Source organism: Phascolarctos cinereus, unplaced genomic scaffold (assembly GCF_003287225.1).
Source record: "Phascolarctos cinereus isolate Bilbo 61053 unplaced genomic scaffold, phaCin_HiC Scaffold_2;HRSCAF=192, whole genome shotgun sequence".
In the NCBI taxonomy this organism is placed as follows: Eukaryota; Metazoa; Chordata; class Mammalia; order Diprotodontia; family Phascolarctidae; genus Phascolarctos; species Phascolarctos cinereus.
Genome location: NW_027555625.1, coordinates 294,027,075 through 294,171,253, shown reverse-complemented (window position 1 = coordinate 294,171,253; position 144,179 = coordinate 294,027,075). Strand labels below are relative to the sequence as shown.

General features: G+C 40.1%; 4 protein-coding genes, 1 long non-coding RNA gene and 1 pseudogene across 10 annotated transcripts; 2 read left to right on the top strand and 4 right to left on the bottom strand.

Moving 5' to 3' along the window:
• The first annotated feature begins 7,895 nt into the window (after positions 1-7,895).
• On the top strand, positions 7,896-11,660 carry LOC110207345 (B-cell CLL/lymphoma 7 protein family member B-like; annotated as a pseudogene).
• A 27,751-nt stretch (positions 11,661-39,411) lies between these two features.
• On the bottom strand, positions 39,412-57,785 carry WTIP (WT1 interacting protein). Its single transcript, XM_020985006.2, is given in 9 exon segments — positions 39,412-42,003; positions 42,300-42,346; positions 42,349-42,367; positions 43,073-43,124; positions 45,748-45,878; positions 46,172-46,234; positions 46,554-46,621; positions 52,133-52,234; positions 56,667-57,785. Coding segments are annotated over 9 exon segments (1,404 nt in total). The 5' UTR covers positions 57,448-57,785; the 3' UTR covers positions 39,412-41,862.
• A 201-nt stretch (positions 57,786-57,986) lies between these two features.
• LOC144455914 (uncharacterized) lies at positions 57,987-66,960 on the top strand. Its single transcript, XR_013484770.1, has 3 exons — positions 57,987-58,430; positions 59,060-59,109; positions 66,151-66,960. It is a non-coding gene; the product is annotated as an uncharacterized LOC144455914 (long non-coding RNA).
• On the bottom strand, positions 62,454-94,214 carry UBA2 (ubiquitin like modifier activating enzyme 2). The gene is made up of 17 exons (XM_020985005.2): positions 94,052-94,214; positions 91,076-91,159; positions 89,845-89,915; positions 87,560-87,624; positions 84,958-85,058; positions 82,462-82,583; positions 80,342-80,409; positions 79,921-80,042; positions 74,864-74,963; positions 71,087-71,247; positions 70,259-70,352; positions 70,019-70,131; positions 69,778-69,933; positions 68,864-68,960; positions 68,090-68,195; positions 66,645-66,781; positions 62,454-63,332 (listed from the first exon to the last, which is right to left on the bottom strand). The coding sequence occupies exons 1-17, from the start codon at positions 94,187-94,189 to the stop codon at positions 63,151-63,153; spliced, it is 1,917 nt and encodes a 638-aa protein (XP_020840664.1). The 5' UTR covers positions 94,190-94,214; the 3' UTR covers positions 62,454-63,150.
• A 5,642-nt stretch (positions 94,215-99,856) lies between these two features.
• PDCD2L (programmed cell death 2 like) lies at positions 99,857-112,812 on the bottom strand. Of its 6 annotated transcripts, none has more exons than XM_078150103.1 (7): positions 112,441-112,811; positions 112,130-112,296; positions 111,840-111,909; positions 107,080-107,480; positions 106,271-106,381; positions 102,720-102,868; positions 99,857-100,038 (listed from the first exon to the last, which is right to left on the bottom strand). In XM_078150103.1, exons 1-7 carry the CDS (start codon positions 112,552-112,554, stop codon positions 99,908-99,910), a joined length of 1,143 nt encoding a protein of 380 aa, XP_078006229.1. In that variant the 5' UTR covers positions 112,555-112,811; the 3' UTR covers positions 99,857-99,907. The 6 variants fall into 6 exon arrangements, with proteins under 6 accessions (XP_078006229.1, XP_020840666.1, XP_020840671.1 ...); XM_020985007.2 differs by having other exon boundaries at positions 112,138-112,301; positions 112,441-112,806; XM_020985012.2 differs by having other exon boundaries at positions 112,138-112,296; positions 112,441-112,528.
• A 1,312-nt stretch (positions 112,813-114,124) lies between these two features.
• GPI (glucose-6-phosphate isomerase) lies at positions 114,125-143,931 on the bottom strand. The gene is made up of 18 exons (XM_020985013.2): positions 143,734-143,931; positions 137,400-137,490; positions 136,698-136,766; positions 132,531-132,650; positions 128,018-128,101; positions 127,780-127,926; positions 126,485-126,556; positions 124,469-124,513; positions 122,847-122,900; positions 119,330-119,390; positions 118,716-118,759; positions 118,189-118,341; positions 117,397-117,526; positions 116,411-116,487; positions 115,638-115,766; positions 115,115-115,190; positions 114,964-115,030; positions 114,125-114,563 (listed from the first exon to the last, which is right to left on the bottom strand). Exons 1-18 carry the CDS (start codon positions 143,853-143,855, stop codon positions 114,440-114,442), a joined length of 1,665 nt encoding a protein of 554 aa, XP_020840672.1. The 5' UTR covers positions 143,856-143,931; the 3' UTR covers positions 114,125-114,439.
• Positions 143,932-144,179: the final 248 nt, after the last annotated feature.

Sequence of the window (144,179 nt, the reverse complement as noted above, 5' to 3'; positions counted from 1 at the left end):
TCTTTAGAACTTCAAAATCTGTGATTTCTGCACTGTGAGTGCTAATTGCATCAACTCAGATCCATCCTCCACATTTCATTATACCTTTTTGCAAATTGCTATAGATTAAAAAAAAAAAACACCTCTTGGACAATCATCCCCTTGCTTTAACATGATATGATTCTTTAGTTTATTGTAGTGAATAGAGTGCTAGATTTGAAATTAGAAAGACCCAGATTCAAACCCCACTGACAAATACTGGCTACATATCCATGGTTAGTCCATGTAATTTATCTAATTCTCAGTTTCCTTATCAATAAAATAGGAATAGTAATACCTGAGGCATCTACTACACAGAGTTGTAGTGGAGCTCAAGTGAGATAATGTATATGGATGAACGAATCAATGGATGAATGAATGAATGAATCAGTGAATGAATAAATGAAAAAGCATTTACTGAGTGCTGTCTTATCTATCTTCTAAGCACTATAAGAAGCACTTGAGGATATAAAAAGAAAAAATAAGACAGTCTCTGTTCTCAAGAAGCTTACACTATCACTGGGGGAGATAAGACATAAAAGAAATCTCAGCTGCAGGAAAGGCCTAAAGTTCCCAATAATTGCAGTGGTGAGATGGATAGAGAGGGCCGTAGATCCTTAGGTTCCATCATTAGGTCAGACAACAATACCAGTAATGGTCTGGAGGGCATAGTACATAGTATGTGGGACAAATGAAAAGACTGAAGGCCTTTAGGACACAGTGACAGGACAGATGATGGTTGACCTTGATACTCCCTCCCTGCTATCACTGCCACATCAGTCAGGTTGGTCTGGGCTGAGGCCAGCATCCAGGCAAATATAACATCAGAAAGGTGATGCCAACCAAGAAAATGTGGAAGTGTTTTCTCTCCAATAAGCCTTTGAACACCTACAACTTCTTAGGCAGCTAGGTGGAGTGGATAGAACACTGAGCTTGGAATGAGGAAGACTCATCTTCATGAGTTCAAATGTGGCCTCAGACATTTATGAGCTCTGTGATCTGGGCAAGTCACTTAACCCTGTTTGCCCCATTTTCTCTTCTGTAAACCACTCCAGTATCTTTGCCAAGAAATGGGGTCACAAAGAGTCAGATACAAATGAAACAACTGAACACACATGCACACATACACACACACACACACACACACACACCCCCTAGTAGGCTGGTGAACTCTGAATTGAATCAGAGAGGAGGGAATCAGAAAGTGAGCAATAGGGGAATCTAAGGATGAGGGGAGGCTGAAATTACCAAAGATTTCAGGAAGAAGAAAACTCAGAAACCATGAGCATAAGGGGATAAATCAACAGGCAACAACAGAAGAATATATGATCTCCAGATAAGTAAACAAGTTCAGGAATCTATGACAAAACATAGCAAAATGAAGGAAAACCACCCAGTAAGTGATGAGATAGAGGATCCTTTGGAATTTGAGGAAGCGCATTGTTCCAGAGTGGTTGGAAAAAGAACTGAGAATCATGAGAGAAGAATGTATGTCCTGCACAGCAAAAATAGTGATCAGAATAGAAAAAACTTGAATCTGCAATGGTAACTCTAACTGAAGACGGTAAGGGGAGAAAAAGAACAATAGATTGGGAATAAATGCACAGAAGTGAAGGGCAACCTAGGAGAAGCAAAAAAAAAACCATTAAAAGAAAATATGCTTACTATGCAGGCAAAACACTAATCTAAAACAGGTGCTGTTTGTCTTTCATACAGAAAGATGACCAATAACATCAGGATGTTGAAATCAAGGTGTAATGTGTTCAAGTATGGCTGATCAGTCCAATAAAATCTAAGAAAACTCTAGCACAGTTTGAGAACAAATAGTCCATTTGAACATTTGGAATGGAGATGTCTCTAGATTTGTACATCTCACTTTTCCTTTGTGCTACTGTGATTCTGCTTTGCTCATAGAACACAGTGCCTTCTTTGATTTGGGCATGCCATGCTGGGCAAGCACAGGCCTACCAGCATCTCTCATGCCACATAATCATTCTGGTCTCTCCCCTCTAGGTGCTCTCTGCCACTGCCTTGTGGGGATTACTCCAAGAATTCTCCCTTTCCATTGTGCTTTACTCCCAGAACAATGCCAGTTATTACAGGTGTCAAAGAGGACACTGCTCCGTGGTAGGGCCCTTCCACCATATTCCTGACTATTTAGCCCACAACTTCTCTATACCCTCTCTGGTTGACCTTTTTTCTACATTTGTCTCACAATTTCCTCCCTTTAGTATTGAGTTAAAAGACTTATGGCATCTTTTAATGGAACAGCAAAAGAATATTACACATTTCTCTGCACCACAGGGAACTTTCACAAAAATTAACCATGTACTAGGACACATGGACATGGCAAAGAAGGGTAAAAAGGTAGAAGTAATTAATACGCCCCCACCATAATTCAAAATAGAAAAAATAGAAATTGCTTCTGAGACCACAAACAAAGATATAGACACGGATATAAGATTTAATAAAGTAGTCTTAAATAATGAGTGGGTCAAAGAAACACAACAATGTAAAGAATTATAATGATGAAAACCAACATATGAAAATCTTGGGGATGCAGCTAAAACAGTATTCAGGGGGAAATCATATCCTCACAGTCACACATTAACAATATAAAAAAAGAAATGATTGATGAACTGAATATGCATTTTTTTTTTTTGGTGAGGCAATCGGGGTTAAATGACTTGTCCAGAGTCACACAGCTAGTAAGTGTTATGTGTCTGAGGCTGGATTTGAACTCAGGTCCTCCTTACTCCAAGGCCTGTGCTCTATCCACTATGTCACCTAGCTGCCCCATTATGAACTTTTAAAATATAGAAAATTAACAAATAAGCAAATCTGAAATTATCACAGAACAGGAGATATTGAAAGTTAGAGGGGAAACGAACAAATTGAGAACAAAATTATAGAAACTATAAATAACCCTAAAAGCTAGTTCTTCGAAAATACTAACAAAATTGATAAAGTCTTGGCTAATCTAAATTTTAAAAAAGACAGCAGAAAATCAAATCATTAAAATAGCAAATCAGCAAGGTGAACTCACAGCAAAATGCGAAGAAATAAAAATAATAAATTGAAACATATTGTACACAATTATATGCTAGCAAAACTAACACAAAACAAATAGAAGAATAACTTCAAAAATATAAAATACACAAACTATCAGAAAAAGATCTTAAATGATATGATCTTAGAAAGGGATAAGGATCTAGCTGTAAAGGACCTACCAAATCAAAATGTCCTCAACCTGATGGAGTCACAGGAGAATTCTATCAAACTTTTTTTTTTTTTAGTTTTTAGGCAATTGGGATTAAGTGACTTGCCCAGGGTCACACAGCTAGTAAATGACAAGTGTTTGGTCTGAGGCTGGATTTGAACTCAGGTCCTCCTGACTTCAGGGCCGGTGCTCTATCCACTGCACTACCTAGCTGCCCCTCTATCAAACTTTTAAAGAACAATTAATGCCTATACTTCACAAATTCTTCTCAAAAATTGAGTGAGTACCTACCAGAATACTTTTGTGAGACAAATTTAGTTCTACTACTTAAACCAGGGAAAGATAAAACACAAAGAAAACTACAGGCCAACATCATTAATGAACATTATTTCAAAATTTTTTGAAGTCCTATCAAACAGACTAAATCATTATGATCAAGGGGAATTTACACCAGGGATGCAAGAGAGGTTCAATATTAGGAAAACATTGACATAATTAATAACATTAAAAAGTAAAACATCCAAAACTACATGGTCATTTGAATAGAAGAAAAAGCCTTTGATAAAGTACAACACTCTTTTATGCTAAGAAAAAAATCCCTACAAAGTAAAAGCATAAAGGGGCCCTTTTTTAATGTCATAAAAACGTCTCTCTAAAACTAACAGCAAGCATCATATGCGAAAGGGATACACTATAATTTTTTCCAATAAATATAAGAATTAAGCAAAGGTGCTAATTATTATTGATATACTTCTGGAAATGCTAGTAGCAGCAATAAGATAAGAGAAAGGAAATAAAGGAATAAAGATTGGTAAAGAAAAGATAAAACTGTCCCTGCTTGCTGATAATATGATTGCTTACTTGCAAAATCTCAGGAAATGGGCAAAGATAATTAATGAGACAATTAATAACTTCAACAAAGATACAAGCTACAAAATGAGTCCCCCAAAATCAAATGCATTTCTACATAATCATAACAAATACAAGAAAGAACAACAGAAAGGGAAATATCATTCCAAATGATTACAAAATACATAAAACATTGGGGAATTAATCTCCTCAAGCACAGAAAGACTCGAATAGATTCAATTACAACATACTCCTTAAAGAAACAAAGAACAGCGTAAATAGCTAGAGGAATACTTAGCACTTAGAGGTAGGTCATGCCAATATCATAAAAATGACAATACGACCACAATTAATTTATACTTTTAATGTAATACCAATCAAATTACCAAGAGGATAATTTATATAACTTATAAAATAATAACAAAATTTATTTGAAAGGAAAAAAGATTTGTAACGTCAGGGAAATTATTAAAAGTAAGGATGAAGGGGGAATAGCATTCAAGACCCCAAACTGTATTATAAAGCCATGGCCATGAAAAACAACTGGTATTGATGAAAGAATAGAAAGATAGGTCAATGTAACCAATTAGTTGAGATTCAAAAGCAGAAGAATCCAATAACCTCGTATTTGATCAATAGAAACCATAAATTACCTAGGGAAAAACTCCCTATCTGATTAAAAGTGACGAGAAAACCTGGAAAGCAGTCTCAGAGAAATTGTAGGCTTAGAGCAGTATCTTCCATCTTGGATGTGGCAGTTCTGGTCCTGCTGTCTTTCTCTGAGGCTGAGTTTTGATCTTCCCCATCCACATAGTAACTTTCCGTGGTGAGGATCTTTTTGTTGTTCCTATTCACTGATTTCTGTAGCCCAACTCTTGACTTTTAACTCAACAGTAAAGTTGGGCTCTGCTCTCAAATTGGAGGGAGCACTATACCAAGTTTCAGGTTTTTTGTGCTGCTGGGTTTTTTTGTTTTTTGTTTGTTTGTTTTTGGCTAGGCAATGCAGTTAAGTGACTTGCTCAGGGTCACACAGCTAGTGTCAAGTATCTGCGGCTGGATTTGAACTCAGGTCCTCCTGATTCCAGAGCCAGTGCTCTATTTGCTTCACCACCCAGCTGCCCCCTGTGCAGCTATTTTCAGAGCTATTCTGAAGGGTCTGTACATTTTCAGTTATTCCAAGGTGGTCTGATCTAAGGAGAGGTGTGTTTGCTACTCTTCTGGCCTGTGCTGTAATCTGTGAGTAACCACAAGCACTCTTTTCCACTCTGGAACTGTTACCAGGATCCCTGTTTCTCTATGGACACAAGCTCTGATGTGCTAGCACTCCTCTTCACTCTAAAACTGTGACCCAGGACCATGACCCCGATCCAAGTATGGGTAATGCAACAGAGTCCTGTAACCAATGCCAGCAAATGGACCTCTGTCATCTTCTGTTTAGTTGTCCATCTGATCTCCTTACCATCTAGAGCTCTAGAAGCAGCTGCTGGCCATAGCTGATTCAGTCACCCTCAAGGCCTCCTCCTGGTTTTTATTTGCATTATTGTACTTACTATGCATATTATTTTCTGACTGTATTTACTTTACTCTGCATCAGTTCATATAGATCTTTTCATGTATCTGTGTATCTCTCCTTAGATCAGACCTGGTTTCCTGTGGAGTGGCCTTTACTGGTGAAGCCTCTGCTGGAGTGCACTACACTCCCTCTCCAGTGCAAAAGACCTTTCCTGCTGACCTTCTAAGTTGTCTTGGGCTGGGAAATTGCTTATCTCCATTCTTTTACAGACTCTACTACTCCAGAATTTGTTTTATGGCATTATTTAAAGTTTTTTGGAGGTGAATTGGAGGGAGGTCAGAGGAGTCTCAGTTTTTTCTCCACCATCTTGGCTCTGCCCCTGACTAATTCCTAATACATTGTTGGTGGAGATGTGAAATGGTGGAAAACATTTTGGAAAGCAATTTGGAATTATGCAACTAAAGTGACTAAAATGTCCATACCCTTGGAACCAAAAGCCACCCATAAGAAAAAATTCCCCATACACTCCAAAATATTTATAGCAGCACTTTTTGTGAGAGCTAAGAATTAGAAACAAAGTAGATGCCCATCAATTGAGAAATGGCTAAACAATTTGTGGTACATTAATGTAGTGGAATATTACTATGTTGGTAGAAATGGTGTGTCTGATGAATACACAGGTACGTGAAAAGATCTATATGAATTGATGCAGAGTAAATACAGTCAAGAAAATAATATGCATAGTACAATAATGCAAATAGAAAGAATGACACAAATAAAATCAAAAGTAAATGTAACAAATTTATAAAGACTAAACAAGACTTGAATGAAGACATATGAGTAGACTCCCTCCCCTCTCAAACAACCCCTTCATGGAAGTGAGCGCTCCACATGTGTAAAACATTGCACACATTTTCAGACTTTTTCAATGTATTGATCAGTTGTACTGGGTTTTTTTTCTCTCTAAAAAATAGTATTTGTCAATGGGATAGCTCTCTGGGAAGGGCTGAATGAGGGGTACATGAGATACTACAGAGATGTAAAAAACAGAAAATACCAATAAAAAATTATTTTAAAAGAAAGGAAAGAAAGGAAGGAGGGAAGGATAGAGGGAGACAGGGAAGGAGAGCCTTTTGTCCCTGGTTACTTGACCCCTTACTTCTATTCATTGAATTGTGGTATTGGCCATTCTGTGTTCCTCGGTTGAAGGTAAACAGCAGACTCCAGAACTGCGTGTTTCAGCCCCCTGGGCTGAAGACTGCAATAGGGAAGGTGGCCATAGGACATGGAGTCATGATGTCATCTTTCTATCCCTGAGATCTATGTTTGCTTGCTCCCAGAAAGAGGACTGCTTCTCCCCTCATGCTTTCCTTATGAAACTCAGATTGCAAGTAGATGACCTCAAGGTTCCCCAAGCTGGGGTTTTAAAGTCGCCCAGGGCACCCAAGTTTCAAAGTTGAGCTCACACCCTCAGGTGTCAGACCACAACCCTGCCTTTTTTGTAGCCCAAGTAGTAGAGTCTGGTTGTGCACCTCTACTCATTGGATAGAGCTACAAGGCCAAGGAGAAAAGTCTAGAGACAGTTCTTAAGATACTTGGTGGCCCTGGCTAGAAACCTTGAACAATGACCTATGCTCATGGAGTCTCCAAGTAAAGACAGGAACCAAGTTGTTCAGCTTCAGGGAAGAGTATGACTGGGGACTGGCCTAGGAAAAGATGGGGCAGAATTGGGTGACATGGTCTAGGATTTACTTTCTACACCTTTCTAAATGTGAGATATTGCTAGTATTGCTCCCCTCCTCCTCAGGATACAGAGTTTATTTTCTAGAGGGAAAAAGTCTCCTTCACCACCTGACTGAGCTTGAAGGCACTCTACATGGATTTTAGTCACGATTTCCCTAATCAAATGATTAGGGGAAAAGGAAAAGAATGTATATGTTTTTAAATGTTTATAGCAGCTCTCTTTGTGGTGGCAAAGAACAGGAAATTACAGCGATGTCCATCAATTGAGAAATGGCTGAACAAGTTGTGGAATATGATTATGATGGAATACTATTGTGTTATAAGAAATGACGACCACAGTGATCTTAGAAAAACATCTCTTTGCCCCAGGGTCAAATTCCCTCCCTCCCAATCTCCCAAGGTACGACCAGCCCCAACAGTGTACAGTGTTTCACTAAATTTGAACTAAGAAGACCACTGTTTGGATCTTGGTTTTGCCAATAATAGTCAATAGCTATAAGGTCTTGGACATCACTTTACCTCTTAATGGACTCAGTTTCCACATATGTCATTATGGGGATAATGATCCCCGCCCTGCTGACCTCATGGGTCTGCCGTGGGAATCAAAGTAAATCCTGTATTTAAACACCTTTCTAAATGTGAGATATTGCTAGTATTGCTCCCCTCCTCCTCAGGATACAGAGTTTATTTACAGAAAAGGGAACTTTAAGGTTTGGGGTGAGAGCTCTGAGATATAGTGTTCCAGTGTGTGAACACCTGAGGCCATTAAGGCAAAACTGTCAGCAGATGTGAAGAGAAGTGTCCAGGTCCTTGTGCTCCCTCTCAACACTGAGGACAGATGGTCTGAGAGGAAGCACTGTAGTAAGAGGGACAGATGTCATCTCCCATGTGTCAGTGATATTTCCAGTTCTGTGATATCTGACCACAGCCCTCTTCCACTTAAGACCTCTGACCTCTACCACTTTCCCAACTGATAGCTTTTGGTCTCTTCCATTTCCTTTATCTGTGACTTCTAATCTCTCCCACCTCCCCTGTCGGTGACTTTTGATCACTGTCCTGTGCTTCTCTCATGACGAAGACTGAAAATCTTGGCATCTCCTGTTCCGGTCTCTGAGTCTCTGTCCAAAGTCATTAATTGCAATGAAAGAAAAGAAAAGAAACGTGAATATAATTAAAGCAAAACTGTCACTCCTCTAAAAAATAAGTGAGTGCATGCATTCATGTATTCATTTAGCAAATGTTTACTTACTTCGTCTAACTCACATGTACTTTATGCTAGGCTTCAAGGAAGATGCAAAAGAAGTGTGTTGCTATCACTGTTCTCAATGCTAATCAGTTTGGGTGCAGTACAGACCAATGCACACATACCACACCGGGAAACAGGGACATCTACTTTCCAAAACACTAGGCTTCCATAAACACATTCTTCCCTACAAAAGGTTGTCTCTCTGGCTCAATCACCCTTCCCCAACTGCAATGGGCTAGCCTATAAGCCCCATCCTTGCTCTCCCAATTTTGTCTATAGCTTACAGGAAGCCTCAGAGTGAGAAAGAGACAGGTATCCTCCTTGAGTCTTTTATCGGAAACTGCTCTTTACTGGTCCCACAGCTCAGCTGCATTGGTTTCCTTAATGTGATAACACAGAAAATCAGCTTCCAAGACATCTCTGAAACCCTGCAATACCTCCCTTTGCCAAGGCGGGTGTGGAACATTGCATATACTGTCAGACTTGATCAAGATATTGGTTAGTTTTACTGAACTATGCTTTTCTTTCTTTTTATTCTTCCTTAAGTGGGATGACTCCTTGGAAAAGGGCAAGAAGAAGGAAATTTGGATTTCATTTAGAAATAAAGTATTACAAATAGGAAAGATATCACTGAATGGTTTTTTCAGAGAAAAAACAATTTTTTAAACTATGTGCCAATTTTCTTCTCACACTGGAGAACTGAGAAATATTCCCAAAGAAGAACCCATTTTGAATCTTAATTTCATTCAAAAAATTCCCTAAGTAATCCCTCCATGCAGTATATGTAAGAAAAGTCCCTTAAAGAAAAACTCTGAGAATGCTTCTCTGACCTCCCCTCATCTTAACAATCCCAGGCCCACTGACTGTTAGACAATCAATCAAATCAGAAATGTGTGCTCATCTCAATGTCCACACATAAACATAGAATCTCAGAGTAATAAAGGACCTCAAATATCATCTAGTCCACTTCCAACTTCAAAGAATCTCTTCTACCACAGCCCTGGCAAGTGGTTATCCAACCTTTGATTGAATACCTCCAATGAGGGGTAACTAATTTCTTTATAGAAAATCTTCCTTATCTTAAGCCAAAATTTGCCCCCTCCAAACTTCCAGCGTCTAGCTCATACTATAGCTCCAGTTCCTTCAACTATCTTCATACAACATGATTTCCAGACCTTTCACCATCCAATTGCCAAGAGAGGGCCCTCATCCCAACCCATGAGACTTAATTATGGGACTCTCAGCAGCAAAGCCAGGATTAGGAATAGGCAAGGTAGATAGCTACCTGGAATGCAACAAAGAAGACTTTTTAAAATAGTCTTTAGAACTTTTTAAAAATCTGTGGTTTCTGCAGTGTGTGTTAATTGCATCAACCCAGATCCACTCTATACATTTCATTATACCTTTTTGCAAATTGCTATAAACAAAAAAAATCACCTGCTGGACAATCTTCTTCTTGGTTTAACATGATACGATTCTTTAGTTTATTGTAGTGAATAGAGTGCTGGATTTGAAATTAGAAAGACTCAGATTCAAACCCCACTGACATGTGCTAGTTATATGCCCATGGACAATTTACGTAATTTTTCTAATTCTCAGCTTTCTTATTAGTAAAATAAAAGCAGTAATGCCTGAGGCATCTACTACACAGAGCTGTAATGGAGGTCAAATGAGATAATGTATATGAACGAATGAATCAGTGAATGAATGAATGAAAAAGTATTTATTAAGTGCTATCTTACCTAACTTCCAAGCACTACAATAAGCACTTGAGGATACAAAAAGAAAAAGTAAGAGAGTCTCTGTTTTCAAGAAGCTCACACTATAATTGGAGGAGATAAGACATAAAAGAAAGTTCAGCTGCAGGAAAGGCCTAAGGTTCCTGAGATTGCAGTGGTGGGATGGATAGAGAGATCCATAGATCCTTAGGTTCCATCATTAGGTCAAACAACAATGCCAGTAATGGTTTGGTGGGCATAGTAACAGGACAAAGGGTAAGACCTGAAAGCCTTTAGGGACACAGTGACAGAAGAGATGGCAATGCCTGGTGGTTGACCTTGATGTTTCCTCCCTGCTACTACTACCATGTCAGTCAGGTTGGTCTGGGCTGAGACCTGCATCCAGGCAAATATGACATCAAAAAGGTGATAGCAGCCAGCAAGAAAATATGGAAATATTGTTATTCCAGCAAGCCTTTAAATACCTACTACCTCTTAGGCAGCTAGATGATTCACTGGATGGAGCACTGGGTTTGGAATCAGGAAGACTCATCTTCATGAGTTACAATCTGGCCTCAAACACTTACTAGCTGTATGACCCTGAGCAAGTCACTTAAGCATTTGCCCCAGTTTCTCATCTATAAACCACTCCAGTATCTTTGCCAAGAAAACTCCAAAATGGTGTCACAAAGTTTCAGACATAACTGAACACACACCCACAGAGACACACACACACACACACACCACACAGACACACACACACACACACACACCTCTTAGATACCATGCTAAGCAAAAGAGATACAAGGACAAAAACTTGCCCTCAAGTTTGCACTCTTTTGGAATGAACAACATGCAGAGGTGAGTAGCTGTGGGCAACACATTCCTTAGGATATTTTAATGGGTGTCAGTAACCAACAGCAAAAGAAGATAGCAAAGTCAAATAATTCAGCACCCAGAGAACTAATGTCCTTTCTCTCTGATGTCTCTGCCAACTCTTTTCTCCTTCTGGAATTCTAGGATGAGAGGAGTACCTAGAACTCCATGTCTAATGTCTATCAGTTCAAGGTGGACAATAGCACCAACTCAAGCCCTAGATCCCAGCAAAGTGAGTCACTGAGCTCAGTGCACATCTCTGGTTTCCACACAGATGATTCCCTACCACCCACATTAGGCAAGGAAATCCTTGGGGAACGCTCCCTGCCTGCCTTATAAGTGGCTGATGAATCTCTCACCCACACAAAGGAAGCATTAGTCCCACTAGAGACACAGAACGTGGAGTAAGAGGACTCAGGCACCCAACCACTAAAGTGTTTCTGTGGAGAGCAGTTTGCAGTACACAGAGAGCATTAGAAAGCTAACAGGAAACTTCTAAGTCATATTAGCCACAAAATGGAGAACTAGAGATTTTCTCTGATACAAATGACATCTCAAATCTCTCTAAAACAGAAATTATGCACCAAAAATAAAGCAACTTCTGTTTTCTCCATGATCTAGAACACCCAGTACCCAAAAGAAAGTTTAAAAAAACAACAAAAATGACAACCATGAACTGAAGCCTATTGACCCTGAGCTCACTCAGGGTCCAGTATCTTTGCCAAGAAACCCTCTCCCCCACCTTCCACACTACTGGCAGCAAGGCTGCACTAGCAAGCCCACAGGCACATCATAGCTTGTATCACAACCCATTCCATACACCCCAGTCCCTGTCCACCTTTCCAGTGCCATAGAAATCCCAGTTCCTGGCTGCAGAATTTTGCTTAGGTCTCAACAGACAGCTTGGTCACAGCCATTAACTGAGGAGCAAAGAGAGTGGGGAAAGGCACTAACACAGGGCATCAGGTGGAGAGGAGACAGGGCAGGGTAGCACTCCACCAAGCCTAAGTGAAAAAAGCACGGCACCCAGATGGGGTTAGTGCTCACCTTGCAAAAAGTACATGAGGCAGAGACCTACTAGGCTGGTGAACCCTGAATTGCTCAGCATGAGAGGAGACTGAGAAACTTTGAGATCCAGACTCCAAGGAAACCACAATCAGAGAGGAGGGAGTCAGGAAGTGAGCAATAGAGACATCTAAGGGTTAGGGGGAGAATGAATTGACCAAATATTTCAGCAACAAGAAGACTCAGAAACCTTGAACATAAACAGATAAGTGAACAGATAACAAGAGAAAGAAATATGACCTCCAGATCAAATAAACAAGCTCAGGCATCTATGACTAAACACAGCAAAATGAAGTAAAATAATCCAAAACTTGATGAGACAGAGGATCCTTTGAAATCTGAGGAAAACATAGAACCACAGCAGACTGTTCCAGAGTGGTTTGAAAAAGAAATGAGGATTATGAGAGCAGAATGTATGTCCTACACAGCAAAAATAGTGAGCAGAATTTTAAAAACTTGAATCTGCAATGATAACTCTCACCAAGGGAGGGAAAAGAACAACAGATTGGGAATAAATGCATAGAAGGAAAGGGCAACCTAGGAGAAGCAAAATAATAATAATAACAATAATAATAATAATAATAATAATAAAAGAAAATATGCTTACTATACAAGCAAAACTTCTGATCTAGAACAGTTGTTTGTCTTTCATACAAGAATGATATCACAGTGTTGGAGTCAGGGTAAAGTGTGTTATTCAACTGTGACTGATCAGTCCAATAAATGCTCAGAAGGCTCTGCACAGGTTGGGCTCTACATAGGTTGACCAATGACACCAGGATGTTGAAGTCAACGTACAGTGTGTTCAAGTGTGATTGATCAGTTCAATAAAAGCTTGGAAGGCTCTACCACAAGTTGGGGACAAATAGTCCATTTGAACATTTGGGATGAAGACGTCTCTAGATTAATACTTTTCCTTTGTGCTACTGCGATTTTGCTTTGCTCATAGAGCACAGCACCTCTAGATGTTCTCTGCCATGGTCTTTTAGGGCTTGTTCCATAAATTCCCCTTTTCCATTGTGCTTTACTTCCAGAACAATGCCAATTATTGCAGGTGTCAAAAAGGACACTGCTCAATGGTAGGCCCTTTCCCTACCATATCCCTGATTATTCAGCCCACAACTGATCTATACCCTCTCTGGTTGACCTTTTTATTTCTACATTTGCCTCACAATTTCCTCCCTTTAATAATGAGTTAAAAGACTTATGTCATCTTTTAATGGAACAGCAAAAGTATATAAATATTTCTCAGTACCACATGGAATTTTTATTAAAAAAATTGCCCATGTACTAGAGCACAAAGACATTGCAAAGAAATGTAAAAAGGTAGAAATAGTTAATGTGCCCACACCCTAATGCAAAATAGAAAAAAAAATAGAAATTACTTCAGAGACCACAAATAAAAGATATAGACCCAAATGGAGATTTAACAATGTAATCTTAAAGAATGAGTGGATCAAAGAACAAATTATAGAAACAATAACAATGTAAAATATGTAATGATGAAAACCAACATGTGAAAATTTCTGGGATTCAACTAAATCAGTATTCAGGGGAAAATCATATCCTCACAATTATACATGAACAAAATAGGAAAAGAAAGATTAAGGAACTGCATTGCATTTTTAAAATATGGAAAATTAACAGGCAAACAAACCTAAAATTATAACAAAACAGGAAATATTGAAAATTAGAGGAGAACTACATTGGGGACCAAAAATAGAAACTTTGAATAACCCTAAAAGCTAGTTCTTTGAAAAGACTAATAAAATTGATAAAGCCTTAGCTAATCTGAATAAAATGAAGACAGTAGAAAATCAAATCATTAAAATAGCAAATGAGCAAGGTTAATTCACAGGAAAACTAGAAGAAATAAAATAATAATCAGAACGTATTATACACAATTATATGCTAACAAAATTAACACAAAACAAATAGAAGAATACCTTCAACAATAATATTCAAACTATCAAGAAAGAGATCTTAAATAATATATTAGAAAGAGAAAAGCATCTAGTTGTAAAGGACCTACCAAATCAAAGTGTCCTCAACCTGATGGAGTCATAGGAGAATTCTATCAAACTTGTAAAGAACAGCTAGTGCCCATACTTCACAAATTATTCTCAAAAATTGAGCAAGTACCTACCAGAATCCTTTTGTGAGACAAATTAAGTCCTAATACCTAAACCAGAGAAAGATAAAACACAGAAAGAAAACTACAGGCCATTAACTCAGGGGCAGCTAGGTGGCACAGTGGATAGAGCTCTGGCCTTGGAGTCGGGAAGACCTGAGCTCAAATCTGGCCTCGGACACTTGATACTTACTAGTTGCATGACCCTGGGCAAGTCACTTAACCCCAATTGCCTTACCAAAAAGCAAAAAAAAAAAAAACATTAACTCAAAAATTTTAAAACTCCTATCGGATAGACTATTGCTATTTTTCAAAGAAATCATTCATTATGATTAAGTGGGATTTATACCAGGAATGCAAGAGTGGTTCAACTTTAGGAAAACAATCAACATAACTAATGACATTAAAAATCAAAATATCCAAAACCACGTGATCATTTCAATAGAAGAAAAAAGACCTTTGATAAAGTACAACACTCTTTTATGCTAAGAAAAAATAGCCTATAAAGTATAGGTATAGATAGACCTTTTTTATATCATAAAAAGCATCTGTCTAAAACTAAAAGCAAGCATCACATGTGAAGGGGTACACCAGAGAATTAAGCAAAGATGCCGATTATTATTGATATAATCCTGGAAATGATAGTAGTAGCAATAAGACAAGAGAAAGGAAATAAAGGAATAAAGATAGGTCAAGGAAAAATAAGACTATTCCTGTTTGCTGATGATATGATTGTTTACTTGGGAAACCTCAGAAAATTAGCAAAGATAATAAATGAGACAATTAACAGCTTCAGCAAAGCTTCAGCTTCAGCCCTAGAAGGCTAGAAAATAAATTCCCTGAATCAATTGTATTTCTATATAATAATAACAAAACACAAGGAAGAACAATAGAAAGGGAAATCTCATTCCAAACAATTACAAAATACAGAAAATGTTGGGAAATTAATCTCCTAAAGCACAGAAAGACTTGAATAGATTAAATTACAATGTGCTTCTTAAAGAAATAAAGCACAAGGGGCAGCTAGGTGGCACAGTGGATAGAGCACCGGCCCTGAAGTCAGGAGGACCTGAGTTCAAATGTAACCTCAGAACAAACACTTGACACTTACCAGTTGTGTGACCCTGGGCAAGTCACTTAACCCCAATTGACAAAAAAAGAAAAAAAAAGAAATAAAGAACAACCATATAGCTGGAGGAATATTTAGTGCTTACAGGTAGGTCATGCCAATATAATAAAAGTGACAATACTACCAAAATTAATTTATACTTTTAATGCAATGCCAACCAAATTACCAAGGAGATAATATATGTAACTTTATAAAATAATAACAAAATTCATTTAAAAAAACAATATACATATATATAACATCAAGGAAATTATTATAAGTAAGAATTAAGGGGGAATAGCATTCTAAACTCCAAACTATATTATAAAGCATCTGGTATTGTTTAAAGAATAGAGAGATAGGTCAATGTAACAGACTAGTTGAGGGAGATTCAGAAACAATCAAATTCAATAACCTAGCACTTGATAAAATAGAAACCATAAATTATCAAGGGGAAAATTCCCTAGTTGATTAAAAATTGCTGAAAAAACTAGAAAGCAGTCTGGCAGAAACTGTAGGCTTAGACCAACACCTTCCACCTTTGATGAATCCATTTTGGTTTTGTTGTCCTCTTCTGCATTTGTGTTTTGATCTTCCCCATCATCATAGTAACTTTCTATGCACAGTCAGGATCCTTTTGTTGTTGTTTGCTCTTTTCCTCAGCCTAATTCTTGACTTTTAGCTCCATATTAAAGTTGGACTCTGCTCCCAAGGTAGAGGGAGCACCATCTCAAGCTTCAGGTTTTTTGTGCAGATGTTTTCAGAGCTATTCGGGGGGTCTTTAAATTTTCATTTATTCCAAGGAGGTATGATCTTCTGGCCTGTGCTCTAGTCTGTGAGTAACCACAAGCACTCTTTTCCATCTGGGGACTGTTATCAGGGTCCCTGCTCCTCTATGGATGCAAGCGCTGGTATGTCAGTGCTCCTCATCACCCTGGGACTGTGACCTAGGACTACAACTTAGATCAAGTATGCATAATACAACTGAGTCCTGCACCCACTGCCAGCAAACTGTCCTCTGTAATCTTCTGTTTAGTTGTCCATCTAATCTTCTTATCATTTGTGGGCTGAGAGCTCTAGAAGCAGCTACTGGTCACAGCTGATTCAGTCGCCCACAAGGCCTGCTCCTGATTTCCTATGGTGTGACCTTTAACTGGTGCTGCCTGTGCAGGAGTGCACTCCACTCTTACCCCAGTACAACAGACCTTTCCTGCCAACCTTCTAAATTGTCTTGGGCTGTCCTTTTGTGAATTCTACCACTCCAGAATTTAAGGTGTTATTTAAAATTGTTTGGAGGAGAATTTGGGAGAGTTCAAGGGAGTTCATGCCTTTTCTCTGCCATCTTGGTTCTGCCTCTGATTAATTCCTAATACATTGTTGGTGGAGCTGTGAAATGGTGGAAAGCATTTTGGAAAGCAATTTGGAATTATGCAGCTAAAGTGACTAAAATGTCCATACCCTTGGAATCAGAAGCCATCTATAAGGAAAAAAGCCCTGATACACTCCAAAATATTCATAGCAGTACTTTTTGTGAGAGCTAAGAATTGTAAACAATTGTAAAAAAAAACCGTAAACAAACTGCCCAACAGTTTGGAAATGTCTAAATAAATTGTGGTACATGAAGGTAGTGGAATATTACTATGCTGGTAGAAATGATACGTATGATAAAAACAGAGATGCATGAAAAGATCTATATGAACTGATGCAAAGCGAAGCAAGAGAAGACAAGAAAACATTATGCACAGCAACTGCAATAATGTAAATAGAAAGAATGACAAACAAAAAAAATTGAAAGTAAAAGTAACAAAATTATAAAGACCAAACAGGACTTGAGTGAAGACATATGAGAAGACACTCCCAACCTACACCTTCATGGAGGTGTATAGTACACAAGTGTTAAGCATTGCACATGTTTTTGGACTTTTTTAATCTATTGATCAATTGTACCACCTATTTTTCCTCTCTAAAAAAATACTATTTGTCATATGGGATGGCTTTCTAGGAAGAGCTGGGAGAGGGCTACATGGGATATTACAGAAATATAAAAACAGAAAATATCAATAAAAATTTATTTAAAAAGAAAGAAAGGAGGGAGGGATAGAGGGAGGCAGGGAGGGAGAGCCTTTTGTCCCTAGCCACTTGGCCCCTTGCTTCTATTTACTGAATTCTGGTTCTGGCCATGCTGTGTTGCTGCGCTAAAGGCAAACAGTGGGGTCCAGAGTTGTATGTTTCAGCCCCCTGGGCTGAAGACTGCAATAGGGAAGGTGGCCACAGGACCTGGAGTCATGACATCATCTTTCTATCCCTGAGATTTATGTTTGTTTGCTCCTAGAAATAAAACTGCTTCTTCTTTTATGCTTTCCTTTTCTGCTATTGTAGGTGATTTCTATTTTTGTAAATATTCTTCCATTTCACATAAATTGCTAAATTTATTGGCATATTATTTTGTTAAATAACTACTTATAATTGCCTTAATTTCATCTTCATTACTGGTATATGCATTCTTCTCAGTTTTGATACTAGTGATTTGGTTTTCTTTTCTTTTTTTAAATCAAATTAACTAATTATTCATCTATTTTATTTGTCTTTTCACAGAACCAAATCCTAGCTGTATTTATTAATGCAATGGATTTTTACTCTCAATGGATTTCCAATTTAGTGCTCAATTAGGGATTTTTAATTTGCATTTATTTTTAGTTTTTTTAAGTCACATACCCAATTCTTTAGCCTACACTTTCTCTGTTTTGTTGATGTGAGCTTCTAATCACTACTTTTGCTGTATCTCTTAGGTTTTGATATGATGTCTTATGATTTGCTTTCATTAAATTATTGATTGTTTCTATGATTTATTCTTTAAGATTAGGTTGTTTAATCTTCAATTAGTTTTTAATCTATGATTCCTTAGTCCTCTATTAAATATAATTTTATTGCATTATGATATGAGAGGGATGCTTTTAGTATTTCTACTTTTCTGCTTTTAACTGTAAAATTTTTATGTACTAATATATAGTCAATTTTTGTAAAGGTACTATGAACCACTAAGAAAAAAGTGTATTCCTTCCTATTTCCATTCAATTTCTTCAGAAAGCTATCATATCTAGATTATCTAAAATTCTACCCACTTCCTTAACATCTTTCTTATTTATTTTTTAGCTAAAATTTTATCTAGTTCTATGAAAGGAAGATTAAAGTTCCCTACTATTATAGTACTACTATCTCCACCTGTATTTCATTTGACTTTTCTTTTAAAAATCTAGATGCTACAGTAATTGGGGCATTATTGATTCAGGTTCGGTATCGATATTGCTTCAATGTCTAGGGTACCTTTTATTAAAATGTAGTTACTCTGTGTACCTCCTTTAATTAAATCTATTTTAGCCATAACTTTGCCTGAGATCATAATTACTATTCCTGACTTTTTTACATCAGTTGAAACATAAGAAATTCTACTCCAACCCTTCATTTAACTATACATCTCTCATTCTTAAATATATTTCTTGTAAACAAAATATTGTTGTATTCTGATTTTTAATCCATTCTGCTAACCATTTTTGTTTTTATGGGTGAGTCTTTGCCACTCACATTCAAAGTTATAATTACCACTTGCTATTTCCCTCCATCTTATTTTTACTCACTATTTTCCTTCTCAGCCTCTCTTTTTACCCTATCCCTGTTACCTTATTTTCTCCCTTTACCCTCTTATTCCTTATTTTACTGACTAAGAAATAGAAAGGTAAATCAATGGAATAGAGTAAACATACAATTTACAGCAGCAAATAAGCATAATAACCTTGTATTTGACAAGTGTAAAGACTTAAAATTTTGGGACAAAAAATCATTATTTTGTAAAAATTGTTCAGAAAACTTGAAAGCAGTATGGCAGAAACTGGGCATAGACCCATATCTTATATCATCTACCAAGATAAGGTCAGAATGGATACATGACATAGATACAAAGAGAGATATAGCAAGAAAATTAGAAGAACAAGGAACATACAACTTATCAGATTTATGGACAGGTGAACAATTTATAAATAAACAAGAGATGGAAAGCAAAGTTAGGTATAAAATGGATAATTTCAATTACACTAAATTTAAAAAGGTTTTCTACAAATAAAACAAATGTAGCAAAGATCAGAAGGAAAGCAGATAATTGAGAAAAATTTATAGACAGTTTCTCAGATAAAGGTCTCAAATCAAAAATATATAAAGAACTTTGTCAAATTTATAAAAATACAAGGCATTCCCCAATTGATAAATGGTCACAGAATATTAGCAGGCAATTTTCCAATGAAGAAATCAAAACAATTGAGAGCTATATGAAAAACTGCTTTAAATCATATTGATTAGCAAAATGCAAATTAAAACAACCTTGAGATATCGTTTTACACCTACCAGATTGGCTAAAATGATTAAAGAGGAAAACAACAAATGTTGGAGAGGATGTGGAAAAATTGGGACACTAATTCACTGTTGGGGAAATTGTGAAATTATCCAACCATTTTGGAGAACAATCTGGAATTATGCCCAAAGAGTTATTAAACTACCTTTGACCCAGGAATACCACTATTTGGTCTATTTCCAAAGAAGATTAGATTTAAATGTTTATAGCAGCTCTCTTTGTGGTGGCAAGGAACTAGAAATGATAGGGATGCCTGTCAATTGAGAAATGGCTGAACAAGTTGTGGGATGTGATTATGATGGAATAATAATGTACCATAAGAAATGAGGAGGGGCATCTAGGTGGCACAGTGGATAGAGCACTGGCCCTGAAGTCAGGAGGACCTGAGTTCAATTCCAGCCTCGGACCAAACACTTGACAGTTACTAGCTATGTGACCCTGGACAAGTCACTTAACCCCAATTGCCTAAAAAAAAAGAAAAAAGAAAAAAAATGAGGAACTCAATGACCTTGAAAAACATGGAAAGACTTGTCCAAAATAATGAAGAGTAAAATGAGCAGAACCAAGAGAACAATGTATACAGTAACAGCAATATCATTTTAAGAATGATTTTAAGTGAATAAATTATTTTAACTTATAAATATCCAAATTTACTATAAAGGACATATGAAAAAAGACACAATCTGCATCCAGAGAAAGAACTGATAGAGTATGTATAGTATAGAATAATGTAGAGTATAGAATAATTTTACAAATATGTGTACATATATGTATATATACATATCTGCATCTAATGGTAGCCATCTCTAAGGCAGGGGATGGGTAGGGAAGGAAAAAAGCAGGGGACATTTATATGATAATTCTGTTGTATATTTGAAAGAAATAGCAATTAGTACATATTAGATTTTACCATTTCACGTGCAATCATCTTTTTTATTGTTCTGTTTTATGGAAATGCTTGTATTATTCCATAAATTAGCAAGAAAATAAATTTTTAAAAATATTAAAATAGGGGCAGCTAGGTGGTGCAGTGGATAGAGCACTGGCCCTGGAGTCAGAAGGACCTGAGTTCAAATCTGGCCTCAGAACAAACACTTAACGCTGTGATCCTGGCAAGTCACTTAACCCCAATTGCCTAAAAAAAAAAACTTAAAAAAATATTAAAATAAAAAATGCATCAGCTAGCCATGGCCAAGGAAAGACTCTTTAGGCACTACAGCCATAGCTTATGTGTTTACCCCTAGCTCTCTATGATTTCTTAAGCTGAATAGTAGACAACTAAAAAATTTTTTTAAAAATAATTTCCTTACAAATTTTTATTGTAGCCAAGGTAGCTTTGGGGTTTTATTTTTATTCTTACATTTTCAAAAAATTCTAGGGTTTTTCTTTTTTTTTCCATAATGATATTTATGTTTTTAGTTACTTTTTCTTCAGGTAATATAGCACAAAACACAAAATTATATAATGGTCTAATGTAAAATAATAGTGAACTGTTACTTGCAATTCCAATTTTTTTTGGTCAAGCAATTTTTTAGCATGTTCCTCCACACTTTCGAACATAAGATAAAAATCACTGTTTCACTTGGTCTCATTTGTGTATTAAATGTACACCGTTAAAATATGGGACAATTTGAACTCTCAAAAAAAATTTTTCAGGACATCAGTACACAACCTTGAAAAGGGGGATATGTTATAAAATACAGGATACATTTAACTCTAATATCCCTTTTGTGGTCATAAGAATAACCATTGTAATTCAATCTCCTTTAACTCATTGCTGCAAAGAAAATTTATGAAAATTTGACAAGAACTTTATGGTCCTTTCCTGGAAATTCTCCCTTACACAAAAATCATTGAATCAGTGTCAATGGATGTCAGCTACTCTGCTAAATGCTCAAACCTTTATACAGTAATAACCCACTAGATTATTCAGATTACAATCTACAGTTCTCCACAGTGTCCAACTACTGACTGTTAAAGAATGAATCATCTCATTCTCTCTCTCTCTCTCTCTCTCTCTCTCTCTCTCTCTCTCTCTCTCTCTCTCTCTCTCTGTGTGTGTGTGTGTGTGTGTGTGTGTGTGTGTGTGTGTGTGTGTGTAAAATGAACTGGAATTAGAACCAAAGTTCTCTGATCTTCTGACTCTACCCAGTTTTCACTATACCAGGCTTTTTCTAATTTAGCCCTTGGTTCTATTTCACATTCAGTGAGACAGGAGCTCCTAGGACTCAGTTTCTTCACCAGTAAAATGACAGGTTGGAGTCAATGACCTCCAAGTTCTCTTCCAGCTCAATATAAGATAATATTTACGAAGTACTTAGCATATTTCTCAGCACATAGGAGGTGCTAGGTGCTCAATAAGCGCTTGCTCCCTTTCGCTTTCCTCACCTTCCCTTCCAGCTCTAAATCTTATTATTCAAAGAACATTAAGGCATGTGCCTTAGGGAATGAGATACAGTAAAAAAGAGCATTGAATTTAGAGTCAGAAGACCTGGTTACAAACCTCAGATCTGTTGCTTATTACCCGAGTGATCCTAGGCCTGTTCTGTCTAGGCCTCAGTTACCTCACCTATAAATGGCAGAGTTGGATTTGATAGGTTCTAAGGAAACTTCCATATGAACTGATGCAAAATGAAATAGACAGAATCAGGAAAATATTATGCAGAATGACTATAATAACGTAAATGGGGAGAGGGGTGGAGAACAACAACAGAACAATCAAAACCGAATGCTTCCAAATTATAATGACCAAGCTTGGCTCTGAAGAAGTGATGGGAGAAAAAACCTCTCCCCATTTCTCTGCAGGGGTGGGGAATTATAGAAATGGAGCACTGCATGTCACATTACAACAGCCCCCTACATTGAACAGAAATCTGTCTTCTGCATATCCCATTCCTTCTAGTTCCCACTAGTTCCCTTTGAAGCAACAGAGAATTTCTTTTGACAGTATGCTTCCAAATCCAGATTTGCTATTTATGAGGCTTCAAAGTAGTGACTGAGATATCTGGACTAGGGGGCATAGTGGACATAGTGGGCAAAGAAGATCTAACTTCAAATCTTCCTTCAGTCACTCACTGACTGGCTTGTGACACTGGGCTAGGCATTTAACCTTTCTCATCCACTGTTTCCTCACCATTAAAATGTAGATGATAATCTCACAGTCATAGTATTATATGAAATAATTTATGAAAAGCACTTTGTAATCCTTAGATGACTGTGTAAATGCTAGCTGTTGCTGACCATTACTATTATTATTATGAATGCCTCTGGTCTAACCCTCCCCCCAGTCTTCAAGGACAAGGGTTTCCTCTCCCACATCTCACCCAGATCTCCAGCTCCAGCAGATGCAGAAGGGGTCAAATTAAATTTCCTTGGACAAGCCCCAACTGCTTATTCTGGCTGCCTTTCCACAGAGTTTGCAGCACTTTCACATCACATCATTCTGGACAATTGACTGGTTTAATTTAGGTGTATTCATAGGTATATGTTCCCATATCCCTATCCAATGAACTCCAGCGCCTCCTGGATCAAATACAAAATTCTCTGTTTGGAGTTCAAAGTCCCTCATAACCCAGCCCCTTCCTACTTTTCCACTCTTGTTACACCTTACTCCTGGACAAATACCCTTCAATCCAGTGATAATGGCCTCCTGGCTGTTCCACAAACAAGACACTTAAGTCTCAATTAAAATCTGTTTTTTTACTGGAAGTCTTCTCCAAATCCTCTTAATTCTAGTGCCTTCTCTTTATTAATCATTTCCTACTTATCATAATCTGGGGGGGGGGAGTTGTATTATTCTTTTTTTAGTTTTTCCTTAATCTCTCTCATTTAATTTTTAAAATCTTTTAAAAGTTCTCCTATGAATTCTTTTTGGGCAGATGACCATTTGACATTACTCTTTGGGGTAGAAGAGGGTTTCTTTGCTTCAATGTCCTCCTCTGAAGATGAACCCCAGTCTTCTCTGTTCCCATAGTAGCACTCTATAATTGGATTCTTTCTCCTTTGCCTAAGCATTTTTTAACAGTAGCAGCTTAATTTTCTTAATCCCCTCTGGTCCTGGGGTATACTAGATGGTGCCTCTGGCCTCAGATCTTCAGTTTCCCCTCTATCCTGGACCCTAAATCAAACCTCAAGCCTCTTTTAAGTGCCCATAGCCAGTGGCATCCCTACCCCACTGCTTCCATACTCATCAGGCTTGTGCTCTTGCCCTGGCTGTGTCTCTGCAGCACAGCTGAGCCTGGTGTTCCTTGTCAGCAGAGGCTCCCTCAATCTTCTCCTACTTGGATGCTGAACTCCCCTCACTGTGCCTGGGATAAAAGTTCCTGTAGCTGGGGCGAAGGCAGCCTCCCAACCCAATAAACCCTAGGCTTGATACATGTTTCAGCAGACCCTAACCTGAAAGTTAGTCCAAGTTATTATTATTATCAAAGTTATTATCAAAAAAGAACCTTGATACAATAATACAATAAATAATTAAAGAAAATTGTCCTGAAGCATTAGAACAAGAGGGGAGGTTATCAGTAGGGCGGAGCCAAGATGGCAGAGTAAAAGCAGTGACTTGCTTGAGCTCTCCCCCAAACCCCTCCAAATACCTATAAAACATGACTCTAAATAATTTCTAGAGCAGTAGAACCCACAAAAAGACAGAGTGAAACAAATTTCCAGCCCATGACAACCTGGATGGTTGATTGGAAAGGTCTATTGCGCTAGGCTGGGAGATGAGTGCAGTTCAGCATGGTCACACAGGCAAAGACCAGGCCTCAGCAAACCCAGAGCAGGCTTCAGGGGACTGAATCATGGGCCACTGTGGTGGTTTCCAGACTTCTCAACCCACAAACACCAAAGACAACTTAGAAGGTCAGTAGGAAAAGTCTGTGACCACAGTAAGACAGAAGCTTGGTCCCAGCCCCAGTCCTGGTGTGGCCCCAGGGTGGTGGCTGCTTCCAGAGCTTCTGGATCACAGACTGAGGGGGGAATTGAGTGGCTGATCAGAGGGGGATTGAAGGGATCTACTTGCTGGTGCTGATGTAGAATTCTCTTGCTTTGCCTGTGCTTGGATCTGGGTCACAGTTCTGGGTGGCAATCCTGGAGCAAGGAGGAGTGCTGGCATGGTGGAGCTTGTAGTGGTAGTGCAGAGTGAATCCTCCTCACAGTTCCAAGGCAGAAAAGAGTGCCTGGGGTCACTCATAGACCAGAGCACAGGCCAAGAAAGGCGTAAACATCTCGTCCTTGATCATACCACCTTAGAAGAACTGAAAACTTATAGGTCCCTAGAAGTATCTCTGAAGACAGCTACACAAAACCCCTGAAGCTTGGGACAGTACATTCTCCGCACTGGAAGCAGACCTCTACCTTAACAAAGAGTTTCAAACTCAAGTAATTGGCTGGGAATATAAGCAAACTGTGCAAAAATAAAAAAAGAAAAAAAAACTCAGACCATAGAATCTTTCTTTGGTGACAAAGAAGGTCAAAACACACAACCAGAAGAAGACAACAAAGTCAAAGCTTCTACATCCAAAGCCTCCAAGAAAAATATGAATCAGTCCCAGGCCTTGGAAGAGCTCAAAAGGGATTTTGAGAAGCATGTAAGAGAAGCAGAGGAAAAACTGGGAAGAGAAATGAGTGATGCAAGAAATCATGAAAAACAAATCAACAGCTTGCTAAAGGAGACCCCAAAAAATACTGAAGAAAATAGCACCCTAAAAAAATAGCCTAATCCAAATGGCAAAAGAGGTCCAAAAAGCCAATAAGGAGAAGAATGCCTTAAAAAGCAGAACTGGCCAAATGGAAAAGGAAATCCAAAAGCTCACTGAAGAAAATACTTCCTTAAAAATTAGAATGGAGCAAAATGGAAGCTAGTGACTTTATGAGAAATCAAGACATTGTAAAACAAAACCAAAAGAATGAAAAAATAGAAAACAATGTGAAATATCTCATTGGAAAAACAACTGACCTGGAAAATAGATCCAGGAGAGATAATTTAAAAATTATTGGACTATCTGAAAGCCATGATAAAAAAAAGCCTAGACATCATCTTTCAAGAAATTATCAAGGAAAACTGCCCTGATATTCTAGAACCAGAGGGTAAAATAGAAATGAAAGAATCCACCAATCATCTCCTGAAAGAAATCCCCAAAGGAAAACTCCTAGGAATATTGTAGCCAAATTCCAGAGTTCCCAGGTCAAGGAGAAAATACTGCAAGCAGCCAGAAAGAAACAATTCAAGTATTGTGGAAACACAATCAGGATAAGACAAGATTTAGCAGCTTCTACATTAAGGAACCAGAAGGCTTGGAATATGATATTCCGGAGGGCAAAAGAGATAGAATTAGAGCCAAGAATCACCTGCCCAGCAAAACTGAGTATATTCCTTCAGGGGGGAAAATGAACATTCAGTGAAACAGAGGACTTTCAAACATTCTTGATGAAAAGACCAGAGCTGAATAGAAAATTTGACTTTCAAACACAAGACTTGAGAGAAGCATGAAGAGGTAAACAGGAAAGAGAAATCATAAGGGACTTATTAAGATTGAACTGTTTACTTACATAGAAATATGATATTTGTAACTCATGAGACCTGTCAGTATTAGGGTAGTTGGAAGGGGAAAAAATTATATGTATAGATAGATTGATAGATAGAGGGCACAGGGTAAGTTGAAGATGAATGGGTGATATCTGGAGAATAAAATTAAGGGGTGAGAGGATTATACTGGGAGAAGGAGAAAGAAAGATGTAGAATGGGGTAAATTATCTCACATGAAACAGATAAGAAAAGGCTTTTACAGGAGAGGGGAAATGGGGGAAGGTGAGAGAGAATGAGTGAATCTAATTCTTATTGGATTTGGCTTAAGGAAAGAATAACATACACACTCAATTGGGTATGGAAAGCTATCTTACCCTACAGGAAAATAGGGGGAAAGGAGATAAGAGAGCGGGGGATGATAGAGGGGAGGGCAGATTGTGCGAGGGGTAATCAGAAGCAAACACTTCTGAGGAAGGACAGGGTCAAAAGAGAGAATAGAATAAACGGAAGGAGGGATAGGATGAAGGGAAATATGGTTAGTTTTCCACAATATGACTACTATGGAAGTGTTTTGCATGACTACACAAGTATAAACTGTATTGAGTTGCTTGCCTTCTCAATGAGTGTGGGTGGGGAGGGAGGAAGGGAGAAAATTTGGAACCCAAAGTTTTAAAAACAGATGTTAAAAATTGTTTTCATATGCAACTGGGAAATAAGATATACAGGCAATGGGGTATAGAAATCTATCCTACCCTACAGGAAAATAGAAGAAGAAGGGGATAAGAGAAGGGGGGGAGGGAAGGAGATAGAAGGGAGGGCAGATTAGGGGAAAGCGTATTCAGAATGCATGCTGTCTTGGGGGGGTAGATGAGATGGGGAGAAAATTTGAACTCAAAATCTTGTGGAAGCGAATGTTGGAAACTAAAAATAAATAAATTAATGAATCTTTAAAAAAATTAAAAAACATTTAAAAAAAAGAACAAGAGGGGAAAGTAAAAATAGAAAAAAAAATCCATTGATCACCACCTGAAAGAGATTCTATAAGGAAAACTCATAGGAATATTATAGTCAAATTCCAAAAACCCCAGGTCAAAGATAAAATATTATAAGAGCAATAAGAAAAAAAAATTTTAATATGGTAGTGCCACAATTAAAATCATGCAAGACCTAGCAGTAACAACACTAAAGGATAACAGGTCTTGGAACACTATATATCAAAGAGCCAATGAATTGGGGTCCTGGCCAAAAATATCATACCCAGCAAAGCTAAGTATAATCCTGAATGAAAAAAATGGACATTTAACCAACTGTCAGGCTTTCAGGACGTTAAAAAAAAAAACTACACTTAATAGCAGATTTGACATACAAGAGCCAAGAGAAAGGATTCAATAAGGACACAGTGTCTACCTTTTATGTATGTCAAATGTAAAACATGTCAAAGACTTTTATTAGTAATTGGGTAGTTCATAAGACTGGGGTAGACCTGAGTATGATATGACTTCAAAAAGTAAAATTGCTTAGGAGCAGCTAAAAAGAGTAATTATCTTATACAAATGAGGTGCAAGAAGGAGAATCAACACAGAAGAATTAGATGGAAGAGAAGGACTATTATTCTGCAAACCTACTTTCATTGGGAATGGGTTCAAGAGGGAACAATACATATGTATCTAGAAGAGTATAAAAGTCTTCTAAATCCAGAAAGAAATAAAACATTAAGGGGATAGGGAAAGGGGAGAGGATAAGGGAAGGATCCTGGGAAGTTAAGTAACAGAAGGGCAAGGTAGCAGGTAGAAGAAAAGTTGAGGAGTCAGGAGGGATAGGAAATAAGAGATATGCATAAACATAAAAACAAAGATCAGGAGTAGAATTTGTTAGGGAAAGTATATATCTATATATGTATGTATGCATGTATGTATGTGTATATATGCATATGTGCAGGTATATATCGATATCTATATCTATGTATATATCTATATCTATACAGGCACTTAATTGTAGCCTTTCAGGGGAAGGGGGAAGTGGGAGAAAAGAACAAAGTAAAAAGTGCACACCAGAGAACAAAAGAAAATCTACAAGTAAGAAAAGATGGGCAGCTCTCAACACAGCCATGTACTATTTATAATTTCTTGAAATTGAAATTTATTGCTATATATTTTTAATCCTCTCTTAGGTTCTGCTGTGCACATGACAATCTTTTTTTTCTCTTTTCTTTGTATTTAAGTTAAAAAAAAAAAAGAACTATGTCTTTGGACATGGTGCATCTCAGTGTAACTATGCTCTTGGTTATGTTCCCTGTTTAGTCCTAGGAGTGACTAGTAGCCTTCCTTTTATCAGTGAAATTTCCTTTTAAAACTTGTGGCTCCAGGCATGGGTCAGAGCGATGCTTCTGTATCATTTCCATGGGGTGCAGCGCCACCAAGTGGTGAATGAGCAGAAGGTCATATATTGGTATGGAAGAACATATCTGGCTGCAGCTGTTCAGGTTGGGGCTGGATTTACCCATGTTCCCAGGACTACAGATGGGAACTTAGAAGGCAGAGCATCTACCAACACACACACACACACACACACACACACACACACACACACACACACACATACACAGAGTAAGTGAGTGATGCCCTTAAGAGGCAGGAGACTGCTGGAAGACACAGCAGATACACAATATTCTATTCCACTGAAAAATATTTATTTAGCATCTACTAGATGGTAGCTGGTGGCACCGCACATAGAGTGCCAGTCATGAGGACTCATCTTCCACAGTTCAAATCTGGCTTCAGCTACTTAGCTTGTGATCCTGGGCAAGTCACTTAAGCCTGTTTGCCTCAGTTTCCTCATCTGTAAAATGAACTAGAAAAGGAAATGTCAAATCGCTCCAGTATCTGCCAAGAAAACCTCAAATGGGGTTACAAAAAGTTGGACACAACTGAAATGACTGAAAAACCGATGTACTCTGCTAAGCATTATAGGGATACTCAAGGACTCTAACATACCTTCTCCTTCCCAAAGATCTGCCTATTCCTCTTACTCAGACCCTTAACCAGTTATATGCCACTATATCAGCCACTCTCTGCAGAACAAAGTAGCTTCTGTGAAGCATATGAATAGAGCCCAAGAGCGTATACAAGTCCCAGAGATCCCTAAATTTGTGGATCATGCTGTAAATATAACTTATGTAACTTTTATTAAAATTTGATATGTCTCTCATCCTGCTTTTTGGATAAGATGGAGGTAGATTGATGAGTATGGTATAGGATAGTATGGTATGATACGGTATGGCACAGTATAGTGCAGTATAATATAATAAAGGATAAAATAGAACTGGACAGGATAGGACAGGATAATGCAGTACAAGATGAGTAAGAAAGGAGAGGAGAGGAGAATTAGAAAGACTAGAAACTGGTTGAATTATGGAACTGAAAGGATACTGGTTAATAATTTAATGTGATTTTGCCAGGAGGTCTCCAGTAGAATGCCCTAGAGAGCTATGTTTGGCCTTCTGATGTTTAATATTTTTATCAGTGACTGTGATAAATATACAGGTTATACACTTTTTAAATTTGCAAATGACATAAAGCTGGGAAGAATAGCTAATACACTGGATGACAGAACTCAAAAACATCTTGACAGTATAGAATATTGGGTTAAATTCCATAATTTAAAATCTAATAGCAATAAACATAAAGTTTTACTTGGGTTCAAGAAAATCAACTTCCATAGATAAAAGTTGAGAGAGGAATAACAGTAATAGTAACTAGTATTTATATTTTATGTTATGTATGAATATAGTACAACTCCAATGGGCTGGCCATGTTGCTCAAATACCAAATGCATGCTTGCCTAAAAGACTATTTTATGGAGAACTCACACAGGGCAAGTGTTCATATGGTGGTCAGAAGAAGGGATACAAGGACACTCTCAAGATCTCTCTTAAGAACTTAGGAATTGATTGTGTGATGTGGGAAACACTGGCACAGGACCATCTAGCATGGCATGCCCTCATCAGAGAAGGGGCTGTGCTCTATGCGTAAAGCAGAATTGAAGTAGCTCAAAAGAAATGTGAGATGTGCAAATTTAGAGAATCCACCCCAAATGTCCACATGGACTATTGATGCATGACCTGTGGTAGAGCATTCTGAGCTCATGTTGTTCTGATCAGCCACAGTTGGAGGCATTGTAACTTGACTCTAACATAGTGATGTCATTTTGGCCCTCTTCAAGAATGAAGGACAACAACGTATGCATGTAGACATACTGCTTTAACGTTTACAAAGTGCTTTACAAATATTACCACATTTGATCTTCACAATAATCCTGGGAGGTAGTTATTATTAACCCGTTACATCCCCATTATACAGATAATGGAGCAACTAGGGACCACAGTGAACAAAGTGCTGGCCTGGAGTCAGAAAGACCTGAGTTCAAATCTGGTAACAGCTACTTACTACCTGTCTGACCTTGGAGAAGTCATTTAACCCTATTTGCCTCAGTTCTCTCATCCGTAAAACGAGCTGTATAAGGAAATGGAAAACCATTCTAGTCAGACACAACTGAAATGACTGAACCACAACAACATACAGATGATGAAACTGAGGCTGAGAAAGTTTACGTATCTTGCCCAGAGTCCCACAGTGTCTGAGGAACTGGCTAGATAGAATTTTTCTTTTAAAAAATAATGAGATTTTAATAGGCTCAATATGAGTCAACATTGAGATATCACAGCAAAGAAAATTAACACCATCACAAACCACCTTAAGAGAGGCATGAAACCTAGGCCTAGGAAGCTGATTGTACCATTACACTCTACCTTGGTCAGACCATATCAGTATTGTCTTCATTTCTGAATACCACATTTCAGGAAGGTCACTGATGGGCCCAACAGCATCCCCAAAAATGGGCAAACAGGGTGGTGAAGGACTTTAAGATTGTGCCATATGAGGATGAGTAGAAGAAGCTGTGAATGCTTAGGCTGTAGAAAAGATTTAGTGGGGACATGATGGCTGTTTTCAAGCAAGTGTACGGCGCAAAGTCACACTCAGATTCACAGACACATTGCACACACACACACACACACACACACACAACACACAGAGGATTTAATTCAATAGATTTTTATTAAATAAGCTCAGTGTAAGCAGTAACCTTTATTAGGTTACTGAGGGATAAGAGGGATAAGATTTGTTCCACGTGTCCCCAGAGAATAGAACTAGAAACAATGGGTGGAAGTCCCAGAGACAAATTTAGGTTTGCTGCAAGGAAAAACTTCCTGGCAGAGTGATCCATAAGGAAAAAGGGCTGCCTCTGGGAGGGGATGGCTCTTTCCTCCAAACAGGTCATTAAGCAAAGGCTGGATTACTGTCTCTCAGTTCTACTGTATTGAGGATTCTTTTTCAGGTGTGGCTTGGACTAACTGACTTCTGTGATGCTTATCATCTCTGAGATTCTGGGATTCCTTGATTCTGTGATTCTTTATGCTTGGAAGTTTAGACTCTTGGACTCAGACAAGAAGGTTACCACAGCCCCAGTGGCCAGGTGTCTATCCCTTAGCATTAGTGCCCAGTTTAGGAATATCCAGCAGAGGTAGAGGATGAGGTGTGCTGCCCTCCCCACTGTCCCCTCAGTACCTCCATTCTTACAGGTCCCCCAACCTCCACTCACCACATCCCCATGAGGAGAATTTATACTACTCCAACACTACAGCAAACTAACTCCAGATCTCTTCATGTTTTACAACAAGCTGAGACTCCCTATAATGATGTGGATTTGCTCTTAGCAATTTTCTTGCTGGAGCCAAGTGTACATGTGGGCACATCCTCCAACACTGCGATGTTAGAGACTTCCCCATACAGTCCTTCAACAGGTTCCAAAAACTCCACATAACCATGTGGCAGAAAAGGGAGTGGATACAGGCTTTGTGGTACATGCAATATCTCATTGTTTATGCTTCTGTCACTGACACTGTTATACCATGTGTGTCATAAGCACATATAACGAGAAGACTATATTTCCTATAAGGCTGTGGGCCTTGAAGTTGAGCCTGTCTGAAATTCCTAGGACTTCAATTCCCATGATACCGTATGCCTAAGTGTCAGACGATTTGGATCACAAGGGTGCCAGAAACTCTTGGGAAGATGGAGGTCAAAAGGTTCTCTGCTGGGAATCCAGGGCCACATAGAGAGACAACATGGGTCACTGATACTGAAATGGTAAGGTCTAGCAACCTCAGTTCCAAAGTGTGCCCGAGGACCCTGGAAGTAAGGAGAAGACAAGTGAATTGTAGAGGAGCCACAGAGACTTGCTAACCATATATGCAGAAATCCAAGTGTTGTGTACAAAAGTTAGCCAAACTTCAGTTTGTCCACACCAGGAACTATATCACATAATACATCACCATTTTAAAGGCATGAGTCTTAGCTGTTTTTACAAGTTACTATGGTAGAAATCAGGGATAAAACTGTACTCATTTGGGAATAGATACCGAGATTTTTTGTTCTATTGCTTTATTATGCTAGTCCATCCTATTTTGATTCTTGTCTTTTCTATTAGTAAGCTTCTATTAGTTAGCATTAAAAATTCCCAGGAAATAGAGTGAAGGCAAACAAACCAGATTGAACTGTCATTCATATCAGCCCAGAGTTAAGCTGCAAATGGGTGACATTTGGGGGCTAGGGAGAGCCTTCTGGTGTGGGGGAGTACCTATCGAATGTGATAAGAAAACAAAAAGAACTTTACTCTTGGAGGGCATGTAAAATATTAAGTAAAGTATATTTTTAAAAAATACATAATTTAGTCACTGCACTGTATGAAAACTACCAACCTGGGCAAGGTAGAAAAACCCAGTTCAAAAAACTAAAATAAAAACATGTGTATGTTCCTTGAAAATGCAGCACCCTGGGGGGCAGCTAGGTGGTGCAGTGGATAGAGCACCAGCCTTGAAGTCAGAAGTAAATGAGTTCAAATCCAGCCTCAGACCAAACACTTAACACTTACTAGCTGTGTCACCCTGGGCAAGTCACTTAACCCCAATTGCCTAAAAGAAAATTTTTAATTTTAATTTTTAAAAAATGCAATACCCTGAGCCTACACTAAAATTTGTAGATGATGGATAGTAAGTTTGGTTGCACTGAAAGCTCACTAGGCAGCCATGTGAAATTCCTCAATATCCTACTACTTGCTTCTGACTTTGTATTATAGTGGGAGAGACTGAGTCAGAGAGCAGTAATCAAAGTAGAAGTGCCTGCAGAACACCAGGACTACTCTAGACATGAGGTGATGAGTGCTGGGGGGACCACATTAAAATGTAATTGGGAAATGTTTGACAAAACAAGTAAAAATACAATACAACATGGATTATGTTCATTTGTGGTTTTCTAAGTCAATATGCATCCAACAGGGATCTGTTTCAATTTGAGTTAACATCACTGCTCTAGACTAAGCTCAGGAATCAGAGGATGGGAATGTGAGGAAATGCCATGGTTACACCTGCTGATGCACACTTTTTTGGTGTGAGAAAGTTGTATTGGAGAAGAACTTGAGCTAAAGAAGATGGAATTTTAAGGATTATTTAAAGGGTTTGGGGAGAGAAAATTCGAAAGGATTTAAGGACAATAACTCAAGATGAATGACTAAAACTGAAAAGGGGGACTAGAGGTGAAGAATTCAAGGAGGAGGAGAAATTGAACAGAAGAACCCAAGGAGTAGGAAGAGGGGAAAAAAAGACTCAATTTGTTTGATTGTTTTGGGGAGGAAATTGGAGTTAAGTGACTTGCCTAGAATGACACAGCTAGTAAGTAGTCTGAGACTGAATGTGAACTCAGGTCTTCCTGACTCCAGAGCTGGTGATCTATCCACCTAGATGCCCTGAAAAAGGCTCAGTTTGAAGAGGGGGGAGGGCCAAGAAGGAACAGGAGTTGGAGGGGAGGGGGGGAATTGGTAAGACAAGCAAGACCAGGTAAAACGTAGTAAGACAGAGCAGCTAGGTGGCACAGTGGATAGAGCACCAGCCCTGAAGTCAAAAAGACCTGAGTTCAAATTCAGCCTTAGACACTAGCTGCGTGACCCTGGGCAAGACACTTAACCCTGACTACCTCCAAAAAAATTTTAAAAATAAAAAAGAGGTAGTAAGACCAAAAAGGAAGTTGCATGTGGCTGCCAAAAATGTTAATAAAGTTAGAAAGTGCTAATGCAGTGGGGATAGTAATAACTCCAGAGCTGAAGCCCCACAAAGCAGTTTGCCAGGACACCTCTATAAAGGGACCTACTCACACTGTGTTTAGCACAGTGCCTAGCACATAGTAGCATGTAAAGAATACAGAATCAAGGAATCTCAGGATCTCAGAGATGGAGGACATCACAGAAAACCATCATATAATATACATTAGATTGCATTTTTATCTTGTCAAATGTTTCCCAATTTCATTTTAATTCTCTCCCCCCATCCATCACTCAACACCTCTAGTCTAGAATAGTCCTTGTATTCTGTGGGCACTTGAAACGCTTCAACATGAAAATAAAGAAGACTCTGAAATAGCAGAGGAGAATCCTGAACTATTTCAGGAAGCTCAAGAGTAAAAAAACATATGACAGGAAAAAAAAGACCACTGAACATTTGGAGTATTAATAAATGATTGTGATTGATTAAGCGACAAGTACAAGTTTCTTCCCAAAGAGAAGGGAGTTGAACCCTGCTCCTCCCTAGGAGGAAGCACCTGTTTTTCTACCATACCTTGATGATATGGATCTAGAGGTACCATTAGGTGAGAGATCATACAGTAGGGGTCAGGGAGAAAGAAAAGTGAGAGTGGAAGAGATATACTCTTTTCCTGGGTCATGTTTTCAGGACCTTTTGTTGTTCAAATGTTTCAGTCATTCTTTGTGACCCCATTTGGGTTTTTCTTGGCAAAAATACTGTAGTGGTTTGTCATTTCCTTCTCCAGCTCATTTTACAGATTAGGAAACTGAGGCAAACAAGGTTAAGTGACTTGGTCACACAACTAGTAAGTGTCTGAGGCCAGATTTGAACTCACAAAGGTGAGTCTTCCTAACTCCAGGCCTGGCACTTTATGCACTGCACCAGCTAGCTGTTCCTTTTCAGGGCCTGATTCAGAACATCCCAAAACTTGTCAAACCAGATGAATACTACCCATTCTGTTTATTTATATGGGCACAAGTGATACCACTAGAAAGAATCTAGGAATTGTAAAGATTACAGTCACAGACTAAAAAGTGAAAGTCTTAGGAGCACAAGCATCATCTTACACCAGTGCTATCAAACTCAAATAGAAAAGGTCACTAAACCATACATAAAGATCCCTGTTGGCCATATATTGACTTAGAAGGCCACACATTAACATTATCTATGTTCTGCTGTATTTTTATATATTTTGGTAAATGTTTCTCAATTATTGCTGACAGTATTGCAGCTAAAGTCTACCTTTTTTATGCCTCTGGTCTAGGTCTCTGCTGCAAGGGTTTCAAAATTTAGGAAGTGTTATTTGAATGCAGATGGAAACTTTTTCTTTATATGGTCAGCGCAGGAATTTGTTTTGCTTGACTACACATTTGTAACAGGATTTGTTTTCCTTGCTTTCTCAATTGGAGAGGACAGGTAGGAAGGAGAGAACAAAGACCCGAAAATAAAATAAAATTCCATTTTTTAAATAGGTGTTATCTGAGAAGATTATTTTAATTTCTGACTTAAAATATAGTAATTGTAGGTTCCTGATAAAGTGGAACGCACTTAACAAGAGCTAGAAAGAATATATTTGCCCAGATAATTGAAAAGGTAAAGAGAAAAAAGTGTCTACAACATCAGAAAAAAGCATTAGAGATGGCCAGAAATTCACAAGAGAAAAACTCAGAGAAAAAGTAAACAATAAAACCTACATCTTAAGATACCTGTGCATAAATGCAACAAGTATGGGTAACAAATAAGGTGAACAAGACCTCTACATGCAAGGAAGCACATTTGCACTTACAGCTATCATGGAGACTGGGTAGGATGAGACACATAACTGGGATAGGGAATCTAAAAGTGCAGAGTTTTTTTTAAAAAGAAATGAAAAGAAATAAGTTTGGCAAAAGGGTGCAGGTGAATAGAATTAAATATTAAGTATATTAACTGAAGGAAATCCAGGTACCAGAGAAGGGATGCATGATGGGAAAGCATGTAGGGGAAGATCAAGGAAAGCAAAAATGAAACTGTTATCATCAGTTTATATTACAGTCCACCTGGACAGAAATGGGTAAAAGATCCAAGATTAGGATAGAGATCACAAGTCTGGAAGAAGAATAATGGGGATAGGAGATTTCAAATACCTGAAGATCAGCTAGAGGTCTCTTCCTGCCCACAGCTGAACGCTAATAATTTCTTGATTGGCCTTTGTATGGAAATGGGGAACATGGCAGACAGTTTGTACTGAACTGGCATACAGCTCAAAAGCCAAGTAGTTTTTGTTGTTCACCTATACTTAATAAAGGCAGGAATGTAGACCAGAGAGGTAGAGAAAAATAACCTTGCTTTTTCAGTTTAGCTTTTGTTCTCATTCAACTTCATTTGTAAGCAAATAAGAGAATCCTGGGAGTCAAATGGGCTCAGTAGCCCCAGCCTTCACACAGTACCTCAAAGTTGGTTGCTCTGAGGGACAGTTTTTGGGAGGCATCAAAATGGTTTGGGGCAAACAGGATAAAATGGGAGTAATCAGAAATTTCTAAGCCTAAGTCAAAGAGCTGGCTGGGACCATAGACTTCAATTCAGTACCAGATACCAGCAACAAAAATAAAAACGTGGTTCATGGGAAGGTAGTTCAGGTCTGCATCATCCTGCTTGAGGTATCTTGTTGACTGTGACCATGCTTGGTATTTCCTTTGGTGGTGGGGAGTCAGTTTATCATGAAGGATGTCTGTGCTGAAACGCCTATTCTACGCCCAGGGCTCATTTCTGATATTGAGATCATTCTTGAGACTCACGCTAGAGACATGCTTGCAAACATACCTAAGGTCGTGTTTATAAACCTCAGTCATAAATTAGGTGTAGTAGATGCTTCAACAACCATGTTTCACTGCTTTCAGGAGCAAAGAGAAACCTCAGAGATTTTTATAGGAGAAACCAATAGGTAAGGCACTAAAAAGTGGCAAAATCTATATACAAGCATACAGATTTCCAAGGTTTCCTATTTCCTATTCTTTTGCCCTTCCTGTTCACCATTTCAGGCAGCAAGAAACAGACACAGGGAGTCAGACTAAGGCTCCCTACCTGCCTTGTGGACAGGCAGTAACAGACTTTGGTTGTTGGATTCAGGGGCCCCACATTTCCTCTGAATTCTCTTGAGGCATGTCTACACAACATATATACATACACACACACTCTCTCTCTCTCTCTCTCTCTCTCCTTTTATTCTTTTTTCACAACCTCTGGCCATGGGAGTTTTGAAAAATAGCTCAACAGATGTTCCAAGGAGAAGTATTTTATCTATTTCTTTTCTGCTTCCTCCTTTGTACAATAACCTATATGGTCACATTAAATACTGCTTGTGCTCTGACTGGGTGCAGTGGGGAGGTAGGGTGTTGAAGAAAGTACAGACTGAAACAGGAAATCCTAGGTGTGCAGTGAGTGTTAAGAGTCAGATTTTTGTTTTAAAAAATAATTCTGGGCAATAAGTTTTTCTAAATTACAAACTCAGCCAGTAAGGCTTTTAACTGCCCCAGTCACTCAAAGCTGCATGACTTTGTGGTGAGCAATTTTTTATACATGTACACCAAAGAGAGTCTGGTAAGATTACTTCATTGGTGGTGTGAGTTTAGCAACACATGGTAGGCAACTCAGATATCATACTTTTTAGGTAATTAATAGAGTAATTAGCCTATAGAAGGGCCATGTAAGCAAGGTAGCACAAGAGTCTATGTTAGCTGCTATTCATGTCACATATGTAATTGGGACATGGAGACATATGTTTTGACTACATCTCCAAGAATGTCCCAAGACTTGGGAGTAATTACTCTCTAGGAAAAGCTCCCAGGATTTCATTTTTCCCAAGGAAACTTGTGCCTAAATGGGAGAGGAATTTCTTCAGGAAACCTCAACTCTGATGGCAAAGAGATTTATGGGGAAGGGGGAAAGTCATCTGCAGAAAACACACAGAGCAGCACCCATTACAGAACAGGGAATGAAACACTCAAAACCCTTTCTGCTGGCTATGAAAAATAATTTGAAGGAACTGAAAAACTGAATTTGGCTTTAACAGGATGACTGAATGCAAGCAGGCCAAAAAGAAATGACTGACGCTGCATGTGAAGGAGACTTAAAACTCTGAGATTAGAATGAGGAATGTTTCCACTATTCCACCAGTGATTGTTTTCATCCCAACAAAGTGTTTTAATTTCAAAACATATACTCTTAGGCTACTTTATTAGCTTGGTGCAAATGGAGTTCAGACAATTTTTAGACGTTCTTAGTTGATCTGGAAATTCAAGCTGACTAGGGTATACTTACTTCCAAAATAGCATATAACCCAGAAATTCATGGAAACCACAGGATGGGGAGAAAAGTTAGCTACATATAAAATGACCTCAGTGACCAGAAGCAGACCACATAGAGATGCTGTTTTCTTCTGGCCTCTGATAGCTCTTGATCGAATGCACACTGTCCTTGAGAAACCCAGTTTTCTGTGAGAGGCCTCCTGATTCCCAGGGCATTCTATTCAGAGTTATTAGACTAAAGCTGAAGACAATTCTTCCATTTCTGCCCTCTTTCAAGGGAAATAGAGCCAAATCCCACATCTATACTGAAGACTGGCCAAGGTATAAAACATTAAGCAAACCTAGCCCCTAGGGCCAAATCATCTTGCGTCCCTGTATGTCTTACAGAGAGCAGAAGGTTTGCAAAGAAGACAAAATCCTTCCTGAACCCGAGGCCACTGAGCAAGCTGAGGTCTCAAACCGGAAAGGCTACAGGCTCATATCCCATCGCACAGCATCTCCCACACCCAATACCACAAGAAGCAGCTGTAAAACATGTTTATTGGACAGAACAAAATCCCAGTGATAATTTAAAAAAAGGATGAACAAATCTTTTAGATAAATAAATAAATCTGTTTTTCCCAAAAAATTCCATTTCCTTAAAGACCAAAGGAATTGGGCACAGAAATGAAAGCACCCCACTCCCCCCTCCCCATTCCCCTATGCTCTGAAGCCTCAGAGGAGGCAGAAGCACATTCTGAGGTGACAGAAGAATTCATATAAAAATAGTTAAACTGAATTGTGTGCCCTGCACAAACCAGCTTCATAATATACAAACTGGGCATTTAGAGGATTTCCTACAAAGTTTCAGAAACAATCTTGGTCCAAGTTCTTGGAAGAAAACTATATTCTTTTAAAGAAAATGAAAATATTCTCAAAGGAAAAAAACTTAATTTAAGTCAAATTATGGCCTTTGTCCTGCCATCAGCTATACAATGAAGTTGTAAATACACTTCTTCTGTAGCACAAGGAAACAGGGTCTTCTGTGTGTTCCCTTCCTATACTTCCCTCAAAATCCTTCTTCTTGTGGAGTCTTGATAGCTAAAGTCCCCTCAGGAAGCTGTGCCCTTAGATTCAGCCCCTAGTCAGAGCCACACATACAATCACAATCACTGCCATAACCATATACATGAACCAGGACACACACAGACTCTGCCACTCACACACACCTTAGCCAACCACAATGGCACCTTGGAGTCCAGGAACTTCAGGCTGGGACCAAAAAAGGCCAGGAAAGGTGACAAAGGATGTTGATAAAGCAGTGATAAGGAAGGGACTGCTCCTAGCCTGTAGTGAAGAAGGAATGGACCACTGGACCACCTCCTTTATCACCCCCGAGAAAAGTCTACTTGATCCTCCACATTCACTAGATCAAAGTCTATGTAGGATGCAACCACTCCCTAAGAGTCCCGTCCCCCCCCCATGCCTGAGCTGCTTCTCTCCCTTAACTACCTCCTGCACTGCCTGATTTGAACACTATGTAGTAGTTAACAGGAAACCTAGGAAAAGACATGGGCAAATAACAGCTGGTTTTTCGTTGTTCTGCCAGCACACACAGGCACACTACCCTTCCCAATTATGTACAAGCATGTCATCTGTCCCAACCATACAACATTCACCCTAACCAGGCATGCTTTGAACCACACACTAACACATCACCCTCTCTAGCCACATGCAAACACATTATACTGCAACCGCTACACACAGCACTCATACTCATGAAATATGTTGCCCTCCTTTGGAAGATATACAAACACACCACAATCCCCCAAAACTCTGCAGCACTCCATGCTTCCTAACTCCACCCAGACATACTGTTCCCTGGTCCTGCATACTTCATCTCTCATCTATATCCTGGCTAGAGGTAGGAACAAAGCCAAGAGAGGCCAAGAGGGTGCCTGAAGACAATGCCTCCTGCCTTCCTTGGTCCATCTATAGCACTACTGCCTTGGGCAATGTACCATAACGTGTAAGGGCACGATCCCCAAGAGCACCTCACTCTGGCCTATGGAGCCTGATCCTATCTGGCCATGGCCTAGAGCTCTCTGCCCTTGCAGTCACTAGGCTCAGGGATGGCCTATGAAGAGACATGGGGACAATTACAATTGCAACCTGCTTCAGAGCAGGGGAGAAAAGCTCAGAGACAGTGGGTCTTGAAAGAATAACAATACAGAACCACCACTGGGTAGCAACCAACATGGTCCACTAGACTTCCTGAAAGAAGTGGTCCCAGGAGAGTAATGAAAATTTATACCAAAAAAGGATATTTCCAATACCCAACCTGCCCCCTTTCAGAATCCAGGCATCCTTTCCATCCATCTGTCTGACCTCCACTATCAATGATCCTCTACCAAACCAGGTTGGGTTCTGGAATCCCTGAGACTAGAATGTTTATTTGGGAAGGAAGGTGAAGAGACCACTCAAACTTGAAGACAGAGACAAGCTAAGAGCTCAAAACTCCCACAGGACTGTGGAACACATCCTGGAAGACTGAAGGTGCTCTAACTTGGGCTCCACAGGACCCAGGTCATCCCCACTTTCAGCAATCCCACATGCTTGGAGCCCAGGGTTTGCTGATTCAGGGACCTATGGGGATAGAGCCACAAGGCTGCCACTCTAGAATCAAAAGGAAAAAGTGGCACAAATTAATACATGGCAAGGGCGTATAGGGCCCAGCCCAGCCCTAGTATGAAGAAACTTGTAGGAACTGGTTCCATTCCACAGTTATTTCTCAGGATGTAAAAGCCCAGAAAGAAGAGGGCCATATATGTCTGAGGGGAACAGCGGGAAGGCCCCTACTCTGGTCCAGAAACCCTCCTGGGTGGCAGGTAGGGGAGAGACCCTCACCTCATTTCTGCCTAAAGAAGCACCTGGTTTAGGAACTGAAAAAATTCCCCTGAGCCTAGACCTAAGCTCTGATCACTAAGGTGTCCATCAGAGCTCTGTCATATGCATAGTATAGTTGGTCAGGGCCGGGGTGGGGAGGCGTCCCATGTGGCAGCTTCGACACAGCAGGTGGCCCTCCAAGGGATAGCAGCGGCGGCCTTCTTGATCATTCAGACGAAGCCCACAATCCTGTGGAATGAGATGCACCAGTGCAATATAATCAGCACCCACAACCATTCACCTCCTTCACCGTCAGCCTGGTGCTCCACCCCAGGGCCAGCATTCTGCGTACAAGCGAGGGATTCATTGATAGCCTACAGCCCAAAGATCCATTTACATCCCTATCCTGAGACCACTTCCCACAATAAGTTCATTTCCCATTCTGTTCTTGAACCTACTCCCCATCTTGGAACACATTAAGAGAGGGAACTGATAGTAAATTAAAAGGCCCTTCCCCAAACTCCACAGAAATCCCTTGGACATACCTCACAGTGATAGCATTCCACATGATAATCTCTATCCATTGACACCACCGGATGGTCTCTTCACAGCCCTGATGAAAAAGATACAAGATAATGCACATATGTGTGCACACTTACACAGATAAAGCCATACACGTGCTTCAATAACCTTACAGATACAGGCAAACACCAGAGATGGATGAGCAGCCCCAAAAAGGGCTCAGCAAGCCCTCACACCAGAGGTGCTGGTCCTCCCTCAGCAAATGGGCTAAACCAGGTAAAGGGTAACTGGGGATGTCCACCTCAGGCATGCCAAGACTTTCCCTGGAGGAATGGGCAGAGGAGAACAATTTGTTCCAACAGCCACGAAAGAAGCTGAAAAGCAGGTGCTATGGAACACGCAGAACTTGGTCAGGCTTCCAGTCCAACTGGATCCAATCAAATCCAATTCGTGAGGAAATCAAGATATCGCCTGTGATGTCATTGGTCCCCCCAAAAAACAAAGGATGAACAACAACATAAAGTACTTGGCTAGATTGTGTACAAGCACTGGAGTAATATCATTGGTCCTCTTTGAAAAACAAGGATGAATAACAACATACATGTTTATGGCAAGTGTACTTGCATTTGAAAAAGTTTTATGCACGTCCTTGAAATATTTAGGACAGACTCCTAACCCCAGATCTCACTACCCACTCCCCGTCACTGGCTGGCAGAGATCCCAGCCTAAGAGTATCCAGGTAACAAAGCCGGTGGAATCAAAGTATCTGTATCACAAAGCTATACTGTATCCCTACCTTTGCAGGAAGGATAGGTCGGGTACATGAGGCACATCTGGGTGCAAAAACGCTGAAGGGGAAAAAAAAGAGAAAGATACAGGAACAGGAGTCAGAAGCTGAGGAATCATATGCCAGCAATTCAAAGCTGTCTTCCCTAGGGTCTGGAACCTCAAAGGGAGCCACCAGCCTGGCTCCTTCTTCACAGGGCACCCTCCATCAGTCATATGCACAGCCAACCGCCCTGACTTTTTTTTCCCCATCGCTTACTCACTCTTCCTGCCACACTCACTGTTTTCACCACCACCACCACCACCACAAGACACTTGAGCCCTTTTATTCACTCTTTGGTTTCTTGGTTCTATCCCAGTCCCTTCCCAGGTTTTTCACTTCAGTCTTTTACTTCCACTTGTACACTGACCCCTGTTCCTGTTATTTCTAAATTCAATGATTTATACACAACATCCAGAGAAGGCGATCCATGTAAGAGATACACATATATAGAGGATGGGGCACAGATGGAGGAGAGGAAGGAGAGCCCCATCATATTGATAAACATATACAAAAGCACACAGGAGCTGGAGAGAAGCCCCATCATGTAGGTACACACACCATGGAAATATTTGTCAATAGATAACCAAGCACCTATTACATGTTTGACAACATCAGGGATTCCAAGAGTAGTAGCCCTAGCCTTTCAGAAGCCCACAGTCTTGTTGAAAGAGATAAGAAATAAATATGTGCCAAGTTAAACAACAATTCAATATTTAAACAAGATCTTAAAATAACATAAGAGATGGTGTAAGGTCAAACAGGAAAATTACTACTAATAACACAGAAAAGAAATGTTGGTGTCCAGAACAAGAGGAGGAATATAACTACCATACTCTGTCCTGATTAGACCAGACAGTATTCTGTTCAGTTCTGGGGACCATAATCTAGGAAGGACATTGACAATCTGGACTATGTCCACAAGAGAGCAACCAGGATGATGAGAAGTCTGCAGTCTGGTCCCGTGAGACACAACAGATATTACTGTTCTCCATCCGGAGAAACTAAAACTCAATGACTTGCCCCAAAATCACATACCTTGTCGGGGTCAGGGACCAGATATGAGCCCAGTCCTTCCCCACCCCAAGTCTAGCAGGCTCTCCACACTACCTGGTGATGGAAACTGATAAACTGTCGTGGATCCTGAGGAGGGCACCAGGCCAAGAGAAGACTGATGGCCGTGCTATAAAAGCATCTGAGAAAGCACCTGGAGATATTCAGCCTGCAGAACTGCCTTCAAGCATCTGAAAGGCCATCCAGGAAAAGAGTAAGAACTAGATTGTTCTGTTTGTCCTCAGGGTTCAGAAATAGGAACATGGGATAGACATGAAAGGGAATCAGATTTCTGCTCTTTGTGAAGAAAAACTCATAGTAAATTAGTGTTATAAAAAAGTCGAATCAACTGTCCTGAGAAGCTGAGGAGTTCCCTATGACTAGAGACCTTCCAGCAGAGAGAGGCTGAATGACCATTAGTCTCAAATCACCTTGTATTTATTTATCTGTTTATATGCTATACCTCCCCATAGAATGTAAGCTTCTTGAGGACAGAGACTGTCTTTCATTTTCATCTTTGAATCCTCTATAACTAATACAGTGCCTCATACATAGTGAGTGCTTACTAAATGCTTCTTAATTTGAATTGGATGTTGTACAGGGGTTCCAGCCCAGACATTGGTTTAACTAGAAAACTGCAATGTCCTTCTCCTCATTCTGAGGACATATAGATTTTCCCAGGATATGTTCTGGATATGTGCCTGGCTCAGCCCTAAGCACAAGAATGACTCATTCAGGGTTCAATCCCTCAATAAACAAAAAAGAGAACAAGCCAAGGCCTCACAACAAGAAGGGGAAAGTTGTCTAAAGGCCACACTCAGTGTAAAGGAATCACTTGGTCCAAGGATTGAACAAGGGTGGAGTCAGCAGGCACTTAATAGTTGTGTGACCTTGGGCAAGTCACTTAAACTCCCTAAGTCTCAGTGTCAGCAACAGTAAAATGAAGTGAATGATAGAAACTATTACAAAAGCTTGTTATAATGAAAGTGCTTTGTAAACTGTAAAATGCTTTAAGGATGAGTTATGATTATAATTGACATTGTTATTATAATCCTATCCGCATTGAAAAGAACCAGAAGGCAAAACCTTTAATGCTTCGATCTGAAAAACAGACTCCCAGAATCAGAGATGGTGACAAGGAAGCTAGTAATTACAAACAGGCCAGAGAAATATCATGATGAGCAAAGGGTTCACAATGAGGCAGGGGAATGAGACCAACATAGGCCTGTGCAAGGCCATGTCACAGCTTGGCAGTGGGGAAAGGCCTCAGGGCAGTGGTTAAAGCACGAGATTTTTGAGTCAGAGAAGATGGGCACAAACCTCAGCTCAGTCACTTACTTCCAGTGTGACCCTGGGTAAGTCACTTGACCTCTTGACCTCATTTTCTTCATCTGTAAAATGAGGGGGTTAGATCAGATGACCTCCAATGTCCTTTCCTATGATCCTATGACATGACAGGGCAACATGCCTTTGGACCAGGATCACAGCTGTTCTGGGGCTACACACCCATCACAAGGTCACATAAGTTACAGGATCACACATGCCACAGTATCACACTAAGCTCTTGGCCCCACAGCCTCTAAATCACTCACGTGTGATAATCTCTGACACAGTAAATATTGTTCTCGACATCCACGGTGAAAGGGACGCCATCCAAGCACTCATTACATACAACACATCGGAAACAGCCGGGGTGGTAGGACTTCCCAAGGGCCTGGAGAATCTGGAGGCAGAAGAGACAGAGAAAGACAAATACACAGAGAGAAAAAGATGACACAGAGAGGGAGAAGGAAGGCAAGAAACACAGACATACATTCAGAAACACAGAGACACCCAAAATTACAACAGAAAGACCTAGATCTCTCAGGAGACACCCACACCCCTACCCAGGGAACAGGCTTCAGTGGAGCCCCTGGAAGTCATAGAACAAACAAAGGAAACTTCTGAGAGAAGTTCTATAAGGCCCTGAAGTAGACGACCCAGGGTCTTGGGGGAGGATGAGATGGGTTTTCTTACCATCTCCATGATGAGGTGTCCACACACGAAGCACTTGTCAGCTGTCTGCTGAAACCCTGAGTACTGAGAGTGAGGACACAGAACCTATAAGCAGTCATGTTACCAGCCACTGCTAAGGACCCCCTCCTGTCCTCTCAACAGACCCCCCTCCAAGGAATTCCCCTGTCCCTATTTTCCCATCCCCAGTCATGACAGAGTAGGAGAATAAGTCAGCTATCCTATATCCCTCCTTCTTGTCTGGAGGAGACATCACCATTGTGTCTAACCTTAAAAGAGATGGGGGGGGGAAGCCAGTCCATCCATGACTCATCATCCCCCATTCCTGCTTCCATCAGCATTCCTACCACCATCAGCCTCACAGAGGACCAAAGTCCTAACTTACCAGGAAGTCCTCCTCACAGTAGACTTTCCCAGCTACATTGTAGAAGGCCTTTCCCCGGAGTCTTCTCCCTATGAAGGAGGCACGGGGAAACAAGGAAACAGTCATCAAGGTCAGAGCAAAGACTAGCACCACCACAATACCCTCTATTCCTTCCCTAGTTAATAGACGAGGAGAAAGGAAGAGCTAAATATCTTCATTTCCTTCCAAAACTGATCTGACCAAGGTTACCCACAATCCCTGTACTGCTAAATCCAACTGGCCTCTCCTCAGTTTTCATCATCTTTGACTTCTCTGTTCCATTTGACACTACTGACCACCCTCTCCTACTAGATCTCCCTTACCTTCTATGGCAATGCTCCACTTTAATCTTCTTCCTATTGCTATGTCCCTTCTTTTACAATGCCTTTCAAGAGGTAAATTTGACTTCAAAGATATCACTGACATTTAATGGGATGGGGCCTGATACTGAAATATGCCTTTGGAAGACTAAAGTAGTAATGGACATAATAACGCTAAGATGATAAAGAAATCTAACAACCAAAGGAAAGATCAATGGATACTAAAGTGATATTGTCCGCCCAGATGAAGGAAGTATATGAAAAGTTCAGGAATCACCATAAATCTGGCATGGAGGCATCAGCTAACAAAGATGAGAAACTTCAATTACCTGGACATTTGCCTGAGTTATCCCTTCACCAAGAGCAGAGAAACTAACAGATTTCTGCCTTGCTATGTGACAAATTCATTCTTCAAAAGTGAAGGAAGTATTGAAGGGAACTGCTCAACCAGAAAGAATTGTTGCTGATGTAGAAATGATGGGAACTTAAGAAATGATGAGCAGGGGGACTTCAGAAACACCTGAAAAGATTTACATGAACTGATGCTAAATTAAGTGAGCAGAACCAGGAGAATACTGTACACAGCAACATTGTGCAATGACCAACTTTTATAGACTTCACTCTTCTCAGCAATGCAAGGATCTAAGATAATTCCAAAAGACTCATGATGGAAAATGCTATTCACATCCTGAGAAAGAACTATGGAGTCTGAATGCAGATCAAAGCATACTATTTGCTCTTTTTTTTTTTGGTTTCTTCTTTCTCATAGTTTTTCCCTTTGGTTCTAATTCTTCTTTACAACATGACTAGTGCAGAAATATGTTTAATATGATCATATATATATAGCCTATATCAGATTGCATGCTGTCTTGGGTAGGGGGAAAACAGAGGGAAGATTAGAACTCAAAATCTTATGAAAGTGAATGTTGAAAATTAAAAACAAACAATTTTTTTAAAAGAAAAAACAAAAAAGAAATGATGGGAATTTGGGGAGATAGTGTATGTAATATAGGAGAGGAAAGTTGGGCATAATTAGATGTGTGCCCTAGATTTGAGGAGAGGGGAAAGCAAAGATTTAAGAGAAAAGAGAATTAGAATATATAAAATTCTATAGGGGAAGTCAGTCTAAGAGGGATGAAATGCTTTTATGAAAGAAATTCTGAAGACACAAACCCAAATGATTCTGAGGACAGTTTGGTTTTTGGACAAGCTGAATTTGTGGTGCTGAAGAGGACAACCAAGTAGAACTGGCCTACAGGCACAATAGAGAGATGTAAGCTAAATGAGAGTACAGTTAGAGGGTGTCACAACTGCTTGAATTCACAAGGAGTAATCATGAATGAATCAATGTCAACTTGGAAGGACTCAAATGTCTAACTGAATGTTCCAGGCTGTTGAGTATTTAGGATTAGGCTTGACTCTTCCTTTCCCTCATTTCTCACATTTCACTACAGGGTCATGTCTAATTGTACCTCGACCACATCTCTCACCTCTGTCCCCTCCTCTTTATTCTATCTTCATCTGTAGCCTCCGTAGAATAGACCCTCATTACCATCCATCTAGACAACCGCAATGGCCTCTGAAGACTACTCCTACATTCTATACCTCTAATTCAATCCTCCTATTACTACTAGAATAATCACCCAACAGAGACAGATCCCTGTCACTCCTCTGCTCAAAAACTTTCAGTGGCTGCCTACTTGCCAACTGTGTAAAGTTCTAATTCCCTTTGCCTGGCATTCAAGGTCCTCCGCAATCTGAAACCACACTACCTTCCAGCTTTACCACATATTATTATCATATACAGACTCTGAGCTCCAGGTAAATGGTCTGCTCTTTCTCTCAAGCACACACAGCACTCTCCTACCTTCATGCATTTCTTCACACTGTTCCCTAAGCCTAGAACGTCCTCTCTCCCCTAGTCACCTACTGAACGTCTACCCATCCTGTTAAGCTCGACTTAAATGCCACGTCTTCCACGCGGTCTTCTCTGATCCTCTAGCCAATAACAATCGTTCCCCTTAAATTTTAAGAGACGTTTTGTTGTTCAATCCTCTGGTGCAGTTATGATACACAACATTACACTGTGCGTGTGTCTTACCCTCCTATTAGACATAAGATTATCAGAACAGGGACTGTCAACTTAATTTTGCGCGTCTCCCAACACTTTACACCATGCACTATACCCAGCTGGAATTTAAAAAGTGTTTATTTGAAAACTGTTTTCTGATGGTAGCAAAGAATTGGGAATTTGAGAGGATGCCCATCAACTGGGGAATGGCTGAATTGCGGTATATGAATGTAATGGAATACTATTGTGCTCTAAGAAATGATGAACAGGCTGACTTCAGAAAAACCTGGAAAGACTTGTATGATCTGATGCTCAGTGAAACGAGCAGAACCAACAGAACCCTGTACACAATAACAGCCACGTTGTACAATGACTAATATTGATAAACTTAACCCTTCCCAGCAATACAAGGATCTAAGATACCTCCAGAGGCTTCATGATGGAAAATGCTATCCATATCTAAAGAAAGAACTATGAAAGTTGAATTGCTATTTTTTTTCTCTTCTGTTGAGTTTTGTTTCCTCTTTCTGATGGTTCCTCCTATTGGTTTTAATTTTTACTTACAACACCACTAATGTGAAAATATGTTTAATAGGAATGTAAATGTATAGCCTATATCAGATTGTGTGCCATCTTGAAGAGGGTGGTGGGGAGGAAGGGGGGAGAAAAATTTTAAACTCAAAAGCATATGGAAGTGATCATTGACAAATCAAAATACATTAACAAAATTTTTTAAAAATTGTGTTCTGTGGAATATATGTAATACATGGAATAACACTATAACATAAGTAATGACAAATATGAAGAATTCAGAGAAACTCAGAGACTTGTATGAATGGAAGCAGAACCAATGGAAGAGAACCAAGGCAACAATTAATAAAATGACTCCATTTAAAAACATAAAGAAAGCAACACAAAAAGACATCAGAACTCTAATCAATGCAGTGGCCAGGCATGACTTCAAAGGACTGTCAGGGAAGCATTTCTAGCTCTTCTCAGAAAAGAGGTTATGGACAATAGGTACAGAATGAATCACATGTTATCAAATGGGACCAATGTGCTGCTATGTTTTGCTTAACTACGCACCTTTGTTAGAAGTATTCTACTGTGGACAAAGAGTTATTGGGATATAATAATGGTGTTTTGTAAAATTACAAATAAAGTATTTACTTAGGGGGAAAAAAAAGAAAACTATTTGATGAATTGAGCAAATGAACTCCCACAACCACCCTGGGAGAGAAGCAAGGCAGCAGGGTTTATCCCCACTTTACAGATGATGAGACACATTCACCATAATCCTTCCCCTCAAACTATAGAAGTAATTACCACTCACTCTTAGTTATCCCCACAGTGGTAGCCCAGTGGCCAAGACATCAGCCTTTGATTCATTTTTATTTATTAATCATTAATTAGAGGTATAAGTTCCTGGCTAGGCTTTAGCTTCAGAAAAGAGGAGGATGATTTACCCAGCACAGGCCAAGCCCAGAAATTCACCCCCCACATGGGTACCAAGCTCCTTAGGTTTGGTTTGCCTATGTAGACCGTGTGCCCAGACCAGTCATAAGGCATAGACCAATGGATGCCAAGAGCAGTTACAGGATGGAGAGAGATGAAGTGGACAGAGTGGGAGAGCCCTCAGTCCATCTGGCTGCTGGCCCTGACTGAAGATACATCCTCGGGGACAATATCCCTAAACCCCAAATCCCAAAACTTGGAAGCACGCAGGATGGGCTTTTCCCTTACTACTTCATCCCATTAAATTAATTCCTAGGAAAACATTAAATTTACATTAAAAGCAAATGACATTTTGACAAATGACATTAGAGAATGACAAAAAAAGTTGAGGTATATGAATATAGGAATATTAACGTGCTGTAAGAAAGAATGTGAATGCAGAAAAACAGGGAAAGACATAACAACTGATGCAAAGAGAAGTGAACAGAACCAGGAAAACAATATCCACAGTGACGACAACTATACGAATGGAAAGGACAACAACAAAACAACCGAAACCAAACACTATGAAATGACAGTGAAGCTTGGACCCAGAGAAGAGACACGAGAAGGGGGATCTCCTACTTTCCTCGGGAGGGAGGGAGAGAGGGGAGGTGCTATGAAATACTGTTGAGAACTCAGACTCTTTTGACGTCTTGGTTAATTTTGCTGAACAATTTTTTCCTGTTTGTTACAAGGGATGATTCTCAGGGATGGGAGTAAGGAACATACAAAGGGAAATGTAAATTATACAAAAATAAAATATATTAACACAAATTTTTTAAAAGTAAATAATCCAACAACTGATTCATGACCCCAGTACTTATTGTCACGTTTGGCCTCAGGTCCTCTGCCTTCCCAGAAAAAACCCAACCCTGACACTGCTGTAAGGAGTGGCATGGCCAGCAAAGCCCATTCCCTCTCTCTAGCCACTCCCTGCCTTCCCATGCCCAGCTTTTCCCACACCTCCACTTCCACCATACTAACTCTCTCAGTGTACACTCCTGCTCTCGCTGGTCCCCATCCATAGCAGGCCTAACCCGGAGATTCTTGCTTCACAGGTGATTGATGACTATGCAGCCAGGAGGATGGACTCTTCTGAAGGACCCTATCTTCCTCAGCAGTCTTTCCATGCTCCATAAGGGCTATAAAAATTATCCTACCCATTTTTTTTGGACTACTCTCTTTGCACACTTTCTCACTCCCTCTGACTTCCAGAAAGCTACCAAAGCCACCAATGAATGGGTATAAGAGGGATGGGAGAAAATCCCCTTCCCTCTCTACCAAACTGCTGGAAGCCCAAGATAAGGAAAGCATGTAAAGAAAGAGGAGTCCAAAAGATAAAAGTGAAGCTGTTTCCACAACCCTTCTACACCACTAGAAGTCCTCCACTAGAGTCTATCCCACCAATGCCCTCACCAGTCCTCTTTGATGGAACCCCAGTCACTTCAGACCAATCAGGAGTACCCTGCTACAGTCCTCTCCATGCATGTCTACGTATCTCCCACTCGTAAATCCATGTCTTTTATGTAGGTGTCCCCATGTCCTCTAGTTGCATGTCTGTATGTCCTTTACATGGCATACCTCCTATGTCAACAAATCAAACGGTACATCTATGGGTGCATATCTACCCACTCTGGTGCACCTGTGCTGGTATCTGGGCTAAGTGCACCTACCGCAGGAGTAGCAGGTGAAACAGTTGGTGTGGTAAAGGCTCCCCATTGCCTGGCAGGCCTGACTTGCACCATAGATGCCCATCCTGCACTTTATACAAACTCCTGAAGGAGGAAAAGAAACAGAATATTTAGTAATTCATGGCAGATCACTTAACCTCCCAACCCCATGGCCCTGCTACATGGCCTCCCATCCCTGCATACATGTCCTCATTTTCAAAGTGTAACAGATTCAGTGACATATATGACCATCACCATAAGAGTCCAAGAGTCAGAGCTCTCAGACCTGGGGCCTGAGACAGAGTCAGGGCTCTCTTTCCCTCGGGCATTCTATGTACCTCACTCCCAGAGAAGCACATCAACCTTATCAGAGAATTTCTACATTTGAACCAAGAAACTCCATCACCCCACCTCCTAGCCTAGGAAAAGATCATTCTTTGGAGAAACAATATAGTTGAAGAGAAAAAGCATTAGACTTATAGTTAGAAGACCTGGGTTCGAATCTTGGCTTGCTAGGAGTATGACCACTTCACTTCTGCTCTATGGTCCTCAGTTTCCTTATCTGTAAAATGAGGATCAGAATGCTTGCTATCTACCTTACAGGGTTGCTGTAATAAAATCACTTTGTAAACTATAAGTGCTATATAAACATAAAAACATTGTTATTATTTGTTAATATTCAAAATTTATTTGGAATTTATCTATCTACCTCCACTAAGGGCAGCTGAAGTATAAAAGGAATGGTGTGGTTCCAATTACAGCAGGGGAAATATTCAGGCAAGAACTAAGACCTCTATTATATATATATTCTAATTTGTATTATTGTTTTTTGCTCAATCCAACAAACCTCTATTGAGCATCTATTATGGGCAAGGAAGACAGGATGGTATGATGGAAAAGGTCCTGGACTGAGTCAGAGGGACCCTTAGGTTCTAGTCCTGACTCTGCCACTAACTACCTGGGGATCTTTAGAGTTAATTTCCCTCCCTGGGCCTCGGTTTAAAATGAGAGGATTGGACTAGCTAATGGTTAAGATCCCACACCCCTCCTCTAAGAAGCTTTCCCTGTCCCCTCCTTGCTCAGCCCCATTAGAGTTCAAACAGAACCTCATGCATACCTCTCTCAAACTCCACACAATCTACCCTATACAACAGGTACACATTTGTGTCTCCTCTTTCTCCCCCCTCTCCCAAATCTGGCTGGGAATTCCACAAGGGCAGGTACTCCATCATATTCATAGGATCAAAAGATTTAGAGTAGAGGTTCTTAACCCGGATCTGGGAATTTGGGGTTTTTTTTAATATGCTGATAACTACATTTCAATATAATTTGTTTTCTTTGTTATCCTATGTATTTCATGCATTTAAAAAAATGAAAAGGGTTCCATAGGCACCACTAAACTTCCAAAGGGGCCATCACATACACACACACACACACAATTAAGATTTATAACTGATTTATAACTAAAGAAGAATTTTCAGAGAACATCTAATCAATAGGTGGAAGGCTGATCTTGGAATCAGAAAGACCTGAGTTCAGATTCTCCCTCTGATATATACTAGCTTCCATTTTTCAGCATGGTACACCATCCTCCCTCCAGCCCAGCCTCAATGACAGACGTCTACAAGAGGTCATTATGGTACCATTCCAAACTCTAAATTCTGTCTGGGACAGTTAGTGGCAAGAAAGCACCAGAGGCAGACAGAATCCTCCCCACCTGGCCTCCAAGGAACACAAACTCCCTTTCTTCCCAGGGTAAGGAACAACTTAGTCCAGCTCTACCAAAGAGCTATCACAAGGACAGGATGACAACTTCCCCAGATACCCCTCCTCTCAGCTCTTTACTGGCCCAGATCACAAGGAAATGTTCCTTGAACTTTCTCTCTCCACCTTAGAGTCCCCATGACCCCATTAGTTGATTATACCCAAAAAATGTCTCTTTCTCATACCAACAAGATCGAGGATTGATTGGCTCCCCCAACGAGTTTCTTACTATCACAAAGCTGGCCCTGACGTGAAGTCCTTGTCCATGACATAGGCAATGCAGCCCCACCCACAACATCCTGTAAACCCAGTCCCTGTCTCAGGCTATTAGAACAGGAGACAAAAGAGCATCCAGATCATCAAAGGACTCAAATAGTCCCTCCAACTTGCCAGTACAGTCAGTCTCTGGGGAAGTGCTGACCCCAGCCTATCGGAGAAGCTTGCTCCCATAAAATACCCCCCAAATCAAACAGGTCAGTCAATCAACAATTTATTTACTAAGTGCCAGGCATTGTACTAGTCACTGGAGACAGAAAGACAAAAAGCAAAACAGTCCACGCCCTCAAGTAGCTTACAGATCCAGAGCAGCAATAGTCCAATAGAGCAATGGACCTGAAACTAGGAAACTTGGATTCAAATTCTGCCTCAGACGTTTAATAGCTATGTCACCATAAACAAGCCCCTTAACATCTTAGAATCTTAGTTTCTTCATCTGTAAAATAGGGATAATTACTGTACAATTTACCTCATAAGGCAAACAACATACACGTGTACAGGTATATTAGGCACATCTAAAGCACTATGGCTAGGCAGATCTTCCCTTCTTCACCACTGTAATAATACTTTTCTCTTCTTCAATTTATATAAACATCTATTCACTGGTATTAGACTCTAGGTTCCTGAGGACAGAGACTGCTGTGCATATTTGCACCTTCAGAGATAAGTGAAAGCTCAGCTGGGATAGACAACGAGGATAAATGTTTGTTGAACTGAATTAAATCTCCACCTCCACAGGCCAGAAACCCCCATCAGGTCCCACCTGAGAAGAATGTGTGAGAGGTAGTAAATCAAATGTTTGGGGCAGAGAGAGACCCCTAGTCCAAGGAAGAAAGATCCAGGGAAAGGTACACAAGGTATACAGTGTCCCAAAAGTCTTAGTGCAGTTGTAAGCTTTAGAAAACTGCACCGAATGGGGCAGCTGGGAGGATAGAGTTCCAGTCTTGGAGTCAGGAGGACCCGAGTTCAAATCCAACCTCAAACACTTGATACTTACTAGCTGTGTGACCCTGGACAAGTCACTTAACCCCAATTGCCTCAACAAAGAAAAAGAATAGAACTCAATAAAAAAGCATGTCATTCTTGGATTCCATCTATGGAAGCTTGATTACAACATCGCCAAGTAGTTCAAACATTCTAGAAAACTGCACTGAGACTTTTGGATCACTGCATATAGCTCATACTCTCTTTAAATAAATCCAAAATATGAAAATCCAAATTTGCTGACAGCCTGGAAGTGATTCTACAGGGATTCCCCCAAATGGAATTGCAACTAGTACATTTGACAAGACTGGATTTGCAGTTTTCTAAGAACATCAGTTGTCCAATGTCCTAACTGGCTGTGCATATATATGTGGTTTGTGAAATGCAAAAGGTCAAGAAACTGAATACAGCAAGGTCCCAGGCAGGTACACCAGGCTCACTACCTCAGTGATCTTATACTGCTCCGTCCCTGGAGTCTCATCCAACTAACCAAGAACTCCTGTCAGTTCTACCACACAACATCTCTTTCATCTACTCTTCTACTCACATGGTCAACTACACTATTTCAGGACCTCATCACCATTCCTCTGGACTACTGTAAAGATCTCCCAACCAATAAATCCCTCCTGACTCCAGTTTCTATTCTCTTCAATTCATCTTACAGGCGCTAAATTAATAATCTTCCTAAAGCATAGGTATGGCCATGGCACTCCCCTGTTCAAAAGCTTCTAGTTGTCTTTCCTTTTGCCTATAGGAACAAATGCAAATTCCTTAGCCTAGCACTTAAAATCTTCAACTTTGCCTCAACTTGTCCCTCTTGTCTTTCACCCACAAGAAGCAGGGGGTGGGGGAGAGTAGTGCAAGAAGGGATGATTTTTAATGTAATTTGTTATAATTTTTTTTATAAAAACAAACTTTTAAAATCAGAAAATTCTGTTCTCCACGGCACTTAGAGATTAATTTCGTGATGTCCTATGTGCTAAAAGGTGGAGGAGGGGCCAGGAACTGACGGGACCCAATTTTCAAACTTTTCTCAGTAAAGTGCAAATAAATGCCTTTCTCAATCTCTGCCCTCAATCTCCCCTTTCATGCACTGTAACATCCGACAGGATTGATCTTCCCCACTTCCCCCACCCACTCACCCACAATAACTTTCAGCTTGAGCCTCCCGACCTTTGCCCAGGCAATTTCCCATCCTCAAGCTCTTCCTCCTCTCCTATACCTACCCAAATCCTGCCCACTCTTGAAGGCTTACCTCAGGTCGCAGGCACATTCCCCTGAAGCCCACCCTCCATCCCCAACCCTATCTCTTCTTCAGGACTCCTACATCACTTAAGGACCAGGTAAGGGCCAACCCAGAAACAGCAAGCAGTCTTGCCTTTCCAGCCAGACAGTGTTCCTAGGATCAGGACCCAATCTCTTGCTCCTCGTGTCTACGCCTCCTGCCCCGGCCCCCAGCCAAGGGCTTGGCAAACACCTCCAGCAGAAACGAAGTGAGTCACAGGTCACTCACCGAAATACTCCTTCTTCGATCTCTGGTCCAGCTCCCTCTCCAGCTCCAGGGTCAATGCCTCGAGCCTCCGCTCCACGGGGCTAGGGCCGCCCTCCCGGGCCGCGGTCACCTGGAAGGGCAGCTGAAGCCGAGCTCCGGCCGCTGGCTGGGCAAGGCCAGCCGAGCCCGAGGGTGCGGGGGCTGGTGGCAGCAGCAGGTCGGCATGGGCACCCGCCGAGCCCCGGGAACTCAGGCTGGAGACGCTGGAGCGGGCGCTGCCACCGGCCACGGGGCCTCCGCACCAGGCGGGGCGGGCGGGGGCGGCGCCGAGCCGGGCCAGCCCGGGGCTCGCAGCGTCCAGGGGCTGCTCGGATGGCCCAGGCCCCCGGGGGTCGGAGCAGCTGGAGCGCGGGCTGCCGTGTCGCTGGTCGTAGCCCAGGCTAATGCCGCTGGTGCGAGCGCTGCAGGGTCGGCTCCCGCAGCCCTCCGAGTCCGCCAGGCTGGCCCCACGGGAGCTGCCCGCGGCCTTGGCGCTAGGCTCCGGAGAGGGGACGGTCAGGCGGGCGCCGGGGACCTCGTAAGCGGCCCGGCGCTGGCCGCGCTCTAGAAAGCCGCCGGGCTCTGGGCAGCCGCCGCCGTCCACCCTCCAGGAACGGGCGGGGGCCGCCTCCTCCGGGGGCACAGGCCGCTGCCCTTGCCGCCCCCGGCACCAGCCGTCCGAGCCCGGTTCGGCCAGGGACAGATCGGCCAACAGCCTGCTGGCGCGGAGCAGAGCGGCCGCGTCCGCCTGCGGGCGCTGCATAGCCCAGCCCCGGCCAGGTCCCCGGAGCCTCCCCGCCCCGGGCCAGGCAGGCGCGCGGAGCGCGCAGGGTTCCGGCTCCAGCTCCTGCTCCTCCCGGGAAGGGGCTCCGGCCGCACCGCGGCGCCGAGTCGTCACCTCCGCAGCCTCCTCCTCCTGCCGAGGCTAAAGCTAAGGTTGAGGCCGGGCGGCGGCGGTAGCTGCATCGTCCGGGCCTCAGAGCCCATCCGGCCCGGGCCCCTTTGGAACCGGGCGGCGGTCACTGGGCGCGGGGTGCCCGAAGCCCAGCCCCCCCAGGCGAGGCGCGGTCTCAGCGCAGCGACCAGCCCGCGGCGCGGAGGAATTTGGACTCCCAAGTTTGGTCCTGGATGTCTCCCCCCCGCCCCTTCCTCCCCCGCCCCTCTCCTTCCGCAGGGTCTCGGGGCCCTGCTGCGTCCGGAAAGAGGAGGGACTCCTTTGCGAGGGGCAGGAATGCGAGGAAGGAGACGGGGCGCTACGGCTCTGGAATGTGAAAACTGCTGTAAGGGGGTGACGGTCCCGCAGTAGGGGGCGGGATGGGAGGTGGCGCACTGGCCTGTCTCAACTTCTTTTTCTCTGGGACAGGCCATGCCGACAACCCTAGACTTTGGCTTGTCAACGTGAACTTCTGCTGCTTTGCCCACTAGAGGAGGAAGAGGGGGCAGGCTCCTGCCACAGAACGTTGGGTGTTGTTAGACAAGCTGCGGCTGTGGCGGGAGCTGGAGAGCAAGCTTGCATCTATGCAGATCTGCCCAAGCTAGTGACCAGCGACCTCCCGGCAGCCCGACTGCATCTTCTCTTTGACTCCAAGGGACTCCAGTGCCTCCCTCCTGCTATTTCGGAGAAGGAAACAACTGACCCATATTCAGATTTAACCAAAGAGTGAGAAAAACTCTGGATAAATCGGTTTTCTTCCCTTCCCCACATCCAGTAGCATCTTTTCTCAGGCAGTTCTCAGCCCGCCCCAGGTTAGTGTTTTCTTATCGCACCTCACCCATTTACACAAATTTTAAATTAAGTAAAACTTAAAAGGAACTTGTTGGAACATTCTTAATTATTTCCTCAGTCACAGTTTGAAGTTCTGTAGAAATACCTGGCTGGTCCTGGGAGCCTCTGGCTAGGTCTCCACAAGTCCTTATTGTACAGGCCTGGCATATTACCCTAGTGTCCTCCCGAAATAGTAAATATAATGGTCAGGAACAGAACACTTAATGTGACCCATGAGGCCTAGGAAATGTTTCCCAGCAAGGATGTGTCACAGAACTGTGGACAGTGCACCCAGGTAGGAGAGCCTCTCACCTCAGAAGCAAAGCCAAGAAAGGAGAGCTTGGTGACTGGCGGGAGGGGTAAATGTCAATAGCAGGCCGAGGTATTTATGAAGAGGCCTGAATCAATGCCCCTGTGCCACCAGTTTGCCCTACATTTGAAGGCTGGGTCAGGGCTAAGCCATCTGCCTTATGCACTGCTGCTGCTCCTTTCCCTGCATTTCCAAAGACCAACCTCTTCTAGAGGTAAGGTCCTCTCTGCATCCTTACTTGCATGGAATTTTTAACCAGAAATTTGTGAAATATTGCATAATAAAGCCTGTTTTCTGCAGCCATGCCCTATCTACTCAGCAAATACAAGAGAGCCACAAAGAAAACAAAGGTAAGTATGAATAGAGAAGATAGAATTTATCCTTTGTAATCACAGAATCTGAGTTGAGAAAAAGCCTGAGGTCTACTCCACCTCTCACTGAAAGCATGAGCACAATATCCCACCACAATATCCAGTCTCTGCTTGAAGATGGGGAGCTCACTATTCAATTTAGCCTATTACATTTTTGGAAAACTAATTTTCAGTAACATTTCCTTTTTGAGCCAAATCAACCTCTTCATAACTTCCAATTGTTGGTCTGACAGTTTTGCCCAGCAAGGAAAAATATGGGCAAACATCTAAAGCCAAAGATTTGTTGTGGATTTTTTTTTTAAGAAAAATTTTGCATTTAAGGAATATAATCACAAATGTAGCCCAAAGAATTACATTTGACAGCAGGATATCTCTATTATTGTAACTTCCAGTACAGTAAAACTATAATCATTTATACTAATTAGAAAAAGGCGAGACCATTAGTGACATTTCAAAAGAAATGCAATTTTACTCCTTTCTAGTCCAAATCATGCTAACACCTTTGCCACCTTCTAATAGATTTGCCTACCAGGAGACACAACTGAAAATTCTTTGCTTTAATTCAATAAATATTAATGTCTACTTCGTGCAAAGTGCTTCAGCATCTAGCTCAGCACCTTTCACATAAGGACCTAATGTGTTTTGAGATGTTGAAGGTAGAAATATAAAAATCCTTGCCCTCAAGGAACTTACATCCTATTGAGGGAATACATGTACACACATAAGTACAAGGTAATTTGAGGAGAACCAAAAAATTGGGGGGACTTAAGGGAAAATTTCTCAGAGGAAGTGCCACCTAAAACGAGCCCCAACAGAATATAAGGACACTGAGAGACAGAAACGAGAGTACATTTCATGCATGGAGAATGCCTTCTGAAGGCAAAAGTGGGAGAAAAAATAACAAGTTTGGGAAACAAGGAGTAGTTAACTTCCCCTAGAACAATGAATATGGAAAGTAAGATATAAATAAAGCAGGAGAAGTAGCTTGGAACTAAACTGAGGAAAGTCTTAAATACCTGGTTGAGGCATTTATATTTTATCCTAGAGACAATAGAAAAATGAAAATTTTTTGAGCAGGGAAATGACATGGTCAAATCTTAGGAAGATTATTTTAGCAGCTGTGTATAGAATGAATTGGCTAGTGGAATGAAATCAGGTAGAATAATTAGAAGGCTATTAAAATAGTAGAAGCAAGAGCTTATGGAGGTCTGAACTAGGCTGGTGAGTGGGGAAAAAAAGGATTACCAAAAATGATCTGGCAGCAGAATCTGCTTGAAAAAAGTTTGGAACATGCACAGTAAATCAAACAAGGCCTCACAGACAGAGAGGAAGGAAAGAAGAAGGAAGGAAGGAAGGAAGGAAGGAAGGAAGGAAGGAAGGAAGGAAGGAAGGAAGGAAGGAAGGAAGGAAGGAAGGAAGGAAGGAAGGAAGGAAGGAAGTCTAAGCAATAGTATTAAATACACTGAAGAAATCTGTGGTCACTTGGTCTCAGGTAGCATATTATTCATTGAATATTTTTAGGTACCTGTAAGAATAATAGGTTGTGGTCAAACCATCTTTCACTTGTGACCCCAGACCCCAAGAACAAGCACAATGATAAATATCTTGTAGACTGACGGGGAGGCTCGTAGTCATCTTGTTTTAGGTATTGGTTATAAATAGTCCCATTTGGACCATAAGACCCTTTTCATACTGCATGTCCTTTGTTCACACTTATAGGTGAAATATCTTTACACAGCTGCCAAAATGATATTCCTAATGCACAGGTCTGATCATGGCACTCCCCTGTTCTAAAACCTTCAGTGGCTGGCTCCCTATTACCTCTGGACCAAATACAATCCTGTCCTGGAAAGAATGCTGGATTTGGAAGAAATTCAAATGTTGGGTTTACCACCTGCTAAGAAATGACCACGTAATTTCTGTTTGAGTTCCTTAAGGTAAAATACAGGGGTTGGATGAAACGACTCCTGCCCAGCTCCAAATAATAGCTAACATTTATTTAGCTTTTAAGGATTTTGAATCACATTAGTTATCTCCTCTTTCACCTTGTTTCACATAAAGAGGTGGCACTTCTTGCTATGGCAAACCCTTTTATATGTACAAGTGATCCCATTTCACTCCATCATCTCCAACAGATTTGCCCCCTTTTCTTTCCACGCTCACTTATCTTCAATCTCTCCCATCAACTAGCTGTTTCCCTACTACCTACAAACATGCCCATACATATGTCCCCTATCCTCAAAACTCCCTTACCTGATCCATCCATCCCTAATAGCTATCTTCACATATCCTTTTGTGGCAAAACTCCTTGAGAAGGCCGTCTATAATAGATGACTCCACTTCCTTTTCTTGCTCTGCAGTCTGGTTTCCAACTTCATGATTCACCTGAAACTGATCTCTCCAAAATTATCAATGGTCTCTTAACTGCCAAATCTAATGGTGTCTTCTCAATCCTGATCCTCTTTCATCTCTCTGCAACCTTTGACACTGTCAATCACTCTCTTCTCCCTAGGTTTTCACACTGCTCTTCTGGGTCTCCTTTCTGATCACTCCTCAGTTTCCTTTGTAGTACCTTCATCCAGGCCACACCCATTAACAATCAGAGTCCTCCGCCCCAACACACTCTCTTGTACCCTCACTTTTTCTCTAATTCATCTCATCCACACTATACCATGGATTCATTTACCATCTTAATGCTGATGAAACCCAAAACCATTTATCCAGCCCTAACCTCTCTCCCGAACTGCACTCTTGCATCTCCAATTGCCTATTACACATCTCAAAACATCCCATAAAAAACTCAATCTCAACACGGCCAAAACTGAATTCATTTTCATTTCTCCCAAGCCCTCCCCCCTTGCCTAAATTCCCTGGTTCAGAGCACCACCATACTCTCAGATCACTCAGGCTCACAACCCAGATATCATCCTCAACTCCTCACTCTCATCTTCCTTACCCAATTACATGCCACATCCTTTAGATTGTTACAGCCATCTGAAATCACAACATGCCCTTTAGATGTATAGCCCCAAAAGTCTTAGGTATAAGACAAACTTCCTCATTATAAGGAATATATGCATACAAAATATCTTGAAAAAAGACAGAAGTCTCAGACTACTGTTAAGCATGTCTTTCTAGAATGTAAATCAACTGTTTTAGCTAACAGCTTAAGAAAAACATTAAAGAGCTAACTTTTTAAATTACCCTCCCATACACAGCTGGGGTTTTTAAACTCTAAATAAAGTTTAGACTTTGTGCAAAAGACACTGATACTAAGTAAAACCCACAACAATGTCAGCATTAACTTGGACTGTACAGGCATGTATAGCAAGTATTCAGATATCATTTATTTGGTCCTTTAAAGGTACAGCATAGGAGTATTTGAGTTTTACAAAACATCAAATATAAATAACCTGAAACTTGTAACAATACACAAAAATTTTCTGATGCTGACATACCAGGCAGTACAAGCTGAAAAACTGAGTAAATTAACATTGTTTTACAGTAATGTACATAGTGCCAGTTGATATTTTAAAACAAGTTTCAACACACAGCACTTGAAGCATCTTTGAATCCATCTCAGTTTAGTTGAAGATGTGAAAAACAATTAAATCTGAGCTAAAATATTTTCCTAGCGAAAAATAAAGGTGTAATATTTATAACCAGGGTATTAATTTTACTAAACCACAGTATTTTAAACTACTGAATTATACCTAGAGGTATTTACATAAAAAGCTGTAACATGCACTGTGTATTGTCTTTTATCTAATGACTCTTTAAGCAAATACTTCTCTTCAAGTATTTAAAAACTAAATTCCTACTACGTTCAGTATAGCATACTGGAATATTTCTAATGGTTCTATCCAAATGAATGTTTTATCAAGGGGAAAAAGACTCATTTTCAAGTCAGTGATGTGATTTTCCTTTGGAACAAAGGACATAAATAGTCTAGTTCTGGCCATTCAACACAAATGCCCAGATAACATAAGACAGTAAGAAAATGATGAAGTTTATTTTCATTCAATCTAATGCTATAATGTCATCTAAATCTTCAGACTGTTCTGTACGTGGCCTCTTTGCGTTGACATGTTCTTTATCATCTAACTTTCTCTTCCGGGCTGAGTCTTCCTCAGTGACATCAGCATTACTTGAAGGACCTTCTTCATCTGAATCAACGATCAGCACATCATCTTGATCTTGAGCTTATTAAAAAAAAAAGTCACTTTTAAATACTAGTCTATAATAAACTATGCTCCCATGTGATTTTTCACATTTCAAATTATTATTCTCAAAAAACCACTGCACTCTTCTTGGGGAGCAATGTGTCCTATTCCATTTTCAGTGAAAAATGGGTCATGGTCACAAGAATGGTGCACATATTGGTTAGCAAGGAAATGCACAATGCAAATTCAATTTAGTTATCTTAAAGCATATTCTACACAATTCAGATTTGAGTTTTACAATCCATCTTTAAAATTCCTAGAGTACATGAGAGCAAGAGTGCCCATTCTACAGAGCAGTAAAAGATTCAGAATAAAGAATATAAGACAAAGGAAAAGTAGCTCACTTTAATGCTTGACTCAAAGCACTTTGAAAATAACTAAATGTACATGAAATACAAGTTTCACTAAGTCCGAGAAGCATATTCATACTCAAAAAACTCCAAAAAAGTCAAGAGATCTGTGATCATAACCTCAAGAAGCCCACGACATATAGAAATCCTTGTTTTAATAATAAACAAAGCTAAATTGATAACCTTCTCCCAACCCCAAACTTCATCAGTTCTTGTCAATGGCACCACCATGATTCCCAGACATACAAACTGGCAACGTCAGCCATCTTTGATTATTTCCTCTTATCCAATTATATCCTAAGTCCTCTTCCATCCTCTTCACTGTTCCCACTGTCATCACTAGATATCAGATGCCATACTACAATGACCTGTATACACTGGACACCTAATAAATGTTGCTGAAATGAACTCTTTCTACTCCTCCCTCCACAACTACCAGGAAAAATAATCTTCCTAAAGCATAGTTCTAACGATACCATTTCCCCTTGTTCCCTTCAATAGTTCTCCACTACATCCCAAATGAGTCTAAACTCCTCATTCAATGCCCCTCTAAAGCTTGGGCCTCAGCTAATCTTGAACTACTCCCCTTTCAGCATTCTAAAGTTTCAGACTATTCTCCATTGCCCAACACATCCCCATAATTCCTGAAATCTGTATATTTGCTCACATTGCTCCCTCTATCTGCAATACAGTTTCCTACCTAGCTCCACCAATCCCAACTCCTATCCATCCATCAAAGTCCAGCTCAAACTCAGCATTACCTGATCCATACCCCACTGTCCCAGCCAGAAGTAATGTTTTTTTCCTCAGGACTAACACTTTGTACATTTCTTTCACCAGTCTTCATATTCTACTTTATATTACAGCTATTTGTCTTATCTGTCTTGCTACATTGTAAACCCCATTAATGCAAAGGTTGTCATAACTGTTCTATATGTCCTCTATCATTCATAAAACAGCCTTTGACAAAATGGTCAATAAACATTTGTTGATGTGAATGCAAAGCCTAAGTTGGTAAGGAAAATTTGTCCAAGATTCCCCAGCACTATTGCCACTTAAAATGTTCTAATTCTGCATCTATGAATCATTTTTGCCAGATGAATTTACCTTGTATTCCAAACGTAGGTATTGAGAATGACTCCTTTTATGTTCCAGCAAACCCATCAATATGTCCAGTTGTAAACTATCAGTACTAGCTAATGAATTAATTGCTATCAAATGTTTCTATATGTGTCTTTCCCCAGATTCAAGTTCTTGATAACTCCCATATATTAAAAACAAAAAAATTCCACACCTTCTGGCACTTAAATAGCATTTATTTCAGAAGAGACACCAAGATAACCAAGCAGTCATAGAAAGTTTTCATGGAAGATTTTGAAGCTGATAACCATTTCCCTCTTGAGAATTAAGTTTTATAATCAGGGAGGGCATCTTTGATGAGTTCACATCACCAGGCCTACAGATACAACATCCTTTCTACCTAATGGTCTGGCAGATGTGACTATGACTGCTGAAACACTGTCAGTGATCAGTGAAAGTTTGTGGAGACTGGGAGAAGTACTACAAAACTGGAATACGGCAAATGTCCCAAATTTCAAAAAAGGGGAGAGAGTACCATCTGCATACTAGAGGGCAGGAAACTGGATGTGGATTCCTGGCAAAATTGTGGAATGTATTATATTGAAAGAATGGTTAGTGAACACCTAAAACAGGAAGCAGTGATCACAAAGAGCAAACATGGTTTCATCAAGAAATAATTTCATTTCCCTTTGTCATGTTAAGACTAGTAGATGACAGAAATGTTGTAAGATATAATTTACCTACATTTCTGCAAAATATTTGACAAAGTCTATAGTACTATTCTTGTATAAAAAATAAAGAAATATAGACTAGACAATAGTTATGGTTAGGTGAATTTAAATGTGGTTGGTCAGGCATAAAGAGTGATCACAATGGTTCACTGGCACCTAGGAAGATCTCCAAAGGAGGGTTCCAGGAATATGTACTTAGACCTGTACTAGTTAATCTTTTTATCAATGACTTGGATAAAGATAACAATGACAAAATTATCAGACTTGTAGATTACCAAAAATCAGAAGGGACTGTTATACACAATGACAGTTAGAATCTAAAAAACTACTGACAGGTTAGATGAAATATAAAAGGGATAAATGTAAAGTTTTTTACACTTGGGTTTGAAAAAAATAGCATTACAAGTACAAAATGGGGAAGGTATGGCTGAACAGCAGTTTGAAAAAAATGTAAAGGCTTTAGTGGGGGAAAAAATGTGAGATATGCTTCAAGTGTATAATAGCCAAAAAAGCTATTGCGGTCTTAGGTTACATCATTAGAGAAAACAGTATCCAGGAGTAAGAAGGTAATAGTCTCACCACTACATTCTGTCCTGATCAGAACACTTGTTTTAAAACAATTTTGTTCAATTTTAGGCACTACATTTTAAGAAGAACATTGAAAAGCTGGAGAAGGAAAACAGGATGGTGAAAAATCTTGAGTCTGTGGCATATGAAGATCAGACAGAGGAACTGGAAATGTTTAAACCAGAAAAGACAAGATTTCGAGAAAACATGATGGCTCTGTTCAAAAAATTTGAAAGGCTATTATGTGGAAGATAATTAGACTTGTTGCCTATAAATACTTGGAAAATTATAGCTTGGCCCCTGGAGAGCAAAACTAGGAATAATGTTAAAAAAAACTGCAAAGAAGCAAACTGATAATAAGGAAAAACTTCCTAACAACAAAAACCATCCAGAAATGGAAAGAGCTACCTCAGAAGGTAGCAGGTTTCCCCCTCACTGAAGTTCTTCAAGCAAAGGCTGAATGACCATTTGCTCGGTATGTTTTAGAGGGGCTCCTTGTTTGAGTACATACTGTTCTAGATGGTTGGAGGTCCCCCTTCCAACTCTGAGATTCTGTTATTTACCTGTTGATGTGGATGGCTGTGCCCCATCATCACTGCCATTACTGATGTTTTTAGCTGCCTGTTCTGCCTGCTTTGGCCCCACTTTTTCAGGGGCATCTCCAACAACTTCAAATTCCACATCTTTTCCTAGATCATCACTGTAAAAAAGTTACATTTTAAAATAAAGATAACAAATTGCCTTTTTACAATAAACTCTATGGTATGGTTGAGAAATGGGGCAGACTGGGGTAATCAAAGCTTATCAAATGTTCTATTATTATACCCATATTATTAATTTTGAGAATTAAAATATAATAAAATATAAATAATCAAACTATACTGAGAATAAGTTAAAGATTCTTGGATCTTCATGAGCAGGAGGTTGCACATATTGGCTAAAAATAACAGCTCACATTTCTCCAGTATTGAGATTTATTTTTCCTTAAAGAAACCCTGCTTAATAAGTAGTTCATGTGATTTATAGGCAGCAAAAAAGTCATTGTCATCCTGTTAAATCCTTTACTTTAAACTTCCTGGTAACTATGTTGAAAAATTCAAATCCCAGGTAGCTGTGATATCAAAGACAAGAAACCAATCAGAAACAACTGAGTGAGATTTCTTCTACCCTTTCTTACAAAACCTCTGCCTCTCAGCTGCATCCTGAGCTACTGGGCCCAGCCATTACAGCCATTATGACAAGCTACTAGCCTCTTACAGGATAACTGGCTCTCCCCTCCCACACACTCTAGTAATCTTTTCAATGTAGTAAGCTACTCTAATGTTGTTCTTTATTATATATGTGGAACTCAGGTCCTCCTGAATCCAGGGCCAGTGCTCTATCCACTTGTTCTTTATTATATTAATGACATAATTACAACCAGGGGTAACTCAAGGTGAACAAACAAGGGGAGCAAAAAAATTTTTTTGTCTTTTGCCCATCATGCAAACACCCATGTTTCTTCTTACTTCTAGTAAATTTACATTAAAAAAGCAATGAAACCGTAAGTTGATCCCAATAACCAAAACTTGTATAATTCATATTTACAATAATGAAAATAAATTTCTAAGTAAAAATATTATTTCCCAAAGCACTATATAAACATAAGCTATTATTAGTTGGGTATTTTGTTTGTTTGTTTGGCACTTTGTTTTTGCTAAGGCAAAGACGTGCATAAATTGAAATTTTGGCTAACACTCTCTAGCCAGATTATTCCAAGAAAAAAGAAGCTTTTCTGAATACTAATAATCTACTTTGGTATGAGTGTTTCCCTTTACTTACTTAAAACAGTTATAAAAGACATCCGTTTATATTTCTGTATCCCAAAATTTCTACAATGCTTGCATCATGAAATCAGTAGCTATCTTAGGCACAAGTGTACTAGGGTTTTATGAGAACAATGAGATTTAAGAAAATAACCTTTTTAGTTTTTAAGTATTTTTCATTTTAGAGTAATAAAAATTCCTACCTATGGAGGACATTGATCAATAACGTATAATCCTGTAGGAAATCATCTGCTTGAAGCCTGCTGCCATTTCTAATTCCAAATTCTGACAACTTCTTATGATTATTAGCTAGAAAATTGATAGAATTTAAATTATAAAAAAGATTCTCCTACAACAATGAATTACATCTTAAATAAACTGTACCCTACTATTAAAGATAATATAATTCAGTCTACGCTTAACCCCTTAACACCACATTGACTACACCACCTGAACAGTGACTACCCCTTTTATTGGACCTCTGCAAAGAGCCAAGACAACTTTACATTTCAAATAGGATTCATTCTCTTGACTTAGTATCTACAGAACACAAGTTGAAGTGATGAGCAGCACTGAGCCGTTATTTCACAATCCCCATTTTAACCATGACCCTAGGATTAGTAATAAAGTATTTATCAATGAGAATGAGCAAATTGTAGTCCAGGCAGGGTTTACATCTGCAACTCTGGCTTCATTAGTTTTATCTCTTATTAGGACAGCCACACCAAGCATAGCTCCTCATTATATAAAACTAGTCATCCAAACTACACTTCTTGGTAAGTCAATGCTGCTGAGACTTTCAACACTAAAACAGGATTTCTGTTAATTATAAAAAAACCTTACAGTTCTTTATGGATCCCAATGCCTAGTACAACACTGTGTATTCAAAGCAAGTCCTCAGATACTTGTTGAAAGAAAGAATACTGCCTAACAATACCTCCAAATAAATAAGGAAAGCTAATGTATACAGTGAATACCTTCTGTTTCTCCCTCTTCTGAAGATATGAGGATGGTTCCTTTGCCATCTTCAATCTGTACATCTGGAGCTACCATGGCAAATTTTTCTTTCACTATCTAAAAATAAAAAAGATTCATGCCACTAACATACTTTAAAATCAACAAAACCTCTTAGAATTATTTTCCAGTAGGGCTAGTTTCCTCCTCTCTTCCAATGTGGTATCTTAATTCTGCATCACATCAAATGTTTTAAACTTTACTCATATAAAACAACTTAATTTTATAAATATAAAGCATTTAAATGTACTACTACACATTTCCTATCATGAAAACTATCATTTTTCTAAATCTAAGTCAGTCCCATTCTAAAACGTTCAATACTATTATTCAATTTCAAGACACTTACTGAAAACATTCTTAAAATGTGTCAACCTTTAAAATCAGGAAGCTGAGGCCCAGAAAAGCTAAGTGACTTGCCCAAGTAAGCAAGTAGCAAAGGCAGGGTTTGAAACCAGAACCTTAGACTCCAAATCCAGTGCTTTTTTTTTAAACTACACCATTCTACATAGACAGATGACATGACCTGATACCCAATATCAATAAAACAAGTAAGGCACCGAGCATTTTCTTGTAGCGGATAAAGGATATTTTCTGCCATACTGCCTTGACAAATACAGGTTAAACATTTAGGTTTTGATATAAAAGAAACTCTCTCTTATGGTTTGAAGACAATTATAGGCAGTGCCTTTCTGGTTTCATACCTGGGGACTTAGGTCATGATTACAGCAATAATAAAGCAAAAGGGGAGTATGGGAAGTTGTTTTGAGGAGGGAAGGAAAAGTGCGATGTCTTCGAAAAGTTTAATATACCAGTTAAAACAGAGGTTGCATGTGACAAACTTGTAAGTCAGGAAGAGAATTTTCATCATACTCACCTTATCCTGTAATGTAAGGACTGTAACTTTGTGGACATTCAATTTCACTGTTACCTCAGGCTTGCTGGCACACACATAACAATTAGGGTTGGGAGGATCCAATGCACAAGGCACAAGTAGTTTCTTTCTTGGATTTGGCTGTTTGTTCAAAAAGATCTTTGGGGAACATACCCACACAAAAATTAGACAGAGAAGATATGACTTCAGAAACAAAATCTGGAAATCTTCTCTACTAACTCACCGTTCTACACTGATCTATTTTTCCTGATAAAATTTTCAAACCTTCCAGGACTATCAGCCCAGCAATCACCGCATTAGTAGTAGCTATTGCAGGAATGATATTTCCAGCCATAGCTGAAAAAATAAGGTAAATGTTTTTAAAAAAAAACTTTTTTAAAAGTTTAAAGTCTATTTTAAAAATCAGAAAAACTTTAAAGATGGAAGTGACTTGACCCACAAGTAGAAGGAAAGTAAAGCTTACATTTGATATCAAATCTGCTCTTCATATTCATACTGAAAATATGCATCCTGAGGTTTGCTGCAGATGTAACAAAATCCATTGCTGATGGATCATCCTGGCAATGATTCAAAAAAAAAAAATCTTTAAAAGCTACCCACCCTAAAAACACTCAGAAAATGATAGCAACATTTTCTGGGTTTTTAAAATTATTTCAGCCAGGCCAAATTTTCCTTTCAGGATGATACTTTCATCTGTGTACACCACACATTTTATTCCTGAACATTTGCTCACAAAAACAAACGCTTGTTGTAAAAAATATCTATCATAACAACTTGTATTTACTTACAGATGATTCCCAAAGCATTTTCATCACAACAATCCCACCAATCAGATAGTAAACATTATACCCATTTTATAACTATTATGTTACTTTAGAGGAAAGTCCTTTGTAGATGTATATTTTTTTAATTTTGACTTTTATTTTAAGGCAATTGGGGTTAAGTGACTTGCCCAGGGTCACACATCTATTAAGTATCTGAGGTCAGATTTGAACTCAGGAAGATAAGCCTTCCTGACTCCAGGCCCAGCACTCTATCCACTGCCCCATCTAGCTACCCAATCATTTTTAATCATCATTAATTTGCATTCAAGAAGAAATCTGCTTATAACAATGAAACATCCAAAGAAAATCTGATAAAATTTCTTGAACATCAGAAGTATGATTTATTAGCATTTAAAATGACTCCCTTACAAATTCCCAACGAGGCTAATTTTATTTCTCAAAAGAATAGCACTAGAATTAAAACATATACTCAACATGTAAATGGTTACTACATTTTCTCAACTAACCTTGTCCCATATGAGTTCAGCTCCATCACCTTTTTCAGCGAGATGAACTCTCAAGGTTTCAATACTCTTTGAAAAAAGATGTGCATAGCTCTTGACATCCAGAACCTGTTGGTCTTTTAAACCTAACGTGGATTCATTTTGTTGATCTGCTGCATTTATTTCTTCAAATGAAGGGAAAAAATAATATTAGCTTGGGTATAAAGGGCTTTTCTTTATCAAACATCACTATTAGCACCCTTACCATCTTTTGTCCTAATTAAACAGAAGCAATCCCTGACCAGCAAGAACATCAGTATCAAAATAGAAAATAATAGAGTTTTTAGTGAAGAAATCATAAGGAATAAAGTAGATGGATTTAATTATATTAAAAATCAATTTTATTTTCACAAATGTAACCAAGATAAAAATACTTATTTGAGGAAAATATTTCCAGGACCCATAATATAAAAACTAAACATTTAAAATTTATGAAATTACATATATTTAAGGATAATTCTCCTGAATCAATCATTACTGGATAAAGGTTCAAATATACATATTAAAAGAATTTACAAGGATGAAACACATATTGCTAAAACAATCATTTGAAAAATGATCAATCTCATTAATCTTCAGAGAAATGCAAAATCAAGCAGCTGTGATATGTATCACTTCATACCCAACTGGAAAAAATAAATGATTAAAACCCAATTCTCAAAGATTTAACAGAATTGCAAATTGATAAAAAAAATATTTTTTGAGGGAAATAAGAAAACACACAAAGACAATCATACACTTTGTCCCTCTCATCCCTTTATTGTGAAGTCCTAAGAGCATCATTTTAAAGATATATAAAGATCTGTTCAAAACTACATCTAAGCAGTATTATTTGTAATAGCAAAAGAACTGAAAATGACGTAAATGCCTATTAGCTAATGAACAGCTGAATAAACTATGGTATATTAACATAACAAAATGACATTTAAAAGCCATAAATACAAAGAATATTTGTAAAAGACTGAAAGATTTATAGAAAGTCATTCATATTAATAAAGCAGAAACAGGAGAGCAATAATTCATGCTGACTATGACTACACTTCAATATTTTATGGATCTATGACTTTATCAAAGTACCAGATCCCAACCCCCCCATGAATTAATCAGTCTTCAAGAACTTCTTTGGTCAAAGTAATTTGTCAGCCAGGCAAATCTGGTAATGAGGCTCTACAAATACAGGCAGGCTAGTTCGTGGACAGAGAAACACATTCTATCACTAGGCTGTACTAAAAACATTTTCAAATTGCTAGGATCTGCTAGTTGTGTACTATGCTAGCATAACCTCTGAAAATCCAGGACACCAAAGCTATATAAAAGGGAAAATGTATTAAAATGCCATCATCTTTCCAATCACTGTGATTTACAAACTCAGAGTCATCCTCAACTCCTTACACTCTTTCACCTCACACATCTAATTAGTTGCCAAGCCTTGTCATGTGTCTCATAACTATCCATTTCCCTCCACTCACAAGGGAAAACACAGGCCTGTCAAAGGCCTTCAAAACTTTTCACCTGGACTACTGCCAACAGCATCTTAAATAGTTTTTTTGCCTCAAGTTTCTCCCTACTCCACCCAGCTGCCAAAATGAAAATTTAGGTGATTTGTGCTCCTCTCTGAAGGCAAGTGAATAAACGGCAAGGAAGAATATAAAATAAGCTTTTAAAAAGTGCTAGAAAGGTACTCTCTAGGAAAATAATATAGCCATTTGAAAGTTAGGTTAAAAAAAAAAGGATTAAAAGATAGTAGCAAATACAAACCTCAACAACCAAACTCTCCTCAGCCAAAGCAGAACAATGAAAAGCTAGTTAGGAGACACAAGCTCAAGAATGAACATATGTCAGAAAAGTCATTATTGAGGACAGGGAGAGAACTACTTCCCTATAAGCAGTTGTGGTCACTATACAAAAAAAAATCAGTCAGTATCAGTGGCATTAAAGATATGTGTAAGACAAAAAAATGCTACAGAGTAAATCACCGCATACAACTTCTTGACTCTATCCTTGGTTAGAGCATAAAACACCAGACAAGCATTTTAAAATAATCCAAGTACAACAATAAGCATAATAATCAACTAATAAAAGTTCTTTAGGTGACAAACTGAAATGTGTCTTCACATTCATACTTCATACTTCAAAAGGTCAATGCACTGATTTGTAAAAACCAAAAAGGAAAACTATCAAGTATACAAAAGTTGAACTGCATTTTCTACTCTACTACTTTTTTATGTAGGTAGTATAATAGTTCGTAATACCTAACATTTATTATTACATGTATACATACATACTACACTATGTTTGGCACTTTAGAATTATCTCATTTGATTCTCCCAACAACCTTGGAAAGGAGATGCTGTTATTATCTTCATATTTTACAGAGGAGCAAACTGAGGCAAACAGCGTATTAAGTGATTTGCACAGGGTCACAAAGCTAAGAAGTGTCTGAGGCTGGATTTGAACTCAGTCCTTCCTGACTTCAGGACTGGTGCTCTACCTACCTAGCAATCCAGCTACCTAATAGAGATTGAACAATATAAAAACAAACATTATTGCCATCATATCAGCAGAGGACATACCCTGGATAAGAGGCCCTTTTCTTTTTGGAGGAAAGGAAAAAGGGAAGACAGGACAGGATGGGACAAGTATTAGCTAATTTATGTCCAGACATTTAAAAGAATTCAAAGTACAAAGCTAAATTCAACTGAAAAGTCAAATGAAAACATAAACAAACCCAAAAAAATTAACAATCAGCTAGTATCCCTGAAATCCTAAATGTCTGCAACAGTCCTAACTCAGCTCAATTAAAAAAAGTTCTCTGCAGACGAAAGTGATATATGGGTTTCCTTAAGCCACTGTATTTATAATCAGATTTCCACTAAAGATTTCTACTAGTCTATGAATTGAAACACTCCCATCTCTGGTATAATAGTAACAATTTTTTTTATAATATTAATTTAAATCTAAAAAGCAACCAGATACATATTCAAAAAAGCAAAAATATTTTAGGTAAAAATAAATTAAATGCCCAACGAATCTGTGCAGTAACTTAACAGAATTACAATACAACATAATAGAATGATTGGCTCCAGCTATGCTCCAGATAAATATCATTCTGATGAGGAATGATGTTCAACACTTCAGTCTGTTGGTTCGTACAACAGGACCAACAGGTTAAGATTAAATTCTGACATCCTATCCAAAACTTTTAGGAATCCCTTATCCATCATAACGTACAAAATAAAGAAGTTCCAAGAAAACTGGGAACTGATTCTTATTGGGACCCTAGGTGGGGTGGTGTTTTTGTCTATTAAAAAAAAAAAAAGGAAAAGATGTTCCCCTTGCTCAACATAGTTTGCCTGAATCATTCACTCTCAACATTCTGAAGAGCTTATCTTTGACAACAGAGGATATGAGTAAAGTAATTACTGTGTAAATGCCACTTATTATGGAAACAGAAAAGTTTCTGATAATATTCTATAAATATTTTCTTACTTGAATAGACTATGCTATTCCAGAAATCTGACTTCTTTGGTCACTGGCAGACACTAAGTCAATGGAAGGCAAAAAAGAAGCCCCACTGTATAAAAATGTCCGGCAAAACAAAACAACTTAAATAAACAGGAGATCCAGTCAAATAAGGGCTACGTGTGGTGTGTGTGTGTGTGTGTGTGTGTGTGTGTGTGTGTGTGTTTAAGTGGGAATGGAGGGTTTAAAGTAGGTACTCACAAGATCTTTACAAATTACCTTGACTTTGTACTTCAGTCCAGTCTAATGGCACAGGAGGCTTCCTTTTCCTCCACAGTTTATCCATTGTCAATAAATATCTTATGTCATCCTTGAAAAGCTTAAAAAAAGAAAAAAGAAAAAATTACATGCAATAATCCCTTAAGTGCACATGCTAGCAAGTGATATATGTAATTCATTTAAATATTCAACAAATACTAAGCACCTACTATGTACAGGGACAAGTAAATGCATTAAATATTGTACCATGATAATGGTGTTGAGTTAGACACATGTCATATACTAAAAAACATGGTGCTAGAATAATTATCTACTATAAATATTATTTTTTTAAAAGTGAGCCTATCATTGATTTGCAAAAGCCTTAATATATAAAATGCATAAATAATACATACATAATACATAAATACATAAAAAAATGGAAGTGAATATTACTGCCCCATAAAACAACAGAGAAAAGAGAAGCATGGAAAGAATTACAAACTGAGTAAAGAAATAAACCCAAGCAAACAATGCAGACAATGATTACAATAAAGTAAATAGAACAAAAAGATGAAATTGAATACTATAATATTAATGACAAAGGGTGACCCTGGCAAAAAGCTGAGAAAATGAAAAACTCTTTCCCTTTTTCAGAGGTAGGGAAGTATAAAGGGAGACTATTGCATGTACTTTCAGACTGATGCATTGGTGGATTTTGTTGAATTATTTTTTTTCCCCCAAAGGATGGTTTGCCAGGCAGAAAAGAAGGAAGAGATGAAGGTGATACAAAAACAAACCAAAAGTAAGATTTCTTGAATGAGCCTAAACTAATTAAGCACACAAATTAGCCAGTCAATAAATGTTTTTAAGTATCATGTGCCAGAACCTGTACTAAGCACTAGGAACTGAAAGAAAGGTAAAACACAGTCTTACTCTCAAGGGACTTTCAGTCTAATGAGGGAGACCACACACAACTATATACAAACAAGCTACATACAGGATAAGTTGAAAATAATCAACAGAGAAAAGGCACCAGAATTAAAAGAGATCAGGAAATGCTTCTTGAAACTAGGATTTTAGCTGGGATCTAAAGGAACCCTAAGGAAACCAGGAAGGAGAGATGAGGTAAAAGAATAACCCACGCCTGGGAATAGCCAATCAAAATGCCTGGAATTGGGAGATGAAGAAAGTTGTGCAACAGAAAGGAAGAAGGGGGGCAGCTAGGTGGCACAGTGGATAGAGCACTGGCCCTGAAGTCAGGAGTACTAGCTGTGTGACCCTGGGCGAGTCACTTAACCCCAACAGCCTAAAAATTAAAAAAAAAAGAAAAGAAAAGAAAATGAAAGTAAGGAGGGCAGGGCCACTGTACTTCAGAGTACAGGGAGGGAAGAGGGAGAGTAGGGGAAGAAGTTAAGGTGTAAGAAGACTAGGGGGGAGGAAGGGTGGAGAGAACTAGGTTATGAAGGACTTTAAATGTCAAATGAGATTTTTATATTTGATCCAGGAGGTGACAGGGAGTTTATTAAGCAGGATGAGTGACATAGTCACACTTGTGCTTTAGGAAAATCACTACCAATAGGACAGACTGGAGTGGAAGACCAACCAGCAGACTATTTCAATAGTCCAGGCACAAGGAGATGAGGGCCTGCACCAGGGTGGTAGAAGAAAGAATGGGGAATATTCAAGAAATGTTAAAAAGGTAAAACTGACAGGTCTTGGCAATAGATTGGATATGGGGGATGAGAGAGAGTAGAGTTAAAGATGGCACCTAAATTGCATGCCTAGGTGACAAGGAGAATGGTGGTAATAACAGTAATAGAGAAGTTAGGAAGAGGGGAGGATTTAGGGAATAAATCGTTCAGTTTTATAAATATTGATTTTAAGATGTTTACAGGACATCCAATTCAAAATACCCAAAAAGTAGCTGAAGAAATGAGACTGCAGGTCAAAAGAGATTAATGCGTAAGTAGATTTGAGAATCATCAGCACAGAAACAATAACTGAATCTATAGGAGCTGATGAGATAACCAAGTCAAATAGTGTAGAGGGAGAAGTAGACAAGGACAGAAGCCCTGTGGGATAGCCATAGTTAGTAGGTGTAACTTAGCTGAAGAGCCAGAAAGGGAGAACTAAGGAATAGTCAGACAAGCAGGAAGAAAACCAAGAAAGTATAGTGTCCTGAAAACCTAAAGAAAATATTGAAGAAAAAAGGGTGATCCACAGGGTCAAAAGTCAAAGACTACAGAGAGGTTAAGTAAGATGGAGCCTGAGAAAAGGTCATTAGATTTGGCAGCCAGAAAAAAGTGGTAACTTTGGAGGGACAATTTTTGGTTTAATGATGAGGAAGGAAGCCAGAATGCAGTGAGTAACTCCGAGTGAAAGAAAAGGAAGTGGAGGCATCCATCATAAACAGCCTTCTCAAGGACTTTAGTCACAAAGGGGAGGAGAAATATGAGAATGATTAACAGAGATGGATGAATCAAGTGAGGGTTTTTTGAGGGGGAGACATGGACATGTCTGTGGTCCACAGGGAAGCAGGCAACAGACAAGGAGAAGCTAAAAATAAGAGGGTAGGGATAACAGAGGGGGCACCCCATTGGAGAAGACAGTATGGAATGGCCTCATTTGTGCATTCATAGAAATTTGTCTTGGCAAGAGGTCACCTCTTCATGAGAGACAAGAGTAAAGGAGGAGATAAACGGCAAAAGGTATCTGGGTGATGTGGAGGAGAGCAGAGGAAAACTCTTGGAGAATGGTCTCAATTTTTCAGTAAAATATGAAGCAAGTTTTTTAGCTGAGAAGGAAAGGAAGAGGGAGAGCCACAGGAGATCTGAGGAGGGCCGAAAAGGTCTGGAAAAACTCTTGCAGTGGGGAAGGCAGTGAGTTCATTGAGAGGTCATAAAAGGATTGCCCTGCAGCATTAAGGGTCCTTTTGAGGTTATGTAACATAAATTCATAATGAACCTGTCAGCATGGTTTCATGATTTTTCTCTACCTTTGTTCAGCAGCACATAAATAGGATGAAAGGTAGCAGATGGTGGGAGTGATCCAGCTGAGGACTGGCAGGGCAAGTTTGGTGATATAATAAGGCAAGGGACGAAAGAAGACAGTGTAGAGTTAAACGGGTTCACTAAGGGGTCGAGATGGGGAAGGGAAGAGTGAAGCCAGTGCAAGGGTAATGGCCTAGTAATGAACTGAGGAGCTGAAGCACTGGAAGTCACAATGGAGACAAAAAAACAGGGTTTGGGGTTGCAAGGCAGAGGGAGAATATGAATAACAATATATTGTTATCATATAAGGGAATTTTGGAGTTCACAAACATGGAAGTGGCGCATATGTGGGCAATTCCAAGATGGAAGGGATGACAATCTTTGTTATGTGGCTGAGGTGGGATGAAGGAATACATTTTGGGAAATAAGTTGAAGAACTATGAGATTAGGGTACTTGAAAGAGTATAAATATGTTGAAGTCCCCCAGTATGAGGGTAGGAGGTAGAGAGGAGAGAAAAACTAAGCCAAGCACTCAACTCACTGAGGAAAGAAAGGAAATGTCCTGGAGATTGGCAGACAACAACTAGCAAAATTTTGGGTAGTAGGTTTGCAGTGAGTAAACCTCAAGAGTTGGCAGTTTACTGATGGTGGTAAAAGGAAAACCTAGAAGTAGCAGTGAGAAGCATGGAGTATTCCAACTCCTCCACCCTGACCAGTAAGCCAGTGACTAATGACTGAAAGTAATATCAGTGCTAGAAAAGGCAGCAATGGAAGCCATCATCAGGAGGTAGCCAGGGGGCAGCTAGGTGGCTCAATGGATAGAGCACCAGACTTGGAGTCAGGAGGAGCTGAGTTCAAATTCAGCCTCAGACACTTGACACTTAGTAGCTGTGTGACCCTGGGCAAGTCACTTAACCCCACCGCCTAGCAAAAAAAAAAAAAAAAGGAGGCAGCCAGGTCTCAGTGAGAGCCAAAAGACTGGATGTGAGAAAGGAAAAGATTTAAGACAAAAACAAGTTTTTTGCCTATGGAGCAGGCATTCCAGAGAGCATGGAAAAGGTGAGTACCTAAGGAGGAGGGGAGATGAGAGGGGAAGAGTGAGAAATATAAATAAGGAACAGAACAGTAGGGAATGGTGAATGAGGTTTGAACTATGACCTCAGGTTGTAAAGAAACACTGGGATAGGTAGGGTATTAATGGGGGAAGTTTGTTAATCATTAAGAGTTTAGATTTTCCTTATGTTGCAGATATAAATATTTAATATTTTATTTATTAATATTTAATATTTTATTATATTATATTAATTATTGTATTATTATTTTATCTATTATAATATTTATAAAATATTATATTAATATTTTAATATTAAATAAAAATTTGAATAAGCAATGGTCCCCTTATATCCTAAAACATTTAGTTTTAGAAAGAATTCTGTAGTTTCTACTGTTTTTCCATCTCTCAATATTACAGAAATTATATGAAAAATTGCCTTTTGCTGGATCCTACCAAAAGGTTTTCTAACAGACTACCTATTAACAGTAACTATCCTATTATTAAGAATTTTTTAAATTATCCACCTAAATGAGAAAATCACCTTAGCAGCAATTGAAACTTTTCTATCAAACTAGATAATGACCTTTAGAAAGTCATTAATTCAAATTCTGCCTCTGGGCATTTTTCATGGATGGAATGTTCTCCCTCCTCATCCTTCCATCCTTATCTTCCCTGAAGTCTTAGCTGAAATCTCTTCTATAGGATGCCTTTTCCAATCTCTCAATTCTAGTGCCTTCCCTCTTATTAATGATTTCCTATTTATCCTGTTTATAGCTTGTTTGTACATATTTGTTTGCTTGTTGTTTCTCCCACAAGATTTCGAGTTCCTCACAATCTTTGTACCCCCAGAGTTTAGCACGGTCCCTGGAACATAAAAGGTGCTGAATAAATGCTTAATGATTGACTTAGATACTTACTAATATCTGACCCTGGATATGACCCTGGGTAAGTCATTAAACTTTCAAAAGAATTCAAAAGAAATAGAATTCGATCCCTTATACCACTCTGCTATTTGACAGAGCAAATCTTACCTTGGTGAAGAGTTTAACTGGATCATATCCAGTTGATTTAGCCCATTCCTTGGTGGAAATACGTTTGATATCACCGTCATCATTAGATGCTCTTGCTCTGGCTTCAGCTTCTGCTGGTTCCCCTGCAGCAGACAACATTTGGCTATAGTTTTAACATGAAGAGACATGAAATGGGATCCAACTTAACTGATGAAAGAAATAATTTAAATTACCTAGGGAATTCACCTGTAATCAATATATCCTGGTTTAGTATTTGCCCTCCTGATTCGGGGCCTATTAGAGGGGCCAAAAGGGGAGGTATGACCATCTTAGCACTGCACTCTTACAAGCTGCTATTTTCATAACTAGAATAAGAAAACTAGCTGTTAAAACTTAAAGCTTTTGATGAAATGACAAGTTCAAGCCTGAATATTTTACTCACAGGCAGCTTCAGGATCAGCTCTATCAGGGGATACTTCCTGATCAGCATCTTCTTCCCCAAACAACTGGCTGTAATTTTAAAAAATAATTATATACAAAACCAAGCATTTTTCACAAAGATTTTCCCCTAGATTATATAAACAAATCTAATTGGATTGAGATGATTATGTCAGAGCTTACCTGGAACTAAGAAAAATTATTAAACTGTGCTGTTAATATTTCTATTTCTCAAACTGTTTTACATAGAGACCTAATAATTTCATTCTGGCCAAGCACACAACTATGTCTGAATTTCAGCAATCTTATATATAATTACCACAGAGCTAGGCTCAGCAAAATATGCAATGACTAGTCTGGATAATTTAAGTTTAAACAAAATATACTTCATCTCATTGTTAACTGTTGATATGGATCTTAAACAACATAAATATCAATTTATCTTTTTTTATATATATATAAATATATATATATATATTTTTATATATAAGATTTTGATTTGACCAAAAACAAACAAATAAATGAATGAGTGAAAATTTAAAAAGAAAAAATCTGGCCTTTTCTGTCTGTAAGTCCACACTTTTCTTTGGGTAATATATTTTTATTGTTGAAAAGTAAAATCTTGAAAATTAATGACCAACTTGTGGCTGAACTATTTTCTAAGTAACTGTTGATCTTTATATTTTTAAGGTAAATTTTATATTCTCAAAATACTGCCAGAAACATCACTTGAACAAGATTGTACCACCTTATAAAAAGTAAGCTCAAGATGATGGGCAAAAGTAGCCAGGATCAAATACAAACTTTTTAGATAATCTACATGGCATCTCTTTTCAGACCTTCTTTTCTTACCTCAACTATAGAAAGAGGACAAGAAATACATATTCTATTTCACTTCAAGAATCTGACTCCCACTGCCAAGTAATAATCGTAGGAAGGGCTAAAAACTAGTGAAAAAAAACAGGGAAGGAGCTAGAGAGATCAAGGGAAATAACAATCAATTCTAAAGCATAGAAAGCATAACAGAAATAGAAAAGAAATAGATCAGGTGATATGATATTAGCTCTAAGTGTTTAACTATCTTGCCTCCTTATGTTCCCCACCAGAAGTACTGAAACTATTTATGCTCATCAAAAGAGCACTACAAATATACAAATGCAGGGTGTTCCAAAAATCTTAGTGCAATTTTAAACTATTAAAACTGCATTAAGAGCCAAAGCAGGAGAATGTTGCACACCGTAACAGCCACATTGTGCGATGACTAATACTGACAGACTTAACCCTTCTCAGCAATACAAGGATCTAAGACATCTCCCAAGTCTCATGATGGAAAATGCTATCCACATCCAAAGAAAGAACTAGGGAGTTTGAATGCAGATCGAAGCATAGTATTTGCTATTTTTTTTTCTTCTGTTGTGTTTTGTTTCCTCTTTCTGGTGGTTCCTCCTATTGGTTCTAATTCTTACCTACAACATCACTAATGTGAAAATATGATTAATAGGAATGTATATGTTTAGCCTATATCAGATTACAAGCTGTCTTGGGGAGGGAGGGGGAGAAAAATTTTAAACTCAAAAGCTTATGGAAGTGATTGTTCATAATTCAAAATACATTAATTAAAAACAAATAAATAAATAAATAAATGGGGTGGGGGCTGCATCAAGACTTTCAGAACCTTGTAACATATAAACACAAAGCAGCCACCTCTGTTTCCATTAACCAAAAAAGTAAACACGCCAGAGCAACCTCATAACTTCTCTAATCAATATCCAATATATCACTACAATTTCTGATTGCCAAAAAATGCTAACAATTCACAAAAATGCTAACTGCTAGCAAAGACTAGCAGTAATACTTTGAACCTGATACAGTTAAAATGGAACATACTGATCATTTTATGCACGTAAAAGGGAGCCATGAGTGGCAAGATGACAATTATAAAAGGGAAGATAAACTCCTTTTCTTAGAAATTATTGAAACCTTCATGCAAAATCATATGGAAGAAAACTACCAAAATATTTCAACTTTCCTACCCATATTTGAAAATAAAGAATGATAAGTATTTCTAAATAAAAATATTTCTCACTTATAAGCATCAAAGCATATTTTTAAATAATCTCTTACTTGAACAAATATTTTGCCCATACGATACAGTGGATAGGTTCTGAAGGTGTATTACGAATCGTACATCCAGGGAAAGTTTTCTGGGTTGGTTTAGGATGACATTCATAACATTCTGTCACACCCTGCAGATTCAAGAAATCAGAAAAACATTCACTCCACAATGGTAACTCATTATTTCAACAGAAATCAACTACACATAGAACCTTCTTCCCCATTCTAACTACAATTCATACAAGTATAGAACTTATTTATGGAAGGACCTTAGAGATAATATAGTCCAATCTCCGCATTTTACAGATAAATAAGAAGGGCAAAAGGAAGCGTTTTACCTAGATACAAGATAGTAGCAAAGCCAGGCCTAAAACCCAGGCATTCATACTGTTAGTGTAGGTTTCTATAAACCATAGTACACTTCCCCCTACTTAAAGTACTTAAATGCTAAAATACTACTGATTTACAGATTCTTTAAATAAATCTCAAAGACCACAATAGAATCCCATTTTGAGATGAAGGATAGATTTCTAAACTAAGTATTTTCAAGAATTTTTATACATTTGCTTATTTCAGGATTTTCTATCCAATCCTAACCTCCTAAACACAAAGAAAAGCAGGTTTTTAAATTAAAATGTACTAAATCTAAACTTTGATTTGAGAATTTCACATCAGATTAGAACCAGTAAAGGAACAAGAATGAGTTATATTAAAAGTCATTGTCCAAGAAGAGAAATGGCCAAATGATAATTGTAAACAAACTATTCTCAAAATAAGAAATGCAAACAACCATATGAAAAAAAATGCTACAAATCATTACTAAAACAAATGAAAATCAACACAACTCTTGAGGTTTTACCTCACACCCTGCAAACTGGCAAAGATAACAGAAGACAGGAATGGTCAATTTTGGAGACATTTTAGAAAGAGAGGGACACTAATGCATTGTTGGTGGAGCTATATAACCAAAATGGAAAGCAATTTGGAGTTTTTCAAATAAAGTTGACTAAAATATCCAGACCCTTTAACCTAAAAATTCTACTGCTAGCAATATACCTCAATGAGTCACTAACAAAAAAGAAAGGCTCTACATACACCAAAATATTTATAGCAGCACTTTTTGTGGTAATAAAGAACTGGAAACAAAGTATATATATACCCATCAACTGAAGAATAGGTAAATAAACTGTGCTCTATGAATGTAATGGAACATCGCTGTGCTATAAGAAATGATGAACATAATGAATATAAACAGAGAAAAACTTACAGAAAATAATGCAAAGTGAAGTAAGTAGAATAAGGAAAACTACATAAGGACAACAACAATGTGAATGGAAAGAACCACCATAAAATAATCAAAACCAAGTGTTATGAAATTACAGAGACAAGTGTGTCCTCAAAGAAAAGATATGAAAGGACAGCTCCCCACCTCCTTTCCAGAGGTCAGGGGTCAACAGGTATGGAAGACCATATGTATCATTCTGGTCTGACGATGTGCACACTGTCATATATAGGTAAGTATAGATACTTTCTCAATATGTTGCTCAATTTTGCTTTATTTTGCTCTTCCTGTTTTTCTTTTTTTAAAAAAATTATTTGTCATAAGGAATGGCTTTCTGGGAAGGGTAGCAGTGACTATGATGAAATCTAGGCAATATAAAAAATATAAATAAAAATTTATTTTAAAAAATAATCAATGACTCATCACTATACTCAAATATTCTTCATTGACAGAGGACAAGAAAAGACAAGACACAGGTTTAAGTTAAAATAATAAGTATTAAATTAGATCAGAGCCTAAGAATTTTGAGACAAAGAAACAAATTACCTGGAATTTCCTTCCAAGGAGATGAGTAAAAGCCAAGTGTATATATCTGATATTTGAGAGACTCCTAATGGCATTCTTTCATTACTATATGAACCCCCTTCCCTTTCTCTCCAGTACATTTTTTAGCTTGCAAAAGCTCTCAAAAGCACTACTTAAGCATATCATGGACATACAGGTTAAAAAAGGCTACTAAACCCTGACACTGAAAGCAATCTTTGCAGAATGATGTTAAGTGCCTTCCTACCTAAAAGTGAGGGATGGACTAGATGAAATGCCAAGGTTCTTTCCATATTTATAATTCTAGAACCACCATAGCACAAGTTTGTTATATAATAAGTTTCAGACAGAAAGACATAAAAGATTAGGTTCATTATGTTTCTAACACATAGGCTTTAAAAGGCAAACAAATCAAACTAAGCAGTTAAGGAGAAATGGTATTCCTTGTACCTATGGTTTTGTCTATGTCCCTCCAGAGTTCTCTTTTACAATTTAGAGAGCAATGGCCTATACCACCTCAAGAGAATATCCCAAGTATTCTTATTATAAGCATCATAATTGAGTTGGTTATCTTAAAGTTACATAAATCCAAGAAAAATTAAAGCTTATCTCATCTTTCCCCGTAAGCCTCTATAGTTCCACAGCAAATATTTCAAGAAGAATAAATCTTTTCCCATAACCTTTTTGATAACTGTTACTTGTCCAAGATAGCCAGCAGTCCCACTCTCTATAAGAGGAACATCAGCAGCCAGGCACATCCTATTCACGTGGTTCCGTGCAGCTGAAAGACGATATCAAGAAAGAAACCACAAAATCAATTATTTTACTTTTACACTTAGGAGAGCAGGTTAAATAAACAGCTTTTCTTAGTTTTAATTTTACAGTCAACCCCACCCACCAATCACACCATTTAGATCTGCTAATACAACAGATAATACATATCGTTTAACAGAAATTCATTTATTGGTCCAAACTAAGAGAAACATCTCTGAAATTTACAGAATTTCAGCTTCCAAAGCTAGTCTCTTATACCTGATGTCCCCACTAAAATTATAATAGCTAAAATGCTATTTTTATATGCTAAGAACCCCAAAGCTAACACAGCCTAAATCTGTTTTAAAAAATCAAGCTGGCCTCAGACACTTGACACTTACTAGCTGTGTAACCCTGGGCAAGTCACTTAACCCCAAATGCCTCACCAAAATGCAAAAAGAAAATAATAATAATAATAATAATAATAATGAATTAAGTTGGAAAAGAATAATCAACATGTATGATCAACACACAGGACCATTTTTAACATTCAGTATACCTAAAGGTCCTAAATGTTATTAGGGCAAGCATTCATTACTAAAACAAAGTTTAACTTTTTGGTCTCATTTTAAATGCTAATACCTCATCTCACTCCAACATAATGTATCAAACTGTAAATAGCAGGAAAAAAAGTGTAAAAAGGAGTCAATAAATTGTAGAAATGACAAAAATGCAAGATAAAGTAAAATTGCCTTGGACGTCAATTTAGAAATATTGAAACGATTTGAGGCTAGTGAAAACCTAGCCAAATTACCGAAGTTATGCCTCTTCTATAAGAGAGAACAATTTGTGAGGCAGCGAATCATAACCAATATCCACAATGGACAATAATTTCTGATACCAAGTCTTTAAAAATTATGAAAACAGAAATACTAACATGGTGTTAATATTTGAATATTTTACTAACATTTTCCCACTCAATTTAACTTCCTGTAGTCTTAAATGGGTTTTTAAGGGTTTTTTTTACATTAGAACACAAATCCAAATTTATCATTAAAGGTAATAGGAAAATAAGATTCGCTTAATTTAAATTTGCTTCATGATTAAAACATTATCTAATTCATTAAGCCAGGTGTAACTATATGAATGAACGTATTTCTGGGGAGATATGTGGACCATAAATTCCATAGAAACCTACATGATAAACTCACAGGACCACACCAGCAAGGAGACTTGGAAGTCATAACTTCAATTCTCTCATTTTATAGATCAATAAGGATCCAACAATTTCTTACAGTGCAGGAGCTGTTTCATTTTTGGCTTTGTATCTCCAATGTCTAGCATAATGCCTTATAAAGAAGGCATTCAATAAATGGTCATTGAATGAAACTTGGCCAAAGAGAAGTTACTTACTTTATTCAAGAACACACAGGTACTAAGTGGAGGAGGTAGGATTCAAACCCAGGTCCAGTGACTACAAATTAAGCATGCTTTCCACTGTATCTAACTACTGTAAGTTTTAAGAAGAATTTTGAAAATTTCTATAAGCATTAATGTTCCTAGGTGTCTTTGAAGCAATCTTTACAACTGTATCCAAGAAACTATCTTTAAGAAGGCCCTTCTAAAAGTTTTATGACCTGGCAAAAATTTGGCAAGCACTAGCCTTATCTGCAGAAACATTTCTCCAGTGTCACAATCAAGTGGAAGTGGGGCTAAGGAAGAGTTGGCACATGACAATAAACCCCATTCATTTCTATTTCCAAGCTGTTCTATTTCCTCAATAACTGAGATTCATGATTTAAAGCTGGACAACACCTTAGAGATCATCACGAAGGAACTTGTTCAAGGTCATACAGCTAGGATTTAACTGAGGCAATCAAGGCAATTTCCCTCTGGGACTTTTCCTGATCTGTAGAGGAAATTGGACTAAATATCCTCTCAGGTCCCTTTTGTCTCTAAATCTACACTCCCCCATGTCATCTAACCTCTCTCAAACTCCCTTCAGAGACTCTGTCTTCTAGACACAAAACTGATTCCCCTTCCTCCCCTATACCTCAGAGCTTAGAGTTTCATCAAAAAGAAACCCCAAACTCATCAGGGGTGTACTGGAACCAGCTCCAATCAACTCAAGAGAACGCAATGTTAAATTTTTCGAGTGAGCATTTACATCTAAGAAATCAGCAAACACTATATATCAGGGCTTGACTTATTGTTTTGTTGACTGTCTAGACATAAGAAAGTGAAGGAGAAAATGCCAATAATGCATATTAAACTTAAAAGTGTGTCATGCATACATTTTTCCAGAGAGCCAGTTGCTAAACATTCTCCATCACATCAGTGGAAGTTATTATGAAAGCAGAAGTCTGTTTTGTCCAATGCCCTATACTTCAAGGAAAATAACTCAATTAAGGACTACTGTAAAGAAGCTGACAAATCACTATCTTCATCTGGTATTTTTATAATCTGGGTCTGAGGAATAACAAAAAAGTAATCACTGCAAAACATAAAACCAGAATTTACTAAACTCACCTCTGTTATCTAAAGCATTCATGACCAATGTAAACTGCCGAAAGAATTCCACATTATAATCAGGGCTACAAAATAGAAGAAAGAAAAGTCACAAAAGCAATAGCCTTACATTTGTTCATCTTTATGTTTTGTTGTAATACAGAATTTTCTATCATTTTTAAAGAAGCTTAGACAATACAAGTAGCTCCTAGTGAGATGGCTACTCTCAAGTATACTAAATGAAAAGGAATTATTTTCTAGTTTACTTTTTCCAAATAGCCATTAGCAATTAGGAAATGTTGATACCCCCAATCTTTCCGTTTTGGGACACTACCAGTCAATTCATAGCCCAGCAGGCTTATAGCTAAAAAACACATAGCAATTTTCTATTCAACCTTGCTTATAGCTGCGGTGCTAGAGCCAAATCAAAGTGGCAGAACTAGGATCCTCAGGCCATTGCTCTTTCCATAACAACACAATTGACCCCCAACTGAAAAGCTTGAAAACTTTAAGAGGATGTACTACATGAAAAAGTAGAAACAGTGCTAAATAAAGAAAACCAAAATGATAAAAGCAGCTACATTAAACAAAGTACATATACAAAAAGACCACACTAGAGGAAGCACAATTTTAAGAGAATCAAGGGATCATTTCTCAAGGTAATATAATAATAGTAGTTGATATTTTAAAAGTGCTCTAAGTGCTTTTACATACATCTTGTTTAAGGTATGAGAAAGAAGAGGATAAAAATATGTGGAAAAAAATGTTACCAAAAAAGGTAACCCAGAAAAGATCAATACTTACAGACCCACCACTACAAAATATTTATAAGAATAACCTACACCCGTTTCCAAGAGTACCCTTGATTAAGGTATATGAAGGGAATAAGCAGGCTTACACATATCATATTCCTACAGCAGACCATATTTTTATGGTTCCATAACTGACTGAAAAGCATACAGAATAAAATCCAAGCCTATTTGTTCTCTATATAAAAGCATCTGAATTCAGTATAGTAAAATGCTAACTGAAAGCCTCTCCAACAAGATGATTCCAAAATATATCAAGATTGCTTGAAAAATATCTCATAGGCTTTAGATATATCACCCAGGGGGAGGGGGAGAGAGCTAGGGGGCGCAGTGGATAGAGCGCCAGCCTTGGAGTCAGAAGGACCTGAGTTCAAATCTGGCCTCAGACACCTGACACTTACTAGCTATATGACCCTGGGCAAGTCACTTAACCCCAACTGCCTCACCTAAAAAAAAAAAATCACCCTGACAGCTAAAAAGAGGTTGGATTGGTGTGGAGAAAAACTTAAGTCAGACAGATGAATAAGCAACTGACCTAGGGTAGCGGCTGTATAGGTGAAGAGGACATACTCAAGAGATCTTGTAAAGGTAAAAATGATAAGGTTTGGAAAATGACTGAATATGTGGGTAAGTCAAAGTGAGGAGGAAAGGATAAAACAAATATTTTTTAAACACATGCAATGTGCCACACCTGTGCTAAGCTCCTTACAAATATTGTCTCATTTGATAATCACAACAACCCTGAGAGGTAAATACTATTACATTTTACAGTTGAGGAAATCTAGGCAGACAAAGGTTAAGAAACTTGATCAAATCACAAAGCTAATAAACATTTGCGATCAAATTTGAACTCAGGTCTTCCTAACTCCAGGCCCAGGGCTCTATCCACCTTGCCACCTAGCTGCCTGAGCTGAACACGACAGAAGTAGAGAGCCTAAGTGATTGGAAGTATAGTGGTACCCTGGACAGTGACAAGAGAGAATAGTCTGAGGGGAAAGTTTGTAAGTTCTATTTTAGACACGATGAGTTTGACAAGTGTACAAAACATCCACTTCAGGATATCCAAAAAGTAGTAGGTAATATATAACTATACTGCAGGAAAGACACTAGGGATGGACAAAAAGATTAGGTAATCATCTCTACAAAGAAGACACTTAATGACTATCTTGTTAAAATCAACTAGGATTGGAGAGGGCGGGGGTGAAGAATATATAGTAAAATATCATTAAAGAACTTCACCAGAACAAGAGACTTATTACAAGAGAAATCTGAATTGCCCTGTTTAAAGATGCCATTTAGGTTGTAATCTCTATCTTCTGATTAGGACTCAAAGATCTTTTAAGTTTACAAACAAAATAGCTACTAAATTAACTTAGGGGATAAACCAGCTAAGCTATTTAAAATCTTCTCAAAAGAAAGAAAAGAAATGTAATACAAAAGAAAAATGGGAAATATAATGCTCCAAAGCACATTTAAATAATTAACCAAAATACATACTTCATGATGCTGTCATGGTAGGCTACAATATTAGCTTCTGGGTAAAACTGCAATACACTTTCCTTAGCAACCTAAAAATGAAAAACAAAATTCTAAAATTATTTCTAGAATTACTCAAAATTGAATTCTAGTACATTCTTTCTGATAAATACAATACTATGATTTTCTGATGGAGGAAACTGATTTTTAAAGTTGATGTTTTCTCTTACATAATCCCCCTATCATTAAGATAAAGAGAACAAAAATAAGTAAGGAAAAAAATCTACTCAGATTTCTACCACATTTTGAGAGCTCAGGAAAATCTAACCAAAAAGGTTAACTGAAAGGAGAGGAAATTCCTGTTCAACATTAAAGCACAATGTCATGTCTACATGATCAGTTTCATTTCAAACCCAAAAACAAATTAAGCCACCTAGTCTATCTACTTATCTAACATTTAACTCTCAAAGAGATCTTTCTCCTGCTAGTATATTTACTACTAAAATAGTCTTCTTTTCAATTTCCAAAGCCCATGTTTGGATTCAAAGAAAAAACTAATTTTAATGTTATTCTAAAGCATAACAACTAGGAAGTAAAATTTGCTCCTTTTTTTGGAGGGGTTGGGATTATTCCAATGCCACCTCATTCTAGTGACAGATTACTATGAGTTATGAAGCAGCACTTAGTTTCTACTTATTTTGTGTACTACCATTTTGTATCAATTCTAAATATGCCATGCCCCACTACTAGACTGTGACCTCTACAAAGATAGAGACAGTATCTTATTTAATCTTCTTGTCTTCTCCCATTACCCAATTCTACTTATGGGAGGAACTTAATGGTTGCTAAGGGAGTAACTCTAATTACAGTACATGGCACCATATAATGATTGGCAAGTAGCTCCCATCAGTTCCATTTCTGATTCGATTTGTGATTTAGACAAGCTACAACCTCTCTTGGCCTCATTTTCCCCAGGAAAAAAAACTTTTCCCAGATTTCTTCATCTACTAGAGATTATGAGAATCAATCTGATAACACAGGCTACTCTATCCAAGGTACAATGAAACAGAGGTATCAAACACTCCAGATTAACATGTAATTGGGAAATATTTAACAAAATAATTAAAAATACAACAGAACATAAGAAATGTTAATATGTGGTTTTCTAAGTCAATAGGTGGCCCCCAGGATCTTTTGTATTTAAGTTTGACACCACTGCAACAGAGAAAGTAAGAAATCTTTACTTATTTACCTGTGCCTTAGACCTTCCAACATGCTTTTTCTGAAACAAAAACTGCCTGTTGAGGTTGCTGACATCAATAGTATCCAAATCAATCTACAAATGAACAAAATCCAGTTATTTTATAATACACAATATAAAAATATTTAAAGTACAGCATAGGGGGACAGGTAGGTGGCATAGTGAGTGAATCGACAGAGCAGCAACTCTCCACTCAGAAAGACCAGAGTTCAAATACGGCCTCAGACTCTTACTAGGGTGTGACTCTGGACAAATCACTTAACCTGATTGCCTCCAAAAAATAAAAAAAGAGCACCCAACATTTCAGCAACACTGACATCAACCCTAAGAATCCATAATTTCTAAATTTTCTGGAAGCATTTGAAAATTTGTTTTAGGATCTATCATACCACAATTATTGTTCATTTGGCCAAAGTAATTACTGAATACATAAGCAATTCAAAGACTTCATTTTTAAGGATAACTTTCCAAAGAATATTTGTAAAAGCTTCCTGGCAATTGTGAGTTACAAACAAAAACCTGAAATTACACAAAAATGTATGTGCACTTATGTACATCTACTACTGCAATTTATATCATATGCCTTACTTCTGCACCATCTAAATCAGAAAGGTTTCTAGGCTCTATAAGCGTTTATCTGAGCTCTGCATTTCAAGGTATTCAGCAAACACACTTTATATTTTCTGATGGGAGATCCTCTGGTGTCTCCCTCAATTCCACTGTTTTTAATCATACACATATAACTAAGAAATATACAAATATGCCTTGAGGATTATAAACAAACTGAAAAAAGGTCTAGATGGCTACATGTAATAAAGACAGTTTAATTATGTGGCTTAAAAAGCTTAATTTTGTATGTAATTATTTCTATGAGTCCAAAAGCTTATTAAATGATCATCTTTTAAAATGTGGCTAAAAGAGAGAAATGTAATAAAAGTAATACACTAAACCAGGACAAAGTCTCATATTTGAAACTTCATACTATATATGTGGGTAAGCTATTTTCATACAGAAATGGATGAAGATTATGGTTAAAAAAAACCATTGGTTCCATTTCAATTAACTTACATAAAGGTATCTAAAAGATAAAAGGTATCAAAAACTGAAATATGCTTTCATCTGTGAAATTCCACAAAGCAAGCAATTTCATTAATAATTCTTTACTTAGGATTTTTGGATTTATAATAAATTCCAACAGCCAATTTGATTGATGGGTTGTTTTCCAAACTGAAAGTCTCAAATTCAATTCATACTTCCCTGATATGACATTTTTTCCCCAAAAATTTCAACAGTCAAAAAATTAAGGCACCATCATGTTTGAATATGTCATGGCATACCAAGTGTCAAAACTCCATACAAAGTTAAAGAGAAAAATGTATTCAGCACATCAGATTTAGAACTGTCATCTAGTTCAACAATCTCATTTTACCTATAAGGAACTATGGCTGTGGAGCTAAGTAATTTGCCAAAGGTCACAAAAATTAGGTAGTTAAGTGGCAGCACTGACTTCAAATTCAGCACTTTTCACTGTACCACACTTTTCTAGAGTTAACAGACCTGCCCCATACAAATCCACATACACACAGGAACCAAAAATACCAACAACAAACCCTTTGATTTCCAATCCAGATATCTCAAGGGACACTTTTTAAAAAAAAATTTAAGCAGAAAACTACATTTTAAATATATATAAATTACATATAAGCAAACTAATGTCAATGACATATATAGTATCTAAAATACATCCTATCCATTTCAGTGACTTTGGGCAGAACCACATACCAAATGATAGCAGTTTTACTTCAGGAGATGTTTATCTTCAGTCATTTTTATCTTTGCTAAATGAAAGCAAACTGTTGTCAAATTCATGACATCAACCTAGCTGGAAAAAAAATCCACAACTATGCAATGTTTCCAAGAAACAACTTGGTTTGTTTATATTTTGCTTACAAAAAAAAAACCTCAAAAATAAAAATTCACTAGAATTAAAAAGTATAAACCTTTGGACCAAGGAAAAAAGTGAAAGAAAAACTCTCCAGGCCGCTATTTTTAGCTGACTGAAAGTGAAGGTTGAAACACTAACCTACTTTTTGTGTGTAGTTTTATGATAGATGCAATATTTTTAGTAGCAAGAATGGAACAGCCTGTGCTAAGTTTCATCCAAATAAGCGAAGCTTGTAACGTGGAGACCTAAGATTGGTACTGAAAGACGCATGCTGGGAAACAGTTTTACATGCCTTTCTCATATTCAAAATTAATCTGCCTTGGCACCAAGTCAGGAGTGGGGGGGCGGGGGGGGGAGAAGGGGGTAGTGTTCTACTACGAGCCCTGAAAATAATTTATACTTTAAAACAAAACCCAGGAAGCATTTTAATTCTTTCTCTCAAGAAACGTGGGTCCGGAGTAAGACGGGCAACTATGACCAAGGGCTTAAAACGGTCCAAAATCCTCCCCCACAGAAGGCATGCTCTTTAGTGGCAGAATGGCAACCCCCCCATCCCCAAACCGGTTAAAAAAAAGGGAAAGGGAATGAGAGAGAGAGAGAGAGAGACAGAGAAACAGAGACCGAGAGGGGGAGGAGGAGAAGCCCCCCCCATTCTCAAAAAAGATAACGGGGAGAGCGAAAGTCAACCGCGGCGTGACCTCCCCCCAAGACTCCGCCCCCGAAGCCTCCGGCGGGCAGGGGAAGGGCCGAGGGCCCAAGCCCCACCTCCTCCGCCCCCACCGTCCCCTCCCTCCGCGCCGGACACAGCCATTCCCGTCCCACCGCGATTTACCCGCGCAAACCCGGCGCCTTCTTACGAGCGCCGCCGCCATGTCCGCCCCGCTCCCGCGGAGCTCAGGCGAGGGGCCGCCAGGGCCTTTCCTGCCTCGGCCTCCCTGATGCCCACGCCTGCCCCGAGACCTTCACACCGCCCTCCCCGCCGCGGCCAGCCCGTGCCCGGCCTCCCCGGCCCCGCTCCTCACCAGGTCGATGTGCGCGAAGCCGGTGAGCACCAGGTTCTTGAGCAGCTCGCAGCCGATGCCGCCCGCGCCGACCACCAACACCCGGCCTCCAGCCACGGCCTCCGCCAACTCCCTGGGCAGCCCCCGCGACAGCGCCATGGCGGCCACCCTCCCCCACCGCGGCCGGGACCCACCCACGGACACACTGCCCGACACACCGGTTGGCAGAGGGAGGTAGGGAGCAGAAGAGGAGGCAGACGGAAGGGGGGCGGCGAGGCGGGCGCTGCGAACCGGAACTGAGGGAGGGGGAGGAAACGGCGATTTCCGCTCCTGCGCAGTGACCTCTTCTCGCGGTCCAGTGGCTGTGTTTGCGCGTAGTGAGGTTGGTGCGGGCTAGCCACGTGGGGCTGCTGCTTAAGTAAACTCTACCTTGCCTTACGCCTGAAGTAGCAAAGTGATTTAGTGGAGGGAAAGTGTGGATGGAGTCGTCAGGTCCGGCGTCTGAAGCCCTCTGGCCATATTACTTTGGACTAATGACTTAATCCCTCAATTCCCCAGGCAACTCTTATTATTACGAATTTCATTAAAAAGTCAGCAAAAAAAGAGCATTTCCTTACAAGAATAATATAGATAGGGTTGTCATGAATCTATTGCATATAGCCTGCCTTTAAAAAAAAAAGATTAAATTTAAGTTGGCAGTTCCAATACTGCTCAGCTTGTCTGTATCCTTTGAACTTCCCCTGGGCTTTTCTGTTTTATTGACACTTTCCTTTTTAGTAGAGTAGAAGAGGCTTTTGAAACAAGTGTTAATTTATTGTTATCAGGCTCTCCCCACTCCGTGTGTGTGTGTGTGTGTGTGTGTGTGTGTGTGTGTGTGTGAGGTGTAGTTGAGCAAAGCAAATTCACACACTAGTTGTGTCTGAAAATGTATACGAGGTGGAAAGAATAATTTATCACCAGATTTCTAGATTCATGATTGGTTATTTCACAGTCGTTTTTCCTTTGTCTTGTAGTCCTGGAAAGGAATTTTCTGGTTCTGCTCACTTCATTCTGCATCAATTCAGAAAATCCTCTTACACTCATAATGAAAAATGCTATCTTCCATAAATAGAACTAATGAACTCTGAGTGCAGATTGAAATATATTTTCTTCACTTCAGTTTTCTTGCTTTTTTGCAGCGTAAGTACTATGGAAATGTTTTTCATGGCTCCATGTGTATAATGGGTATAATATTGCTTGCCTTCTTAATGGGTAGGGGAAGAGGTTGGAGGAAGGGAGAGAATTTAAAACTTAAAATTTTTTTAAATAAATGTTTAAAAAAAAATTCCTCCTAGAGTGGTCTGAATCTGCCTACTTACCATTTCTTGTGGCCCATTAACATTCCATTATATTTCATACTATAACTTGTTTGGTCATTCCTCAATTGATAGGCACTCACTTTGTTTCCAGCTGTTTCTTGCAATTAAAAGGGTGCTATAAATTTTGCCCATAATAGTTCTTTTCCTGCTTTCTTCCATCTCTTTGGGGTGTATATCTAATAGTATTGCTGGAACAATTAGCATGCACAATTTAGTTCATTTTTTTGTTACAGCTATAAACTGCTTTCTAGAATGATTGGGTCAATTCACAGGTTCATTAATTGTCCAAATATTGTGATCTACACCAACTCTTAAAAGACTATCAGTCTGCCTTGGTGGAGAAGGTACCCGAGCTTTACACTGGTGAAGTCCAAGTCTCTCCCCCTCTGAAAAAAAAAAAAAAAAAGCTCTGAAACTGGCTGTGAGGGATGCAATACAAAAATTCCAGGGAATTTGCTACACAGTAAATTAGTGAAGCTAAAATTAGAGTACAGAAGATAAAAATTAGAGTGGAGAGAAGACTGAGAAATGTGATAGCTGCATTCCATATTTGAAGAGCTGTCCTGTGGAGGAGGGATTACATTTATTTTGTTTGGCAACAGAAGTCAAAACCAGGAGCAAAGGGTGCAGGTTACAAAGAGGCAAATTTAGGCTTGATGTCAGGAAAAACTTCCTAAGAATCAGAGCTGTTATTTGGAGAGGTGATGGATTAGCAGAAGCTGGACAGCCACTTGTTAGATGTTAGAATGAGGATTTCTTCATTTCTAAGTTGGATAGATGACTACACACACACACCAGCGAGACACTGAATATTTTAAAACAGAAGAGCCGTTCCTGCCATATTGAAAATGCTAGGGACATGTGCAAGGAATCCAATTAGGTGTTAAAGATATGAAAGCATAAGCAAAACAGTTTCTGCCTCTAAAGAGCTTATATTTCACTTAAGAAAGTACATATTAACATAGTTTTAGCATAAATAAATTATCCATTTTACATCTCCTAACGATCTCTGTCTCTTGCTTGGTCATAAATGCTTCCCTTATCCATAGATCTGACAAGTAAACTATTCCATGCTCCCCTAATTTGCTTGTGGCATCACTTTTTTCATGTAAATCATGTACCCATTTTGACCTTATCTTGGTATACAGTGTGAAATGTTGGTCTATACCTAGTTTCTGCCAAACTGCTTTCCATTTTTTCCAACAGTTTTTGTCAAGTGGTGAGTTCTTGTCCCAAAAGCTTGGATCTTTGGGTTTATTAAACATTAGATTACCATGTTGTGATACTACTGTTTATTGTGTACCTAATCTGTTCCACTGATCCACCACTCTATTTCTCAGCCAGTACCGCATTGTTTTAGTAACTGCTTTATAATACAGTTTGAGATCTAGTACAGCTAGACCACCTTCCTTCACATATTTTTCATTGATTACCTTGATAGTCTGTTCTTCCAGATGAATTTTGTTATTTTTTTCTAACTTTATAAAATTATTTTTGGTAGTTTGAATGGTATTGCTCTAAATAAGAAAACTAATTTAAAATTGAGGGGGATGCCCATCAGTTGGGGAATGGCTAAACAAGCTGTGGTATATGAATGTAATGGAATACTATTATGGTGTAAGAGATGGTGAGCAAGCAGACTTCAGAAAAATCTGGAAAGACTTGTATGGACTGATACTGAGTGAAGTGAGCAGAACCAGGAGAACCTTGTACACTGTAACAGCCACATTGTTCGATGACTAACTTTGATAGACTTGGCTTATCTGAGCAATGCAAGGATCTAAGACATCTCCAAAAGTCTCATGATGGAAAATGTTATCCACATCCAGAGAAAGAACTATAGAGTTTGATTTTTTTTCCTTCTGTTTTGTTTTGTTTCTTGTTTCTTGTGGCTCCTCCTATTGGTTCTAATTCTTTACAACATGACTAATGTGAAAATGTTTAATAGGAATGTGTATGGAGAACCTGTATCACATTGCACACTGTCTTGGGGAGGGAGGGGGAGAAAATTTTAAACTCAAAAGCTTAATGGAAGTGATTATTGAAAACTAAAAATAAATTAATTAAAAAAAACTAATGTAGATAGAATTGTCATTTTTATTAAATTGGCTCAGCCTACCCATGAGCAATTAATATTTTTCCAATTGTTTAGATCTGACTTTGTTTAAAAAGTATTTTGTAATTGTATTCATATAGTTCCAGTGTTTGTCTTGGCAGGTAGACTCTCAAGTATTTTTTATTGTCTACAGTTATTTTAAATAGAATCTATTTTTTGCTGCTGAACTTTGTTGGTAATATATAGAAATGCTAATGTTTTCTGTGGGTTTATTTTATATCCTGCAACTTTGCAAAAGTTAATTTATCAACATTTTTTAGTAAATTCTTTAGGATTCTCCAAGTATACCATCATATCATCTGCAAAGGATGATTGTTTTGTTTTCTTGCTGCCTATTCTAATTCCTTCAGTTTTTTTCTTCCCTTATTGCTATAGCTAACATTTCTATTACAGTATTAAATAATAGTGGTGATAAAGGGCAGCACTCATTATCTTCACCCTGATCGTACTGGGAAGGCTTCTAGCTTATTCCCATTACAGATAATACCTACTATTTAAAGCTCTATTTATTCCTGTGTTTTCTAGTGTTTTTAATGAGTGTTATATTTTATCCAATGTTTTTCTGCATCCATTGAGATACTCATATGATTTGTTAGTTTTGTTATTGATACGGTCAATTACTCTGATAGTTTTCCTAATATTGAAGCAGCTCTGAATTCCAGGTACAAATCCCACCTGTTCATATTTTTTGTGATGTATTGCTATAATCTCCTTGCTAATATTTTATTTAAAATTTTTGCATCAATATTCATTAGGGAAATTAGTCTATATATAGTTTTCTCTCTTTTTGCTCTTCCTGGATTAAGTATCAGCACTCTTCCAGGTTCAGTGTATGCTTTTGGGCAGTGTGTATATATCGTTCTTCTGGTCGTACTTTACTCAAATTGCATCAATCACTTTAAAAGGCTTTCTCAATTAATCCTAATTGTTCCTTCTTATTGGACTAGATGATTTTAAAGATCTTTTTCAGGTCATTCTGTACTTCTCTTCCTTTGCTTTGGTGTGATGGATTTCAGGAACCTGGGTTACCATACCTCTGCCAGGACGAGTCATTAAAGTTATAAACAGGGATGTGCTACCAAGAAGTAAAACTTTTACAATGCAGGAATAAACTTAACAGAACTCATTAACCCCAAAACCTGATTCAGGAAGGGTTTAGGTCAGTCCATGGATGAGAAAGATGATACAGAATTTGAAGTTAGAATGGATCTGAGATTAATTACAACCTTTCTATTTTATTCATGAGGAAACTAAAGCTCAGAAGTCAACAGTTTAACATCAATAAGCCTCTAAGATGGTAAGGCAGCAGAGCCCACATCTAAACCCAGGTCCACTCTGAAATCCAGTTTTCTTTCCACAATATTATAAGGAAAGGTTTTAGGGTAACATATTAATCAATATTGTATTTATTGAGTGCTGACTATATGCCAGGTACCCAGTGAAACCACTCCTACTCAAAAGCTCATATTCTGAAGGGATAAGTACACTCAAAATAATTCTGTATAAGCACATGCAATTTTTGATGACTACAATACAGTTTTTAAAAGCATGCTTAAAAAAAAACTAAGCATATAGAAAGTAAATTCAAAATAAAAGGTAGTTTGAGAGGGAGGGCACCTAACAGCACCACTCTTCCATCTCTGCACACCTAAAGACAGGTCTTGATAAACCTAGAAACACAGTTTGACTATGGATCACATTATGTTTTTATGAATCAATACACTAGCATGTATTATAAAAGTTACACACACTATAATCCATCTCTTACAATTCATTTTTAACTAGGTTTTTCATGGAGAGAGAAAATAATCTCTGTGGGATTAAAGGGGTGGGAAGAAATTTTCTTCTACTTAATGTCAAAGATCAATTTACCTCACCCCCACCAAAGAAAATTACAAAATAGTTCCCATTGCTCCTTTCCCAACTGGTTCTTGTCCATGTCTTTCTATAAATTCCCCAGAAAGGATCTACCCAGTGTGCTGGGGGTCTTTCTGTGGTACTATTAAAATCTGGAGCTGTAAACAGCCTAGTTCCATTCTGAGTCAAACAAATGCTTGATTATTTCTTTTCATGGTATTTCTCAAATATATGCCAATGTAATTATACCACTGTTCACTTATATACACACTGTATGTTTGTTCATCACTTACGATCATATACAGTTCTGATTCTTTTGAGACCCTGGTATTCTATGATTCACAGCAATCTACCATTCCTAGGAGAAAATTAGTTATGAGGGCAATAAATGAATAGGAGAAAATTGGGTTGAATTACATTTGGGAAATTGCACAATACTTTTAATGATCCCCAGATACCCACTGCCACAAAAACTCATCTTTTTAACACCAGTGCTTTTGCTAGTTTAAAAATTAAATTTTATTTACACAAGGAAAAGGAAAGATTCTATTTAAATAACATCTGATCTGGATCTTCTTGTATAACACAAAACTCTTCCACTGGATTTTGATGATTAGCAGGCCAACAACTCTTCTGACAAGTATATATTAAAACTGTTCCAAATTCAACAGAGATATCTGTAAGACAAGATATAAATGTACAGAAATTCCTTTGAAATAAATTCATTTAACATTTTAAAGCCGTATTTTATTAACTTGGCTCTGGCCAAGGAACCTGCAAATGTGACTGAGAGGGATATAATTAAAAATTATTCTCATGTAGTTGTTCCAGCTTCTAGATACATTCCTGGAGTGATCAGACTTTCCGACCATAACTTAGGAGCAAAATTTAAAATTAGGAGAAAAGCAGTACAAAGATAAAACATAGCTTCCAAAAGCCCTTTTTGTCTCTAATGCCTGAATTCCTACCAAATTAATCAGAAAAGAAACTAAAGACAAATATTTCACAAACTGAAAGCATAAGCATATGGAACTCTACCCAAAGATGTAATACAAGCAGAAAATATGACTACATTCACAAATTCAAATTTATGGAAGCAGAAAAGAAAAAAAGAAAAAGCTGGGCTAACTGATAACATCTCCCCTTAAGGTAGGGGTTCTTAACTTGGGGTATATGGATAGAGTTCAGGAGGTCAATGAACTTATTAAAAAATATTTTGATAACTACTTAAATATAATTGGTTTCCTTTGTAATCTTATGTATTTTATTTTATACATTTAATGACATTCTGAGAAGCTTTAATCGTACTGCCAAGCTATAACAGAAAAAGGTTAAAAATCCCTGCTTTAGACCCTCTGCCTACAATAGGCTACTGGATTTACTGGAAGAGTCAACATCATTTAGTAACTTCTTATTGTTGTTTGTCCTTCATTCTCAAAGAGGACCATGACTTCAGGAAGGTGATGCCATGACTTGCAAGTGAACTGGATTTAAGTGAGGGAGGGCTGTGCAAAGTCACCAGCCTCACTCTCTCCTCTGGAGCCATCTGGGTCCAGTGGCAAGACAGAGATCAAGATGACTGGAGATGGCCCAATTTAATAACTTACTGGGTTTGTGAAGAAAAGGAGAAGTCAAAGATACCTGGAAGAATGATAATTACCAACAAGAGTTAATTAAGCCAGGAATATGTTACGCTGGTTTAGAGCAGAGATGAGTTCACTTTTAAGTGTACTGAGATTAAGGTGAAATAAAAATGTCCTGGGGGGCAGCTAGGTGTCGAAGTGGGTAGAGCACTGGCCCTGGACTCAGGAGGACCTGAGTTTGAATCCGGCCTCAGACACAAAACACTCACTAGCTGTGTGACCCTGGGCAAGTCACTTAACCCCACTGCCTAGCCAAAAAAAAAAGTCCTGGAGATACATAAGTAGAATTCAAGAAAGGGGATGAGCTGGAGATAGAGTCACTGGAATAATCAGCATATAAGTCTAGTTCAAAAGGATGAGTTCTTCAACAGAGAAAGCATAAATAGAAGAAAACAAAGGCCAGCATCTTAGGGTATGTACACAGCTGAAGATTAGTGGAAGCCAATAAAGGAAACAGAGATGAATAATTCTAAGAAGTGGAGGCAAACAAAGATATTATATCATGGAAACCAAAGAAGAGTTTCACAAAGGAAAAAAACTCTAAAAATTCAAGGGTTTTTTTCTTCTTTTAACTACACAATGAATAAAAATTCAGTACCTCATATAAGCTAGTTTTTTTTTATTACATTTTATATTAAAGTCTGGTTATTTAACTGATTACAAAATTATTTCTAAAAACAAAGAGCTTCTGGGACAAATTGTATGCAAATACCACTGGTATAAAAACAGGCTCTGAGAACCCCCCCACACACTTTTTTTTTTATGACAAATCTGCCGACTCTAACTTATAAAAAATTAAGTCATCTCAAAAGATATGATTTTGTCAAAGTGGGTAGCTCACTCTACAAAAGCAGAAACACTTCTTTGAAAATACATGGTTTCTTGAGCTGGAGCATCAAAAAAAAAACCATTTGGTAGTCAACATTTTGGTGTCTCTCATCTTGGCTAGGCTGGTTTTGAGAAAAACTGTTTCTCACCCACGGTGCTCCATCTCTCATCTCTAGACCTTTGCAATAGCTGTCTCAAACACTCCCTCCTCATTTCTGCCTCATAAAATCTCTAACTTCCTTCAAGTTTTAACTTAAATACCACCTTCTACCCAGAGCCTTTCCTGACTCTCCACATGCTAGTAGTGCCTTTGTTGCCAAATTATCTAGCATCGGTTTTGAATGTGTTTATATAAAATATATACCTATATTAATAGCTATATCACTATCAACACAGATACACACACCCACACCCACACATTTCATCTAGCTAAACTGTAAGCTTCTCAAAGACAGGAACTGATTCACCTGTATCTTTGTACCCCAGCATCTAGTACAGTGCCTGTTATACAATAGACACTTAATACATACTTCCTGATTGAGTAATGAGCTAGGTCCATACTTGAAGCTTTTCCAATATGATAATACCTGCTAGAGCTTATGTTCCGCTAGCATGGCCTTCAAGATGCCACGGTCACCTCCATGCCAAAAAGAAGTATTAAAAGGAAAGGTTAAGTGGATAGAGCACAGGCCCTGGAGTCAGGAGGACCTGAGTTCAAATTTGGCCTCAGATACTTGACACTTACTAGCTATGTGACCCTGGGGAAGTCATTTAACCCCAACTGCCTCACCAAAAAAAAAAAAAAAAGCAAAAAAAATAGGAAAGATTTAGTTACCATGTCAAATTAATGCTAAATAGCTCAGTTAAAATAATAAAGAGTTTACTACCTAACAGAGTATTTTTGAGCATGCTGACCAATGCAGGCATAAGCTGAAACTCAAATACTCTGCAGCTCCCACAGTTACTGCAGGATGGAATCCCAGTGGCATCTGATGAAGGACAGGTTATAAAGAGAGGCTGCCCATTCCAAGAGTACCTAGAAAAAAAGACAGAAGCCCTTAGACACGAAGCACACACAAACACAACCCAACTGCTTTCCTTTTATACAAGTTGTAAAATATCATGAACATTTATTAGAAAACTACTTAAGACCATTTTGCAAACTGCTACTCACCTACTTTCTCAAAGGAAAGACTTGAGCAGCTGACTAGTAAATATAGCTAATTAGACATTCTAGTTTTCACTTTATAGAACTGATATCCCTCCCAAGCCAACTCTTGCTGGCTCAGAATTTCTGCAAAATACTATACTTCTTCCCCACAGAAAGGGGAAGAATTAGGGGGCTGAGCCAACATGGCGGAGTGAAAGCAGTGACTTGCTTGAGCTCTCCCCCAAATCTCTCCAAATACTCACAAAAAATGGCTCTAAACAAATTCTGAAGCAGCAGAACCCACAAAAAGACAGAGTGAAACAAATTTCCAGCCCAAGACAACCTGGATGATTGATCAGAAAGGCATATCACGTCGGGCAGGGAGCGCAGCGTGGGCGCACGGGCCACAGCAAACCTGGAACAGGCCTCAAAGGACTGAATTACAGGCCGCTGTGGCGGTTTCCAGACTTCTCAAACCACGAATGCCAAAGACAGCTTAGAAGGTCAGTGCGAAAAGTCTGTTTCTGCGGTGCTCAGAAAGGAAGGCAGGGTTTCAGCTCCATTCCCCAAGAGTGTGGCCCTAGATGGGGGGGCCAGCTGCTTCCCAAGCTTCCGGCCCACAGACTGAGGGGGAATCCAGTGGCTCAGAGAGGGATTGTAGGGATCTCAAATCTCTTGCTTTGCCCGTGTTTGGATCTGGGTCACAGTTCTGGATGGTGGTGCTGGGGTAAGGAGGGGTGCTGGCATGGTGGAGCTTGTAGTAGCTGTGAAGAGGAGCCCCTCCTCACAGTTACAGGACAGAAACGAGTACTTGTGGTCACAGGCCAGGAAAGGAGTAAACACCTCGCCCCTTATCATACCACCTTGCAAGAACTGAAAATTTACAGGTCCCTACAAGTATCTCTGAAAACAGCTATACAAACCCCTGAAGCTCGGGACAGTACACTCTCCACATTGGAAGCAGACTCTTACCATAACAAAGAGTTTAAAACTCAAGTTAATTGGCCGGGATCATGAGCAAGCAGTGCAAAAACAGTCAGACCATAGAATCTTACTTTGGTGAAAAAGAAGATCAAAATAAACAACCAGAAGAAGACAACAAAGTCAAAGCTCCTACATCCAAAGCCTCCAAGAAAAATATGAATCAGTCCCAGGCCTTGGAAGAGCTCAAAAGGGATTTTGAGAAGCAAGTAAGGGAAGTAGAGGACAAAACTGGGAAGAGAAATGACAGTGATGCAAGAAAATCATGAAAAACAAGTCAAAAGGAGACCCAAAAAGATACTGAAGAAAATAACACCTTAAAAAATAGCCTAACCCAAATGGCAAAAGAGGTCCAAAAAGCCAATGAGGAGAAGAATGCCCTAAAAAGAAAATTGGCCAAATGGAAAAGGAAGTCCAAAAGCTTACTGAAGAAAATACTTCCTTAAAAATTAGAATAGAGCAATTGAAAGATAGTGACTTCATGAGAAATCAAGACACTGTAAAACAAATCCAAAAGAATGAAAAATTAGAAAACAATGTGAAATATCTCATGGAAAAACAACTGACCTGGAAAATAGATCCAGGAGAGAGAATTTAAAAATTATTGGACTATCTGAAAGCCATGATCAAAAAAAGAGCCTAGACATCATCTTTCAAGAAATTATCAAGGAAAACTGCCCTGATATAGTAGAACCAGAGGGCAAAATAGAAATTGAAAGAATCCACAGATCTCCTCCTGAAAGAGATCCCCAAAGGAAAACTCCTAGGAATATTATAGCCAAATTCCAGAGTTCCCAGGTCAAGGAGAAAATATTACAAGCTGCCAGAAGGAAACAATTCAAGTACTGTGGAAACACAATCAGGATAACACAAGATTTAGCAGCTTCTACATTAAAGGACCGCAGGGCATGGAATATAATATTCCAGAGGGCAAAGGAGATAGGATTACAACCAAGAATCACCTACCCAGCAAAACTGAGTATAATCCTTCAGGGGAAAAATGGTCATTCAGTGAAATAGAGGACTTTCAAGCATTCCTGATGAAAAGACCAGAGCTGAATAGAAAATTGACTTTCAAATACAGGACTCAAGTGGAACATGAAGAGGTAAACAGGAAAGAGAAATCATAAGAGACTTATTAAGATTGAACTGTTTACATTCCTGCATGGAAAGATGATATTTATAACTCATGAGACCTTTGTCAGTATTAGGGTAGTTGAAGGAAAAAATTATATGTATGTATATATAGATAGATAGAGGGCACAGGGTGAGTTGAAGATTAAGGGGTCATATCTGGAGAATAAAATTAAGGGATGAGAGAGGATGATACTTAGAGAAGAAGAAAGGGAGAGGTAGAATGGGGTAAATTATCTCACAAAAAAAACAGAAAAGTCTCTTACAGTGGAGGGGAAGCAGGGGAAGGTGAGAGGGAATGAGTGAATCTTATTCTCATAGGATTTGGCTTAAGGAGGGAATAACATACACATTCAATTGGGTATGGAAATCTGTCTTACCCTACAGGAAAATAGGGGGAGAAAGGGACAAGAGAGCAGGGGGATGATAGAGAGGAGGGCAGATTGGGAAAGGGGGTAATCAGAAGCAAATACTTCTGAGGAAGGACAGGGTGAAAAGAAAGAATAGAATAAATGGGAGGGCAGGATAGGATTAAGGGAAATAGAGTTAGTTTTTCACAACATGTCTACTATGGAAGTGTTTTGCATAACTGCACATGTATTAACCTATACTGAGTTGCTTGCCTTTTCAATGAGGGTGGGTGGGGAGGGAGGAAGTGAGAAAATTTGAAACCTAGTTTTAAAAACATATGTTTAAAAAAATGTTTTCACATGCTACTGGGAAATAAGAAATACAGGAAGTGGGGTATAGAAGTCTATCCTGCCCTACAGGAAAATAGAAGAGGAAGGGGATAAGAGAAGGGGGGAGAGATAGAAGAGAGGACAGACTAGGGGAAGGGATATTCAGAATGCATACATTTTGGGGTGTGGGGAGGGGTGAGATGGGATGAAAATTTGGAACTCAAAAACTTGTGGAAGTGAATGTTGAAAACTAAAAATAAATAAATTTATATAAAAAAGAAAGAAAAAAAGGGGAAGAAATAAAAGCTGCCTGTTTTTTTCTATTAAAATTAATTTAATGCCAAAGATCTACAGATTAATCTAAAGATTTAATACCAAAAATCTACATATTCAGTATTAAAACAACAAAAGTTTTACTACTATAACTAAACAGTAATGCTGTACCTTTTTTCTAACTGTAAACAAGTTAGCCCCAAAGCACCCCCTTCTTTACCTCAGAATCTGTTCACGACAGGCAGATATTCTTTTCATAAATTTATAAAATATTTTATCATTACTTTTAGAAACAGCCTTCTCATATTTTTCACCATTGTCAAAAATGAAACTATGAAAAGAAAAGAGTCATGTTACTCTTTATAGCTGAAGGGGAGAAAAGTTATTTTAAGAGAAAAAAATACATCATTTGAGATAGATTTTCTTTCTCTATTTCAGGCAGTGTTATTCTTCAAGTTGAAAATAAGTCCATGCATCACACTACTCTGAAATAAGGCAAATCTACTAAACTTTCCTCCAAACTGAAGCCCATAAAGCTATTAATACATGGAATTTTTCTAGTGGAATTTTCTGGGATTTCTTTTATTAACATTTTTTAAATGACTTGAGTAGATTCAAAATAATTCTTTAATTCTGGAATTTTCAAATCACAGAATTACTGAGGATACTCAAAGATCATCTCATCCAAATCTTTCATTTTACAGATGAGGTGAGACCCAAGAAAACTGACCAACTTGACCAAGGTCACATGGTAACAAACAAGACTAGACTTCACTCTCCTGGCTCCTAAGCCAGTACACCATCAGTGTATCTCTGTAACTTGTAGATCTCCATCTCCATACCCTGTAGTAGGTAATACTCTCCTCTATGGCTCGTCAGAAGGTTTTGTTTTGCTTTAAAAGTCACTAACAAGGTGGCAAATCCTGAAAGAATGCTAAAAGTGGACAGTTTACTCATTCTATCCCCTTAGCCTACTAAGCCACTGATTGCTTGCTGCCCCAATCTCCTCTCCATTGCAAATATTCTCACCTTTGAGCTATCAAAAGGTCCAATTCAATTCCCTCCCTTTGTCTATACTCCTGCAGAAGTTTTTGGGCATGATTTGTATCAACAAAGTTAGTATAATCTTCCTCATCCACAACATTAATATAGTAGGGCTGAAACACAGGAACTGATGAGCTGGGCAGTACATGTCCTTCTCTAGCTGGTATTGTATGACCAAAGGAATGAGAGTCACTTAGAGCTTCATCTAGTGTGAGTTCTTGGAGTTGGGACATACATTCTCTGTCTTCATCTACATTAACATTATCTCCTATATCTGAGTCAAGTAGGTCACTGGTAATCCATGGTGCACGATTGCTTTCACTGTCATCTCCCCAGTCTTCTGCTCCTTCACACCAGTCTTTAACTGCAAAGTTATTTTCCTCTTTCTGCAAGAAAACATCCAATAACAATAATATTACTTGTGTTATTATACAAATCTTGAAATGTCAATGCCAGTATAGATTACAAATCCTTACTCTTCCAGAATGTTAAAAAAATCTTTCACCACTAGAGAAATTTTTCACTGTACATACTGGCCAGGAAGAGGTAAAATATGTATACAAAGTCTAATTGTCTAAATGTTTATTATGATGATTAAGACGTCTAAAGAATCTGTGAATTTCAGATATTGATCGTCAAATGCATTTTTACATAAAGGATGCTAATTTAAAGAGTTGTTGAAAAAAATAAGTGAATGTTAAAATTGAAATGAAAAGCTGCTGGAATTTTAAGTGAGGCACCAGCTATAAGAAATATGATGACATTATAACAATATAACTACTGGACTGAAAAGTACTTCAATTTCCATCTGTCATTCTAAACAGTTTACATTTAAAAAGACATTGACCCAACAGCAATCTGGCAAAACTGCTGGTCTATAAGGAACAGACTGATCAAAGCTAAAAGAGAAAAACAGGAAATAATACAAAAAGCAAAATAAACAAATACAGATGTACTCATTACCAAGTGGGCTTGAAAATTCTCTACAACAGCTCATCACGATGACACTAAGTTGGGAGGGACAACTAACAAACTCTGCGACAGGACCCAAAAAAATCCTGACAGACCAGAATAGTGGTGTTAAACCCCAAACAAAAATGGATCTTTGTAGGTCACGCACTGACTCCAAAAACCACAAATTAATATCCTCTCATACTACATCTTTATTTTGCTAAACACTTCCCAACTACATTTTCATCTGCAACAGTTGGATACCTCTGGGCTAGAGCAGTGGACTGAATTTATTAAGATGAAATGCAATAGAGAGAAATACTTGCACTACAGTACAACAAAACAACTTAAAAAATACAGGATGAGAGATTCACGTTTTAGACAGTAGTTTGTCTGAAAAAGATCAAGGCCTTATAGGGGACTAGCAGCTCCATATGAACTAGCAGAGCTGCTGCTGCTGCTATTTGTCCTTCGTCCTCAAAGAGGATCATGACTTCAGGGAGGTGATGCCCTGACTAGCAAGTGAACTGGATTTATGTGAGGGAGGGCTGTGCAGTCACCATGTAGCAGCCAAAAGAAGCTAATGCAATCCTGTTCAGTTCTGGGCACCACAGTTTAAGGACTCTGATACACTAAAGTACAGAGGAAGGCAAGCAAGATGGTGAAAGTCTATGCCATATAAGGATCAGATGAAGGAAACTGGGAATGTAGACTAGAGAAAATTCAGGAGAGACAATAGTGTCTTTAGTTATTTGAAAAGTTGTCACAGGGAAAAGGGATTAGATTTATTGTTTGGTTCTGGATGGAAGAACGGGAACCAATGGGTTAAAGTTGTTTTAAAAAGGTGGGGGAGGGGGCAGCTAGGTGGCACAGCGAATAGAGCGCCAGCCCTGCATTCAGGAGGACCTGAGTTCAAATCTAGCACCAGACATATAACAGGTACTAGCTATGTGACCATGAGCAAGTCACTTCACCCCCATTGCCTCACCAAAAAAAAAAGGCAAACCTAGGCATGTAAGGAGTGTCCTAATAATTACATCTGTTTACAATTAGATTAGAATGGGCCACATCAATACACACAGGAAGAGAGACTGGAGACCATGTATTAGATACATAGTAGTGGGAATTCCTTTCAAGTATGGTTTAGTTTAGTAGGCGCTAGTGCCTCTCCTAAGTAGCAGCAGTTAGCCAATTCTCCTCTGAGGCGTCTTCGGAAAAAGCTGGTGGGCTGTCTAAACCAGGTGGAGAAAAGAGGACGACAGCAACCACAATCCAAAGACCCTCCCATTCTCTCATTTTCTCCTTAGCAGCCTTGTCAGGTATGACGAGAAGATGCATCCAAGACAGGTTAAGTGCCTTGCCCAGTGTTCTTACAGCCAATTGGTGGCAGAGCAAATATTAGAATGGAGAGTTCCTGTGTGCCCTTTCCATGACTTCTGTTATCACGGGCTGTCTATCATTAAGAGTCACAGACACAGCAGACGGTGACAAAATGACACCCCTGAACGTTGGCATGCATTTACCACATAGAAAGACAGCCTATTTAAACAGATCTCCTAGTAAAAAACAAATGAGGAAAAAGCAGAATAATTGAAGTAATGAGATCTTAACAATGTTCTTGTAGGCAGATCATCGATGGTCCTGTGCTGTAGCCTGCTTCTCCATGCCATGGCTCTCTCCATTACCTTTTCAGCCACCTGTGATCCGAATCCTTTGTAGTTCAGGCATATTCACAATGCACAGCCATTTAGCTTCAGAGAGAACGAAGTTGAAAAGGGGCCATTTTATGGTGGAGTATCTTGAGATCACTTAATGTACTTCCCAGTTTTCTACATACATTGTACCCTGTACTCTTCTTCCTCCTTTTCACCTTTTGTGAACTTTGTCATCTTTGTGAACATCCAGGGCTCATCTAAGATATATACGTAGGCATTAACTCACTGCTCTTACTATCCAACCACTGTAATCTGGGTAATATGCACTCTCCTTACTCCACTATTTGTATTTCTTATTGATAGGGACACTCTCTCCACTTGATAATCACTCACAATCCATCACAATCCATCTATGCCTTAACATACTCTGTGAGTTGTCCGTGCCCTGACAAATAGCTGCTACAGGGATTTCACCCAGTCTGCTTTGGGTCTTTCTCTAAATCTCTTGATACTAGAGTGTGTGGGCTGTCCATCACCATCCCTTCTTTATACACTTGGTATATTCTGTTTTCTGTGGGTATGCTCATCTTTTAATGTTCTGTGATGTCCCAGTAAACAACGTAGTATTCTGAGGCTGGGTTTTATTTCTATTTCTTCATATGTTGAATCAGATACAGAGAATTGAGAGTTCAAATGTGGTACCTCCCCTGCCATTGATAGTACAAGCAAGGTCCTGTAGTAATATAAGTCTGTTTCATTTCAAGTCTTCGTCAAACCTCCCTCACTCTCATGTACATGTTGTTTGGCCAATCTAGCCTCCTTGGTTCTTATCTGCATTTCATTTTTGTTTTGTGAAATGATCCTGTTCATACTTTTCTTTCTGTGAAGTTTCTCTCTTCACAGAAATTGTGTGTTTGGACACAAAAGATACTTCCCAACAAAACACCTGAACCTCCCCATACAAAACCTGTTACCTGAGAGAGACTAGAGATTGTGATGCCAAAAACAACAATAAATAAGGAAGGCCACGAAGCATTTTTTAAAATGACAAAAACAACAGAGGGATAGGCAATCATAACAGATCCAAAAGTTAAATTGTAACATCTTAGAAGTAAAAAGCAAACCATTGGGGCAGCTAGGTGGCACAGTGAATAGAGCTCCAGCCTTGGAGTCAGGAAGACCTGAGTTTAAATCTGGCCTCAGACACTTTACACTTACTAGCTGTATGACAAGGCAAGTCACTTAATCCCAATTACCTTGGGGGAGGGGGAAGGAAGCAAGCTATAAGCAAGTAGGTATTTGCAATTTTTTATATACATATATGTATATGTATATGTGTATATACATATACATATATATTTGCTTTTTATGTAAGGAAATGTTTATTTTAATACTTGTTAACTTCATCATTCAAAAAAAATTTTTTTTAATTGTTTGAAAATGACTGAAAAAAAAAAGTATTGTCTGGATTAGATATAGCTTGAGAAGTCCCAGCCAAATCTCAAAATTCTGTGATTCTGTGAAATGCTTGTTCAAATTGAACATAGTATAACATAAAAGAAAGAAAACTAGTCTTAAAGGCAGAAGTCTGAGTTTTAAATATAACACCTGCCACATGAACCTGGCTAAATCACATTCTTTACGCTTCAGTTTCATTTGTAAAATGGGAATAAATAATACTTGTACTACCTGCATCACAAAGCTGTCCCAAGGAAAGTATTTCATAAAACCTATTTTATCTTTATTACTACCAACTGGATTATTAAACCACTTTTTGAACTTTTGATTCATCTTTGCATTTAAGATAATAGGAGAATTAGGTTCAGTCCTGGAAGAAACTTTACACATTATCTTGTCCAAACTCATTTTACAAATGAGGAAAATGACGGTACACCTTGTAAAGAGATCAAGGTACACAGGTAGTAAATTAACAGTCAGAATTAGTATCCATGTCATCTGACTGCATATCCGGTGTAAGCCTACTTCTTTAAAACAAATTTTGTTCTTTAAACAACAAAAAAAAGTAAGGAATTAATTCTTACAAGTCGCTAAACTTAAGACCCTATGGAGAACTAAACTAGAGGATGCAGCTTAAACAATGGACTCGGCATGCAGTTTAAAGATATAAAACATACATACCCGCTTTAGTTCGGTACCCTGTGCATACTCTTCTTGCATCTGCAAAAACTGGGAGCGAAACACCTTCCAGCTTTGGAAAAACATGAGAGAGAGACCCAGAGGAAAGTGACTACCGGGTCAATACCTTCGAAGACAAGGAGAGAAACAAGCGGCAGAGGACACCTCCGAGAGAGAAGTGGGGGGGGTGAAGGAGGAGGAGTAGAGGAGAATGAAAAGGTAGAAAAGTACGAATTAAAGGGGGAGGAGGTGGCAGTGGTGAGGGGAGAGCCAGGGGCTGGATGGACACTCACTCACGCACCTGCCCCGCTGGCCCACGCAATCCGAGTGGACACAGGCGAACACGTGCAGCAGACGGTGGTAAGGCGAGCCTTCCAGAGGGCAGTAGACTTGGACGACGTGCGCCATGGCAGCCCCGCAGCGCGCACAGCCCGGCCGGGGGGCGGGGACTGTGGGCAGGCTATCCTGGGGAAGAGAGGCCGCGGCCCCGCGGTTATGCTACGTTCTGGGTGGGCAGCGCTCACCGCCCACGGTCCGGACCCGATCCCGCATCCCCGCAGGCCCTAGTCTAGCTCTAACCTCAGCAACCCTGACCCCATCTCACCGGGACGCCGCCCATTTTATTGATGGCCCAAGCTCCGTCCTGGAAGTCCTCAAAATTGCCCCTCATCTCGGCGTCTCGAAGACCCAGCAGCACCGTGGTGGCAGCCGCCGCCATGCCGAGAGCTCTATGCGCACGCGTCAACTACCGATTCCGGCAAGGGACAAACTTTTCCGGGTCTCGGCCAATCCCGAAGAGTGAATGGGAGAAAAAGCCCGCATGACCTGTAACCCAGCCTGACGGCGACACCGAGGCTCCAGGAGCTGGATACGTCATCACCACGGTTCCCTGCCTTCTTCCTCTCCCCCGCCCCCCGCAATCAGAACTTCCAGGAGATGGAAGGGGATCATAGACTTAGCCCGGCCAAAACCCTCTGTTATCCCGGGAACCCTAGTGCCACGCCCTTGGCGCCGCCTCAACTCACCTGGCCCCTTCCTCCAGGGACCGGATGCTCTCATGCCGAGGTTACTGCACTTCCTGACACGGGCGCCAAGTGGCGCCCTCCAAGAAACCTGGGCCGTTCTCCCTTTCCTCAGCAGCGGCTGCCCATACCCTTCTTTTTCTGTTTAAAGCATCACGAGGGGCACCTAGGTGGTGCAGTGAATAGAGCACCGGCCTAGAATCGGGAGGACCTGGGTTCAAATTCGGCCTCAGCCACTTAACACTTACTAGCTGTGTGACCTTGGGCAAGTCACTTAACCCCCTTGCCTAGCCAAAAAAAAAAAGCATCACGAAGCTTCCAGTCCTTTGCAACCTTGTAGTCATATTTCACTCTCAGCCTCTTCTGTCCACTCATGCCCCATTACTGCCCCACAGCACTGCTGCAAGTATCTCAGCTTTCAGGCCCCTCAATTTACAATCCATAGTCTACATAACTGCCTAATCAATATTCCTACTGCACAAGTCTGACCAAGTCATGCCCCTGACAAAGAAACTTCAGGGGCTCCCTGTTGTCTAGGATCAGACATAAATCCTTGTTTGGCTTCTAAAGACGTTTGCAATCTGATTTTTTTTAGGCATGGTCTTTCAGGTATGCATTCCAGTCACCTCCGTCCTCTGCCTTTGCAACAACTGCCCTCCCCCACGGCCTAGAAAAGACAACTTGTACCTCTCTGAATGAAATGTTGTTTCTCAAGGGCAGAGAACCTATGATACAACTAGCATATGGTAGGCACTTAAATGTTTGTTGAATGATTCAGACTGAGCTCAAGCACTCTCTTCTATAAAATGTCTCAACTGATTCTGTCAGCTATACCTTTCCACCACCACCCTCCCACTATTACTTTGAATAAATCTCTATGATTGTACCAGCCTCCCACCCCCATCCCCACCAAAGAATGTAAGGTCCTAGAAGGCAGAGGCTTTCTTTTTTTGTCTTTGAACTCCCAGGACCTAGGGTAGCAAATAATTTATGAATTTAAGGAATGGAAACAGAAGCTAACACAATGCATATAAATATCTTTTCCTCAGGCAGAAGCAATGGCAGAGGTCAGGTGAACCAAGAATGATCCCTGGACTAAATAACACAACTGGGACAAAGGAAAGGATAAGAGCTATAGGAATTAGTAATAGCTTTGTCTCTGCCTTGGCAAAATGATTCAACAGGCACCAGCCGTTAATCTCTTTGTGGAACAAGGAGAATGTGCTGACACCACTCCCAAACCAGAGCAAGAAAGCAACCACACCGCCTTGCTAGTCATCTTTATTTTTCAGATCGGCTCTGAAAATCGTGGAAAGGCTGAACACTTACATCAGTGCAAAGGAAGGATGCTGTGAGTTTGCATGTGACACCGAGGACCAAAAAATTAAAAACACACCACACTGAACTGGCCTCACGCGGTGGGACTTGTTTTCCTGACGAGGAGAAAGTAGCCTGCCTTAAGGGAAGACGAGGGGATCTCTTTGTGACAGGGCAGGAAGAAACCAAGTGGTCACTACAACACAGATGAGATCACAGTACAACAGACTGGGTCACAGGGCGAACAGGCATCTGCTTCATGACTTAGGCCCGGTGCTGCTTGATAAAGCTGATCAGCCCATTAGTGGAGGCATCATGAGAGGTCACAGGTTTATCAGAGTCCAGCTCAGGCTCAATTTTCTTGGCCAACTGCTTTCCCAGTTCCACTCTATAGGCCAAACATTGAGGGCAAGAAGAAAAAAATTTTGTTTTTTAAATATCGATACTGACAAAGAGGTAACTAAGTCCCACCCATCACAGAAACCCTGAAACCAATGAAATCTCTGGCCTTGCCCCTCACTTGGGGTAGAGAGGAGGTTAAGTATAAGGGGATGATGTTGGACATCCTTCCTAGACCCCACTATCAGCCAGAGACAAAGTTTCCTATAAAGGCTAGATTGGAAGACATAAAAGAATTTCTCAAAATGATATGGTGACAAAAAAATGACTACCCAGCAGGTACTGGGAATGACTCCCCAGTAAATAAAACTAATAAATAGTGTCATGGGCCCCCGGACACATATCCTATCACTTTGCAGGCCAGAAACCACCCAGACAGAGACACTCACCCCCACTGATCATAACTGTTGACATCCCAGACGACACCCTGAACAAATATCTTGTGCTCATACATGGCTGTGGAGAGAGCAAGGAAGACAGTTAGATGATGTGCCAGTCCCACCCAGCCCAAGGTCACATGTCCCTCTTGCCTTTCCTCACCAATCAAGGCTCCAAGAATGAAAGGAGTGAGCTTTGTGAAGACGATGGAATTAGTAGGACGATTTCCCTCAAAAACCTTTAGAGGAAAAACAAACACAACACTGACGAATTCTGAAACATTCCCAAGGAAAAGAACAAAGTAAAAAAACCACATGGTCTGACGCTCAGATTCTGATCCTGGCTCCAACCCAGAGATGCTCATGGTAACCCAAAGCCATAAGAGCAGCATCACTAGCTTAACCCGCCTCGCTGCCTATGAATCTCTGAGTAACAAAACAAAAGGGCAGACCTGCAGCTACCACAAAAAAAGCAGTGCTGAGCCACAGCCTGTTTGGGCAAGAATTAGTCAGCTGGGGTCCCAGACACTGATCATGGAGGCTACATTGATGGTGAGAAGAGAACAGAGCCTTCCAACTTAAGGGAAGAGGTCTCAGTCAGGGGTGCAGACTGCAATGTTAGCCCTGATATAACCCAGACTGGTCTCATTTCCAAAGCCCACCCTACCAGCCCCTCACCCCCAAACCTTATGAGGCAGCAGCTTCTTCAGGGCATCACCACTCTTGCCCGCAGCCTCCAGTTCCTTGCGTGCCTCCTCTGCTGTCTTCCCTTTCATCAGGGCCTCAGTCTGAGCTAGGAAGTTGGCTAGTAGAATCTAGGGGAAGGAGCAATGGAACTCACATTGCAACTTCCTCCCCAAAGGAACAGGAAATGTACATACTGGAACAGGAGAGACTCACAGTGGTAGAAGTGTTACTAGGAGGGAAGTAAGAGTTTCCAAAGGTTTTTAGTTTTTAAGTATATAGGCAGGGGCAGCTAGATGGTGCAGTGGCTAGAGCACTGGCCCTGGAGTCAGGAGGACCCGAGTTCAAATTTGGCCTCAGACACTTGACACTTACTAGCTGTGGGACCCTGGGCAAGTCACTTAACCCCACTGCCTAGCCAAAAAAACAACAGAAAAAAAAAACAACTAAATTTAAGTATATAGGTAGAGGTTTCTATATTTGCTACTGGCAAGTTGATTCCCAAAGAACAAAGGAGAGTGGAGTTTGGAGTAGCTGGGCCACATTCATTTGAACAAACTTTTTATTAAGCACTTACTATATGGAGAGCACCGTGTTAGGTACCAGGGAGATAAAACATGAGGATGAAAATGAAACAACCCCTTCCCTTAAGGAGTTTAATTTGATGCCAAATTCTACAGGTAAAATTGAAAGAACCAGATTTCTTTCCATTTCCCAAACCCAATTTAGGCCTACTGAGCTCCACTGGGTGTGGGTTTGCTTTTGTGCACTATACCTTGTGATGAAGACCGTTCCGGATTGGATTCTGTGTCTGCACGGGGATGAGAAAGTCACAAGGAATCATCCGGGTGCCTAGAGAGAAAGGATGGGGGTGGTTCATTCCCCACACTCCACCCCAAAGGAGCAACACTGCCTTCCTTCAAAACAGAACAAGAACAGCCGAGAACCCCAGATCTCAAAGGATCTCAACAACATCATCCTCCACCTGACTCCTGCCAAGTGGTTATCGCAGCTCTGCTTGAAGAGCTCGGGAGGGAGGGAGCCCAGTACATCCCCTAACCCTTTCAACTTTCAATCCAATTCAGCAAGCATTTATAAAGCGTTGACAGTATGCTGGATGCTGGGCAATCTCTAGCCTCCAGAATCTTATGTTACTATTACCCCAGAGGGAGAAAACAAGTACAAGTACACAAACAGGTAAAAGACAAACGAAATACAAAGTAACTTCAGGGTGGGGGGAGGGAAGGAGAGCAGGAAAAGGCCTCATGGAGAAGCAGAACTTGAGCAGAGTCTTGTAAGGACCTAAGGATGCCAAGAGGCAAAGGTGAAGAGAGAGAACACTGCAGGCACAGAGGAACAGAAAGCTCATGCAAAGGCGCACCATCAGGAAAAGGAGTGCCAAGTATAGGGAACAAACCGAGGAGGAGGCAAGAATGACCAGAATGTAGACTCTGCGAAGAGGAGAAATATCAAACCAGTCTAGAAGGTAAGGCTGGAGTCAGAGTTTGTATGAAGGGCTTTAATGCCAGAGGATTAAATACCTTTTGCTAGAGACAAAAGGGAGCCACTGAAAAAGCTTGAGCAGGAAAGTGACTCTTCGGGATAATTCACTACTGCACAGTTTCTCCACACATCAAGCCTAAGTGTACCTCTCTGCAACTTCCTACCTATAAGCAGAATTCCCCCCAAGCCCTGGCCCATCTGCAATTTCAGTTCTACAACCACTTAGTCTTGAAGCAGAGCCCCCCAAACATCCCATACCCTGGTGAATAAGCTGGTAGAAAGCATGTTGTCCATTGGTCCCTGGCTCTCCCCACACAATGGGGCCTGTACTGTAGTCAACCCGGGCTCCTGACTTGGTGATGTACTTCCCATTAGACTCCATGTCACCCTATAACAGAAAATAAGAAAAAAAACTTTGATTCCCCACCTATGCTCAGCCCCCATTGAAGGTATGGCCAAAGTCTTGAAGACTTCACATTACTCACACCAAAATAACACCTCTCCTTTTAGTCTCATAAATGCATATATATATATATATATATATATATATATATACACACACACACACACACGTATGTATAGGCACACACACACACACACACACACACTCACATGCCCTGAACCACTACTGTCTGTAAGAACACAGGCCTGGCTTTAAACTATGTTCCCAGCACTGGGGAGAAGCTAAATTGAGCCAACCAGTTTCCCAATCCAAATCCCAACTGAATAGCAGCACTTCAGCTGACAGAATTTAGAGATCACTGTCACCAGGCACAGGGCTCAGCTGGTGGAAAGGGTGAGAGGGCAGCCCCTGGAGAAAGGAGGAAAAGGCAGCAGCTGGAGGGTCATCTCTGGATGAGAAATTTCCCCTTTTGGTGATAGCAAAAGGTCCCCAAAGGATAGGATAGAAGAAAGTTGGGTAGGAAAGAAACCTCAAGCTATCTGTCCTTACCCTTAATCTAGGCTTACCACATCCCCCTGTGAGAGGTGACACGAGCCATGAACTCATGAGAGGGATATTGTGAAGCAGAAGGCAATCAATCTCTGTACCTGCTGGAAGTAGGCAGCAAAGCGGTGCATATATTGGTCATAGGGCAGCAGGGCCTGAGTCTCACATCCAAAACAGTTAATGTACCAGATGCCTAGCATGGCAAGCAGCACAGGGGCATTCTTCTCCAGTGGGGTGGTGAGGAAGTGATTGTCCTTTAATAAGATGTAGGATAGACGACAAAAAAACAAGCACGGTCTCTTATTCTGTCCCCCCAAAAACAAGCACGATCTCCCCACCATCACTTAGTTTCTCCCCCTCCTTTGACAAGACAATGAAGTACAGAGCTCACAGTCCATTTAGTCAACAAGCCAATTAACTGCAAATACAAGGGGAAACATGGCCTGGTAGGGCTAGTCTTAGGAACAAAGCCTGTTACCTTAGTAAGAGAAGCCTATGGCCATTTACTGAAGGGAAATAAACAGGCCTCTTTATATACCACATTAGGCTATTAGAACTCTCCCACTCATCATAAAATACCCACTTTGGATAAAGGCAGGAATGGTGCAAATGTTACCAGGCTACTTACCATCCAGTGAGCCCCCGACAACAGCTGTTCAAAGTTATCAAAGCCTAAGATACAAAAACTTCCTAAGTAAGCAGATTCTTGCCTCTTTGTCTCTCCCAAGAAACAGGTTGGTCCTGGTTTTTATCCCTCCCAGGAAATCAAAGCCAAAAGCTTCTGAGAAATAGTTGATTCTGAGTTATTCCAAACCCTTGGGGATATATTTGGTCTCTTGGCATTATGAAAGGGGCTGGACTAAACCAAAGGGGGAGATGCCTTTTTGGATTCTTAGGATAAAAGGAACCCAGGAATATCCAAGTAACACTGATGAATTACTGCCCCCCATCCAGGGATCACTCCCCTTGCCAGCCACACTCTGTAGCAAAAGGCTAATTTAATGCAGTTTAAATGAGGAATGCACAGGGAGACAAGCAATATTATTACTTGGGCTACAGCCTTCAAAAGTCTAGCACAAGCCAGAGGGAAAACTAGAGCTCCTGACCATAAAGTTAGGAAGGTTCACACACAATGTGGGGGAAAAAAAAAAGAGAAATCAGTCCAGGCCCAAACAGTAGTACCATGACCATCCTAACCATGGGGCTAGAATGCCAGAGGCCTGCCCCAGACTTGATACATACCGACATGCAGGGCGATGGAAAGGCCAATAGCTGACCACAACGAGTAACGTCCACCAACCCACTAGGAAAAACAGGATCAATGTTAGCAAAAAAATCAGGACAAAGAAATCTCATCTGCTATGTCCCTGGGAACGGGTTTTGTCCATCTTTTCTAGAGAGTACTGAACATGCTCTGCACAAGGTAAGAAGCACTAAGACTTAAAACTTAAAAACAAGGTTTTAAGTCCGAGTTCAACCACTTGCCAGCTGTATTAATCTTTCTGAGCCTTAGATTCCTCATCTGTAAAATGGGGTTACAAATACTTGCATCTTACCTCCTTCTAAAAGCTATTTTGAGGAAAGCCTTTCTGTCCACCTTAAAAGGCCATACAAAATGTGAGGTATTGTGGACTATACCCAAAATCATTAGCCCTCTGAAGGGTATATACTTTGTAGGAACCTACAAGAAAGTTACTCTAGGTGTATCAGATCCTGAAACAAGTTATCTGCCATCTTTCCCATCTTGGGACAGCACCAAATAGAACACGAACATCTCTAAATAAGTCTCTCAGGGATGGAACCAAAAGGCCATGACTACATTCTACTTGGACTCTTTGTCAGACCAGTTCCAGATAATGTTTCCAAACTAGCTCCAAGAAAGCCACCATATCTTCTTCACCAAAAAGTGCCTGTAAATACCTCCCCAAAGACACGTTACATGTACAGGGAACAAGGAGAGAATTGGGTAAGAATGACTGAAATGCAGAATAATCTCCTTGCAGGTATGAACAAAGTATGTCCCTTCAGAGGCAGGAGCTGACAGGGCATGTAAGACTACAGCAGCCAACTCCACTCTTGTTCTTCTGAGCCATCTGAAGCCTCAGGCCCAATGCCAAGCCAATCTCAGATAAACTAAAGCACTGGACAGTCTTGTGCCTTCACATCCAAATGTGAGCACAATCAACCAAGGGTCTGCTAGAAGCTCCCCAAAGCCACTCCAGCCCTTGGTCCACGCCTTCCACCCTGCTGACCTTTACACACTCTGAGGCTCACACAACCTGAAAAGAAATGTCAGTGCTGAGAATAACCTAAGACAGTGCTTGCTTCCAGCAAGGGATGGTGATAGGAAGCAAGTAAAGGAGGAGCTCTCATTACATGGCAGCTGTCACCAGTGGCTCCTCAGCAAGTTTTGACTTCTGACCTTTTACAAAAGGCCTTTGGCGGCTTTCTGCATTTCTGGGTCTTCACATGCTACCCCAAATTGCTGATCTTAGAGTAAGGAACCTTCTCTAGCCTATACTATCACACTGACAAATGAAAGTAAGCATTTCCTCCCCACTGATACCTTCCCTCTTGAATGTCACACAGATTTTGTTTTTGCACCTCTCTAATGTATTTATCATAGTTTTCTGATCATAGATCCCATTCCCTCATGTTTCTCTAGTTACCCCCACTCTCATTCCCCCTCCATCTCTGATATCTCCCCATCAACTGGTTCCTTTCTCACTGCCTTGCTCCTTCTTGATTCTCCTTCTGATGGACCCTTCTCAGATTTCTTGGTTGCATATTCATCCATATCACGCCTACTAACTATGGGTGTACCCCAAAGCTTTGTTTCCAGGCTTTCTTCTCTTTTCTATCTGCACTCTCTCACTTGGTGACCTCATTAGATCCCATTAGCTCCCTGGGTTCCAGTAACCTCTCTATACAGGATGTCTTCTATATAGGGCCCTAGTCTCTCTCTCAGCTCCAATCCCACTTTACCAACTGCCTATTGGACATTTCAAACTGGATACGCTAGGGGAATCTCAAGCTTAACATGTCCAAAACATGTTTTCTTCCCAAAACTCTTCTCTCTTCCAATCTTTGTTTATCCTCCCAATCACTCTGGTTCACAACCTCAGTGTCATCCCTCATTCCTCATTTTCACTTACCACATTCCAATCAGTTGCCATATTTGTCATTTCTACCTTCATAACATGTCTCCTATACACTTCCTTTTCTCCCACAGGCTGCCACCCTAGTTCAAACCCTCATCACCTCTCACCTGGTATAACAATTGCCTTGTAATTGATCTCCCAGCCTCAAATCATGCCCCACTCCAATCCATCCTCCACACAGCTGGCAAAGTGATTTTTTTCTTTTTTCTTTTTTTTTTGGTGAGGCAGTCGGGGTTAAGTGACTTGCCCAGGGTCACACAGCTAGTAAGTGTCAAGTGTCTGAGGCCGGATTTGAACTCAGGTCCTCCTGAATCCAGTGCCAGTGTTCTATCCACTGCACTACCTAGCTGCCCAAAGTGATTTTTTAAAGCAGAGGGCTGATCATGTTACTCTCCTGACCCATTACTCAACGATTCCAATGGCTCTCTACCACCTCTAAGATAAAATGTCAAATACTGTGTTTGACACTTAAAGCTTTTTACAACTCAGTTCCATTCTGTGTTTCCAGCCTCATGACACATTACTCTGCTCCACAAACTCTACAGTCCAGTCATATTGGCCATCTTGCTGTTTCTCAAACAGAACATTTCATCTCCTCTTTGTGCCTTTGCACATGCTGTTCCCCCAGACTAGAATGTTCTCTAAACCCCTAATTTCCTTCAGGATTCAGTTCAAGCTAATGAGGCCTTTCCTGATCATCCCTAGCTGCTAGTGCCTGCCCCATGGTTACCCTGTATCTGTTCTGTGTGTGTTTTATACACATATATACATACACACACACACACACACACCACACACACACACACAAACAGACATTTGCATATTGTCTCCCAACTGCAATCTAAGCTCCTTGAGAGCAGGGAATGTTTTGATTTTGTCTTTGTGTCCTCTAAGTGCCTAGCACAGTGGTTGGCATACAGCAGGCACTTAATAAATGCTTGCTGATTTTACTGATCTAGAACTGAAACTGGACCTCAGATGTCACCTAGCCTAACCTCCTTATTTTATGACTGAAGAAGCTGAGGCTGAAAGAATAAAGTTAAGTGACTTGACAAGTTCACCCAGGTGAACTTGAGATGGAAGCTGAAGCGAGGTCCTCCAGCCCCAGTCAGCCCACTCTTTCCGTGTTGGATTCCCCTAGTGAACTTAACTATAAGCACCATAAAGACACAGACAGCCTTACCTAGGGACCATACAGCACAATGGAAAAAGCACTCAACTCAGAATCAAAGGAGCCTGAGTGGAGACTTTGCTACTTAACCAGTGTGTGACACTGGACAGCTCACTTCTACTCTCTGGGCCTTGGTCTGCTTTCTACAAAATGACGGGGTTGGCCCAGACAACTTCTCAAGGCCATATCAGCTCTAGAGTTATGATCCTATGAGCCTAAGCCATATCTTTTCCAGTGTCTAGCACAGTACTCTCTGTACATACAGGAATAATGTTTAATAAACATTTGTGAAAAGAATGGTTTCCAAAACCTACTTCACCCACATACTTCACTCCTTCCTCCACCAGTAGCTGCTTAAAATTCAACGATTTACAGTAGCCAAGAAACTGCAAGACACAGCACAGAGCACAGAGAAAGTTTTACTTACATCCCAGAATTCAAACATATTTTGAGTGTCGATTCCAAACTCTTGAACTTTAGGCTAAATAGTGTGGGGGGAAAAATCAGATATTTTAATTATACATGATCAGCAATTACTCCATGCAGAAATACACATATACCCATGAGTTCCCTTGAGATAGGTCATCTGCCAAAGGACACCTGAAAGTAAATATTATTAAACTTCTAGGTAATTGTGATTCTAGGACTTACCACCCCATTCCCCCACATTCAGCCTAGAAAAATCGAGGCTGGTGCCAAAACAGAAGGGCAAAGTCTGAAAGTCACAAAATGAGAAAACAGATAGGAGGAGAAAAGAAAAGCAGTGTCAGAAATTTCCCCACTGCCACCATCATCCACCACCAGCCTGGCCAATGGTAAATGGCAAAACTGTCTCCCAGAGGCAGTATAATATGGAATAGGGAGCCCAAGCTGAGGAGTCAGGAGAGCAGCTCAAATTTCCTCCTCTGTAAACTAAGGATACTACCACCTTTCTCAACTTACCTCACAGGGCATTTTGTGGGATTAAATAAGACCATGTCTGTAAAACACTTTGCAAAGTATAGTGCCATATCAACATGGCAGTGGTGAGGAAAAAAGGGGTCAGGGAGTTATTACCAAGTTAAAATTGCACAATGGTGCTTCCTTATGGGTGTGAGGCTCTTATCAGAACTCCTGGATAGGGAGGAAAGATATAAGGAAGATATAACTTCTTTGGAATTATATTTCTCATTTCTGTCCAATAGGACTGCTTATAGGTTTAATTCCTTAAGAGCAAACCCTGTCCCCCCACTCCATGAGATTTGTCATTTTACTGGTATAGGGAAATCCCAGAGAGGAAACTCTCTGACACCACAGCACTTCTTCTACATGTTTTGATCTCAGGGAATTGCCTGGGACACTAAGAAGTGAACAGAGGTGCCCAGGGTCAAAAAGACTGTCCAAGGTAGGCCTTCTAAACTCTGAGGACAGCTGTCAATCTACGATAACATGTCTCTCAGAGAACACCTTTATGTTCTCATAATTAAACAATAAAGACCCTATGACCACATGGGAAAAACAGAAAGGAGGAGTACACACACTATAAAATGGAAGAGCCTTAGACTAACAGTAAGAAAGCTTCAAGTAAGAAGTTCAAGTCCAAGTCTTCCTTACAACATGACTAATGTGAAAATATACTTAATAGGAATGTACATGTATAGCCTATATTAGATTGTGCGCCATCTTGGGGAGGGAGGGAGGGAGGAAGGAAAGGAGGGAGGGGGAGAAAAATAAGTGATTGTTGATAAATCAAAATAAATTAATTTTAAAAAAATGTATGACTGTGAACACGTCACTTGCTTTCTCTGGGCCTTAGTTTCCATCTGCAAAATAAGGAGTTTCTAAGGTCCCTCAGCGCTGACATTACATAACTTAGTATTAGGGGTTTAATTCAAATGGTCCCTAATTGGGAGGCACTTAAGAATCCATCTTTGGACATGGTTAACAACTCCAGGAGGAGGAGATGGCCTTGAAGGTTCACCCTCTCTCAGATAGTAGGTGTGAACCTAAAGTCATGGGAGTTTAAGACCAAGGCAAAAATATAAATGCTATGTAAATTAACATACTTACTGCATTGGTAGACAGGGCCACAAAGTGCTTTGCCACAGCTGAAGGCTAAAAGAGAGAAAAAGAGAGAATTAGGCTAAGTCTACAAGGCAGACAATAATTGTAATAATTCACATATACACATCTCTTTGGAATTAAAGGGCACTTTTGGGTCAGCTAGGTGGCGCAGAGGATAGAGCACTAGCCCTAAAGTCAGGAAGACCCAAATTCAAATCCACTCTCAGACACTTACAACAAGCTGTGTGACCCTGAGTAAGTCACTTAACCCTGATTCTTCCCCCCCGGCCCCCAAAAAAAGGGGCACTTCTATGTCTGTGATCTACCGTATCTTCCCAACATCCCTGCAAAGAAGATGTAGCAGGGTTATGTAGGTAGGCTGCCAAAGGGTGCTTGCAGTTAAATATCAGTAAACATCCAGGAAATTGTGATTTTAGGGCTTGCCATCCTACTTGATTTACAGGTAAGGAAAATGAGCCCCTGAGAGATGAGGCACACAGAATCCCACAGCTTAGTGTTTTGCACAGAGCCAGGCCTTGAACCCAGGTCTCTAGACCTCAAACCTAGTACCACAGCCACCGTCCCACTCTTGTTCGCCCACGATGACCTGAAACACCCTGAGTCCCAGATCACTCTCCTCTTCAAGGCCCTCCCTTTTTCATCTCTCACGCAGTCAGCTAGTCCACAGTGATGGGAGCAGAGTCCAAAAATAACCCAACCCCCACCAGCTGTTGTGAAATCTTGCAGAAGTCCATTCCCTGCCCATGAGCCAAAGACTCAGTACGACTGTCGCCAGCAAGCCACAAGACCTTGGCTCAGTGGGACTGTCCTGGTGTTTAAATGATCCTCAGCCCAGAGCTGGCAAAGATATTAACCAAAGAATTTCCTAAGTTTTTCTCAAATAATTCTTTTTGGTGCACTGCAATGGAAAGAACCCTAGAGGAGGGGGTAAAAAGACCTGGGCTCTGCCAGTGACTCACTCACTGCATGACTGTGGGGAAAGAAACTCATCAGTATCCTCATCTGTAAAATGGTGATAACAAACTGCTGCCCTACATCCATCCAGTTGTGAGGAAAGGATGAAACCCAATTTTGGGAAGATCAGACCTCATAGTCTCTCTCAGGACAAGGCCACTCAGGCCAGGGTCTTTCAACACAAGACATGTTGTAGGAAACATACAACATGGTTTACCTCAGACACTTAAAGTGAAAAGTGTTTTTTAAATATCAAAAGTATCCGTTGTTCAACAGTCACTGAGGACACTCAGCAGGAGGCACAGAATGAGAAAATGATGAAATTTAATTAACAGACACATTAACCCAAGGGGGAAGGGCCACTTCTAATTACTCTTTAGACTTCAAATTTGGAAGACTGTCAAGGGACTAGGGGACTCATTCCAAACAGACCCAGTGGTCTCCCTCCTCTAACCTAATAGTCATTTCAGCTTCCTTTCCCAGCCTGTGCTTCCCCAGCATCTCCTCAGAACCATCTCCCTCATTCCCAACCTTCCTCCATCTCTTCTTTCTTCCTTTCCTCTATCCCTCTCTTTCTAACTCCCCTTTCTCCACAGTGGTATCAATTCCATGAAATTTATTATTTCCCTACCATAGCCTTCGCCTTCCCACCTTGTCCCTCCCAAGCCTAAACAGATAGGACAGAAGACCCTCAGGGCCCCATTTAGTGACAAGTATGTCTGCATTCCCCAGGTGTATACATGGTTTCCCAGGGTGGTACTTCCATGCCAGAAATTTTTGGGGACTCTAGAATTTACTCTAGACTTATAAATAGTTATTCAAGTCAAATGACCATAGGAATAAGCCATGATCCAGGACAGAAGACCCTCAGGGCCCCATTTAGTGACAAGTATGTCTGCATTCCCCAGGTGTATACATGGTTTCCCAGGGTGGTACTTCCATGCCAGAAATTTTTGGGGACTCTAGAATTTACTCTAGACTTATAAATAGTTATTCAAGTCAAATGACCATAGGAATAAGCCATGATCCAGAGTGTGCCTCACTTACATCCTTTGCTGCCTGAAGGAACCACTCCTTGGCTGTCTCTGCATTGGTGATGGTCTCCTGGGTGGTAAATGTCTGTAGGTCAGAAAACAAAGCTGTCAGACTCACAGACAAGTGTCATGATCCATGTTATACCCACAGCTGTCAGCTTCTCACACCTGCCGTGGTAAATGCCCATCCACAGTATTCACACATGCATCATAGTATATATACAATGTCCACAGCTATCACTCATACGCCACAATGTATGTCACAGTACATGTCTATAGCTACAGCCTCGGAAAGGGTAAGCCATCAGAGAGAACATTTAAAGAGAAACAGACCAGTTAAGTAGAAAGAAGAATTGGGGGCCCATTTAGAAATCTTATTCTGGGACATAAGACAGAAAAGGTTAGTTTTGTGTTCTCACAGCCCCTCAAATATATAGCCATGTGCTTCAATGGGTAATTCAAAGGCTACAGATCTTCCAAGCAGGACAATCCCACCATTGGTCCTTCAAATATAGCTAAAACCTGTATCAGTCAACCTGAATCCTAGAAGTAAGCAGAGGCCTCTCTGTCCCTTTGAGAACAATCACCTGACAGGCTAAGGGTAGGAAAGGTGGCATCAGGAACACATCAGCTCCTGATTCGAGGACAAATTCATATTCTACCATCCACACCAGCAAAACCTTTGCCCAGCCCATTACTCACTCTATCAGCTAAGCCAGAGAACAGGATCCCTGCAAATGGCCTCATACATGAAGCCTCAGACTTGTAGCTTCCTACAGAAGCCCTACCATGCTAAAGAGTCTAGCTTGGGCAGCAACCCTCATTTCACTCTGGAAAAAAGGCATGTTTGTGCAAAGGTCTGAATGAAAACCATCTTTCAAAAAAGCCATTTCCTTGCTCTAGGGAAACTGCCTAGGACTCTCTATGGCAGATAAATCCATTCAGAAATAAGTGAGAGCTACTCAGATAGATAACAAAGGAAAAGTCAACATTTACAGAGTATTAGATCAAAGAAATTAGTAAAAACCAATTTATTTACAAAACATTCTGTCGCTTTTACAAAATAATCCACTGGAGGGTTCCTTTGATCACAGTGCTTTTCTGGTGCATTTAAACACAATTATATTTATTAGCAGAGTGTTTTATGCTCAAGTTTTCAAGAGCACAGTGCTTCATATATCAAAGGACTCTTACATCTTGGTATTCAGAGCTGTTTAGATGCTCATTCTGTTTCTATCAAATCCAAACTTTTGCCAATCCCTTTTCAGTCATTCCTCAAACCAACCTGAAAAGGCATCTACCCCATACCTTTGAAGCAATGATGAAGAGAGAAGTTTCCGGGTTGAGTTCAGCAAGGGTCTTGGCAATATGGGTACCATCAATATTGGAGACAAACCAGACACGAGGACCTTCTTTGGAGTAGGGCTTCAGGGCTTCTGTCACCATCAGGGGACCCTACAAACAGAACCACCAAGGACAGGGGTCAGGTTCAACCAAAGAGTCAAGCAAGGGAAGAAAGGCTTGAACACCTCTGGCACTAACTTACCAAGTCGGAACCTCCAATGCCAATGTTGATCACATCTGTAATCGTCTTCCCAGTGTAGCCTTTCCAGTCTCCACCACGGACACGCTGTAACCCAACCAAGAAGCCCACATCAAGCTCGTTCAGGCTCAGGTTCCCAGCACACAGACTGTGCTACTCCCAAAGGAGTATTTACTCCAAGGTTTTGGCTCTTAACTACTCCTCCTCTAGCTTTGGAGAAGAAAAGTAACTTTCACCAAGCCACACGTAATCAACAGATTGGCCAAGGTTAGATAATTATTTTGTCCTGTAACTACCCCACAAATAAACACACACACACACACACACACACACACACACACACACACACACACACACTCTTCTTCACAGGCCTCTCGGGAGTTCTCAGAACTCATTTTATTAAAACATTTTCCTGGAAATCAGCCCAAACAGTAAAGGCCATTGTCACTTAAACCACAGATCACAAGATCAGATTTAGAGTTAGAAAGGATGTTAGGAGCCTCCAAGTCCAACTCTCTCATTTTATAGATGAGGAAACTGAGGCACAGAGTTTGTGACTTACCCAGGCTCAAACAAACAGAGTCTGAGGCAGGATTTGAATCCATATTGTTCTGATTCCAAGTCTAGCACTCTATCTACTACTTTCTAAAGTGAGGTGGTACAGTGGATGAAGCACTGGACTTGGAGTCAGGAAGACCTGAGTTCAAATCAGGCCTCAGACACTTACCAGCTGTGTAACACTGTGCAACTCACTTAACCTTTGTCTGCCTCAGTTTCCTCATCTGTAAAGTAGGGATAATAATAGCACCTACCTCCTAGAGTTATGAGGATCAAGTGAAATAATATTTGTAAAAGCACTTAGCACAGGGCCTGGAACATAGTAGGTACTTAACAAATGTTTATTTCCTATGTTTAGTATGATTGTACATGTATAACCTATATCAGATTGCTTGCTGTCTTGGGTAGGGGAGGGGGAAGAAATGGAGGGAAAAAAATGTGGAACTCCAAATCTTAAAAAAATGAATGCTGAAAACTATCTTTACATATAATTGGAAAAAAATGAAATACCATTAAGTGCAAAAAATATTAAAATTGAAAAAAACACAAATGTTTATTTCCTTTCTTCCATCCCTCCTTCTACTTTAGCACAACACAGAACTACGCTACAAAAGCACATTTGCTATGTAAAAGAGGGATGGGAGGAACCCACAATGGTACAGACTACACACATGGCATCCATGGAAGACAATCTCTCCTAAAGAAATTATGTATTTAGTGTGGTAAAGCAGAAATATTGGCTCTGAAAACAGAAGACCTGGGTGCAAATCCTTCCTCTGGGCTCACTATCTCTGTGACCTGTGACAAATCACTTAACTTCTTTGAGAGATTTTGTTAAAAGAAGGGGCTGAATGAGATGGCTTCTTCCAATCCTAGATCCAAGTCCCAGCAGCTATAGTCAGACCCACAACATGAGGGTCCCTCAAATAGGTCCCCTGTGAACGTTTCTTGGGAACCATTTAACTAATCTCCAAAACAATGACATAAAAGTTACTTTCTTGCTATCTTATACATAACTTCTTTGTATGTAATGGCTCACAGCTAACTAATAATAATGGCTAATAGCTAACATTTATGTAGCATTTTAAGGTTTGCAAAGCTCTTTATATATGTCATCTCATTTGAGCCTAACAACACAACCCCCTCTCAAGTGGGTGCTATTACCATCCCATTTTACAAATGAGGTAAGGAATAGAGAAGTTAAGTGATTTCCCCAAGGTCACACAGCTAGGAAGTACTAGGGCATAATTTCAACTCAGAAGTTCCTGACCCCAAATCCACCTGAATGCTTCAAAATCCAAAGCTAACATTACTTTAGAGAGCAATACTAAATTGACACAAAAGTCTGCTTGTGTCCTGTAATGTCCTTTAATGACCACTGAGATGATACCTAGTCATATACTCAGACTCGCTCTATTCTGCTTTTATATTTGTAAATTTACTTTAAAGGTTACTTTTGCATGGAAGCTACTCTCCAAGTCTTGGGAAGAACAAAGGCATGAAAATTCTGACCTGAGTCACTTACCCTTAAGCAACAACCTGCCACACATTCGCCACGCTCCCCCTGACCTTCCATGTCATTAGCCTCTGAGTGTCTCCTTTTGTTCTAATGCTAACTTTGGCCCAAAAGAGATCCTCTTCATCCCAGCCTACACTGTATCTCTGACCATTCATCCTGCTCTACACACAAGTCACCAGAGCCACAACAATTACAAGGGCCACCACCCTGCCTTTCCCTTTCTCTGGACAGGAGAGATGTAGTAACAGTAAGGCCAAAAGTCACACCACCTTCAAACCACTTTTTCCAATGGGAAAGGATAAGGATCAAATGAGATAATATATGTTAGGACCTCTGAGAACCTTAAAGTGCTAGGTTAGCTGTTGTTATTACTATTATTGTTATTAAAAAAAAGAACAAAGGGAAGCCATCTGACAATTGTTAAACAGTCCCTCTGGGTTTACATTTCTTAAAAATTCAAGGTCCTTTGTGGTGGCAAAGAATTGGAAATTGAGAGGATGCCCATCAATTGGGGAATGGCTGAGCAAGTTGTGGTATATGAATGTAATGGAATACTATTGTGCTATAGGAAATGATGAACAGGCTGACTTCAGAAAAACCTGGAAAGACTTGTATGGTTTGATGCTGAGTGAAGTGAGCAGAACCAAGAGGACTTTGTACACAATAACAGCCACATTATGCGATGACTAATATTGTTAAACTGAACCCTTCTCAGCATTACAAGGATCTAAGACATCTCCACAGGCCTTGGGATGTAAAATGCTGTCCACATCCAAAGAAAGAACTATAGAAGTCGAATCACTATCACTTATTTTTACCTTCTGTTGAGTTTTGTTTCATCTTTCTGATGGTTCCTCCTATTGGTTTTAATTTTTACTTACAACTTCACTAATGTGAAAATATGTTTAATGGGTATGTAAATGTAAAGCCTACATCAGATTGTGCACCGTCTTGGGGAGGGTGGGGGCGAGGAAGGGGGAGAAAAATTTTCAACTCAAAAGCATATGGAAGTGATTGCTGATAAATCAAAGTAAATTAATAAAATTAAAAAGAAAAAAGAAAAGGCACATGTTAAAAAAAAAAGAAATAAAATGGAATCCCCACATATTTTTGGAAGGGAATTAATGGCTATGTAAATAGCAAGCCTAATAAAGCTGAAGGGTTCTCTGGCCATCTCTCTATCTGTTTCAGTGTATTCTCAGCCCCCTTGAAGGGCATCCACCATTTTTAGAAATCCCCTTTCTTCCTTCCCCTCATCTTACCCCCTTTCTTTTTTGCTTTGGGTGGCTGCAGAAGGACACTGAGGACCCAGAATGTTTGATTTGGCTTCACACAATTCTCCTTGATGAGACACTTGTAATTTTATGTTACCTTAATTATAAAAATGTAAGCTGCAGCCCACCCAATAAAAGCAAAACTGGAATAATTAAAAAAAAAATTCAAGGTCCTTCCTTCATGCTACCCCAATGCTCATTCACTCTCAATCTGGCCCTTGACCAGGCCTCAAACAGTAACCAATGCTAATGCAATTGACCCGAACACAAACTAAAGCTTAGGATTTGCAGACCTCAAAGCTCAGACTAATTGCAATCAGAGAACAGAAGAGTCAGTGTTTTTCTGAAGAATGCCAAGGGCTAGGCTGAACAGAGGAGAAAATAAAAGGGAAAAATCCATTTAGTAAGCTAGTGTCACAGACATTCATATCCTCCAGACACTTTCAAAATTAAATAAAAAAGCAAAGGAAATAGCAATCTCAAATGGTTTCCACACACCAACACAGAAAGAAGCATCAAATGATGATCCATGTAAGTGGCCTGTATAAAAGGAAAAAACTGGTCTTGACCAACAAGAAAGGACGGAATAGGCAGGCTGTCATATTGCTCCTCTCCAAAGCAAGAATTTATTGAAAGGTCCTCCACTGAAGACAAACAGACACCCCAATCAATTAGGGGCCTAGGGAAGACCTAACAGAGCTAACTTCTCATCCTGAGCCTAGGGCTCAGGCTCACCTTCCAAGTCCCACAGACATCTCTGTACCCAGACCCCAGAAAGCAAAGTAGAGGATATTCTGGGAAGAGAAGCCAGGAAAGTAAAAAGAGAATGAAGAAAGTATCAACTCTCTCATCTCGTCCACCATCCATTCTCCCACCGTCTCAATTCACAAGCATATCTAACATGTGATACATACACAAAGACATCAACACACACATAACAGTCCTTCCCATACACTCAGTGACAGACATCCAAGATACTCACACAATTATACCTCTTCCTCCTCTCACCCCAACCATCAATGCAAAGACACATACAGCACACATTCACACACTCAAAGACAAACACAAACACACACAAACACACACACACACACACACACACGCACGCACGTACATGCAATCACCTCCCTCGTAACACATGCAATATGTTCAGTGCAGCTGGTACCTGGCAGAATGCCTTCATTTTCTCCAGCACTTTGTTCACCTCTGGCACCACGTCCTTGCCATCCACTAGCATGGGTGTGTTGGAGCGATTCCGAAGTGCCACATGGAGCACAGCCCGGTCCTACAAAAAGAGGAAGAGAGTCAAAACAGGGCTCGTGCTGGCTGTGAACCATTTGACACAACATCCAAAATGGTCCGAAGCACATCACTGATTTCCAAGTCTGACTGTAACACAAATCTGGATTCCTCAGGTCACACAAGTTGAAATCAATACTAAAGTAAGAGCCAGGTAAGAACAGCTGAGACTGATTAAGCCTGTTCTAGGAAGCACAGCCTACATGACCCAACAGGCATGTCAAAACAAACAGAAACCAGAAAGTAGACTGAGTATCCATGAAAAAAATGCTAGACACACCTTTAAAGAGTAAGGCTAGCAGTCAACTTTCACGAGCACTTAGCGAGGGTTTGTATGCCCATCCCGGGCCAGGCTGGAACTAAGTTAATGTAAACTCTGAGCTCCCTAGGGGCAGGGATATGTTTCCCCAGTATCTCAGAGAAGGGGAAGACTAATGAATATCTGATCATTTGAAGATTTCCTAACTCAGTAGTAAGAGTCTAGTGCAAACTCTATCAAAGGGGGAGACAGTATGTTGGAATAATCAGGAAAGGCTTTATGGCGGAGTGATATTTGAGTTGGGTGCTAAACGATGGTTAGGTTAGAGGTAGAGTAAAAAGAAGAAAGGGCATTCCAGGCAAGGAGAAACAACAGGAACAAAGGCACAGGGAGTGGCTCTTCCTAGTGCTCTAGTAACCCGCCCCCTGCCCCTGACCCTCTCAATCATCCCAGTTCCTCCAAACCTTCAAAAATCTACCTCCTCAGAAAGTCTTCCTTGCTTAGGTCAAATCAACAACCATCATCAGTCCAGAAGACAGATGAGAATTTATTCCTCCTACTGGTCTCAAAATGATCCCATAAACACCACCTGCAAGGCAAGCTTAGCTCTATTCCTGCTGTCATTGTCCACTGACACTGACTGACAAGTGCTCCAGGTTTTATACTAGTCTCAGGGACTAGACAGAAAGGATGAGGCTACCACCTTCCTGCCTGTTTCCTCAATTCTATCTCCCCATTCCTGGAACCTGGCTCCCCACACTCCTAGAACCACCATCCCAGTTCAGATCTTCATCACCTGTTGACCAGACTCTTGTAAGAACCTCCTTAATTGTTCCCTCAGCTTCTAGTCTTTTCCTACTCCCATCCATCCTCCATGAAGCTGCAAAAATAATCTTCCTAAGCCATAGGTCTGATCATGTCAAATCCCTACTCATAACCTTCAGTGGGTCCCTATGACTGCTAAAATAAAATACATATGCTCTCACCTGCCATTTAAGGCATGATTTCACAATTAGACTACAAGCTACTTTTACTGCCTTTAAAAAGTATCATTCCGGGGCAACAAGGTGGCACAGTAGACAGAGCACCAGTCCTGGATTCAGGAGGACCTGAATTCAAATCTGGCCTTAGACACATAACACTTATTAGCTGTGTGACCCTGGGCAAGTCACTTAACCCCATTGCCTAACCCAAAAAAAATTTTTTTTAAACTAAAATAAAAAACATCATTCCTCTTCATAACCTCTATGTTACAGCTAAATGGGAATGCCACCTTTCCCCCAAACTCAACATTCTCTATCTCCAAGCATTCTTACAAACTGAAACCTATACATAGAATGCCTCCCCCTCACTTTTTCATCTTTGACCTTCATTCAGAATACTGATTTTCCTTTTAAAAAACTAATCAACTCAAATGCTACCCCCTCCTCCTGATCTTCCTGATTATTAATACTCTGTTCCTTCCTCAAATTACCTCAGAATACAGTTATCTGTGTAAATACTTTATCTCCCCAGCAGAATGTAAGTTCCTTGAGAGCATAGACTGTTTCAGTTCTGTCTCTGTATCCCCCAGTACCTTACAGACGTTTTTAAGAATTGTTTGTTGAGGGGCAGCACGGTGGATAGAGCACCAACCTTAGAGTCAGGAGGACCTGAGTTCAAATGTGGCTCAGACACATAACACTTACTAACTGCGTCACTCTGGGCAAGTCACTTAACCCCAACTGCTTCACCAAAAAAAAAAAATTGTTTGTTGATATACCCAAAGGGCAATCAAACTACGCATATCCTTTGATCCAGCAATAGCATTTCTAGGTCTGTATCCCAAAGAGATCATACAAATGGGAAAAGGACCCACATGTACAAAAAATGTTCACAGCAGCTCTTTGTGTGGTGGCAAAGAACTGGAAATTGAGGGGATGCCCATCAACTGGGAAATGACTAAACAAGTTGTGGTATATGAATGTAATGGAATACTATTGTGCTATAAGAAATGATGAGCAGGCAGACTTCAGAAAAACCTAGAAAGACTTGTATGGTCTGATGTGAAGTGAGCAGAAACAGGAGAACATTGTACACAGTAACAGCAATATTGTGCGATGATCAGCTATGATTGACTTAACTCTTCTTGGCAATACAATGATCCAAGACAATTCCAAAAGACTCATTATGGAAAATGCTATCCAGAGAAAGAACTATGGAGTCTGAATGCAGATTGAAGCATACTATTTTCATGGTTGGTTTTTTTTGGGGGGGGCGGTTTGTGGCTTTTCTCTTTTGTTCTGTTTCTTCTTTCACAACATGACTAATGTGGAAATATTTACACGATTGCACATGTATAATCTATATCAGATTGATTGCCATCTTGTGGAGAGGGAGGATTGGAGAGAGGGAGGGACAAAAAATTTGAAACTCAAAATCTCATAAAAAATGAATGTTGAAAACTATCTTCACATGTAATTGGAAAAAAATTAAATGCTATTTACCAAAAAATAAAAAAGAACTGTTTGTTGAATTGAATTACCAAGCCCCCAAGAAATTCTGTCAATACAAGTTAATTCTAAGTGAGGAAAAAAAGATTATAGCATCATAGCTCTAGAACTGGAAAGGACCTTAATGGTTTCATTTTACAAATGAGAAAACTGAGGCCCAAGAAAGCTAAATAACTTGCCCAAAGTCAAACAAGTAGCATTTATAGGAATGATTCAAAACCCAGACTCTTTAACCCCTGGACAGTACTTTTTCACAGGGTACCAGAGTTTATTCAAAATTTTCCTTCTTACTAAATAAACCCGCGGGGATCCTTGGAGTTGACAGTTAAATTCATAAGGAAAATTTCCATGGGGGAAAGGGGTGGAGGGAGGAACTCCAGTAATTTATGTCTTCTGAAATAGCATTTTGCTTCTCCTACAATGCAGAAGTTCAGACATTCCTGCTTCCTAAGGTGTGGCTTCAGCATCAGCACTATCTCCTGTACAGTACAACCTTCTGACTAAGGGTGAGAGGCCACTACACCAACAACAGTTGTCTTGGATGGCACAGGTCCTGCAACGGGCATGTCAAAACATCTGCCACCACACTGGCGTTGCTACAGGCATTACATAACAGCTGGGGCCTCCCTCAGCAAAACCGCACAGTGACAGGGCAGAAAACCAAGTGTGCCCTAAAGGATGGGAGGCAACACGAGGCCAGGAGAGAACACTGGAATGGGAACCAACACAACTTGGTTCTAAATCCCTGGACTCTGACACTACCTACCTTCTGCAACCTTGGGCAATCCACTTCCCCTTTCCAAGTCTCAGTTCCTCCTGAGTGCATAGGCCAGATGACTTTCCAAGGCCCTTCTGCCTCTAAATCTTTATGACAGGACCCTGGAATTCGAGCTGGAAGGAACCTTATAGGCTACCAAGTCCAAATCTATTTTATAGGTGAAGTAACTGAGGTCCAGAAAAGTTAAGTGATGAAGTGATCCTCCCAAGATCACATTGGGAATAGGTGCCAGAGAGCATACTCAAACTCAAGCCCTCTGATTCCAGAGCTGCTGCTTTTTTATAATCCTACAACTGACCCTGGAAGATTCCTACTGCTTCAAGCACCGAGTCAGCTGTGCTTACCTGTTACAGTGTCTGCCTGCCTCCAAGTTGTCACCCACACCAAGTGGCCACAAAGCTTAGTGTTTTAAAAGCACAGGAAGGTCCAAGTCATTACCAACAGGCAGGAAATTTCAAACCTTCAGCCTGAGCTGTAGTGTCAGCACCCCACAACCACACTCACCTCAGTGAAATTGATCTTCTTCCCCTTGAACATTTGTTCCCGAGCATCTTCCACCCCTCGAGACTTAGCCTGAGAAGACAGAAAGCAAACTAATTTGTTGAAGGTGCCCAAGGCCTGTCCTCCCATGAGTCATGACCCTTGCTAGACCTATGGGTCACTTTGTCACTAAACAGGAGCTCCCAAAATTTCAACTGGATCAGAGCTCTATCACCAGCCCAGAAAGACCAAAGAAACAGGAGATGAAAACCCTGTCCCTGAGGGGCCTGGAGAAATAAGCAGCTCTCTCTTTCTCCATGATTCATTCAGGAAAGATTAAACATAGCCAAATCCTACTTATAAGAAAACAAGGAATCTGGGGAAACAATGAATTTTAGGAAGAACAGCCCTCTGCTTGCTAGTTATGTTAAATTTTTCAGAAGTAATTATCAACTCCCAAGAGAAACAGTGGTATAGTGGTGGTTAGAGGGCCAGACTTGAAGTCAGAAAGAAATGGCTTCAGGTCCTTCCTCTGGCACATACCAGCTATATGACCACAGATGTACAATCTACTCAACCTCTCTACCCCAGGCAACTCTCTAAGATTCTAAGTTATAGAAAGGTACTGATCTGTATATGGGGTGGTAGTTTCTAAACTAAGAACATTAATCCTCAAAACATAATGCACAGAATTGACCAAAACCAAGTCTTTTGAAGTGAAATTACCAGCTCAATAAGCAACTTCATCACATCTTCTGTGATAAGGTTCTTGGAATAATCCACAAGGATGTGTCCATTTTTGGTGTCAAGATTCAGGCTGTGAAAAGAAACCCATCATGAGGTATCATCTCAACCAGCAGAAGGGAACAAGGGGCCTATACTTACATTCAGGAACCCAAGTTCCCCCCTACCCCCAACAGTGAAATGACTATAGGTAGAACATGTCTCCATCATCAATGAACATTTTCTTTGACAAACAACTATGTCTTTCCTCTCATTAGGATCAAAAGAACAGAGATTTAGAGCGGAAGGGACTTCAAGAGTTATTTGGTCCGACCATTTTATTTTATAGATGAAGAAACTAACTCCCAGAGAGGTTAAGCAAACTGGCTGAAGTCATGCAGAAAACTACTGGGAACATATATTAAATAGATATCTTATGGTAAATTCTCATAAAGTCAATCAGCATCAGATCATCTTCCTATAATCTGACAAATGCTTAGAATTGGATTCCTAATCACACGGGAAGTTATTAGGCTACTATGTCATAAATCCAACTCTGAGCAATGTCATAAAAGGAACCTCACTGTACAGTAAACAGCGGTGCAAACTTGGTACAACATGCCAAAAAAAAGTTAGCATAGAAAAAAAATTAATCTGGCAGTCATGCTCTCATCCCTCCTGCCCCTCTCAGGCACTCATGCTCTCATCCCTCCTGCCCCTCTCAGGCACTTATCCTTTTCCATTCATCTCTGGTATCCTGGGCAAACCTATTAGAAGTGAAATCATCCCTGGGATCAGGTACAGCTATAAAAAGGAGCCTGTTCCCCCACAGGAAACTTGTATCCAGGGGCCAAATTCAATTGAATTTCCACTCTGAGGATGCAGATATGATTCACAAGTTGGAAACTTGAACTAAAGAAACAGGTGCAAGAACAGGGATCCCCTCTCTTCTCCCTGGCCTTAAGCAGTTCAATCATCCTGTCAGTCTTCTACCACTCACTCCTTGCTTGCCCTTCCACAGACTCTCTACCATCCTCTTAGAAACTTCCCCTTTCCGATGCTTCTAGACCACACAGGAATCTTTAATCCTCATCAGTTCCAAAATCAGTTGCCCACCTTCCCTAGATCCCACCTTCAATCATTTACTACCATATATCATCTCCACATGGGCAGTGGGGTACCACACTCCATTAGAATGTGAGCTCCCTGAGGAAATGGACTGTTTTTGCCTTTCCTCATATCCCTAGCCCTTAGCATATGGTGCCTAGCTTATTAGCTGAATGACCCTAGGAATAAGCCACCCAGCATCTAAAGCCAGGCAAAAGACTTCTGTGGCCAATATTCACCAGCCAAGCCTGAAAGAGAACAGGGGGACACAAAGCTTCTTGAGGCAGCTGGTGGAAGGTGTGCCTAGAATCAAATTCAGGTCACCAAACCTTGGCCCCACCAGCATCAGTGACATCCACGCCAGTGACATAGGTTCTCCTGGTCTAAGAGGAAGAGGTAGCTCTCTTGCTTGCCTACATGAACCTGATGTTCTGTAATGCCTTTTATCCAGTGCAAGACTATATATGCTCTATTGATAGCCTGCTCTTTCATTTTCCATCTCTCCCTCTCTCTGGGCTCCTTTCCCTAGCCTTTAAAAGAAAAATCTTCAATCGACCCTGTCAGACACTGAAGCTGTAATCCTATCTCTTCTACTTCCTCTTCTCGGCCAAACTCCTTTAAAAAAAAAAAAGCAGTTTATATCTGCTGACCCTATTCCATCACCTACTTCTCAGTTTTTTATAAGCTGGTGAGGATCCCCACCAGTCCCCTAAAGCTGATCTCTATAGAGTCACTGTTGATCTTTTTTACCACCATATCCAAGGCTTTTGTTGTTGCTGATCTCTTCTTCAAGTAGCTTCCTCCACCTACCAATTCTAGATATTCCTCCATCAATTTCCATAGCAGGGAGCTTCCTCTCTCCTGCTTCTCATTCTATGTGACTGTTCTTTTTTTCCTTCCTTGGTTCTTCTTCCTCCATTTACCTGGTAAATATGGACATTCTCTACCCTTTTAGTTCCGTTATCAACGCATCTCTTCTTTCTCTCTCCCTCATTCAAATATTTATGAAGCATATGTGTGCAGTCGAGGTATCAGGAGATATGCAATTGAGATAAGACACAGTTCTTGTCCTTATGGTACTTATTTGCAGTTGTTCCAACTCTTCATGACCCCACTTACTTCTTGGCTGAGATACTGGTGTGGTTTGCCATTTCCTTCTCCAGCTCATTTTACAGCTGAAGGAACAGAGGCAAACATGGTTAAGTGACTTGCCCAGGGTAATACAGCCTGAGGCTAGATTTAAACTCAGAAAGATGAGTCCTCCTGAATTCAGCCCCAGCATGAGGAAGACAAGTCCATGTGTATGTATGTATGTATGTATGTATGTATGTATGTATGTATGTGTTAGAGAATAAATACAAAGTAGTCAAATGCAAGGCCAGTTGGAAGGGAGGGGACTAGCAACTGTTGGGGGGTAGGAGGGGAGGGATCAGTTAGTTTCACATTCAAATGGCAATACTCGACCTTTGTCTTAAAGGAAGATAGAGAGTTTATATGCTGGAAATGAGGAGGGAATGAATTCCAGGCATGAAACACAGCCAGTGAAAAGGAGAAGATGGAAATGGACTGTTGTGCTCAAGGAACACAGAAAAGGATAGGGGAGATGGGCATGAATGAATGAAGTTGGAAAGGAACCAACAGATAGGGAAAAGGTTAAAGATATGAAAAAAAATGGGGATTATTAAAGATGCAATTTGCTGGAGAAGACAGAGGGGATGGTATCAAGCACACATTTTAGAAGAGTTGGGCTTGGCAAGAAGAGTCACCTCTACCCCAGATGGGGGCGGGGGAAGAGGAGAGTAGAAGATGATATTGTGTCCTTAGCCTGGCGCTCAAGCCCTTCCATAATCTGGTACCAATTTAATTCCCCAAACATTTAGAAATGGGCTACTTCTGGGGGTAGGTAAAAAGTTCTAGCCTCATGGAGTTTACAGTCTAGTATGGGAATAAGACACAAAAAAAATGACTAAAAAGTACTAATATACAGTATATTGGAGAGAAGTCCCAAGTGAAGTGCTGTGTGAAAGAAGTGTTACCAATTGGGGTGGGAGAAATAACAGAGGAAGTGGCATCTGAATTGGCCTTTAAAGGATGGGAAGGAATTCAACAGAGAAATTCAACAAAGGAAGAAGGGCCTTCTAAGCATAAAGAATGGTATGAATAAAGAAAGGGATATCCCCCTTCAAACTTCCCATAGTTCCCCCTCCTCTCACCCTCTCAGCCAAGGACCTTGCCTCATATTTTGCAAAAAAAATTTGGGCCATTCACCCTATTCTCCTGTCTTTCACATTCAGATCTCTTCTGCTACTATCTTCACCCCTGAAGAGGGTGGATCTATTTCTTACCAAAGCAAACCCTTACATCTTTCTAAAAGATCCCATTCTATCCTGTCTCCTCTTGAGATCGACCTATCAGCCCCACTCTCACTTACCTTCAAAATCTCTCCATCTCCAGCTTCTTTCTACCTTACAAATATACCCATATCTCCCCCATTCTGAAAATCACCCTCTCTTGTTCCTTCCATCATTACTATTCTGCCCTTTGTGCTTAAACACCTCAAGATGGCCATTTACAACAGGTGCCTCCACTTTCCTTTCACTTTCTTCTCAACCTCCTATGAGCCAGCTTCTGAACTCATTATTCTACTAAAATTGCTCCCTCCAAAGTTACCAATGACCTCTTAATTGCCAAATCCATCAGCCTTTTCTCAATCCTCATTTTTCTTGACCTCTCTGAAGCTTTTGATACTATTAATCACCCTCTTCTCCTTAATGCTTTCTTCTCTCTAGCTTTTCAGACCTCTCTCTCCTACCTATTAGAAGGCTCCATCTCAGACTCCTTTGCTGGATCCTCATCTGGGTCACTCCCTCTAACTGTAGGTAATCCACAGGTTCTGTCGGAGCCCCCTTCTCTTCTCCCTCTAGAATACTTTACTCACTGATATGATCAGCTCTCATGGATTTAATTATCATCTTTATGCTGGTTATTCTCAAATTTACCTATCCTGTCCTAATCTCTCTGATGATCTCTTTGCATCTCCAACTGCCTTTCAGACATCTCCAACTGGATATCCAGACATCTTAAACCCAACTCGACCAAAACTGAACTCACCCCTCCTAACTTCCCTTTTACTATCAAGGGCATCTTCTTAATCTGCCATACTCATAATCTAGGTGTCACCCTCCCCTCCTCACTATCTCTCACTCCCACATCTAATCTGTTGCTAAGGCCTGTCAATTTCACTTAGGCAATCTCTGTCCAATATACTCTCCTCTGATACTGCTACCATCCTGGTACAAGCCCTGATCACCTCACACTTGGACTATTGCAATAGCCTTTGGCAGGTCTGCCTGCCAAGTTTCTCCCCACTCCAATCTATCCTCCAATCAGCACCAAAGAGATTTTCTAAAATGTAGGTCTAACCATGTGACTGTCCCCTCATACTCAATATACTCCAGCAGCTCCCTAAAACTCAAGGATCAAGTCTAAATTCTGTTGGGCATTCTAAGACCTTCATAATCTAACCACTCCCCCCCATCCCATCTTCCCAATCTTTTTACCCCTTACTCCCCACCACTGTCTGCAATCCAGCTACACTAGCCTCCTTGCTGTTCCATGAAAAACTCACTCCCATCTCTCTGCTCCAGGCATTTTTTTTCTGACTGTGCCTCATGCCTTCTAGCATCACATGCTTGGAATGCTCTCCCTCCACATCTCTACCTCCTGACTTCTTTGTTCAAGCCCCAACTAAAGCTTCATCGTCTACAGGATGCCTTTACCAGCCTTTAATTCTAGTGCCTTCCTTCTAGTAATTATTTCCTTTTCATATTTTTATATTATATCTTTTATATACATAGTTATTTGCATGCTGTCTCTCTCATGAAAATGTGAGCTCCTTGAGGGTAGATACTATTTTTTTTGCCTTTCTTTATATCCCCAGCACTTAGCACAGGACCAGGGTTCTAGTTAAGTGCTTAATAAATTCTTGTTGACTGGACGTTATCAGATCACTTGCAAGATTTTTGGTCTGTGTCACATCAGCACCCTCTAACTACTTATTAAAGGGTAATGAGGCAGAAAAATCTGGGATAACTCCTCCCTTTATACCCCTTCCCCCAATAAAAGGAATGAAAGCTCTAGTAAAATGGGCAAGTGAAGAATGTTTCTTGCCTTCTCAATGGTTGGGGGCCAGGAAGGGGGAGGGGGAAAATTCTAAACTGAAAATAAAATGGGAGAGAATTAAAGTGAGAGGATAAAAGTGGGAAGAGGTGGGAGTGGGTTACAAGGCTGCTTCTCATTATGACTAAGCACATCCATTGGGTGGGTATGGCAGGAACCAGAACAGAGGAAGACAGTTGCGGGAATGTGAGTCTGTTTGCTCCTTGGGGCGTGTCACTGGGAATGTGACTATAACTGTGCCTCACATGCAGCCATCTCTCTTTCCTGTGGGTGACTGTCCCCCACCTTGTATATCACTGCTTCTCATTACCTTTCCATTATGTTCATCACACTGTGCGTGATTCTCTCCGTGTGTACGTGATTATCTCACCTAGTCCCATGTCTGTGCATAGATGTATGTGATTCTCCCCCATCCCCCATTTGTTCCTAATTTATCACCGTTCGTGATAATCCCTCCCCTGTGTGTATCTCGGTGCGTGATTGTCTACCCGACCCCCACCGCGGATGACTGTGCACGTCTCTCCTGGTGTGAATGTCACTGAGTTAGCCTCCTTCAGCGCGTGTCTCTCCGCACGTACATCTCTCTTGCTGTGTAAATAGCACAGTTAGTCTCTTTCACCGCTTGTCCCCCCCCTCCGACTTCCGCCTCGCACGCACGGCTCTCCCGGTGTGCGAATATCACAGTTAGCCTCCTTCCCTGTGTGCTTACCCGCACGTACCCGCTGCAAGGAGGAGTCAAGGGCAAAGAGAGGCGGCTCCTGCGCCCTCCTTCCCCGCTCTCATCCCAGCATGCAGGCAGGGAGGGGAGCCCCCGGGTGGCTCCTCGGCTCCCCCCACCAACTGCTTCCACAGGGGCTCAGCAATCAGCCCCCACCCACCCACGTGGACCTACCCCTCCCCACACACCCCCAGGGGGCCAACGCCCGCGGGAAGCCTGCGCAGCTCGCCGGCCTCCCGCAGCAGCCACCGTGCCCGCCCTCGGCCCGCCAGCCCACGGTGCCCGCGCCCTGCCACCGCCCTCCTCCCCCCAGGCTCCGGGTCCTGGGCCCACCTGAAGCGGTTGAAGCGGTCCTGGTCGGCCTCAAAAAGGCGCCGGAGGTTGAGCTCCGAGCCGTGCTTGAGGTGCCACTGGACTAGCTTCTGGAAGTTCGGGTCCTGGCTGAGCGCGGCCATGACGGGAACACTGGCGGCCCGGAACGACACAGCGCAAAACTGGAACACTCGGTAGCGTGCAAATGGCCTCGCCGTGGCCGCGCCTCCAGCCTTTATAGAATGGGCCGTCTCCGCCCATCTCCCGGAGCCCCGCTCCTTCCCCGCCCCGTCCCCGCCCCCGCGTCCCCTCCGCGTGGGGGAAGAGGAAAAGAATGGCTCCGCCAGCAAGGTTCCCACTGCGGGTGCTTCGCCGTTCCCTGCCCCCAGCGTGCAGGGCACGCTTTATGTCCATTAAGTCCAACTGAATTGGAGAAACAACGTCTCTCACCCTTCTCCCTCAGATTC

Coding starts and splice junctions, on each gene's coding strand:
- PDCD2L (XM_078150103.1), bottom strand. CDS start 112,554: ATGGCGGCGGCTGCCACCACGGTGCTGCTGGGTCTTCGAGACGCCGAG. Junction 112,297..112,440: donor ATAAAATGGGCGGCGTCCCG/GTGAGATGGGGT, acceptor TCCCCAGGATAG/CCTGCCCACAGTCCCCGCCC. Junction 107,481..111,839: donor AGGGTACCGAACTAAAGCGG/GTATGTATGTTT, acceptor GTTTTCTTGCAG/AAAGAGGAAAATAACTTTGC.
- GPI (XM_020985013.2), bottom strand. CDS start 143,855: ATGGCCGCGCTCAGCCAGGACCCGAACTTCCAGAAGCTAGTCCAGTGG. Junction 137,491..143,733: donor GACCGCTTCAACCGCTTCAG/GTGGGCCCAGGA, acceptor TTCTTTTCACAG/CCTGAATCTTGACACCAAAA. Junction 118,760..119,329: donor TTCCATCGCCCTGCATGTCG/GTATGTATCAAG, acceptor TTTGTATCTTAG/GCTTTGATAACTTTGAACAG.
- UBA2 (XM_020985005.2), bottom strand. CDS start 94,189: ATGGCGCTGTCGCGGGGGCTGCCCAGGGAGTTGGCGGAGGCCGTGGCT. Junction 87,625..89,844: donor TACCATGACAGCATCATGAA/GTATGTATTTTG, acceptor TCTATTTTGTAG/CCCTGATTATAATGTGGAAT. Junction 71,248..74,863: donor GACTGAAGTACAAAGTCAAG/GTAATTTGTAAA, acceptor CTTCATTTGAAG/AAATAAATGCAGCAGATCAA.